Below are 144,179 nucleotides of genomic sequence, written 5' to 3' on the forward strand. Positions count from 1 at the left end.
TTTTTAGTAAGAAGAGATCCCACTTGTTGATTGTTTGTGCAAGTTCACGGGCAATGGAGGTTTTGTTCATAAAATCTTTTTCTACACCAATGTCTTCAAGAGTTCTTCCTAAACTCTCTTCCAGCCAGTTAAGCATTTCTGATTTAATATTTGGATCTTTAATCCATTTTGATTTTAGTTTATTGAATGGTGAGAGATATAGGTCTAGTTTTAGTCTTTGGCAAGTTGAAACCCAATTTTTCCAGCACCATGTATTAAAGAGATTAGTGAGGGTGTTTGGCTCCTTTGTCAAAGATGAGGTGGCTGAGTGTGTCTGGAGTTGTTTCTACGTCTTCTAATCTGTTCCACTGGTCCTCAGGTCTCTTTCTTTGCCAGTACCATGCTGTTTTATCAAAGTAGCTTTGTAGTATAGTTTCAAGTTGAGGGTTGTAATACCCCCTGCCATGTCTCTGTTACCTAGAATTGTGTTTGCTATTCTGTATCTCTTCTTGTTCTAAATGAATTTTTGGATTGTTTTCTCAAGGTTCATGAAGTATGCTGCTGAGATTTCAATTGGGATTGCATCGAATCTATATAGCAGATTTGGAAGTATGGCCATTTTCACTACCTATAGCCCATTTTCTTCCTACCCAGGAGCAAGGGATGTCTTTCCATTTCTGATATCATCTTCAGTCTCCTTTTCAGAGTGCTATAGTTTTCAGAGAAGAAGTCTGTGATTTCTTTTGTTAGGTTGATTCCTAGGTATTCCAGTTTTTTGGATGTTATTGTGAAAGGAACTGTTTGCCCCATTTCTCTCTCAGTGAGTCTGTTGTTCGTGTAGAGGAAAGCTATTGATTTTTGTGTGCTGACCTTGTATCCAGCTACTCTACTGAATTTGGTTATTAAGTCTAGAAGACTTTTGGTGGAGTTTTGGGGGTCTTCTATATAGAATATCATGTCATCTGCAAATAATGACAGTTTGACTTCTTCATTTCCTATCTTTATTCCTTTTATTTCTATCTCTTGTCTAATTGCTGTGGCTAATGTTTCCAGTACTATATTGAACAGGAGAGGTGATAGTGGATATCCTTGTCTTGTTCCTGATTTTAGTGTGAAGGATTTCAGTTTTTGACCATTTAGTATGATATTGACCATTGGTTTTTCGTAGATGGCTTTTATCAGATTGAGGTGGAGACTGTCTATTCCAATTTTTTGTAGGGTTTTATCATAAATGCATGTTGGATTTTGTCAAATGGTTTTTCTGCATCTATTACGATGATCGTATGGTTTTTGTCCTTGGTTCTATTGATATAATGTATTACATTTATTGATTTATGTATATTAAACCATCCCTGCATCCCTGGGATGAATCCCACTTGATCAGGGTGTATGATCTTCTTGATGATCTTCTGCATTCTATTTACCAGTATCTTATTAAGGAGTTTTGCATCTATGTTCATTAGTGAGATTGGCCTATAGTTCTCTTTTTTGGTTGGGTCTTTCTCTGCTTTGGGGATCAAGGTGACTCTTGATTCCAGGAATGAATTTGGGAGTATTGCTTCCCTTTCAATTTCACTGAAGAGTTTAAACAGTAGTGGCAGCAGTTCCTCTCTAAATGTCTTGAAGAATTCAGCAGTGAAGGCATGAGGACCTGGGCTTTTCTTAGTTGGTAAGTTTTCAATTACATTTTCAATTTCATTAATTGATATTGGATCATTTAGAATTTTTAGGTTTTCTTCATGCAACTTTGATAATTCATATGTGTCTAGGAATCTGTCCATTTCTTCTGTGTTTTCCATCTTATTGGCATATAGGTTCTTGAAGTAGGTATTGATGATCCTCTGGATTTCTGCTGGGTCCACTGTAATTTCAACCTTTTCATTCCTAATTGCATGACTTTTGGCATTTTCTTTCCTTTTTCTGATAAGGTTGGCTAAGGGTTTGTCAATTTTGTTTATTCTTTTGAAGAACCAACTCTTGTCTTCATTGCCTTTTTGTATTTTTTTTTAACCTCCATTGCATTGATTTCTGCTGTGATCTTTATAATTTCCTGCCTCGTATGAGCTTTGGGTTTGTTCTGCTCTTCTTTCTCTAGAAGCTTGAAGTTCAGCATCAGGTTATTTAATTGGGCTCGCTCTGTTTTCCTAATATGAGTATACACTGCTATGAATTTCCCTTGTAAGACTGCTTTCATTGTGTCCCATACATTCCAATATGTGGTATTGTCATTGTCATTTAATTGAAGAAACTCTTTGATTTCTTCTTTAATTTCCTCTGTGACCCATTGGTTATCCAGAAGTGTGTTGTTCAATTTCCATGTGTTTATGAAATTCTTGTGGTTTCTTTTGCTATTGATCTCTAATTTCATTGCACTTTGGTCTGATAATATACAGGGGATAACTTCAATTCCTTTGCACTAACTAAACATGTTCTATGAGTGAGTATGTGGTCTATTTTGGAGAACAATCCGTGTGCAGCTGAAAAGAATGTGTATTTTGATTTTTTGGGGTGGAACACTCTGTAAACATCTGTTAAGTTCATTTGTTCAAGAGTTTCATTGAGTTGTAGTATTTTGTTGCTTATTTTTTGTCTAGTTGATCTATTTGTAACAGTTTGGTATTGAGGTCCCCCACTACTATTGTATTAGTGCTTATTTGATTTTTCATGTCCTTTAGTATTTGTTTTATATAGTTGTGGATACTAGTGTTTAGTGCATATATATTAATGATTGTCATCTCTTCCTCTTGGATTGTTCCCTTTCCAAGGAAGTAATGTCCTTCTTTGTTTCTCTTAATCAGTGTTGGCTTGAAATCCACTTGGTCTGCAAAGAAGATAGCTACTCCTGCATTTTTGGGGGTTCCTGTCACATGGAGTATTGTTTTCCACCCTTCCTTTAACTTTCAGTCTATGAATTTCTTTTTTAATGAAGTGTGTTTCTTGTGTGCAGCATATCGTTGGATCTTGCTTCTTGACCCATTCTGCCAGTCTATTTCTTTGATTGGTGAGTTGAGAACATTAACATTGATGGTTATAACTAATACGTATTGACTTATCATTGACACGACTTTTTCTTCTTCTTGTATTCTCCCCCTTTGTATTTAGTTTCTTGTCCCGTCTGATAGATTCATTTTGCTGGGCTTCCTGGGGTTGTGATGCTCATTGTCTTCTCCTAGAATATTGTCTAAAATTTTTGGAGTGCTGGTTTGGTATTCATGAAGTTCCTAAGGTGCTCTTTGTCATGAAAGTATCTTATTTCACCATCAGCTTTGAAAGAGAGTTTTGCAGGGTGTATCAATCTGGGTTGGAGGCTGTTTTCCTTTAGGGCTTGGAATACATCACTCCAAGCTCTTCTTGCCTTGAGGGTTTGCATTGAGAAATTGGCTGTGATTCTGATGGGCTTTCCTTTGTATGTGATTTGTTTCTTTTCTCTCACTGCCTCACTGCTTGTAGAATTTTATTCTTCTGTTGGATTTCTGGAATCCTACCTATTATATGCCTATGTGTAGATTTTTTTTGATTAAGGCTAGCTGGAGTCCTAGATGCCTCACTTATCTGTATGTCAAGTTCTTTTCCCCTCCTTACGAAGTTTCCTGCCATCACTTCTGTGAACAGTTTTTTTATGTCATCACCACTCTCTCCTGTTTCTTCCTTGACTCTGGTCTGTCTTATGTTATTCTTGTTTGCATCATTTAGCAGCTGCTGGATTGATTTCTTGTGCTCCCTTACAATTTTAAAGCAATTTTTCTTTTCCTGGTCACTGATTGCAATCTTATCTTCTGTATTTGAATTTCTGTTCTTACATTGGCTCATTCTGTTGAGTAGACTTTCAATGGAGTTTTTAATCTCCTGAAAATCTGTTTGCATCTGTTTTATGGATTCCATTTATTTCTTATGTTGGGATTCCATCATGTTCCTCAGCTCCTGTATTTTTTAATCTGTGTCCTCTCTGGATTTATTAATCATGTCTTCAACTATGAGCACAATCTCTGCTGCTACCTGAGAAATTATTTCATTTTTCCAGATCCTCTTTTGTTGCCAGTTCAGGGAGTCCAGGTGGTAGAATATCAGAATGTTCCATCTCATTTCCCTTTGGGGTTGCTGTAGGTGATCTGCAAGTCTGGTTTTGAGGCTTGTTTACATGGCTTCTCATTTCATCAGGTGGAGGGGTGCTCCTGGTGCCCACGTAGCTCACTTCCTCTGTGCTAGGAGTAGTGGTACATTGGCACAGAAACCTTCTCTGCATTGGGAGCCATGGCACCTTGATCTGGAAGCCTCCTCCTCTGCTCTGGAAGTGGTAGCACATCGACCTGGAATCCTCCTCTGTGCTGGGTGTGGTGGCACATCAACCTGGGAGCCTCCTCCTCTGCACTGGGAGTAGAGGCATGTCGACCTCATCTTTCTCTTGATTAGTAGTTGATGATTTAAAATAATTGAAAGTTTTAGTTCTTGTCCTTCTTACACCTTTAAGAATACATGTCTGAAGATGTTTCCTCTTCTAAACTCCAGTCTGCTTGACAGGCCTGTAGGGATCTTGTATAGGGACTGCTTGGGCTCCAGTAGGAACTGTCTGTTCCTGTTGCTGTGTGTCTTCTGACCTTCTAAAATTAATAATATGATATTCACCTCCAAATATAATAGCAGCTTGTAATACTGCTTGTCTCTCATCAGAAGTCAGTGTTTGATTTAAGAGTAACATTACATCTTTCCAGTCTAGTTTATAGGTGTGAATAAGTCCCCTAAAGACTTCAATGTACTTATCAGGGTCATCTGAAAACTTTCCCAGATCTTGTTTGATCTGTTTGAGGTCACTGAGTGAAAAGGACATATGGACAGGAGTAGAACCAAATTCTCCACCCACCTTCTGTAAGGGATACACTCTTTGAGGAGCTTGAACAAAATCAGATAGGGATGGATATAATCCAGTAGAGACTTCAATTAATAGTGGATTGGAAGCCTCATCTTTACAGTCTAAAGGGCAAATGAGGGGAACCTTAGGTTTATGAATAGTAGGTGAGGCTTTAATTAAGGTTGTCTTGGAAACCTCATCCTTAGTATCTGAAGGGCAAGGGAGGGGAACCTCAGGCTCAGCAATAGTAGATGCATCCAATTGTGCCTTAAGGGCTGTAGGTGTCTGGTTTTTCTGTGGCTTACATTTACACTTTGAACACAAGTAAGGATTGTCTTTTAATGCAAAGGACGTCTTAACATAAGGTAATTCTGACCATTTCCCCTCTCTCTTATAGTATAATTTTACTTGTAAAATAGTATCATCATCAATACTTCTCTCTGTATCCTATTTTGTCTCTAGGGGGTAGGCAAATGGGTGCAGAAAAATATTAAACAGCTCTTTCTCAATAGGTGAGGGTCGAACAATTTTTAGAGTTTCAGAGTACATTCTAAAGGAGTATGAGAATTTGACATTGAGTTTTCCATCTGCAAAACAACAAGGAGAAAATAGGTGTCCCTTTTAATCTCCACTTGGTTCATATATCCTTTCAAGGTGTCCTCTGAGGTGACCTGATCCAGAGCAGGTGGCTGCTATCTGGAGAGTGACCAGAAGAAGATAGGTCAGGTCAGATTAGGCACCCTTATTGATGCATGCTCCTACCTTTTCTGGTAACTCACACTCTTAGTTCTAGCATGTGTTTCCAAAAAACACAAACTACAACTGACTCTAGCTATAACAGTCATGTTTAAGGAAGGAGGGATTGCTACCAAAATTAAACCAATAATTATGAGACTTGAACAATTGCTTTCTAATTCTTTGAAAGAGAGTGGGGGGGGGGAAATCAAAGGACAAAGTGGGAGTCATTGGCACACTCTCAGCCTATGAAAGAGATCACCTCTGGAGAGATAAAGGCAAGTAATGGCTCAGAAAAATCTTCCCCTGGGTCCTATGGCAAAGAAGCCTCTAAGACACAAATGTACTGTCTACCTTATCATCTAATCAATCTTCCTTAGCAGGAAGACAAGGCTAAGTTTTACTCAAAATCCACTCTAAAATTTTTATATCTCTGTATCTGCAACACACTTATAAAACTCACAGGTTAAAACCTATACTCTTTGTCCAGCAACCACAACTTACACATTAATAAAAGTATTTCCCTCTCCTACACACATAAATGATGAGAACCAGGACTAGGAGGGGAGAGAGAGTGAGGAGGTTGGTAGCCTCCCTTAAAATGAATGTGTTTTGGTCCCTTAAATACAGTGCTTTATGAAATAGCTCCTTCTGCTTTCACCTAGAAGTCGGTCATTTCTTTCCATGGTATCTTAGGTTCAGTTTCCCCTACTTGGGAGAATGTGTCCAGAAAACTAAGAGGGGACATTGCTTTCATGTGTTCTCTTGGAGAGGCAAAATTCTGATATCTCATCTAACCCAGAGATGGGGAATGTGTTCCTTTTCTAAGATGACTTCCCTTTCTTTGGCATTAATAAGCACTCATTTTTATGGGCTTAACTTAAAAGTTCTTCATTGTTGGATGGGAGGAAAAGGTTTAGACAGTTCAGAGTTCCTCTTTCTCTAATCTTTAGCAGAAACGTGCGATCAGAAATGAAAGTACAAAGTGACAGGAAAAGATCAGAAATGAGATCAGAAAATGAAGTCTTTTTTTCTCATATTCACAGTGAGTTATGTAGACAATTTGTCCATGAGTTTCCACCCTCAGCCTGGAAAGGAAAGGGTGGGGAATCTCAGGAGCTAAGATTGCCTCCTCACCAGCAGAAGATCAGACCTGAGAGGAAACAGGCAGAACAGACTGAGTGTAGGGAAGGATCAGGCAAGATTGTCCCAGTAAAACCTGTCCTCTAAATCTTAAGAACAGCTGCTGTGCTATTGCCTTTTAACGGGTATTTGGAGTCCCATGATTTATTAATAGGCATGAATATTTCCTAGATATTAAAAGATCCATTTTACATTTCATAAATTCACATTTTGGTTATTATCAAAGTCCACTAGGGGATGCTCTAACATTACCTTTCTCTAACACCACTATCTAAAATAAGACAACAAACCACAACAGTCAGAACAAGTGAAACAGGTCAATCAATGAACACTAGTAAATTTAGCAACTAGTAAGTCCAAATTCAGCATATACAAAACAGGAATATAAGATCTTGCCTGCAAAAATAAAATGTCCCATCAAAGAAACATCATAATCTTCATATGTTTTCAACTTAAATTTATCATCATTTTAACACAAATTAATATGTAAAAAATACAAGACATAAAAATTCAAAGCATAACCAATTAACAAACAAGGATCACAATTTATGAGTTACAATCCAGAATCCATGAAACAAAATCAAACTCTTACCTCCTTCCAATTATCTTGCTGGGGCCTAAATATGATATAGGGGATATAGTATAACTCCCAACCTACTAGTTATCAGATATTCTGAGTTTTTGTTTCCACAAATGGAAGAATGAATTCTAAGGAACAACGGAGGTTAAGAGTAGGAAAGATTTATTGAGAAAGATATCTCCTGAGAGACATGAGGGGACCTGAAAGTGGGATGCTGTGGACCCCACCTCACATAGGAAGCTTTATAGAGCAAAATCAAGAGGTAGATACAAAATCATGAGGTGGCTACAATGTGGGTTAAAACTGTGATCAACCATTAAGATTATAATTATGGCTGCTAGGTAACACTGATCTAATAGGAAAACAGGTCATGTAGCAAGTGTACATGGAAAGAACAAAGGCCTTTTTAGGAAGGGATAGATGAGGAGTTCCTGGTTATCCATTTGGGTGACTGACATCTATTTTGACTTTATTGTACCAGATGATATCATTTATAGTATAATCTTCAATTTATTGCTTATCCCTTGGGGAGGCATGTAGGCCTGGTCATTTTGTCTTTATCTTGAGGCCTGGCCTTTGACAGAAGACCCACTAGCCAAGTTATAATGTGTTCTCATCTTTTGTACTGACTCCCTTAAAGGTCTAGTCTTGTCTAACTGCCTATATTTTTACCAAACTTATCTGTTTATAATAACATGATACACCATGGATGAATGGTGAGAATATTAAGTGAGATAATCAGTAACAAAAAGAAATAATGCATGATTCCATTTATAAGAAATATCTATAGTAGTCAAATTCATAGAAACAGAAAGAATAATGGTTACTGGAGGCTGGGAGAATGGGAAAAAGGGCAGTTGTTCAATGGGTATAGAAATACAATTTTACAAGTTAGAAAAGTTCTGGTGATCTGTTTCACTAAAATATGAATGTATTTGTAATTATTAAGCTGTAAATTTTAAAGGAGTTTATATGATACATTTTATGTTACATGCTTTTGCCACAATAAAGGAAGAAAATTAATCCAATATTGCTTATGAATATAGAGACAAAAATTCTCAAAATGTAAGGGCAAACCAAACTCCACTGTATACTAAAAGCATTATATACCATAACAAAGTGACAAATAGCTCAGGAATACAACAGTGGTTGAACATAAGAAAGCCAATGTACCATACCCCATTAGTAGAACAAAAAGAAAAACATACATACAAATATTTAAATTGAGCAGAAAAGGCATTTGACAAGCTTCCTGTCATGATTCAAACAAACAAAAAACACCTCTCAGGAAACATAATAGAAGTGAATTTCCTCAGTATGATAAAGAACTCCAAGAATGAAGAAAGAACAAATAAGAAAATTAAAAATCATGGAGAAACATAAGACAATGTAGAAAAAGAATGAAACATAAAAAATATAGAAAAAAGAATGCAGCAGTCTGAAACAATAACCTTGGCTCCGGGAGGTGGTGATGGCAGGGAGAGGGGAGGCTCTCCACAAGGACAAGGTAAGCCCACAGAGGGCCAGCATCCTCAGTGATAAAAGGTGGGCTGGCAGCACTACCCCTGGGAAAAACACATGGTTATCGTAAGCTGCAGTTCAGTGGCTGGATGTACCCTGATAGTGACTCTTCCCACATGGCAGGCAATCTTTGGAGAAGAAATTCACCTCAGTGCCTGCCATATGTGGGGGTGATGTAAGCAGGAGCCACTTTGAGAGGAAGATTATTGTTTAAGATCGAACTACTCCAGGAATCAGAAATGTCAGAATAACCACACTTCAGGATCTTTAGGACCACCCTGCCAGTGAGTAGGTGAGAGACAGGTACAAGGGATAGTCCTGGAAAGGAAAATATTAATTTGCAGGACCCTGAAAAGTTTAATCAGTGGGGAGCTCAGGCTGAAGAGAAGCCAGGGGTGAGGAGCCAGGACCATCACATGTGGCTTATTGAGGGGCCTGGGTCTGAAAGTGCTGTGATTGAGATGAATGGATATATTGGCTGCCCTTGCTGCCTCCTTTCAGTGAAGAACTCAGTGGTCTGTCTACTTCCCCCCAGCAACCAATATAATCAGGGATATGCCTCTGGTTGGATGTTTGCCATGTCCCTGGATGTATGGACAAAGGGGCCTCTGGAGTAAGTGGGACACCTCATGAGCTCATAGGCCAATAAAGCTAACTGGGGATACTGGTGCTTAGGGTTCACGGGAGAACACAAATACTAAAAGTCTCTGAAGGGAATACAGCCCTGAGGCAAGCAACATACCACTGACTGATCCTCCACAGTGGAAAGGGCAGGACAGGACTCAGCATTCACAGAGCAACAGCCTGTTAAATGGGCATGGAAACAGAACAGGTCCTAGTTGGACTCACTAGTCTTCCCTCATATCTGGTGGATTCTCACACTATAGGTCATAGAAAGCATCTGTCTATCCAAATACTTCAGTGTGGCGAAGTTGTTTGGACTCATTTCTCTTTTCTTGTCTTTTTTTTTGGTGGTGGGGGTTCTTTTTGCTTTCACTTTTGGGTTCTTTTCCTTTTCATGGGTGTTTACTATTTTTTATTTTTACCTAATTCTATTTATTTTTAAATTCTTTAATTGGATTTTTATTTTATTTTTTCTCCTCACACTACTTCTCTTTCTTTCTTTCTTTCTTTCTTTTTTTTCTTTCTTTCTTTCTATCTTTCTTTCCTTCCTTCCTTCCTTCCTTCTTTCTTTCTTTCCTTCTTTCTTACAAGGAGGTGTGATGGTTCTGAGAATAAACCCAGGGCTTCCACACTGAGCCACAACCCGAGCTCATTTTTATTTTGACACAAGATTTTCCTAAGTTGCTATGTTGCCCAAGCTGGGTTTAAACTTGTGATCGTCCTGTCTCAACTTTTCAGAATGCTAGGATTACAGGATCACTACGCATATTCCATTTTTCTTTTTAAAATTATACATTTTCTTCTATTTTTCTTTCCCACCCCTTCATTTTTCTTATTACTTTTAATCCTTATCATGTCTTTAGTTTATACTCTATTTTTATTATTGATTTCTATTAATGGTGGTATAGTTGTTGCTTTTAATTGGTTTTTACTGTATATCAACATCTTTGTTTTTGTATCATTAATATTATTGCAAGTTTTTCTCCTTGTTGAGTGGTGCTAAGAAGCAAGCAAACATCTATAACTCATCAGCAAATGAATGTAAAGATATCAAAGTGGGTAAAATAGCAAAGAATTCAGAAGACTGATTTTTTTTGTTTAAATTCTTTTATTGGTACATTTTAGGTATACAATACATTTACATTTATCATTTACATTTATCATGTACCTGTACATGATGCATCTTGGTTCTTTTTTCCCCATTACCTGTGCACCCTTCCCTATTTACATAGTTTGTTTCCATTTTTTTCTTTTCTCATAATTTTTCCTTTCCCTTCTTTCCTTTCCCCTTTGCCTACCACTTCTCCTCCCCCTTTGGACCTTTTCTTCCTATTTCAAATTATCAGTTATTCATCTTAATCCTTATTTATACTTTCAGTTTCTCACACTAGAGAAACTATTCGGTATTTACATATGTGGGTCCTATTTCACTTAAGAGTATGGTCTCAATATGCATCCATTTAGCTATAAATGTTTCTAGTTTCTCATTCTTTATGGCTGAGTAGTAATCCATTTTATAAAAAAACCACATCTTCTTTATCCAGTTTGATGGATGGGCACTTGGGTTGTTTCCAAGCTTTAGCGATTATGAACTGTGCCACTATAAACATGGGTGCACATATATCGCTGTTGTATGGTTCTTTTAATTCTTTTGGGAAGATACCCAGCAGGGGAATAGCTGGGTCAAATGGGACCTGTAGTCCTAGTTCTTTGAGGTATCTCCATACTGATTTCCACAGTGGTTGCACCAGTCTGCACTCCCACAAACAATGGAGAAGGGTTCCTTTTTCCCCACATCCCTGCCAGCATTTGTTATTTGTTGATTTCTTGATAGCAGCCATTCTTTCTGGGGTGAGGTGGAATCTCAGTGTTGTTTTCATCTGCATCTCTCGAATGACCAGTGAAGTTCAACATTTTTTTCATATGTTTATTTGATGCGTTTACTTCTTTGTCTGAGAAATGTCTGTTCATTTCAGATGCCCATTTTTGAATTGGGTCTTAGAATTTGGGGGGTCTGATTTTTTTCAGTTCTTTATATATTCTAGATAGTAGTCCTTTGTCTAAGGTACAGCTGCTAAAAATTTTTTCCCACATTGTAGGTTGTCTCTTAGCTCTGTTGGTGGTTTCTCTTGCAGAGCAGAAGCTTTTTAATAAGATGAGATCCGAGTTGTTGATTCTTTGTGCTAGTTCCTGTGCTACTGAGGTTTTGTTCATAAAGTCTTTTCCTATGCCAATGTCTTCGAGAGTTCTACCTAACTTATCTTCCAGCAAATTTAGTGTTTCTGTTTTAATGTTTAGATCTTTAGTCCAGTTCAATTTTAGTTTAATGCATGGTGATAGATATGGGTCTAGTTTTAATCTTTGTCAGGTTGAACTCCAGTTTTTCCAACACCATTTATTAAAGAGGCTATCTTTCCTCCAATGATGGTGGTTGGCTCCTTTTTCAAAGATGAGGTGGCTGAGTATGTCTGGAGTTGTTTCTACATCTTCTAATCTATTCCACTGATCTTCAGGTCTGTTTCTTTGCCAGTAGCCTGCTGTTTTTATCACAGTAGCTTTGTAGTATAGTTTCAAGTTGCAATTGTGATACCCCTGCCATGTCTCTGTTGCTTAGAATTGCTTTTGCTCTTCTAGGTCTTTTCTGGTTCCAAATGAATTTTTGAATTGTGTTCTATAGTTCTGTGAAGTATATTTTTGAAATTTCAATTGGCATTGCATTAAATCTATATAGTAGTTTTGGAAGTATGGCCATTTTCACTATATTGGTTCTTCCTACCCAGGAGCAAGGGATGTCTTTCCATTTTCTTATATCCTCTTTGATCTCTTTTTTCAGAGTGCTGTAGTTTTCAATGTAGAGGTCTTTTGCTTCGTTTGGTTGATTCCCAGATATTTCAGTTTTTGGATGCTATTGTAAAAGGAATTATTTCCCTAATTTCTCTCAGTGAGTCTGTTATTTGTGTACAGGAAGGCTATTGTTTTTTGAATGTTGACTTTGTATTCAGCTACTCTACTGAATCTGTCAATTAAGTCTAGAAGTCTTCAAAAGACTGATTTTTAAAATGAGTAATAACTTCAAAAAAGATGCAAATAAACTGTTGAATGAAGTCTGTTGTATTAAGGCTGACAACCCAGAACGTGAAGGAGTAATTCAACAAAGAGTACATCCTAAAGAAGAATCAAATGGAAATGTTGGAAATGAAAAGTGAAATAAGTCATGTAAAAAACTCAGTGGAAATCTTCACCAATAGACCAGATCAAGCAGAAGGCAGAATTTCAGGGCTGAAAGAGAAAATATAGGAATTGTTTTATTCAGATGCTAGTAAAAAAAAAGAAACACTACAAATTTATGAACAAAACATGTAAGAAATCAGGGAAATTGTTAACATGTTTCCACTGGCTTGAACCACCAGTGGTATATGCATGACTGTCCCATTGGGTTGTTTACCTCTGGCGGTACAAATGAATCTAATCACTTTTATCAGTCTTTCTATTAATAAAATTCTTTAAAAGTCTATAAATGAACCAAATCTAGCTAGTTGCTTGAATCTGATTAATTTTGGCCCAAATATAAACATTAACTAATACTATTCATACCAATTAAAATTACTATAACAATCAACAAATTTACTTATTTCACTAAATTAAAAAAATTTATTTTCATGAATAAAACTATTCAATAATTAATGCTCTAATTTTTTTTTAATGCTCTAATTTTTAACATGGAAATCTTACAAGTACCTCATTTCCTATATATGTGTTTACAACTGCTGCACCACAAATTAGCTGTACTACAATTTTTATACCTTTTATTTTGTTTTGTTTTGTTTGAGACAGGGTTTCACTATGTAATTCAGGCCAGCCTTGAACTCACTATGTAGTCCAGGCTGGCCTCAAACTCATGGCAATCCTCTTGCCGCAGTCTCCCAAGTGCTGAGATTACAGTCATGCACCACCATGCCCAGTTATATCATTTTAATGTTAGTTGTTCTTAAGGAACTATACTATGATGTCATTCAGTCTGCTAAATCAATAACTTCCTTTGCATTATTATAACCAAAGATCTCATGAGAAGCTGTAGAATCTACCCAATGGGACAATCATGCATGTACCACTATTGATTCAAGCTTGCAGGAATGATCAAATTCAAGTCAGAGATGCCTAGCAGTGAGACATACAAATAAATGACTGCCCTGTCATGGACATATGATCAAATTTATGAAATTTGCAGAAGAGGGTGCCAAGGTTCACATTAATGGCATAGAAAATCTATTTAATGAGATAATAACAGAAAACTTCCAAAATATATAGACATTCAGGTACAAAGGCATTTAGAACCCTGAACAGGGCTTAACCAGAAAAGAACTTCCTTTTGTCATATCATAATTAAAATGTAAAGAGTACAGAGCAGGGAAAGAATATTGAAAATTACAAGAGAGAAATGTCAAGTCACTTCTAGAGACAAACCCATAACAATTACTGCAGACTTCTTTGCAAAAATTCTAAAGGCAAAGAGGGCAGAATAATGTTTTTCAAGCCTTGGGGGGAAAAAACACTGCCAACCTAGATAACTGCATCTAGCAAAGCTATCCTCAAAATTGAAGGAGAAATAAAGACCCTCTAAAATAAACATAAACTAAAGAAATTCATGACCACTGAGCCAGCATCGCAGATGATAGTTAAAGGAACACTACACAAATAAGAAGAGATTAGCTATTGAGAATCAGGAAAGAATCAAACATTAGAAAAACAACAAAATGTAAGTGAATGTAAATGGGCTTAAAAGACAGACTGTAATATTGGACTAAAAACAAGGTCCAATGCTCTGCTGCCTGCAAGAAATACACCTCAGTAGCAAGATTGAAACTGAAAGCATATAAAGCAACATTCCAAGCAAACAACCCAAAAGTATGGAGGATTAGCTATATTCATAACTGCTAAAATGTATTTCAAGACAAAATTAATCATGAGACAAAGATCAGTACATATTAGTAAAGGGAACAATTCACTAAGAAGATATAACAATTGATGTACGTACATCGAAATCAGTGCACCCAATTTTTAAAAAAAATTTTATTGTATTAGCACATGTTGGCAGGACATGAAGTATACATTCATTTTGAGGAATAAATATATGCACATAAAACATCTTATTTCTTTTTAGAATCCCCTTCCTCCTCCTACCTACTCTTCCCTCTGTCTGTAAAACACGTTTCCCCATTTTCATTGTTATTATTATGAATCTTACTTCATATTTATAAAATATAATGTTTACATTCATTGTGGGTATTTGGTACTGTCCATGGCATATCTTAATTTTTCTTGTTCCCCTTTCCTTTCCCCCTCCCCTCACTCTTGGCCTCTTAGATCCTTTCCATTTGTGAAAGATCTATCCACTTGATTCCATTTATCAATTCTTTATTTTGCTCTTTTTCTGCACTTTGCCTTATTCAAATGAGAGAAACTATATGGTATTGAAACTTGTGTGATTGATTTATTCACTCAACATTATATTATCCAGATGCATCCATTTTTCTACAAATGTCTTGAGTTTATCTTTCTTTATAGCCAAGTAGTATTTCATTATGCATAGATACCACATTTCCTTTATCCCTTCATCTGTTGATGAGCATAGAGGCTGCTCCCCGGATTTAACTCTTATGAATTGTGCTGCTGTGAATATTGGTATGCAAGTATCACTGTGATATGATGTCTTTAGCTCTTTGGGAAAGATATTGTCTTAGTTACTTTTTTGTTGCTGGACCAAAATGCCTGACACCCACACGTTAAAGGAGGAAGAATTTATTTCAGGTAAGTTTGCAGAGATTTCAGTCCATCATTGGCTGGCTCCAAGGCAAGGTCACATAGAAGAGGGGCATCACAGAAGAGAAACAGTTCATGGTATGGCAAATAAAAGCCAGTGAGCAGCAAGCTGCACACCTTCCTCTTTATAATCTTGCCAGGTTGTAAGCCTACCGATTGGTGACATCCATACCCAGAGTGAAGCTTCCATTAGCTACATTCAGAATTATGCTAAACCTTAATCCAATATCACACACCTTAGATCCATCTACTTTCAAGCTCTACCTATGAGTGCATGAGGGTACAGGGGGAACTTATAGATGAAAGACATAAGAGATACTTAGAAGGGGAAGAGTTGGTTCACATGGAATTTCTAGTTTTAGTTCTTTGAGAAATCTCCATACTGATTTCTATAATGATTGTACTAGTTTACATCCCCACCAACACTGTAGGAAGGTTTTTTTTTCACTGCAGCCATGCCCAACGTTTGTTATTGTTTAACTTCCTGAAGATTGTCATTCTTTCTGGTATAAGAAGAAATCTTACCATTGTATTAATTTGCATTTCTCTAATAGCCAGAGATGAACTTTTTTTCATATGTTTATTAGCCACTTGTAATTCTTCTGAGAATTGTCTACTCATTTCATTTCTTGATTGGATTTTTTATTTTAGGTGATCTGATATTTTTGAGTTCATCATATATTCTAGATATTAGTCCTCTGTTTGAAGAATTGTTAGCAGAAATTTTTCCCATTCTGTAGGTTGTTTCTTCACTCTGCTAATTAATTACTTTGCTATGCACCAGCTTTTTAATTTGATGTTATCTCATTTGTTGATTCTTTCAGTTATTTCTTGTGCAAATGAAGTTCTGTTCAGAAAGTCCTTGCCTACACCTATGACTTCAAGTGTTTTACCTATTTTATCTCCCAGTGGGCTCAATGTTTATGTTTTAATGTTTAGCCCTTTGATCCATTTCAATTTTTAGTTTAGTACACAGTGAAAGCTATGGGTCTAGCCTTACTCTTCCAGAAATAGCCAATTTTCTCAGTACCATTTGTTGAATAGGCTATAACTCCATCAATATCTACTTTTTACTTCTTTGTAGAAGAACAAATAGCTGAATGTGTCTGAGGATGTTTCTGTATCCTATATTCTGTTCCACTGATTGATATGTCTATTTTTATGCAGTACTGGGCTCTTTTTATCACTGTTGCTTGATAAAATAACTTGAAGTCAGGTATGGTAAGGCCTTCTGCTTTGCTCTTATTGCCCAAGATTGCTTTTGTTATTCTGGATCCTTCCTGGTTCCATGTGAATTTCAGGACTGTTTTCTCTAGTTCTGTGAAGAATGCTCTTGGTATTTCTATTGAGATTTCATGAATCTCTATAAGTTTTATGAGTATGGCTATTTTGACAAAAGTTTTTCTGACTATTTAGGAGCAGGAGACATTTTTATTTTACAATATTCTCATCAATATCCTTTTTCAGAGTACTACAGATTTTTTTTTGTAGAGGTCTCTCATTTTATTGGTTAGGGTAATTCCTAGATATTTAAATTTTCTCATGTTATTGTGAATGTTATAGTTTTCATAATTTCTGAGTTTATTATTGATATACACAAATGATATTGTTGTCTGTGTGTCAATTTTGTATCTTGCTACATTCCTGAAATTGGTTATTAATTTTAAGAGGTTTTGATGGAATTTTTTGGGTCGTGTAAGTAAAATATTGTGTCATATTCAAATAATGATAATTTGTGTTTTTTCATATATTTAGTTATATGTACATATCATATATATATATCTTTTAAATATAATATTTTATTTCTTCCTCTTGCTTCATTGCTCTGGCTAATGTTTCAAGTACTATACTGAATAGAAGTGATGGTACTGGGCATTTTTGACTTGTTTCTGATTTAAGAGGGAATTATTTCAGTTTTTCTCCATTTAATAAGATGTTGGCCATTGGTTTGTCATAAATAGTTTTTATCAAATGTAGGTATAGGCTGTCTATATCTATTTTCCTTAGAGTTTTTAACATAAAGGGTGTTGGATTTTTGTCAAAAGTCTTTTCTGAATCTATTGATATGATCATATGGGTTTTTTTTGTTCTTTTTTCTGTTTATGTGATGTATTACCTTTATTGACTTGCATATATTGAACCATCCTTACAACTCTGGGATGAAAACTACTTGGTCATGATGTATGCTCTTTTTGATGATATGCTGCATTCTATTTGCTGATATCTTGTTGAAGATTTTTGCATCTGTGTTCATTGAGGAGAGTGACCTGTAGTTTTCTTTGGGATCAGAGTGAAGCTGGCTTCCATAAATAAATTTCTCTTTCTTGAAGTGTTTGAAGAGTATTGCTGACATAATGTTCATAAATATTTTTGTAGAACTCAGCAGTGAATCTGTAAGGTCCTGGACTTTTTTTAGTTGGTAGGCATTTTTTTTTTATTACTGCTTCAATTTCATTGGATGTTATTAGACTGTTTAGGATTTTATGTGTCTTTCTTGGATTAGCTTTAGTAATTTGTATGAGTCTAGGAATCGGTCCATTTCTTCAACATTTTCCAATTTGTTGGAATATAGTTTCTCATAGTAGTTACTAACCATCTTTTGTATTTTGGTAGTGTCTGTTATGATTTCAACTTTATCATTTCTAATTGTATGGATGTGAGTCTTTTCTTTCTTTCATTTGGTAAGTTTGGATAAGGATTTATCTATTTTTCTTATTCTTTCAAAGAACCAGCTCTACAGTTTGTTGTTTCTTTGTATTTTGCTTAGAGGCAATTTCATTTCCCTCCTTTATTTTCATATGGGCTTGGATCATTGTGGTTGTTCAAGTATCTTAAAGTTCTTTATTATGTCATTCTTTGTTTTCCTTTTTTTCCATTCATTCATTTTTTGGTACATTTTAGGAATACAACATGCTGACATTCCTTATTGGGAGTTTGTACATTTACATAATATATCTTGGTTCTTATTTTTTTTCCCATTCCCCTGCCCTCCCTTCAATCCCTCTACACTTCCATATTTTCAAAGATTTTGTTTCCATTTTTTCCTTTTCTCATAGGCATATACATATATGTACACATAAAGTTTCTTATACTCACAGAGTTCAGGGGGAAAAGTCATTTGGAGGTTATTTGCAACATGAATCAGAAGACAAAAAACAATGCAAATAGATTAAATATACTAGTGCAAAAATTTGAAAACTTACACAAAAAATGTACTTTTTAAAACTGATTAAACAGAGTAAATATAAAATATATATATGTACAAAATACATAAAGTATAAGTATAATCAAATTTTCAAAGTTGTTTTAAAACTCTTCCCATAAAAGAAATATGGGCACAGACAGATATGCAATGAGTTCTGCCAACTTTTCAAAGGAAAGATAATTACTGTTGAGGATGTGGCCTATGAGAACACCATATATACTGCTTTAGGGAGTAGAAATTTATTTATTGCTTTGAAAAAGTATTTGGTATTTATTCCTTCCTATTTTTCTCTGTTTTAGAGTTGCTCTTTTAAAATCCAAGTTTAAACACACTCCAGCAGCCTTCTAGAGACAATGCACGTAAAATAAACTTTTTGAAATTGGTGTGACTAAGAAAATATGTGTGGTCTGAATTAATAACTGACCGTCTGGATAGGTATAGAATTCTAGATTGTGAAAAAAAGTAATTTGCATCATATTTTGTAGGCCATGCTCTTCTAATCTTCCAGCTTCCGGTGCTGCTGTTGAAAAGCTCAGACTCTTTATGATAATAATATGCATGTCACCTATTTGTGCCTCCCCATCCTTACCCATCACAAAAATTTGCTTCAGGGAAGATGACTTTAATGTGTATTTTATATGGTCTTCAAGAAGTCCACAGTGAAGCCAAGCCCCAGTTGTCCACAGTAGTAACTTACTTATTAACTCAACCTGTGTAGACTTCCTTTCTTTTCCCCCCATTCTGTAGTATTCTGTAATTTCATAATGCGCATTAGTGTGTTCCTGTTCTCACTTAGCATGTTGAGTATTTGATTGGGCACACTTCTTGCTTCAGTTTGGGTAAATTTTCTTGAATCATTTCTTAGAGTATTTCCTACTCTTCATTTTCTCTGTTTCCCCACTCCAGAACTACTGTTATTCAAGTTATAATTCCTGGACTAGTTTTCTTTTTTTTTTTAACATTGTCTTGCACATTTTTTTAGTGTGTCTGTATTTTTGGTATATTTTCTGGCATGTTTCTTCAACATTAGCTCCCAAGTTTTTATTTATGCTATCACATTGGATGTTATGCTCACAATGTGTTCATGTATTAAAACATCACACGGTATCTCAAAATATGCAGAATTTTTATTTGTCAATTAAAAAATAGTGCCTTTTTGAAATAGTACCAAATGATACGCCTTCTGTATTACTTTTCTGTTTTACATTTCAAATTAGAGATGGTTAAAAGGTATTTATGTATTTGTTAAAGGGTATTTGTATTATTCTATGAAGTAATATACATTAAATTATTCTTTCATATAAAGGCTAGTGTTAAAAATATTAACCAAACTTGTACATGTCCCATGAACTATCATTTTACTCTTTGCAAAATATTTGCTAGAAATGTAGACTTCACAATATGTGTTCATGTTCACTGACCTTCTGCTCCCTTGCAGCAATGACCCCCTGGTGCCATAAGGCCCTAAATCACTCTTTAGAGGATTTGGACTTTCACTGTAGGATGGCCATTATAATGTAGTTTAAATACTGTCTTTGCATAGCAGCAGGAACTAATTTGCAAGAAGTCTTTGGATGCTGTAATGAAGAAAACAGCATAGTATGAAACTCAGTTTAATTTACTACCTGTTTCTGTAGTATATGGATCATTTTTTACAGAGTAAGATTTTGGTATTTAAGGCTCCAGAGGTCATATGCCATAGGCTCAGACAACTTCTTGGATTAAATCAAATCCCAATACACTGTTCCAAGCAGAAACAGTGCTATATAAATTCTTCCATTGTGAGGCCAGCCTGGTACTATTTGGACTATTCATCCAAATGCAGTATATAGGCTGTGCTTATGGAGAAGGGTCCTTTAATTAGCCTAAGTGACCAGAGCTTGCAAATGGACTGTTCTTTACAGAACAAAGGCATTGTAATTTAACTTACTGGGGAAACATGCTTATTTACATCCAGTTACACAAATAGGCCAAAGGTGCATTACATTTATTTTAGAGAATTATCTTTGACCATTCAAAATCATTAGAGCCAATAGTCCTGTGTGAAGTAAACTAAATAGATAACACATATTTACTGATCGTATTATCCTTTAGTGTAATAACCTTAAATTTTTTAAACCTTTTCAGGGCTGGAGGTCTATCTCAGTGGTGGGGAGCTAGCTAGCAAGGCTGTGGGTTCAACACTTAGCACTGGGTGGAGGAGGCAACTTTTTTTGTGTGAGGAAAAATCCCCCTCAAAAGCCTATAATGACATACATGTCTGTATTTTCTGATATAAAGTTTAAAGTAATGCTTTGTTAACAACTACTTCCAAGTTCTCAGAAGGCTAATAAAAACAATCTTCATAATGAAATTTTTCTCTGAATAAGACCAGGCTCAACAGTGTGCCTCTGAAGGTGGGCCACTATTTATGTTGACATCAAATTGAACACAAACTGTACAAGAAACTGTTTCAGAATAGCTCATGGAGGTTATACCTATCTATAGAGTTATGGATGTGAGAATACATAAGTTGATAATATGACATGTTTTCTGAGCCAGTGATTGAAGCAGTAAAATGTACTGTGACTCTCTCAAACTTTATACATCAATTTGTGCTCAGCACCTAACTCATGAGGCAAACCTACTTTCTAGTTCCTTTGTAACTGTCAACATCCACATTTATAGTCCTTAGTTTAACTATAAGAATGTATTACTAGCATTTATTCTCCGTCACATAAAAATTCAATAGATGTGCAGATGATACATGGATGGATGAAGAACTATAATGTAAACTGGCAATATTGACTGATAGAGCCTTATGGAAAATATATTTCAAATGAGGTATTAGGCAACAGGATATAAACTTCAGGAAAGGTGATAGATACTAAGCTCCAATACCTATAAGATAGATGTAAAACTGATAATTGAGAGAATTTTTGAGGATTACTTCAGTGGAGAAATGTATTGTGAAGGAGCAATAAGAGTAGTCTACACTTCTAGATGCAATTCTAGAAATGTCTGGACAGTCACAAAACTCAGTAAGTATCCCCTACACTAATTCTATACTGAAAATTTTGATATCTTGTTCATCATGATTTTTATTAATATTTTTAATGGGTCTTTAAAATGACTGGAATGTAGCTGAGTGGTAGAGCACAATGCCCTCGATTCAATTCCCAGCACACACACACACACACATAAAGCCTTACCTCGACTGCTGAGGTTTTTGGTACTCCCTTAAACTTTGCACTCAAAGCAAATGCCTTGTTACTCTTACCCCGGTTCCAGCCCTGACTGGGGCACAAGGTAGTCATGCCTACCCCTCACCCTAGGCTGGGAAGGCAGCTTATGTCAGTAGGATGGAGGTGGAAGCCCAGAAAGGTACTACATCCGGTTCTGGTTGAGGTTCAAGAGCCTGTGACTTCCAGGGACTGGTTGAAGAGCAAGTGGAAGGAATATCAGCCTGGGTCATTTAAAAATGCAAACATCTAAGAGGGTGCTCTGTGATGGTTGAAGACAACTGAGGATTGAGAAGCCATGGGCTAAAGTGCTGCGTGGCAGAAGCTGAGGGGCACTAGGAGAGACCACCTGAGAGTGAGGCACTGCTACACCCAGAGAGGGGGCTGAGGCCCGGAAGTCAGGAAGCCCCACTTCTCTGCCCTCTACTCACCTTCCAGTCCTGGAGAGGTTAAGCTGGGGTTGTAGCGTACCCTTCCCTGAAGATTGCCGGACTGCCCTCAGCCAGCCTCTGGGAAAGCGGTGGGTGGGGAGGAGATGTTTCAACTGTTAATGAAGAATAAAATATCCTCTAATATGTCAGGCAAAACATTTATTTCTTCTTTTATTGTTTTAACATGTGTTCTGACTATGTTGCCCATTCTGGTCTTGAACTCGTGGTTTCACATGATCCTCCTGCCTCACTTTTCCAAGTATCTGGGACCACAGGCACACACCACTATGCTGAGCTTGGACAAACTATTTTCTGTGAACTAGAGACTATGATTTTTATATTAAAGTAACATTAAGAGGACATTGCAAGCCTCCCTGGGAAACATTATCATTATAATCTCTTGAAGCTGGACTCCAGGAGATCTTGTTTCTAAAGAACATAATGGTGATGGTGCCCCTTGGAGTTACACAACTCAAAGTCCTCAACAGAACATTTTATGACTTGTATGACAAAAAAATCAAAGGGCTGCCCAGGATTTTATTCTGGCACAGGGGAAAAAAAATCCTTTCAGTCAAATATAAATGTAAAAATTAATGTGCATTTCAATTAAAACTCTATTAATTGTGCTTGTTCAACTTATGGTTAGAGAAAGATGAGTGGAAGGAAGTATGGATGAATACACAAATAGATACTGAAAGGCCAATTTAAATTATTTAAAAAAATCTGTTTCCTTAACAAGGAAACTATGTATCACTTCTCAGCCTTTTGGCTAAGATCAAGTGTAACAAGGAAACATTTAAGAGGGAAATTCCTATTGAAAGGGTAGAAACATTCATTGGGAGCAAATTTCAAAGTCTGGTTGACTGATTGTACTTAGACACTATCTATATTTCAAAGGTTGGTCTCTCATAGAGATAGCCAACTGAAACAAACTTCTGCGCCCAACGCCCTTGAGAAATAACCTACTCAGCTGTGACGGATGGCATCTACTGTCAAGTGTATGCTAGTTACCTACAGCACTGCCCTGTGTGGCTGTCTTTTCTTCAACCTCCCTTCTACCATCTTAGTTTTACTCCTCATTTCACAGTAAGATTTATGGCACTATATTATCTTTCTTCTTCAGTGTGTGCCTAAAATCTCTACTACTTTTTGTGACAAATGAAGCTTTCTAAAATACAAATCTCAACCAGGCATGGTGGTGCACACCTATACTCCCAGCACCCTGTAGGCTGAGGCAGAGGTCACCATGAGTTTGAGGTCAGCCTAGGCTACATAGTTAGTTCAAGGCCAGTCTGAACTACAAGGTGAGACCCTGTCTCAAATAACCAAGAAACAAAATAAAGTCCAAATATAATCAAATAATAGATATGTTTATGAGTATCTATGCATACACTTATGTTTGTATATGTAAATGTGCATTTGTACACACATATACATATAGAGGTCTATATAAATATATAAGCATACTTTAATGGAATAATCATACATAAACCTTATAGGAATTATATCTGGTTGATTGGATAATGAAAAGTTGAATGGATTTGTTTTTTGTGTTTTTTAAAATGTTTTATCAGTTATGATGTTGACTGTTTATTAACATGTATTTTTCTCTTATTCAAAAATGCAGAAGAGGGGCCGGGGCTTTAGCTCAGTGGTTCTTGCACCTACCTCACAAGCGCAAGGTCCCACACTATATCCCCGCTACCAAAATAAATGTAGAGGAAATTAGGCATGGGGCACATACATAATCCCAGTACTTGGGAAATTGCAACAGGAAGATCATGAATTTGAGTCCAGATAGCACTAGATATAGTTCAAAGCCAGCCTGGATGACATAGTGAGACCCTTTCTCAAAAACTAAAAAACAAAAACAAAAATGAAGAAGAAAACATCCAATGAATGAGAAAATGTTGATTCAGTTGTTAACATTTGAACTGTTTATAAAATAATATATAGCACGATCCCACAAAATTTATATTTTATATAAGTGAGGATGATACACATAGCACAGTCAGACTTTATTCAAGTACAGGAAAAAAATACTACCACTGAAAGACTCAGGCAAAAATTCATATATCCTGCATAGGTACCATTAGCAAATACACAGTGAGGTCCATATATGTATCTGTGAGGGGTGTGTGCATATATACTGCTAGGTACAGCTATGTACACACGAATGCACACAAACACATGAATGCTAGCATTGATCATGTGCTAAAGGTTGGACCTTTTCACTTTCCTTTGTGCTTTAGCTACATCTTCAAATCTGCCAACCATGAATGTGTATATCTTGGTAATATCTCCACTTGGTGTGATTCTCTGTGGCAAGGCTGTAAGGCTGTGCATAAAATGTACAGCAAAAACAACTGATGGTTTTCTGTTGTTCTTTGCTGTTGTTTTGGGGGTTTTTCTGAGACAGGGTCTTGCTATGTAGTTTAGGCTGGCCTTGCACTCAAATGTAGCCCAGGCTGGCATCAAATTTGGGGTGATCCACCTGCTTTGGTCTACTGAGTGCTGGGATTATAGTCACACCCTACCATACCTGTCAACTGATGCTTTTTCTAAAACTGGAATGATTTCCTTATTTCCTCTGGATTACTTCTGCCATGCCTCACAGTGGTACTTTAGCAACATCATTCTTTCACCCCAAATGTGCTTCATTTCACCAAAGAGCCAGAATCCCTTGCAGGAATTTGCCAACTAGATAGTTTTGAAGCCAGTTATCTGCAATTAACTCCCTTGGTGAGCCTGCACACCAGCCTCCCCAGCTAAGCTGCGAAGGAGCCAGGGAGTCAAAATAAGAACACTAGGTAAACACAGGGCACTGGTACCACAGCAAAGTCCATGACTGGTGTGGAATTCACTATGAGTAACATATTAGATAGTCAAATACTGGTATTCCCCACAGATGGAAAGAATAGATATTGAATGAATACGTGGGTGAAAGAATTAGCAGGAATAAAGAAAGTAATGGCAGAAAACTTTGTAACTGGGAAGGCGCAAATTGAGGGGAATGCCGCTTGATGGTTTCTTCCTCCTGTGAAATAGCATGCAGGTCACCTGCTGAGGGCAAGGGCAAAAGGCTATAGAATGGTTAATGATTCAGCCCTTGTCATCAATGTGGAGGAAACTGACTGAGATGTACAGAAATCTTGGCAAGCAGGGCAGATGATTAGGTTGAGCTAGAGACCATGAATATGGACTAGAACTGTGGTCGACAGGAAAGTGTGGAGGAGTTTTTTTCCTGGGATGATTATTGATTGGATAGAAAATGTCTATAAACCAAAAGTGGGTTCCAATCTGAGGAAAATAGAGGCAACTGAACAGAATTCTCTCCAGGCTAAGAATTGATAATGTGGGTGAAATTGGAGGAGCTGAGAAGGTGCAAAGCTATAGTTAGAGAGTGGCAGTTTGAATTTCACAGAAGATGCGCTCAAGTGACAAATCATAGGACACAGCTTTAGATGGAAGTGGGTGTAGTAAATAGGTAAAGACTGCTACATATGTATTGGTGGTTAAGGAACTGTGAGCCAGAGTGACAGGTGGCTTGTCCACCTGGACTTTGAGGTCACCCTGGATGATGGCAGGACACAGACGATGATGTTAAGCCAGGATTTTCAGTGATAGATGGTAGATAATTCAGACAGGAGTGGGTGGGAGGTAACGCCAGATGCTAGAGAACAAAACTCGATGGGGTGAGATGGCGGATGACAATTGATGAGACCAGCTGGAAGTAGGTAAAGCTAGATGGAAGTGGCATCAAAGAAGTTTTTTTTCTTTTTCTTTCTTTCTTTTTTTGGAGGCAGAAACACTTATGGTTTGATGTGGTAAAGAGAAGCACTGATTATTCAAACCCATTTTTTTCTATCTGGGATATGAAGTACATAGGAAATATGTGACCTCCCAATATATATTGTTTGAGGGGATCCATCCTTTTTTGATAAACCAGATTACAAAGATGAAGCCATAAATGCTTCATGCAAGAACATTCAACTGACATGTGTAAATATTATAAAATGGGTATTTTCTTGTTACTGAGAATCAACAAGGCATAGTCATCATTATATGGTAGATACCATCCTGTGCACTGCTGTACCACTAGTCTTTTTAAAAAAAACAACAACAAAACCAGCCACCTAAGGCACAAAATCTTAGGTACATAATCACACAATTCCTAATAGTCCAAAAATTTGTAGGCTAATTGCTACCCTAGAATGAAGTAAACCTTGTTAGCACTGTTTAGAATCCTCCCCATTTCCATTCACTGCTACCCATTTGGTAGTAACCTTAAGATGTTCGTGTTACTTCTACTATGTGTCCCTCCAGTTCTCTGAGAGTCCTCTGTTTTTCATTCCAATGTGAAAGCTAAACATTATGGGGTAAAAAATATACAAAATCAATAAATTCTGAGGTGATTAGGAAATGCCACAACATGCTAGGGGTTTTCATATGTTTGTGATATATAAAAAAAGTGAGTAAGAACAAGGTTCCCTTCTGCCACGATATAGGGTATTAAGATTTCTGCCAAAAAAAAATAAAGATTTCTGCCCACTCTGGAAAGTTATTTCTTTGAGATGGGCTTTTCACATCCTGTTGCCCTTGCCCTTGCTGATGATGGTTTTGGACTTCATAATAATAGTGTTACCCTGGGCAGTCCCAAGGTCACCAATCACGCTGAAAACACCGAATCAGCCTCCTGCAGGCAGGCAGGTCTGTGGACGCGGTCCCAAGGTCACCAGTCATGCTGAAAACACCAAATCAGTCCGCGCCCTGGCAGCAAACCACTGCCCCCCCCCCGCTCCTTTGTCCTCTTCTCTGTACAACCACCTGGTTCCACAGTACAAAGATGCAGAGGACACTGAACCACCAGACCACTGTACTGGAGCTAATCAAGTTCTCAGCATTTAAAGAATTCCTGCCCAGAGGTAGGGGCTTCCAGGCCGCCAGCCGTCTCGTCACTCCCGGCCCAGAGAAAGGGGCTGTTAGGCCACCATCCCTACCGCCGCTCTCGGCCCCTGGCCCACCTCTCCCAGCTCAGAGGAGGTGAACGCCACGGGCACCAACAGCACCGCCCCACACCTCCCCCAGGCAAAATGAGAAACCACATAAATAACTCTCAAAATGAGACTTCCAGATAACCTAGAGCAACCCCAAAGGGAAATGTGATGGAACACTCTGATACTCAACCACCTGGACTCACTGAACTGCCAACAAAAGCGAATCTGGAAAAAATGAAATCAGAAATAATTTCTCAGATAACAGGAGAAATTGTGCTCCTAGTGTAAGACATGATGAATAAATCTAGAGTGGAGCTGAGGAACATGATGGAATCTCAACATAAGAAACAAATGGAATCCATAAAACAGATGCAAATAGATTTCCAGGAGATGAGAAACTCCACTGAAAGTCTACACAGCAGAATGAGCCAATGTGAGGACAGAATTTCAGATATAGAAGATAAGATTGCAATTAATAACCAGGAAAAGAAAAATTGTTTCAAAATTATAAGGAAACATGAGAAATCAATCCAGAAGCTGCTAGACAATGCAAAGAAGAATAACATAAGACTGATCAGAGTCAATGAAGAAACAGGAGAGAGTGCAGATGACATAAAATCTCTTCGCAGAAGTAATGGCAGAAAACTTCCCAAGAAGGGGAAAAGAACTTGACATACAGCTAAGTGAGGCATATAGGATTCCAAATAGGCTTGACCAAAAAAAATCTACATATAGGCATATAACTGTTAAGATTCCAGAAACTCAACAAAAGAACAAAGTTCTACAAGCAGTTAGAGAAAAGAAACAAGTCACAAACAAAGTAAAGCCCATCAGAATCACAGCAGACTTCTCAACACAAACCATCAAGGCAAGAAGAGCTTGGAGTGACATATTCCAAGCCCTAAAAGAAAACAGCCTCCAACCCAGACTGATGAACCCTGCAAAACTATCTTTCAAAATTGATGGAGAAATAAGATACTTTCATGACAAAGAGCACCTTAGGAACATCGTGAATACCAAACCAGCACTCCAAAGATTTTTGCACAATATCCTAGGAACAGACATTGAGGATCACAACCCCAGGAAGCCCAGCAGAATGAGCCCATCTGGCATGACAAGAAATTAAATGTAAAGGGGGGGAACCCAACAAAAAGAAAAAGTCATGGCAATGATAAGTCAATACGTTTCAGTTATGACCATCAACGTTAATGGTCACAATTCACCAATCAAAAGAAACAGACTGACAGAATGGGTCAAGAAGCAAAATCCAACAATATGCTGCATACAAGAAACACACTTAATTCAAAAGGAAACTCATAGACTGAAAGTGAAAGGGTGGAAAACAATACTCCATGTGATGGGAACCTGAAAAAAAGCAGGAGTAGCTATCCTCTTGGCAGATCAAGTAGATTTCAAACCAACACTGATTAAGAGAGATGAAGAAAGGCACTACACCCTTGTAAAGGGAACAATCCAACAGGAAAAGATGACAAACAAAAATATCTATGCACCAAACACTAGTGCACCCAACTATATAAACCAAATATTAAAGGACATGAAAAGTCATATATGCACTAATACAATTGTAGTGGGGGACCTCAACACCCCACTGTCACAAATAGATAGATCAACTAGACTAAAAATAAGTAATGAAATACTAGAATTCAATCGAACTCTTGAACAAATGAACTTCACAGATGTTTACAGAGTCTTCCACCCCACAAAATCAGAATACACATTCTTCTCAGCTGCACATGGGTCATTCTCCAAAATAGACCACATACTCACACATAGAACATGTTTAAGTAAGGGCAAAGGAATTGAAGTTATCCCCTGTATATTATCAGACCATAATGCGATGAACTTGGAGATCCATAGCAAAAGAAACCGGAAAACTTTCATAAACACATGGAAATTGAACAACACACTTCTAAATAACCAATGGGTCACAGAGGAAATTAAAGAAGAAATCAGACAGTTCCTTCAATTAAATGACAATGACAATACAACATATCGGAATCTATGGGACACAATGAAAGCAGTTTTATGAGGGAAATTCATAGCAGTGAATATGCATATTAGGAAAACAGAATGAGCCCAATTAAACAACCTGAGGCTGAACCTCAAGCTTCTAGAAAAAGAAGAGCAGGACAACCCCAAAGCTCATACAAGGGAGGAAATTATAAAGATCAGAGGAGAAATCAATGCAATGGAGACTAAGAGAATGATACAAAAAATCAATGAAGCCAAGAGTTTATTCTTCAAAAGCATCAACAAAATTGACCAACCCTAAGCCAACCTTATCAGAAAAAGGAAAGAAAAAGGCCCAAATCCATGCAATTAGGAATGAAAAGGGTGAAATTATAACAGACCCAGCAGAAATCCAGAGGATCATCAATACCTACTTCCAGAACCTATATGCCAATAAGATGGACAACACAGAAGAAATGGACAGATTCCTAGATACCTATGAATTACCAAAGTTGAATGAAGAAGACCTAAAATTTCTAAACAACCCAATATCAACCAATGAAATTGAAAATGTAATTAAAAACTTATCAACTAAGAAAAGCCCAGGCCCTGATGGCTTCACTGCTGAATTCTACAAGACATTTGGAGAGGAACTACTGCCACTACTGTTTCAACTCTTCCATGAAATTGAAAGGGAAGCAATACTCCCAAATTCATTCCTGGAAGCAAGCATCACCTTGATCCCCAAAGTAGAGACCCAACTGAAAAAGAGAACTAAAGGCCATTCTCACTAATGAACATAGATGCAAAAATCCTTAATAAGATACTGGCAAATAGAATGCAAAAGATCATCAAGAAGTTCATACACCCTGATCAAGTGGGATTCATCCCACGGATGCAGGAATGGCTCAACATATGCAAATCAATCAATGTAATACACTATGTCAATAGAGCCAAGGACAAAAACCCTATGATTATCTCCATAGATGCAGAAAAAGCATTTGAGAAAGTCCAACATGCATTTATGATAAAAACTCTACAAAAAATTGGAATAGATGGTCTCTACCTCAAACTGATAAAAGCCATCTTTGAAAAACCAACAGCCAATATCATACTAAATGGTCAAAAACTGAAATCCTCCACACTAAAACCAGGAACAAGACAAGGATGTCCACTATTACCACTCCTGTTCAATATAGTTTTGGAAACACTAGCCACGGCAAGTAGACAAGAGAGAGAAAGAAAAGAAATAAAGATAGGTAATGAAGAAGTCAAATTGTCATTATTTGCAGATGACATGATACTCTATATAGAAGACCCCAAGAACTCCACCAAAAGTCTTCTAGACTTAATAACCAAATTAGTCAAGTAGCTGGTTACAAGGTCAGCACACAAAAATCAATAGTTTTCCTCTACACGAATGACAGACTCACTGGGAGAGAAATAGGGCAAACAATTCCTTTCACAATAGCATCCAAAAACTGAAATACCTAGGAATCAACCTAATGAAAGAAATCAAAGACTGCTTCTCTGAAAACTATGGCACTCTGTAAAGAGATTGAAGATGATATCAGAAAATGGACAGACATGCCCTGCTCCTGAGTAGGAAGGATTAATAGAGTGAAAATGGCCATACTTCCAAAACTGCTATAGAGATTTAATGCAATTCCAATTGAGATCCCAGCAGCATACTTCAAGGACCTTGAGAAAACAATCCAAAAATTCATTTGGAACAAGGAGACCCAGAATAGCAAAAGCAATTTTAGGTAAAGGAGACATGGCAGGGAGTATCACAATCCCCATCCTCCAACTTTACTACAAACCTTCTATGATTAAAAAAAAAAACAAAACATCATGGTACTGGCAAAGAAACAGACTTGAGGACCAGTGGAACAGATTAGAAGATGCAGAAACAACGCCAGACACACTCAGCCTTCTCATCTTTGACAAGGAGCCAAATACCCTCACTGGAGGAAAGATAGCCTCTTTAATAAATGGTGCTGGAAAAATTCGGTTTCAACTTGCCAAAGATTAAAACTAGACCTATATCTCTCACCATGCACTAAACTAAAATCAAAATGGATTAAAGATCTCAATATTGAAATAGAAACCCTGAACCAGTTGGAACAGAGGTTAGGTAGAACTCTTGAAGGCATCGGTGTAGGAAAAGATTTTATGAACAAAACCTCAGTTGCCCGTGAACTAGCACAAACAATCAACAAGTGGGATCTCTTTTTATTATAAAGCTTCTGCACAGCAAGAGAAACCACCAGCAGTGTGAAGAGACAACCCAAAATGTGGGAAAACATCTTCACCTGCTCTTCCTCAGACAAAGGTCTACTATCTCGAATCTATAAAGAACTTAAAAAGATCAGACCTCTCAAATTTAAAGACCCAATCCAAAAATGGGCATCTGAAATGAACAGACATTTTTCAGACAAGGAATTAGAAATAGCAAATAAATACATGAAAAAATGTTCAACATCCCTGGTCATTCGCGAGATACAGATGAAAACAATGCTGAGATTCCACCTCACTCCAGAAAGAATGGCTGCTATCATGAAATCCACCAATAACAAATGCTGGTGGGGCTGTGGGGAAAGAGGAATCCTGCTCCACTGCTGGTGGGAGTGTAGACTGGTGCAACCACTATGGAAATCAGTATGGAAATACCTCAAAGAAGTAGGACTGGAAGTCCCATTTGACCCCACTCTTCCACTGCTGGGGATCTTCCCCAAAGAATTAAAAGAATCATACCACAGTGATATATGTGCACCCATGTTCATAGCAGCACAGTTTGTGATAGCTAAAACTTGGAAACAGCTCAAATGCCCATCAACTGGAGATTGGAGAAAGAAAATGTGGGGTTTTTTTTATAAAATGGAGTACTACTCAGCCATCAAAAATGAGAAATTAGAGACATTTATAGCTAAGTGGATGCACATTGAGGCGATACTCTTAAGTGAAATAAATAGGACACACATGTATAAATACCGAATAGCTTCTCTGGTGTGAGAAACTGAAAGTGTAAATGGGGACTAAGATGTATGATAGGCAATGTGAAATAGGAAGAAAAGGGGCAAAGGGGAAGGAAGTGGGAGGGGTAGGGGAAAGGATAGAAGAGAATGGGATTAATATGAGAAAATGGAAAAATAGGAACAAAATCTTTGTAAATAGGGAGGGATGGAGGGGTTGAAGGGAGGGCTGGGCAAGGGTGAAAGATGGGAACCAAGAGAGACTATGTAAAGGTGCAAATTTCCAATGATGAATGTCATTATATTGTACACCTAAAATGTACCAATGATTAGAATGAATAATTGATAATGCAAAATAGGAAGAAAAGTTCCAAAGGGGTAGGGGTAGTGGGAGGGGCAGGGGAAAGGAATGAATGAAAAGGAAAAATGATGAGAAATGGAAAAAATGAAAATAAAGTCTTTGCAAATAGGGAAGGGTGGAGGGGGTGAAGGGAGGGCTAGGAATTGGGAAAAAATAAGAACCAAGATGCATCATATAAAGGGACAAGTTCCCAATGAGAAATGTAATGGTGTTGTATAACCAAAGTGTACCAATAAAAGAATTTTAAAAAATAGTGTTACCCTGGTTATCATAAATCAATTGTGTTTGTCTTTTGTGAGCTACACTAGACCTTTACAACTGGGAGAGAGGTAATCTGACTCCTACCTGGCAGCTTAGGGCAGGTCTACTAGTGCATCAGGGATAGGACTCAGGGAACCAGAAGCATGGTTGTTCAAGATACCAGGGATGGCAAGGAGTTTAATATGCTTAGATCAAGGAATACACTGTAAGAAATGGAAAGAAACTAGAGATAGACTCAGTGTGATCAAAAATATGGTGAATGTTTAATTTTTTTTTTTTAAGTAAATGTACTACACTACAAGACATGTTGCCATTATACCCCTCAAAATATTCACCTTCACTTTGAGTACATCCCATTAGCATAGGCATTTTCTGAAGCAGTTCTGGAAGTCCTTTTTAGTGTATGTCTTCAGTTGCACTATTGTGGCTTGCTCACTGTCCTGGATTTATTCAAAACGTTTACTTTCTATGTTCATTTTGATATTGGAAAAGAGTCTGGGTCACATGGTGCCAAATCAAGTGAAGAAGATGGATGAGGACACAGGGTAAAGTTTTTAGGAGCCTGAATTTTCGTGAGATGGGAGTCAGCAGCAGCATTCACTATATTTTTGACCATGCTTCATAAAGACACTAAAGAAGACCTCCAGAGCTGCTTCAGCAAGTGGCAAGCATGATGGCATCAGTGTGTTCAAAGAGAGAGAGAGTATTTGGGGGAAGGCCAGTGGCAGTGTCTTTTACTGTAATAAATTTCTTAAATTTAAGCACTTGCCATGTATGTTGTTCACCTTTTCTAAGTAGCAATTTCCTGAGCCATGTTAAGGAATGTGGTTTATACTTTTGGTGGAAAAATAGGCATCAGCAGGAGGTTCTGCTGATTTTCATTTCTTCTGAGACCACTCAGTGCGCGATGTGATCTGCGGGGGTGGGTGGGTGGGGGGGGTGATACGAGAGGAGCTCTTCTTCCATAGCATCTACAGCCACATGCACACACACACACTTAATCTGCTCAATTTCCAAAACTTCAGGAGTCTAAGAATTATAGTATTATCATAGTGAAAAGTAAAGAGCTAAGTCTGCATTCATCGTTAGTATCAAAGGTCTGTAAGATAAAGATTGTACACGTCTAAAGCTTCTATATAACCTTTACTAGATGGACTCCAGGTAACTGATAAAATTCGCGGAACTGCAGAGTTGGAGAGCTGGACAAAGTAAAGGATATGGTTAAAAATCAATCTGAACATTAAATATGTCAATGACGCCAGAGATAACAGAGATAACAGAGCTTTCAAACTGGCTTTAGTTAGGACATAGCCACTGATAAACGGAAGATCAAATGTTGAAGATGTCCATTCAATTGGTAGGGTTGTGTGAGTCACAGTGCTATTCACTTTCACTGATTCTTTTTCATTCCTTCTGAGAAGCATAAAGTGGCCATAGACAAAGGGTGTGGTGTATTTGGAAGGCACTGTTAGGTGAAACATGGGAAGAAGCCATTCCAGTTTCTTGTTCCTCCCCTTCCTGCTCCAGCTATGCACTTTTATTTCCATGGCTGTAAGATCAGAGAGGAAACATATATTCCCAGGAGGTACTATAGCCCAATGAGTCTTTAGCAGTCAAGTCCCAGGCATCTCCAGTCCCAAGATGATCACCAGTTGAAGTCACAAAACACAGAAATATTGTCTCTCTCCCGTTTCCTCCATTCCTCATCTCTGCAATCACAAACTTTTCCTACTTCCCACAAAGTTGAGTGTACACCAGATTAATTGTTCCCCAATGATTCTCTTTGGCATAAGATGATGAAAGAAAACCCAGTGTAGTCAATTTTAATAAAGCTAGAGTTACCGATGTAAAATGCTTCCCAGTACTATATTACAATCTTGCTTTCCCTCCTCTGTGTGTGTTCTGGTGTGTCTGCCCTTCTGTATAAAATAATACAGCTAGTAGAAAGTAGTTTCCTTTTGGTGAGGGACCAGGAATTGAACCCAGGGACTCACATATGTTAGGCAAGCACTCTACCACTGAACCATACCCCCAGCATTTAAGAATGTTTATATTGAGACAGTGTCTCACTAAGCAGCCCAGGCTGACATCAAACTTGAAATTCTCCTGCCTCAGCCTGTCAAGTAGCTGGGACTACAAGTGTGTGCCACCATGCTCAGTGAGAATTTACTTTTTAATGTGCCTACTTGATAAAATAAACAGAGGGCAAACCATTGAAAGGATGGTTGCCCAATGGACACGATCAGTGTTATTAAATGTGATTCTGTTCCCCAAGGCCATTATCAAACCTTTCAGATACATTCTTCCCTGATCCTGAACAAGTCTTGGCCAGGTTTTATAGGTTATCTCCTAAAATTTAGTCAATAAGATGTTCTCCAGTCACATTCAGTCACAAGAACAGCCTCTTTTTGGTAAGTAGCATTTTACGACTAGTTACTAATCGAGACTGTGTGCTGCACACTAACATTTTTCCTTTCCAGCTGAGGCCTGATCTAGGCTAGAAGTCTGAAGTGGAGGGAGAGAGAGGCAGTGACCTTCTCTTTCTACCTTTCAGCTATGCCCCACATATCCACCCCAACACAAAGTGAGGTGTGGCTTCCAGTTCTACCAGGTTTGGGAGGGAGAAAACAAACAAACAAACAGAGGAATGGTTTTAATTGATGGCACAGCTAACATCTGGCTTTGTTTTCTTTGCAGGTGTCAGAAGTTTAACACTGCTTCTCTTATGAGAGTTTTTGTGTTATCCAGACACATTTCTACCTCTTGAAATTGTACTCAATGACCTATCACCCTTCAAAGCCAAAACAAAATCCTCATTAGTACCTATTGTGCCATGCACTATCCCAGGTATCAGGATATTTATAAAAGCTCTGGCCACCCTAAAGGCAATGCAGATGTACATGTTATAAAATACATTTTCAGACAAGTCCCACATGTCCTGTGTCATATGCAGAGGGTACAACAGTTGACCTGAAGTAGACTAAAGAGTGGAAGGTGAGGCTGGATTTGATTAGGCATGTTGCATACATATCACACTGAATCCATTGATATGTACAGTTAGTGTATGCTAACCAAAAATGTAACATTAAAAGCAATGAAGTACTAACAGGTAAATATTAAAATCATTATGTTCATTGAATTAATTCAAAACTAAAAAGCTACCTACTGTGTGATGCACTTTGTGTGAAATATCCAGAATAGACATCTCCATAGAGAGAGAAAGTGGATGAAAAGTGGACAGGGAATGCAGATGCTGTATATGTGTGGGGTTTCTTTTTGAATGATGAACTGTTCAGGATTATGACATTGGTGAAGTGTTACAATATTGTGAATATATGTAAAAACAGTGAATTTTACACATCAAAAAAATATGTTGACTTTTATGTTCTTTATTTCAATAAAAATAATTGAGAACACAAATACAATGAAAATTCCATTCTCAATAATCATACTAATTTTACCTTTTTAACGGTATTTATCATAAATTCTGACTTAAAATGCAACTGATAACCACTAAAAACAGATGTCATTACAGTGTCATATCTCAGATATTTTTTGATATGTGCTGCAAATTATGATAGTTCCAAATAGTGTGCACTTTGAACTCATAAGTAGAAAAACTATCTTCAGATAGTTCTGATTCTTGAAATAAATAGTTGGACAATTTGTAGTATAAGACCACAATAGATATGCTTTTCAAGTTTTAGTTCACTTGAATTTGAGGAGATATAAAATATTATGCAAAAAGAAACTAAAGTGTCTTAGTATAGGTTGGTTAAGCGATCCCTTGATTTAAAAGTTCACATCACTGTGTGAAGTTGGTTCTAAAATAAGAAATGGAATAAACTCTCCCACAGACAGTACTGCATTACTACTTCCTTGAGTCCACCTCATCTGCTATCATGACATTTAATGGTACTTGGAAAGTAGTCTGAAGTGAGAAAAAGTTCATGGAAAAATGGGTAAGGATTTCCTGCTTTCATTTCATTCTTTACGTTCTTAGTGACATTTTTCTCCCTTAGGGAATTTTCTGGTCCCTTATGTAGTGAGGATCCAGAAGCCTGATGGGAATCTTTTTTGCATTAGAAAGACTATATTGTCTCACCCATATAAAAAGTTCTTTGAGTGCCACCCTCTAACACACACACACAAATCTACATGTGTTGCCTTTAATTTTAGCTGTTGGTTGTACCTGTATCACTGAAAGTTGATATTTTCATTTTTTTTTGTTGTTCAGAGTAAGAACATGATCGAGTAATGATAATTTCCAGATTCTAAAATGTAGAATTTTAAGGCATGGAAAAGCAAAGATCATAAGATAAAATAGTGGAAAGATATTCCATCAAAACTCACTGCTTTGAATAAGTTAGATTTAATTCTATTTTCCTATGACATAAAAGTTTAGGAGTAACTTCAAGAAGCTATTTATTTTTTTCAGAGAGTTTAACTGTTTTATGAATTTATAACAATGTTCTGTCAGCCTACACACAATAGAAGGACAAATTTGTGTCATTCCTCCTAATTAAAACTCTGAATCAATTTAATCTTTTAGTTTAATGCTTCCAAGTTTAAATTTATAGAATCTGCACACTCACATAATAATGAATTTGACCATAAAATGTGATCATTTTCCTATTTTTTGTGTCAGTCAGAAATGCCACAAAAAGCGAAGAGAATTGTGAAGTTCAGAACTTAATAATTATATAACCATAAATTTGAGTTATAACTTTAATAAATAGATTTATTTATTTTCTTGTAAGTCTTAATGATTTATAAATGTATTTTCTGATGTCTCTTAAAAAGCATTCATAACAATACATCAATGCCTTTTTTTTTTTTTTTGGTACCACGGATTGAACTCGGGACCTTGCTCTTTCGAGGCAGGCTGTGGCACCACTGAGCTAAATCCCAGGTCCCTGTCAATGCCTATTTTAACAAGGAATGTAAGTGTTTTCTATTGGGCTATGTATCTGCATAAAATATTACTATCAAGTACAAAAATATTGTATGCACTCATTCAATGCTATGAAATACTAATTATTTTTCTTATTTTAGACTTTTTTTGTTAATGTCTAATTCTCTTGTTTGTTAGCATCTTTTAGACTTGTATGTATGAAGAAGTTGAGCCAAGAGGATCTTTAAAAAGGATTCTTGGATTCTTGGAGCAGAGCCCAGAATATAAACTGGATGGAAGATCAATATCGTAGAAAAACTTTTTCAGTATAAGGTTACAGACTGATTAGTCCTTTTATAAACATTGGTATATTTCCAGTCTTGTCAAAGCAAGAGAAGTAAAAGACAATGAAAATTTACATTTGTTTTACATTCTTTAAGATATACATTTATTGGTGTTTGAACATAGACTCCAACCAAATCAACAAATAGAGGAAAAAAACCAAAAATAAACAAAAACCCCACAAAAGCAGAACAAAATCCAGTCAATATCCAACGGGTCCTCAGTTCAAATACTCCAATAAGAGAATGTATATGTCATTCACATGTTTCCACTTTACCATAAAGTCTGTATGTTCACATCCTCACCTTCTTGCATTAATTGCATTGTGATTATATGCACCCGCACCAATATCACTTCCAACTTTTCCACTGCAAAACTGAAAGTGGTCCAGTCTCAAGGCTTCATTTTTTGAGTTTGCAGCCAGAATCTGATGCTGTCCCTGTTTGGGTTAGGGATTCTTCCAAGCCCAGGCCCGATTGTAGATTTGGTGGGTATAGTCACTGGCAAGTGAGGGATCACTGAGTTGGTAGGGAGCATTTGCACTGTGGTAGCTGTCTTCAGGAGTTTGTGATTATTTTCATGCAGTGGCTGAGAAGTATACAAGAGACAGTAGTGACTGCTGAAGAACCACTTGGATCCTCACTGTCAGTGAGAAGTCTGTAGATTCCCTGGATCGTGTGTGTCCACCTGCTGGAAGCTGCAGTCACTGCCACTCTGATTTTATGGATGGGGTTCTCCTTCACTGCATGCTAGTGAGGATTCTGGAAGAGATGGCCATGGCTGCAATTCTTTCTTGCCCACTATGCCATGAAGCCAATGTGTTTGCACAGTTCTCATCTTGTCTTAGTTGCAACCTGGTTGCAGATGGCCACCTCTGTTCTCTGCAGATGGGTGTATGTTTCAGTGACTGGGATGTCACACTGGAATGCAAGACAGGAGCAGAGTGGACTTCACCTGCTCTCAGACACTGGTACCTGTGACCCAGCGGAGGAGCAGACATGCAGGGCTGGTGCTAAATGGTTCAGATATGCTGCCTATAACTCAGTAGGTAGACTCACAGAGCTAGTGCCAGGCAGTTTAGGTATACCTGCATGAGACTCAGCAGGGAATCTGGGCAAGCAGGCTCTTTAGGCAAGTGCTGGAGGCTGTGTTTGCACATAACAATGACTTGGCTAGCAGTCTTGACAGGTGTGCTTGTGAGCCATGCCAACTCTGTTAGGATGCCATTTGCCTTTGCATCCTCTCTCTGGCCCAGGTCCCACTGGGGAAGGTCCCCTGCCTATGCTATGCACTGAAGAGGAGAATGTAGGAATGCAGCTTTCTCCAGAACAGTGTTGGAGGGACACATTATGTTTGGGTATATGCAAAATCTGTCCCAGGAATGTGGTCTCTGCAGCACTAGATCAGTTCCTCAGGCTTTTTGCCTCACTATCAAAATGGCTTCTCCCCAGAGAAACAGAAGGTAGCAGCAAGCAGATCCACTGAGGCAGCACTGCCTCCCTGTTTTAGTTGTCCATTGTTTGATTTCATCTACATATATTGTATTTCCTATTAATTTTCTGTTTCAGTATGAAAGCCCCTTCCCTCCTTCTGAATCCTTGTTTCTCAGTGAATCCTCTCTGAGCTTCGCTGATGTGACTCCCTCTCTAGTCAGCCATATTAAATCTCTGCTGCACAAAATTTAATAAATACTACTCAATATAAAGAAACACATAGATCCCAATATAATAATAGTAAGTGACTTCTATACTCCACTTTCACCAATAGATAGGTTAAACACCCCCCCATCAAAATTAAAACTACAACATAGGTCAAATAGACTTAACAGATGTCTATAAAACATTCTGTCCAACAACTATATTCTTTTCAACAGCTCATGGAATGTTCTCTGAAACAGATCATACTTTTGACCATAAAACAAGCTTTAACAAGTATGAAAATAATTGCTGGCATCTTATCAGATAATAATGGAATTAAACTAGAAATCACGGCAACTATACTATAGAAATTATACAAACCCATGTAGATTGAAAAATTCAGTTTAAACAATCAATGAGTCATTGAAGAAATCAGAGAGGAATTTTAATAATTCCTAATATCAAGTGAAAGTGGAATACAATTATACTAGAATCTCTTGGATACAGCAAAAGTAGTTCTAAAAGGAACGTTTATTGTGCATACATCAAAAAAAATCAGAGGGATCTCTAATAAAGAACCTAATGATTCACCTCAACACCTTGAGAAAAGAACAAACCATAACCAAACCCAAAAGAAGAAAAGGAATAATAAATATATGAACTTAATCAGAGGAAAATAAAAGATCAATAAAACAAAGAGTTGATTCTTCAAAAAGATAAACAAGATTGATTACTTCTTGTACAACTCATCAAAAGAGACAATGGAGACATATCCTGAATTGAACACTACCACAAAATTGTAGACCTCAGAAGATAACCAGAGGCTTGAAGCCACAGAGAAATCTTTTTTTCTTATTTTCCTTTCTTGACTGTTTTTGGTTTTTCATGAGTGAGAACACCGTTTTTAGTTTTTGTGGGGTTTTTGTTAGTTGTTGTTTTTGGATTTTCTTTCCCTCTTGTCTTCCTCACCAGTTTCCCAAAGCTTGAGTAATCTTCCTTTGTCCTTCAACCTTGCTTTTAATCTCTTTCTCTTCTTTTATTTCCCTATTTTTTCCTCTTATCTCTTTTAGATTTTTCCTTGGAGGGTAAAATTGCTCTATTAAGAGAATATTTATTGTATATTTTTTTATTTGCTTTAGATTTTGTTATATAACTATAAATTTGTACCATGGTTTAAGGATAAGATGACAGAGAAAGCACAGAAGAACGGCTTGATAGCCCTTAAGGCTTGACAGAGGTTCATATATTATGCTATGGATCACACAAGACAATCTGAATTGGCCTGTTAAGGAAGCTTTGTCCTCACTGATATTTTTCTCTTCTAATGACGTGTTACATACAGAAAGTTCTAAGTCACATCTATGCCCTTCAGTATCCTTATTAAAAACATATTGTCAAAAATTAAAGTAAAACTAAAAAGTGATAGTGTCATGCCCGAAGACATGACATAACCTAGCCACAACCTGCCCACAGCCAGGCCAGGTGGGAAACTTTGCTGCCTGCAGGAAGAGCCATTGCAGACAAATTTGGTGCTGCTGGGAAAGCCCATCATATCCCAGCCATTGGTTCCAAGAAACATCTGCACTGTCACCTGGTCTGAGGAGCAAAGACCACCCTATCTTTGCCCCCAGACTCCTTGAGTCAATGAATCTTCTGACCAATGCCTGACAACCACCTAGCAACAACCTCTCTACTTAAGTCTATACTCTCTGCCCATTCCACACAGGTTTTACTCAAAACCAGTCCACTTGTTTGCTTTTCCTAAATAAAGCAGCTTAATTTGTTCACTGTAGGCAAGCCCAGGTGGTTTCTGGGCTCTCTGTATCTCCATTACATCTGGTGCTGAAAGACCTGGGAAAGGGTAACCCTTCCTGAAGGGCTTCTTTCCCTATCTCAAGCCTTTGTTTTGACAAGATCATTCTGTGAAAGCTGTAGCTCAGACCATGCCTCAGACTGCATTGCAGACATTTCCTGCCAGTTGCCTCACATTGAGTGAGAGACTTCCCCTTTTTCCTCTCACCCAGCTTCCACTCTCCCTGCTGCCACTAGCTGCCCCACAACCCCTCCTTCTTCTACTTCCCTTCACCTGCTGGGACAATTCTCTCTTTTAACCCTTCACCCATCAGCACCTTTCTATCTTTAACCCTTTACCCACCAAGAGAGAAAGACACTAATTCTGCTTTCTGTGTTCCTTAAATCCAGCATTGGTCACAGAAGATTTCCAGAGAGCAACTGTCCTCCCTTGGCTGGCCAACTGCAGAAACATCTGCCTTACCCACTGATCCACATCCCATTACAGCCCTGTGTCTCAGCTGGAGATGTCAACTGTTGACCTTGTTGCTGCCCTCATTATCTCTCTCTGCTCACCATGTGGAACCTCCCTCCCTCTATTCTCCCTTCCTCTCCTGTATCCTGTCTCCTACAAAACCTGAAACCCTTCTGTCTCTACCCTGGTCCAAAACCCAAACACATAAAGTTTTTTGTAATACTGGCTGGCCACAATATAAACTTGAAAATGGCTCTCAATGGCCAGAAAATAGCACCTTTGATTTTTCCATCTTGTGGGATTTAGATAATTATTGCCAAAAAAGGGAACATGATAATCTATGTTCAGGCATTCTTTACATGCCACAGCCTTCCCACCTTATGCTCTTCCTGTGATTCCTGTCAAATCCTTCTTTCCCTCTAGTCTGCACTCCCTTTGGTCCCATCCAACACAAGCTCCTCCTTGACCACTGATCCAACTGACCTGGCTCTTCTCTGGAAGTGTTCCCAGCCCCACCTGATGTGGCTGCAGACAATGCCACCCCAATGCTCTGGCCACCATGACAGGTACAGCCACACCCCCTGCCCTAGAGCTTCCTACCTTGGGCACTGCAGCCACTTCCCGCACTTACCTTAAGCACTCTGCTGCTCTCCCCAGCTAGCCCCCTGCCAGGCCTCCTGTTTATCTGAAACTATCCCTTGACTCTAACCTGCCTCCATATGCTGTACCCAGCCCTACTCCACCTCATACCTGCTTTAGACTACAATTTGTCTGCTCACCCCTCACCCCTTGCCTTGACTCCAAATTCTTACCCTTTACCCTTCAGTTCCTGCTCTGTGATGTGGCAGAGGCAAAAGACATAGGGCTCATGTTCCTTTCTCTCTGACAGACCTTTCCCAAATTAAGCAGCATCTGGGCTCCTTCTCTTCAGGCCCTACTCAATATATCCAAGACTAGACTTCCAATACCTAACTTGGTCATATAATCTCACCTGGGCTGATTTAAATATTACCTCCATGCTCTCCCCAGATGAGCAAAAATGAGTAATGTCCCTGGCCCAATCTTATGGAGATGACTGTCACCTTGCTCAGGCTACCCTTCTGGTGGGCACTGTGGCTCTTCCTGGCAGGACCTAAACTGGAACTATCAAGTAGGATCTAGGAACATAGCTGGTCAGAATCACATGGTTGACTACCTAGTAGAGGGGCTTTGCTGGGTGGTCCATAAGGCAGTTAATTTTGGCAAGCTCAAAGAGACTACTCAGGCCACAGATTAAAATCCAGCCCAATTTAAGGCCTGCCTGGCCATTTCCCTTAGGCGATATACAACATTAGACCCAGAAAAACCAGAGGGGCAACTCATCCTTAAGATGTACTTCATTACTCAGTCTGCCCCAGACATTTATAAAAATCTACAGAAGCTGGAAACTGTCCCTCAATCCCTACAGTGAGATCTAATCAATTTGGCCTTTAAAGTCTCTTTAATAATAGAGATGAAAGTGCCTGAAAACAGTGCATTTCTGAGCTGTGGATGCTAGCTTCCACTGTAAGAAACCCTTTAAAGTCAACCACCAACTTGATCAGAAAGGAATCAAAGGCACTGCCAAATCAAGGTACACCTCCAGGACTGTGCTTCAGATCCTGCCAGAATGGTCACTGTGCTAAGGAATGTCCGCAGCCTGAGATTCCTCCTAACTGTGTCCTTATTGAGGAGGTCCCCACTGGAAGTCAGACTTCCCAGCACTGGCAGCCACCTCTGGGTCACAACCCCAGGGGCCACCAACGACTGATGCCATGTGACATTCCCAGAGGCCCCCTGGACCATCTCAGACACAGAACTCCAGGTACCTCTTTTGGTGGAGGGTAAGTCCCTTCCATTCTTGTTCATTATGGGCACCAGCCATTCCACTATTCCTTCTTTCCAAGGACCTGTCTTTCTGGCTTTGTGGGACATCCATCTATTTATGCCTCCCCACTAGCTGAACTGGCATTTGCATGCTAACATACCTGAGCCCAATGGTAGATATTTCCCCAAGAAACCATAGCCTCCCTGTCAACATCAGAGCCCCAATCTGACAATATAGAGACCTAATAATAGATCTCATATCTCCCTGTTGGTCTAGGAATCACCACAGCCATAGGGACTGGAACAGCAGGACTAAGTACCTCCCTAACCTACTACCATTCCCTAGCCTAAGATATCACTAACAGCCTCAAAGAAATAGCTGATTCCATTCTTACCTTACACAACCAGTTAAACTGCCTGGCCTTGGTGACTCTTCAGAACCACATAGGTCTAGACCTTCTTACAGCTAAGAAGGGAAGTTTATCCATCTTTTAAAAATATATATATATATTTACTGGTACATTCTAGGTATAAAATACACTTACATTTATCATTGGGTGTTTGTACCAGAACATGATACATCTTAGTTTTTATTTTTACTCCCATTACCTGTGCACCCTTTACCCCCTCCACCCTTCCCTATCTACACAAAGTTTGATTCTATTTTTTTTTCTCATAACTTTTTTCTTTCCCTTCTTCCCTTTCCCCTTTCCCTTCCACCATCCCCAAACCCTTGGACTTTTTCTTATTTCAAATTATCAATTATTCATTTTAATCATCTTCATCCTTATTTACACTTTCAATTTCTCACACTAGAGAAACTATTAGGTATTTACACATGTGTGTCCTATTTATTTCACTTAAGAGTATGGCCTCAATATGCATCCATTTAGCTATAAATGTCTCTAGTTTCTCATTCTTTATGGCTGAGTAGTATTCCATTTTATAAAAAAAACAACATTTTCTTTATCCAGTCTCCAGTTGATGGGCATTTGGGCTGTTTCCAAGCTTTAGCTATTACAAATTGTGCCACTATGAACATAGGTGCACATACATCACTGTGGTATGATTCTTTTAATTCTTTGGGGAAGATTCCCAGTAGGGGAATAGCTGAGTCAAATGGGACCTGTAGTCCTAGTTCTTTGAGGTATCTCCATACTGATTTCCACAGTGGTTGCACCAATCTACATTCCCACCAACAATGGAGAAGGGTTCCTTTCTCTCCACACCCCCACCAGCATTTGTTATTGGTTGATTTCTTGATAGCAGCCATTCTTTGTGGGGTGGGGTGGAATCTCAGTGTTGTTTTCATCTGCATCTCTCGAATGACCAGTGATGTCGAACATTTTTTCATATATTTATTTGCTGTTTTTACTTCTTCGTCTGAGAAATGTCTGTTCATTTCAGATGCCCATTTTTGAATAGGGTCTTTGAATTTGGGAGGTCTGATTTTTTTCAGTTCTTTATATATTCTTGATAGTAGACCTTTGTCTGAGCTACACCTGCTAAATATTTTTTCCCACATTGTAGGTTGTCTCTTAGCTCTGTTGGTAGTTTCTGTTGCAGTGCAGAAGCTTTTTAATACAATGAGATCCCAGTTGTTGATTCTTTGTGCTAGCTCCCGTGCTACTGAAGATTTGTTCATAAAGTCTTTTCCTATGCCAATGTCATCAAGAGTTCTACCTAACTTATCTTCCAGCAAGTTTAGTGTTTCTGACTTAATATTTAGATCTTTAATCCACTTCGATCTTAGTTTAGTGCATGGTGATAGATATGGGTCTAGTTTTAATTTCTGACAGGTTGAAATCCAGTTTTTCCAACCCCATTTATTAAAGAGGCTATCTTTCCTTCAGTGAGGGTGGTTGGCTCCTTTGTAAAAGATGAACTGACTGAGTATGTCTGGAGTTGTTTCTGCATCTTCTAATCTATTCCACTGATATTCGGGTCTGTTTCTTTGCCAGTAGCATGCTATTTTTATCACAGTAGCTTTGTAGTATAGTTTCAAGTTGGGGATTGTGATGCCCCCAGCCATGTCTCTGTTGCTTAGAATTGCTTTTGCTATTCTAGGTTTCTTCTGTTTCCAAATGAATTTTTGGATTGTTTTCTCTAGTTCTGTGAAGTATATTGTTGGAATTTCAACTGGCATTGCATTGAATCTATATAGTAGTTTTGGAAGTATGGCCATTTTCACTATATTGGTTCTTCCTACCCAGGAACAAGGGATATCTTTCCATTTTCTTATATCTTCTTCAACCTCCTTCTTCAGAGTGCTGTAGTTTTCAGTGTAGAGATCTTTTGCTTCCTTTGTTAGGTTGATTCCTAGATATTTCATTATTTTAGATGCTATTATAAAAGGAATTATTTCCCCAATTTCTCTCTCAATGGGTCTGCTCTTTGCATATAAAAAGGCTGTTGTTTTTTGAGTGTTAACCTTGTATCCAGCTACTCTACTGAATCTGTCAATTAGGTCTAGAAGACTTTTACTGAGTTTTTTGAGTCTTCTATGTAAAGCATCATATCATCAGCAAATAATGACAGTTTCACTTCTTCCTTTCCTATCTTTATTCCTTTTAATTCTTTCTCTTGTCTAATTGCTATGGCTAGTGTTTCCAGAACAATACTGAACAGGAGTGGTGATAGTGGGCATCCTTGTCTTGTTCCTGATTTTAGTGTGAAAGTTTTCAGGTTTTTGACCATTTAGTATGATGTTGGCTGTTGGTTTTTCATAGATAGCCTTAATCAGGTGGAGATAAAGACCTCCTATTCCAATTTTCTGTAGCGTTTTTATCATGACTGGGTGTTGGATTTTGTCAAATGCCTTTTCTGCATCTATTGAGATGATCATGTGGTTTTTGTCCTTGACTCTGTTAATATAGTGTATTACATTTATTGATTTAGGGATGTTGAACCATCCTTGCATCCCTGGGATAAATCCGACTTGGTCAGGGTGTATGATCTTCTTGATGACCCTCTGTATTCTGTTTGCCAGTATCTTGTTGAGGATTTTTGCATCTATGTTCATTAGGGAGATTGGTCTGTAGTTCTCTTTTTGGGTTGAGTCTTTCCCTGTTTTTGGAATCAAAGTAACACTTGCTTCCAGGAATGAATTTAGAAGCTTTTCTTCCCTTTCAATTTCCTTGAGGAGTTTAAATAGTAATGGTGATAGTTCTTCTTTAAATGTCTTGTAGAATTCAGCAGCGAAGCCATCAGGACCTGGACTTTGTTTTGTTGGTAAGTTTTTTATTACATTTTCAATTTCATTTATTGTGATTGGGGTGTTTAGTATTTCTATATCTTCTTCATTTAATTTTGGCAATTCATATGTATCTAGGAATCTGTCCATTTCTTCTGTGTTTTCCATTTTATTAGAGTACAGGTTCTCAAAGTAGGTATTGATGATTCTCTGGATTTCTACTGGATTTGTTATGGCTTCACCTTTTTCATTCTTAATTGCATGTATTTGAGCCTTTTCTTTCCTTTTTTTTGATAAGGCTGGCTAAAGGTTTATCAATTTTATTTATTCTTTCAAAAAACCAACTCTTTGATTCATTGATTTTTTTGTATTGTTCTCTTAGTCTCCACTGCATTGATTTCTGCTCGGATCTTTATCATTTCCTTTCTTGAACGAGCTTTGGGTTTGTTATGCTCTTCTTTTTCTAGGAGCTTGAGGTTCTGCATTAAGTTATTTAACTGAGATCTCTCTGTTGTCCTAATGTGGGCATTCACTGCTATGAATTTCCTGCATAGAACTGCTTTCATTGTATTCCACAGATTCCTGTATGTTGTACTGGCATTTTCATTTACTTGTAGAAACTGTCTAATTTCTTCTTTAATTTCCTCCATGACCCATTGGTTATTCAGGAGGGTGTTTTTCAATTTCCATGTGTTTGTGGGAGTTTTGCTGTTTCGTATGTTATTGATCTCCAATTGTATTGCACTATGGTCTGATAATATACAGGGGATAGCTTCGATTCTTTTAAATTTACTTAGATATGTCCTATGAGCTAGCATGTAATCTATTTTGGAGAATGACCTGTGTGCAGCTGAAAAGAATGTGTATTCTGATTTTGTGGGGTAGAATAGTCTGTAAACACCTATTAAGTCTGTTTGTTCAATAGCTTCATTTAGTTCTAGAATTTCATTGTTAATTTTTTTCCTAGTTGATCTGTCTATTTGTGATAGAGGGGTGTTGAGGTCCCCCACTACAATTGTATTAGTGCTTATTTGGTTTTTAATGTCCATTAATATTTGTTTTGTATAGTTGGGGGCATTTGTATTTGGTGCATATATATTTAGGGTTGTCATCTCTTCCTCTTGGATTGTTCCTTTCACAAGGATGTAGTGACCATCTTTGTCTCTCTTAATTAGTTTTGGTTTGAAATCTACTTTGTCTGCAAATAAGATTGCTATGCCTGCTTTTTTTCTGGGTTCCTGTTGCGTGGAGCACTGTTTTCCATCCTTTTACTTTCAGTCTATGGATTTCCTTTTGAGTTAGGTGTGTTTCTTGTATACAGCATATTGTTGGATTTTACTTCTTAATCCATTCTGCCAGTCTATTTCTTTTGATTGGTGAATTGAGGCCATTAACATTGATAGTTATAATTGACAGATATCGACTCATCCTTGTCATGATGTTTTACTGTTGTTGGCTCTTTTCTTACTTTCCCCCTTTCACTTTAGTGTCTTACCTTGCATGGTGCCTTCTCTCTGCTGGGCCTCATGGAGTTGTGACCTTCATTGTCTTTTTCTAGGATATTGCTTAAAATTGTTTGTAGTGCTGGTTTGGTGTTCATGAAATTTCTCAGGTGTTCCTTGTCATGGAAGTATTTAATTTCTCCATCGATTTTGAAAGATAATTTTGCTGGATACAACTGTCTAGGTTGGAAGTTATTTTCTTTTAGGGCATGAAATACTTCACTCCAGGCTCTCCTTCATTTCATTTGAGAAGTCTACTGTGATTCTGATGGGCTTTCCTTTGTAGGTGATTTGTTTCTTTTTTCTAACTGCCTGTAGAATTTTGTTCTTCTGGGTTTCTGGGTTCTTGACTATTATGTCTAGGTGTAGATTTTTTTTGGTCATGGCTGGATGGAGTTCTATATGCCTCACTTATCTGTATGTCCAACTCTCTACCTCTGTCTGGGAAGTTATTTACTATTATTTCTGTGAACAGTTTTTTTTATGTCTGTTGTACTTTCTCCTGTTTTTTCATGGACTCCTACCAGTCTTATGTTATTCTTCTTTGCATCATCTAGCAGCTGTTGGATTGATTTCTCATGGTCCCTTACTATCTTTAAGAAATCTCTGTTTTCATGGTCCTTAACCACAAACCTGTCTTCTATGTCTGATATTCTGTTTTCAGATTCTCTTAGTCTGTTCTGTATGCTTTCAATGGAGTTGTGTTTTTTTGGTACCAGGGATCGAACTCAGGTCCTTGTGCTTGTGCAGCAGGTGATGAAACCACTGAGCTAAATCCCTGGCTCAGTGGAGTTTTTAAATCTCCTGAATATCTGTTTGAATCTGTTTCATGGATTCCATTTCTTTTTTATGTTGAGCGATCATGTTTTCCATTTCTTTCTTATGCTGCGCATTCATGGCTTCCAGCATGTTTCTGATCTCATCTATTTTCTTATCTGTTTCTGCTCTAAAGCTTCTAATCATGTCTTTCACTCTGCTCACCATGTCTGTATTTATCTGGGAGATTATTTCTGTTTTGAAATTTTCTAGAGCCTCATGCATCTGCTTTGTTACTTCCTGTGCTATCAGTTCAGGGGGTCCAAGTGGTTGCTTATCAGAGTTTTCCACCTAATTTCCCCCAGAATTTCCTTTTTGTGGCATGGAAGCCTGCGTTTGTGCCTTGCTTAAGTGTCTTCTCATTTTCGTTTTTGGTACTGTCCTTGGTTTAATTCCTGGGTTGATATTTCAAGATTGCTTAATGTAGGTATCTTTGTTGCTTGTGTTTAAAACCCTTGTGGAATGATTGCTTTTCAGATGTGTTCTAGATATGGCTTGTATTTGGGTTTTGAGACTCTAATGACTCTGAAATTATCTTTTTCTTATACCAGGAAGGAAAACTAATTAGATCAAGCACAACATGTTAGCCCAAATAATATAGTCAGCAATACCATAACATCAAGCACAGCTTAGAAAATGACAATTTGTGGTAGCTATTACTCTATCACTTTTAACTATGTGAGTTAAATGAAAACCAAGGACCAATCCAGCGTAAGTTTATAATGAATAAACTCTTCAGTATAGCATCTTTCCCCTTCGGGGTGGGGAGCTAAAAGGAGTTGGGGAGGGAGGGACACGTAGAAAGATCAGGCAAGATTAGCGGTGAGGCCAGAAGACACAGAAAGATCACACAAACTCTAAGTTGTTAAAGACAAGAGAAAATGGCAGAATGAGAGAACAAAGATGTGAATAGAACCGCCTAACAGCAACAGGGAGGCTAGATACCAAATTTACTTTCCTTTAAACCTAATGATAATCAAGAGAAGGAAAACGAGAAGTAAAGAGCAGTAAGGAAGAAATCCGAATTCAGTGCAGAAAGGAACAAATGGGGAGATGAGGGTAAATGTGGGACAGTGAGAGAATGAGAGTGAGAGAGAAAGAAAAGATAAAAGAAAGAAAAGAAAGAAAAGTAAACTTTGAAGAGTAGGAAAAAAAGTAAAAATTAAGAATTAAAAATAAGAAAAAAAATTTTTTTTTTCTTTTTTGCAAATAGCAATAGAAATTATGGGCCTCCTTCGGGGACTGGCTCTGTTGTCACAGTACGCAACATAGGAATCCCGGTGCATACACAAGTCAATGAGTCTCAGCAAGCCAGCAGCAGACCAAATACAGTGGTCTGATGTGCCTTTACTGTAGAGGTTCTCTTTACTTTTCTGCTGAGCTTCAGTTTTCTTCCAAAAGCCTGAGAAGCTCTCTTTCTGTTACTAACTTCTGCTCTATCTTATGGGGCTCAGGACAAGGGTCTTTATAATCTTCTGTGCCTTTGTAGTGTGGGACCAGGTAGAAGGTAGGCGGTGCACGGGGGGGGGGGACGGGGACGGGACGGGACGACTGAGCATTGGAGGCAGACCTCACCGTGCCGTGGGCGTGGCCCGGGACCCCGCAGGAACCCCAAGCTTGCCCTGTCTCACCCGGGCGGTCGCTGGTCGCCAGCTTTGAGAGCGTCGGGTGGGGGTCAGCCCATGTAGTCTTAATAACAAAGTCTGTTGTTTCCAAATGAATTTTCCCTATCCATCTTTTTAGGAGGAGAATTTTATTTTTACACAAATCAGTCAGGCATAGTACAAGATGCAGCAAAAAGCCTGACAGAGCTGCAGAAATTGGACAATGCATGTCTGACTCTTGGACAGGTATTTGTAGCTGGATCACATGGCTCCTTCCATTAATTGGCTCTTTTGCCTGTACTCTTCTCTTCCTCCCCTTTGGGCCATGCCTCCTCACGTTTCTTTCAGGGTTTCTCCAAAATCAAGTTAAGGCTTCCACCAATCATTCAATATGACAAATGCTTTCTCTGACTCCCCTATACTGCCCTTGTTTGCCAAAATCTCTCTCTCAATTAAAGTGTCCATGCTGCCCATATTTCCCACCTAGCAGCCATAAGAAACAATGCTCATTTCCCCTACCTTTTTTTCTTTTTATAACAACAAATAGACAGGACTTTCATACCCAAGGACATGACACAGCCTGGTGATCCTCTAACTCCCCAGGTTGGCCAGGTGGAAAATTTTGCAGCCCAGAGGAAGAGCCATTATAGACAAATTTGGTTCCAGCAGGAAAAGGCCATCACATCTCAGCACTTGGTTCCAGGAAACGTTTGTACTGCCACCCAGTCCAAGGAACACAGACCACCCTATCTTTGCCCCTAGACTCCTTGAGACCATGAATCCTCTGACCAATGCCTGGCAATCACCTACCAAACACCTCTCCACTTAAGTCTATCCCCTTATTCTATGCTGATTCTGCTCAGAGCCAATCCACCTGTTTACCTGTGCTGAATAAAACACCTTCATTGGTTCACCCAGGGCAATCCTGGGTGGTTACTCTATTCTCCGTATCTCTGTTGGATATCAAGCATATAGTCCTTCACCTACTTCTTAAAGTTTAAGAAAGAATGCTGCTCTTTGGGGTTTTTAGTACACATTTGTGATACATAATAATTACGATTCATCTTAGGGAATTGGTACACATCCATATCACATCTCAATAATCTTCCCCTCTCACTCCACCTTCCACAATATTGCTCTTTGATTCTCAGATATTTACTCTGAGTGTAGTGGATGTCCCAGAACTGTTTGAAAAGAATCAGTTATATCACCTTCAATTTAAAGAGTGTGGCCTGGAAGCTAGGTTGAGAGACCTAGCGAGAAATTGCTCATTCTCCTCCAAATTTTTGCTACTCTTCCACTTTACAGCAGTCCTAACTGCTGAGTACTGAACAAATACATGCTTAAATTCCCTCTTTTATTTTTGGCAATCAGGATTACATAACAGAGAGGACTTCTGCTATCCTTTCATTCCAATGGAATCCTCAATGGGGATAGATACAGATGAGAGAAGCCCTTGGGAGCGCTAACTACTCTTTATCCGTGACTATTAATTGGCTCCCACACCTCCAATGTTTTCCATGTCCTATCACTACCTTGCTTACTCTTCATTTCCCATCAATTCTCCAGTATGTATTTGTCTCACCAACAGCTTGGAGGTTGGTCCTTGGGCCTCAAGCACATACAATAGATGTACACCACCCAGTGTATCAGCACACATGGAATAAAAGTGTATGGTAACCCTGATGACCATCCAGTTTTAGAGATGATGATGTCGTTCTAATTGCAACTCAAAATGGTCCTAAGAATTGGATCCACTTAGGCAAATTCCTAATGATCTAAATTTCTCTCTCAGTCAAATTGAGAACTAAATACTTGATGCCTGACATGTAATTTTTAAAAAAGTTTTATTTAGTAAATGAAAGCAGCATTAGGGAATTGGTTTAGAAGAAATAAAAATGTTTTAGTTTTGTATTCTTTTGTAATAGTATTACAAGCTTTTGTATTAGTTTTTGGTATGGAATTTAGAACTAGAGGCATTTAATAATTGCCACTGCAAACCACAAAATATGATGTGCTCAACCTTTACAGAAAATTCTCTGGATACTGAAGGGCAGAGAGACTGCATTGGAAATATTTGAAAGAATTCATATTATTGTCCAGCAGGTGGCACTTGTATATTACGGTTGAGAGAAAGCAGGTCAGAGCAGAAGGTGAATCATTTCATAACTTTAAAATATCCATTTACCCCTTGCTCCCTTTTGTCTCCACAAAACCTCTTCTCACCTCCATTCTACTCCAAAATCCTATCTTAACAACTTGTGTCTCTTCTGGTGTCCTGGCCTCTCTAGCTACTCATAGGAATGTATCTTTTATATCATTAATAGATCTTAGGAATACAACCAATGAAGTCATTTGCTGGGGCACTGTAAAATGAAAACACGGGACTCTTTGTTCAAAATTTGAGAGGGGCCAGGAATTTAGCTCACTGGTTCCACCCCCTTTGCTCACAAGCTTGAGATTCTGAGTTTGATCCCCGGTACCAAAATAAATAAATAAATAAATAAATAAATAAATAAATAAATAAATAAATAAATAAATTGAGAGCTTTGAGACGGTACTAGCAGATTATTAGCCTGTATAAGTTGTTCATCCAAAAAAAACACTCATATTTAACAACAACAACTCATATTTAACAACTTCTCCCCACTCCACCCACCATCATTCCAGTGCCCTCTCCCCTGTGACACACGCCCAAAGTGCTGCTTAGGAAAAGAAGTTTCACTGAATGTTATCCAAACATCATAGAATCTTAGATTTGGAAGGAAATTTAAAGATCTAGCCCAATTCACTTTTTAAAAGATGACTAACTACATTCCAAAGAGATAAAGTGGTTTGCCTAAATTTCCCATCTAGTAATGTCATAGGCTGGTCTGGAGTTAAGAGTTTTCATGTACCAGGCCAAAGCTCATTCTATCACACAGGCTTGGTGAGAGATTTTAAAAATTAATATTAGTGCTTATTATTTCCACAATTGTGACATTTACACAAATGCATTCAACATGCTTTTATAGTATTCACCCTCCCTGCTACAGCTTTTTGCCCCTTTTCCCTATCCCCCTAGTTCATTTCTCCTTCCTTAATGTCCCCCTTCTTCTTTCATATTGTCTTTTACCCCCTAGGTTTCACATATGAAAAAAACACACAATACTTATTTTCTGAGTCAGTATTATTTCACTTAATGAAGAATTGATTGGAAATAAAGAGTAAGCAAGATCGTGGCAGAAGATAGATCTCTAGTCCATCTATTTTCTTGCAAATCTACATGATTTTATTTTTTATGGCTGAGTAATATTCCATCTATTGATTGATATTGAGGGTGATTTCATAACTTAGCTATTGTGACTGTTGCAATAAAAAACACTGGGTACACAGGTATCTCTGTAGTATATTGACTTTGATTCATTCAGGTATCCAATCAGGAGTGGTATAGCTGCATCATATAGTAATTTTATTTTAGGATTTAAGAAAACTTTATACTACTTTCCATAATGGTGTTACTAATTTACATTCCTTCCGTAAGAGATATCTTAAGAAAAGTCTTTTCACATCTATTTAAGTTTTTTTCCTGTTTTTCTACCAGGGCACATGTTTGTATTACTTATATTTATTGAGTACCAGGTATATGCTAGACGCCATTCTAGATTTTTTTTTCATTTTTAAAATTTTGAAAAAAGTTTTCTAGATGTTTTATATACAATACTTTGATTAAGAACAATCTCAGGAAAGTATTGTTGTTTTCTCCATTTTTCAAGTGAGAAAATTAAGAGTCAGAACTTGAATTTTGGTCAGTAAATTGGAAAGGTGAGTTTAGGGAGGTCTGTAATTCCCAAACTTATCTTTACATAATATCATTTCTGAATTCTAGAACACTGAGTTAACCTGTATTTCCTGAATATTGGTCTTGTTTTTGGTCAAGTGTGAATGATCCTGGGGACTCTTTCCACGCTATTAATGCTTTTCAAATTTCCCAGGCTTGCTCCTGTCCTAGGCCCTTGCTCCAGGGTGTCTCGTTCCCTTATGCTACTCTTCCCCTCAAACTCCATTACAAACAACACCACTTGTCTTGTTTCCAAATGAAAAAAAAAGAGCCATTGTAGTATTTTGGGCAGAGAAATTATTTTTTAAAGGATCCTTTTGGCTGCTGTATTGCAAAACAGACTAAGAAGGCAGAGCAGGGAAGATAGAATTTGGGGACTATTTATAGTAATCCAGGTGAAAGATAATTCTGGCTCAGACTAAGATGATAGCAGTGGAAATAATGAGAAGTTAGATTGGAGAGTTATATATGTGTATAAATATTATATTTTAACTCTTTGTCATGAAAATTATCAATTACACACAGAGATAGGAAGAAGACTCTAATGAATTTCATGTTTTTACTAGGTACCTGTGAACCTATCACCTGTTGTCATGTGCCTGGCACTATTTAACAGCTGTAACAGTTATCAACCTATGATAGTTGTCAACTTGTGACCAACTGTGTTCTATGTATATCCCTTCGCACTTCTTTTTCAACCCAAGACTGGTGGGAAAGGGTTTTGAAGCAAATCCCAGATACATTTCACATGTAAATAATTCAGCTTCTACTACTCCAGTTGCTTTTAAATGCTCTTCTCTTCTGCTATTTACCTTATGGCTTCTGTGTTTTCATAGTTTCATATACTCATCACTATTGCCTGTTCTTTTTGGCCCCCTTAAACTCTTTTCTTTTCTTCCAACTACTTATCATGCATTTCTCAAATTCAAACTCCCTAAAAAGAGGTTGTTTGGGTTCAGTTAGTAGCTGTTATTCCTTTGTGCAGGGCTTGTCAGCTGGCCACATTGTGGTAGATTGGTTGTTCTGGGGTCAGGCATAGTGTGGTGTAATGACAAAAAAGAGACTATTGAAATGGCCATCACTTAGCAAGTAATAGACCACTCTCTGATATTAATCAATAGTGGAAATTTAATGCCAGAAAGGATACAAGTTGTGAAAAGAATAAAGCTTATGGTGAGGCTAGAATAGAAAATTGTCTAACCACTGAATTGCCATTATTTTATAGGTTGAACTGATTCATTTTGAGTGCTATTTTGTCCACTAAGGAATTAAGGGAATTTTTTTCTAAAGATATTTTTGTCTATTACAGGTCAAGTAATAGATAAATCATAATGTACTAGATTGAAAGTTAAGACCTACATATACTTCTTGTGTTCATCACGGACTCTGTACATTAGACAAGGCAATAAACTTCTTTGTGCCTTTGTCTCAACTTCCAAAGAAGATGATACCTGGCCATTTCCTCTTTTACACACGTAGGCAAGTGAGATTAGAAAATATACACCTTGAGACCATAAAGGTAAGTAAAATAAACCAGACACACAAGCTTAAATATCATATTTTTTTCTTATATGAGAAGCACAGATAAAGAGCAAAATAAAAGACAGATAATTGGAAGCAGGGAGAGAGATCTTTCTCAAAGGGAAAGAGGACCAAGAGATGGAGGGAGGGGTAAGAAGGAGAGGAAAGGGGGACTAAAAAAGGTGTTAAGATGTATTATGTACATGGACCAACTCCACCTAAGCAAGGCAAATATTATTACTGCAAACATGTACTAATAAAATGACCATAAAAATGACCCAGTGAGAGGAAAAAAAAAAAGTAAAAGTACACTGGATATTTATGAAAAACAGCAGCTGAAAACCTAAATAATATTTTTCATGTGAAGATGTTTATGAAGTTATAAAACAAACAGTAGATTTGTGTTTGTAAATGATTATATATCCCCTAACTTATTCATTTCCATTGTGTGCTAATATTTTCCTACATTGTCATGTATCTGTCATATGTACATACCACTTAGAGTAATGTGTAGCACATAGTAAATGTCAGCTGTTATCTATATTAGTATGAGAAAGAATCTGTTCAAGCAGAGGTCCACAGATTTGCAAATGCTTAATTCTTTACTCCATAATATACACCCCACTAAAATTCAATTGCTTAAAGCACCTAAGATAGTACACTGTATAGGAATATGAGTGAAAGGAAACTTTTTGGTCCTGGCAAATTTGGCCGTGTATGTGCGTATGCAAAAAAAAAAAAAAAAAAGTGGAGAGTAGCAGTGGAAGTAAAAAGTAACATCTTGGGGTTTGGCCATGTAACTAAATGGCAGGGTGTTTGCCTATCATGCTCAGAACTCTGTGTTCAATCCCCAGTACCACACACGCATGCACTCCCCCTCACACACACACATTTTCTATAGCATTTTGGAGTCTGATAGTCCTATGGTTCCTTCACAAAGACTGGTTAGTGCACAGGATCAGAGTCACCAGGGAGTGATTCTAAAATTCCTGTTTTTATTTTCAGAGATTCTAACCTAGCAGATTGACAGTGGAGACTAGGAAAGCAAAGTTTTTTGGTTTGCAGGTTATCCTGATTTCTAGCCAGTTCTAGGAATCTCAGACAGTCAAAAAATACAATAGAGCTTTCATAGATTGTGGATTTGTGGAAATATTTGTTTTGTATTTCTTTTCTTATTTCTAAATTTTCTGGTTGGGTATATATTACTTTTATAATAATAGATATTACCATAGTCATATATTCATATTCATATATTCATAACCAGTTCAAGAGTTTAAAGATGCCCATGGAGTGTATGTTTTTAATTTAATAAATGTGAAAACAAAAAATGAAAGCTGCCCCTATCATTGCATATATCACATTATTTTTTAAGGAGAGGCTACTTAGAAAGTAATGTGGGAAGAATGTTTACTTTTCTGTTTTTAAAAAAGTTTCAGATTCTTTTCAAACACCAATAAATGTGTATCTTAAGAATATAAAAAGATTAAATCCTAATTATCTTTCACTTTGCTTTAGCAAAACTGGAACTATACCAATGTTTATAGAAGGACTAATCAATCTGTAACTTTATACTTAAAGGGGGGAGAAAAACAGTTTTTCTACAATATTGATCTTTCATCCAGTTTATATTCTGGCTGTGCTCCAAGAATCATACTTATGCCCTTTTAAAGATCCTCTTGGCCTCGACTCCTTCATATGTATAACTCTGAAAGGTGTTAAAAAACATAAAAGAATTTACCATTAAGAAATAAGTCTAAATTAAGAAAAATAATCAGTATTTCATACCATTGAATGAGTACATACAATTTTTCTTGTACTTGATAGCAATATTTTATGCAGGTATAGGATACACTCAATAACACATTTTGGCTGTAGTTACTTACATTTGTAGTTAAAATAGGCATTGATGCATTTGTCATAAATGCTTTTTAATAGATATCAAAAATACATTTATAAATCATGAAGATTTATAAGAAAAGAAGTAAATTTATTAAAAATATAACTCAAATTTATTGTTATATAATCATTTTTGTCTTTGGAAAACAGTTATAAATCTTTTTGTAACTCACCTGGTTTAGTTCGTTACCTATAATTTCTCGGACAGCAATCAGTTCATTCCCATTGTCTACCCGTTTAAATTTTCCAACAAGTTTATCCCCTTCAAGGTTCCAGCTCCCCTAAATAATAATCATAATCATAATCATAATCATAACTAACAATAAGGCATTTATTAAGGTGTTACAAGTATCAGGCACTGTATAGAGTTCTGTAGAACTACTTTTTTCTTTAATGTTCATAGAAACTCTATGAAGTACACGCTATTGTCTCCATCTCACAGCTGAGGAAACTGTACATGGACAGAGTAATTCACCCAAAGTCATATAGCCAGAGCTGAACATATGCTATTGGGCTCTAGAGTGTATGTGTTGTTAACCATTATGCTTACCTCCATTCAGAAATTTTGAATGCTGAAGGCAAGGAATGGCAATGAATAACCAATAAAACATTAATTTGTTATATTGTCATTGCAAACATATATAAGTAGAAAAACTCTGAGGTTAAAACAATGTTGTAGAAATTGGTTGAAAATGATGAGTTCCTAAAAGTTTTTTATCTTAAACGTGAAAAGGTACATTCTCAATGACCTACAATGCAGTATTAGACGTTTCCATTTGTTTATTCACTTACTAATTTATTTTAATAGCTTACCAAATAGGTATTTTGTTTAGCTTCTGTAACTCTGTCCCTGCCAGGTAGGTAAAGTTGAGAACACTGAGCTTTAAATTTCTTGGTGATAGTTCTATATGCAATCATTCCTAGAATATTCAAAAAATATTTTTCAATTCCTATTTTTTAAATCCAGATTCTTCATGAGTGTGTGTGTGAAGACTAAAAATGTTTCATTTAAATATCCTTGCAATTTGTGTGATATAAAATGTGGGCAGATTTCATCATCTCTTTCAATAAATGCAGACCTGCATTAATTAAACCACCCAATGAGATACAGCAGAGACTGTTTTAGTGGAAAGGTCAAAAATGGATTGCTTATTTTAAAAAAGTTCATACACTGAGTTCAGTTCCGTCTGCTAAACTGTAATTGAAGTTGACACCAAGTTCAAAACCAACTTCGATATCTCGAAAAGTGCTTGATTCTTTCACTGTGAATTTATTTCCTTCTTGCATGATTATGAGTTTCAAATTGTCATGAGCTGCAAGCTTCCTTTTCACCATGTTAATACCTACAAAAGAAAAGAAATTGGGGAAAATTAAATCAAAATGCCCTAGAAAATGTTGCCTTTTCTAAGTTCTGTTTTATTTGTTTATTTGTATTTTGAGGGTAGGGGAAAAACCTGTAAGCATTGCCTATGCACAACAGTATTTACAGTGATTCTGCAGAAAAAGTTCAATCTCAATCAACTTAATAGATTCAAGTGCTCCGGCTGGGGATTTAGCTCCGTGGCACTGCTCCTGCCTAGCAAGTGCAAGGTCCTGAGTTTGATCCCCAGTACCAAAAAAAAAGAGAGAGAGAGAGATTCAAGTGCTTTTTCCAAACATAAGAAAAGTTAAATTAAAAAAAAGAAAAGGAAGGTTAAATTAAGCACCGAAGTATAGAATCTTAGAGGTGAATATTTTCAATAAGATTGACAAACTTTCAGTGTTAAATCAAATTCCAGAAGTGTCAAATGAATGATTGAAAGGTATATTTATGTATTTATAAAGAAACACAAATTTAATCCTTATTTTAAACCATTTTGGTTTCCATAGTTGCTTTAGAGTTGTTTTTAATTTTTTCAATGCTGAAGATTGAAGCCAGGGCCTTGCCCATGCTAGGTAAGTGCTCCACGATTGAGCTACATCTCTAGCCCTGCTTTTAAGTTCTGAGCTTCATAATTCTCTTTGTTTTTTGTGGTATCTCTAACAGACACACAAAAAATAGGAAAATGACGGTATTTTATGGTTGAATTAATTATCACGTGAGTGTTCAAATTCCATAAATTTAAACCTGGAATCATTAAACTGTAAGATTAAATTGATGCAGAGTTTTAATTAAGAGGAATGACGCAAATTTGTCCTTCTACTGTGTGTAGGCTGCCAGACATTGTTATAAATTCATAGAACAGATAAACTCTCTGAAAAAAATATATAGCTTCTTGAGGTTATTCCTAAAATTTTATGTCATAGGAAAATCAAATCAAATCTAATTTATTCAAAGCAATGAGTTTTGATAGAACACCTTTCCATTACTTTATTTTATGATCTTTACTTTTCCAACCCTTAGAATTCTACTGTTTAGAATCTGGAAATTACTATTATTCAACTATATTCTTACTCTGAACAAACAAAATAAAACATCAATTTTCAATGATACAGGTACAACCCACAGCTAAATAGTAAGAGAAACACATGTAAATAGTTTGTGTGTGTTTCAGGGGATGGTACTCAAAGGATATTTCCTTACATGAATGAGACAATATATTCTTGCCAACTCAGAAAGGGATTCCCGTCAGGCTTCTGGATCCTCAGTACATCAGGAACCAGAAAATTCCCTAAGCCAGAAAAATGTCAGTAAGAAAGCAAAGAATGAAATGAAAGACTGAAATCTTTACCCATTTTTTCCATGAACTTATCATAGTTCTCATTTCGGTCCACTTTCCAAGTACCATTAAATGCCATGATCGCAGATGAGGTGGACTCAAAGAAGGAGCAATGCAGTACTGTCTGTGGGAGAGAATTTATTCTATTTCTTATCTTAGAATCAACTTTACACAGTGATGTGGAAGTTTAAAGTTCAAGGGATCACCTAACTACTCTATGCTAAGTCACTTTAGTTTCTCTTTGCATGATTTTTTATATCTCCTCATATTCAAGTGAACTAAAACTTGAAAAGCATACCTGTGTCTTAAACTACAAATTGTCCACCTATTTATTTCAAGAATCAGAACTATCTGAAGATAGTTTTTCTACGTATGACTTCAAAGTGCACAGTATATTGGAGCTACCATAATTTGCAGCATATATCAAATAACATCTGAGAAATGAGACTGCCATGACCTATCTCTACTTTATGGTTATCAGTTACATTTTAAGTCAGAATTTATGACAAATACCGTTAAAAAGGTAAAATTAGTATGATTATTGAGAATGGAATTTTCATTGCATTTGTGTTCTCAATTATTTTTATTGAAATAAAGAACATAAAAGTCAACATATTCTTTTGAACTGTTTTTACATATATTCACAATATTGTAACACTTCACCAATGTCATAATCCTGAACAGTTCATCATTCAAAAAGAAACCCCACATATAAAGCATCTACAGTCCCTGTCCACTTTTCATCCACTTTCTCTCTCTATGGAGATGTCTATTCTGGATATTTCACACAAAGTGCATCATACAGTAGATAGATTTTATGTTTGAGTTAATTCAATGAACATAATGATTTTAATATTTACCTATTAGTACTTCATTTCTTTTAATGTTACATTTTTGGTTAGCATGCACTAACTGTACATATCAATGGATTCAGTGTGATATGTATGCAACATGCCTAATCAAATCCAGCCTCACCTTCCACTCTTTAGTCTACTTCAGGTCAACGGTTGTACCCTCTGCATATGACACAGGACATGTGGGACTTGTCTGAAAATGTATTTTATAACATGTACATCTGCATTGCCTTTAGGGTGGCCAGAGCTTTTATAAATATCCTGATACCTGGGATAGTGCATGGCACAATAGGTACTAATGAGGATTTTGTTTTGGCTTTGAAGGGTGATAGGTCATTGAGTACAATTTCAAGAGGTAGAAATGTGTCTGGATAACACAAAAACTCTCATAAGAGAAGCAGTGTTAAACTTCTGACACCTGCAAAGAAAACAAAGCCAGATGTTAGCTGTGCCATCAATTAAAACCATTCCTCTGTTTGTTTGTTTTCTCCCTCCCAAACCTGGTAGAACTGGAAGCCACACCTCACTTTGTGTTGGGGTGGATATGTGGGGCATAGCTGAAAGGTAGAAAGAGAAGGTCACTGCCTCTCTCTCCCTCCACTTCAGACTTCTAGCCTAGATCAGGCCTCAGCTGGAAAGGAAAAATGTTAGTGTGCAGCACACAGTCTCGATTAGTAACTAGTCGTAAAATGCTACTTACCAAAAAGAGGCTGTTCTTGTGACTGAATGTGACTGGAGAACATCTTATTGACTAAATTTTAGGAGATAACCTATAAAACCTGGCCAAGACTTGTTCAGGATCAGGGAAGAATGTATCTGAAAGGTTTGATAATGGCCTTGGGGAACAGAATCACATTTAATAACACTGATCGTGTCCATTGGGCAACCATCCTTTCAATGGTTTGCCCTCTGTTTATTTTATCAAGTAGGCACATTAAAAAGTAAATTCTCACTGAGCATGGTGGCACACACTTGTAGTCCCAGCTACTTGACAGGCTGAGGCAGGAGAATTTCAAGTTTGATGTCAGCCTGGGCTGCTTAGTGAGACACTGTCTCAATATAAACATTCTTAAATGCTGGGGGTATGGTTCAGTGGTAGAGTGCTTGCCTAACATATGTGAGTCCCTGGGTTCAATTCCTGGTCCCTCACCAAAAGGAAACTACTTTCTACTAGCTGTATTATTTTATACAGAAGGGCAGACACACCAGAACACACACAGAGGAGGGAAAGCAAGATTGTAATATAGTACTGGGAAGCATTTTACATCGGTAACTCTAGCTTTATTAAAATTGACTACACTGGGTTTTCTTTCATCATCTTATGCCAAAGAGAATCATTGGGGAACAATTAACCTGGTGTACACTCAACTTTGTGGGAAGTAGGAAAAGTTTGTGATTGCAGAGATGAGGAATGGAGGAAATGAGAGAGAGACAATATTTCTGTGTTTTGTGACTTCAACTGGTGATCATCTTGGGACTGGAGATGCCTGGGACTTGACTGCTAAAGACTCATTGGGCTGTAGTACCTCCTGGGAATATATGTTTCCTCTCTGATCTTACAGCCATGGAAATAAAAGTGCATAGCTGGAGCAGGAAGGGGAGGAACAAGAAACTGGAATGGCTTCTTCCCATGTTTCACCTAACAGTGCCTTCCAAATACACCACACCCTTTGTCTATGACCACTTTATGCTTCTCAGAAGGAATGAAAAAGAATCAGTGAAAGTGAATAGCACTGTGACTCACACAACCCTACCAATTGAATGGACATCTTCAACGTTTGATCTTCCGTTTATCAGTGGCTATGTCCTAACTAAAGCCAGTTTGAAAGCTCTGTTATCTCTGTAGACTGGCGTCATTGACATATTTAATGTTCAGATTGATTTTTAACCATATCCTTTACTTTGTCCAGCTCTCCAACTCCGCAGTTCCCCGAATTTTATCAGTTACCTGGAGTCCATCTAGCAAAGGTTATATAGAAGCTTTAGACGTGTACAATCTTTATCTTACAGACCTTTGATACTAACAATGAATGCAGACTTAGCTCTTTACTTTTCACTATGATAATACTATAATTCTTAGACTCCTGAAGTTTTGGAAATTGAGCAGATTAAGTGTGTGTGTGTGCATGTGGCTGTAGATGCTATGGAAGAAGAGCTCCTCTCGTATCACCCCCCCCCCCTCCGCAGAACACAACGCGCACTGAGTGGTCTCAGAAGAAATGAAAATCAGCAGAACCTCCTGCTGATGCCTATTTTTCCACCAAAAGTATAAACCACATTCCTTAACATGGCTCAGGAAATTGCTACTTAGAAAAGGTGAACAACATACATGGCAAGTGCTTAAATTTAAGAAATTTATTACAGTAAAAGACACTGCCACTGGCCTTCCCCCAAATACTCTCTCTCTCTTTGAACACACTGATGCCATCATGCTTGCCACTTGCTGAAGCAGCTCTGGAGGTCTTCTTTAGTGTCTTTATGAAGCATGGTCAAAAATATAGTGAATGCTGCTGCTGACTCCCATCTAACGAAAATTCAGACTCCTAAAAACTTTACCCTGTGTTCTTATCCATCTTCTTCACTTGATTTGGCACCATGTGACCTCTGACTCTTTTCCAATATCAAAATGAACATAGAAAGTAAACGTTTTGAATAAATCCAGGATAGTGAGCAAGCCACAATAGTGCAACTGAAGACATACACTAAAAAGGACTTCCAGAACTGCTTCAGAAAAGGCCTATGCTAATGGGATGTACTCAAAGTGAAGGTGAATATTTTGAGGGGTATAATGGCAACATGTCTTTTAGTGTAGTACATTTACTTAAAAAAAAAAAAAATTAAACATTCACCATATTTTTGATCACACTGAGTCTATCTCTAGTTTCTTTCCATTTCTTACAGTGTATTCCTTGATCTAAGCATATTAAACTCCTTGCCATCCCTGGTATCTTGAACAACCATGCTTCTGGTTCCCTGAGTCCTATCCCTGATGCACTAGTAGACCTGCCCTAAGCTGTCAGGTATGAGTCAGATTACCTTTCCCCCAGTTGTAAAGGTCTAGTATAGCTCACAAAAGACAAACACAATTGATTTATGATAACCAGGGTAACACTATTTTTTAAAATTCTTTTATTGGTACACTTCAGGTGTACAACACCATTGCATTTCTCATTGGGAACTTGTACCTTTATATGATGCATCTTGGTTCTTATTTTTTCCCAATTCCTAGCCCTCCCTTCACCCCCTCCATCCTTCCCTGTTTACAAAGACTTTATTTTCATTTTTTCCATTTCTCATCATTTTTCCTTTTCATTCTTTCCTTTCCCCTGCCCCTCCCACTACCCCTACCCCTTTGGAACTTTTCTTCCTATTTTGCATTATCAATTATTCATTCTAATCATTGGTACATTTTAGGTGTACAATATAATGACATTCATCATTGGAAATTTGCACCTTTACATAGTCTCTCTTGGTTCCCATCTTTCACCCTTGCCCAGCCCTCCCTTCAACCCCTCCAGTCCTCCCTATTTACAAAGATTTTGTTCCTATTTTTCCATTTTCTCATATTAATCCCATTCCCTTCTATCCTTTCCCCTACCCCTCCCACCTCCTTCCCCTTTGCAACTTTTCTTCCTATTTCACATTGCCTGTCATACATCTTAGTCCCCATTTACACTTTCAGTTTCTCACACCAGAGAAACTATTTGGTATTTATACATGTGTGTCCTATTTATTTCACTTAAGAGTATCGCCTCAATGTGCATCCACTTAGCTATAAATGTCTCTAATTTCTCATTTTTGATGGCTGAGTAGTACTCCATTTTATAAAAAAACCCCACATTTTCTTTCTCCAATCTCCAGTTGATGGGCATTTGAGCTGTTTCCAAGTTTTAGCTATCACAAACTGTGCTGCTATGAACATGGGTGCACATATATCACTGTGGTATGATTCTTTTAATTCTTTGGGGAAGATCCCCAGCAGTGGAAGAGTGGGGTCAAATGGGACTTCCAGTCCTACTTCTTTGAGGTATTTCCATACTGATTTCCATAGTGGTTGCACCAGTCTACACTCCCACCAGCAGTGGAGCAGGATTCCTCTTTCCCCACAGCCCCACCAGCATTTGTTATTGGTGGATTTCATGATAGCAGCCATTCTTTCTGGAGTGAAGTGGAATCTCAGCATTGCTTTCATTTGCATCTCTCGAATGACCAGTGATGTTGAACATTTTTTCATGTATTTATTTGCTATTTCTACTGCTTTGTCGGAGAAATGTCTGTTCATTTCAGATGCCCATTTTTGGATTGGGTCTTTAAATTTGGGAGGTCTGATCTTTTTAAGTTCTTTATAGATTCGACATAGTAGACCTTTGTCTGAGGAAGAGCAGGTGAAGATTTTTTCCCACGTTGTGGATTGTCTCTTCACACTGCTGGTGGTTTCTCTTGCTGTGCAGAAGCTTTATAATAAAAAGAGATCCCACTTGTTGATTGTTTGTGCTAGTTCACGGGCAACTGAGGTTTTGTTCATAAAATCTTTTCCTACACCGATGCCTTCAAGAGTTCTACCTAACCTCTGTTCCAACTGGTTCAGGGTTTCTATTTCAATATTGAGATCTTTAATCCATTTTGATTTTAGTTTAGTGCATGGTGAGAGATATAGGTCTAGTTTTAATCTTTGGCAAGTTGAAGCCCAATTTTTCCAGCACCATTTATTAAAGAGGCTATCTTTCCTCCAGTGAGGGTATTTGGCTCCTTTGTCAAAGATGAGATGGCTGAGTGTGTCTGGCATTGTTTCTGCATCTTCTAATCTGTTACACTGGTCCTCAAGTCTGTTTCTTTGCCAGTACCATGATGTTTTGTTTTTTTTTAATCATAGAAGGTTTGTAGTAAAGTTGGAGGATGGGGATTGTGATACTCCCTGCCATGTCTCCTTTACCTAAAATTGCTTTTGCTATTCTGGGTCTCTTCTTGTTCCAAATGAATTTTTGGATTGTTTTCTCAAGGTCCGTGAAGTATGCTGCTGGGATCTCAATTGGAATTGCATTAAATCTCTATAGCAGTTTTGGAAGTATGGCCATTTTCACTCTATTAATCCTTCCTACTCAGGAGCAGGGCATGTCTGTCCATTTTCTGATATCATCTTCAATCTCTCTTTACAGAGTGCCATAGTTTTCAGAGAAGCAGTCTTTGATTTATTTCATTAGGTTGATTCCTAGGTATTTCAGTTTTTTGGATGCTATTGTGAAAGGAATTGTTTGCCCCATTTCTCTCTCAGTGAGTCTGTCATTCGTGTAGAGGAAAACTATTGATTTTTGTGTGCTGACCTTGTAACCAGCTACTTGACTAATTTGGTTATTAAGTCTAGAAGACTTTTGGTGGAGTTCTTGGGGTCTTCTATATAGAGTATCATGTCATCTGCAAATAATGACAATTTGACTTCTTCATTACCTATCTTTATTTCTTTTATTTCTTTCTCTTGTCTACTTGCCGTGGCTAGTGTTTCCAAAACTATATTGAACAGGAGTGGTAATAGTGGACATCCTTGTCTTGTTCCTGGTTTTAGTGTGGAGGATTTCAGTTTTTGACCACTTAGTATGATATTGGCTGTTGGTTTTTCAAAGATGGCTTTTATCAGTTTGAGGTAGAGACCATCTATTCCAATTTTTTGTAGAGTTTTTATCATAAATGCATGTTGGACTATCTCAAATGCTTCTTCTGCATCTATGGAGATAATCATAGGGTTTTTGTCCTTGGCTCTATTGACATAGTGTATTACATTGATTGATTTGCATATGTTGAGCCATTCCTGCATCCGTGGGATGAATCCCACTTGATCAGGGTGTATGAACTTCTTGATGATCTTTTGCATTCTATTTGCCAGTATCTTATTAAGGATTTTTGCATCTATGTTCATTAGTGAGAATGGCCTTTAGTTCTCTTTTTCAGTTGGGTCTCTACTTTGGGGATCAAGGTGATGCTTGCTTCCAGGAATGAATTTGGGAGTATTGCTTCCCTTTCAATTTCATGGAAGAGTTGAAACAGTAGTGGCAGTAGTTCCTCTCCAAATGTCTTGTAGAATTCAGCAGTGAAGCCATCAGGGCCTGGGCTTTTCTTAGTTGATAAGTTTTTAATTACATTTTCAATTTCATTGGTTGATATTGGGTTGTTTAGAAATTTTAGGTCTTCTTCATTCAACTTTGGTAATTCATAGGTATCTAGGAATCTGTCCATTTCTTCTGTGTTGTCCATCTTATTGGCATATAGGTTCTGGAAGTAGGTATTGATGATCCTCTGGATTTCTGCTGGGTCTGTTATAATTTCACCCTTTTCATTCCTAATTGCATGGATTTGGGCCTTTTTCTTTCCTTTTTCTGATAAGGTTGGCTTAGGGTTGGTCAATTTTGTTGATGCTTTTGAAGAATAAACTCTTGGCTTCATTGATTTTTCGTATCGTTCTCTTAGTCTCCATTGCATTGATTTCTCCTCTGATCTTTATAATTTCCTCCCTTGTATGAGCTTTGGGGTTGTTCTGCTCTTCTTTTTCTAGAAGCTTGAGGTTCAGCCTCAGGTTGTTTAATTGGGCTCATTCTGTTTTCCTAATATGCATATTCACTGCTATGAATTTCCCTCATAAAACTGCTTTCATTGTGTCCCATAGATTCCGATATGTTGTATTGTCATTGTCATTTAATTGAAGGAACTGTCTGATTTCTTCTTTAATTTCCTCTGTGACCCATTGGTTATTTAGAAGTGTGTTGTTCAATTTCCATGTGTTTATGAAAGTTTTCCGGTTTCTTTTGCTATGGATCACCAAGTTCATCGCATTATGGTCTGATAATATACAGGGGATAACTTCAGTTCCTTTGCCCTTACTTAAACATGTTCTATGTGTGAGTATGTGGTCTATTTTGGAGAAAGACCCATGTGCAGCTGAGAAGAATGTGTATTCTGATTTTGTGGGGTGGAAGACTCTGTAAACATCTGTGAAGTTCATTTGTTCAAGAGTTCGATTGAATTCTAGTATTTCATTACTTATTTTTAGTCTAGTTGATCTATCTATTTGTGACAGTGGGGTGTTGAGGTCCCCCACTACAATTGTATTAGTGCATATATGACTTTTCATGTCCTTTAATATTTGGTTTATATAGTTGGGTGCACTAGTGTTTGGTGCATAGATATTTTTGTTTGTCATCTTTTCCTGTTGGATTGTTCCCTTTACAAGGGTGTAGTGCCTTTCTTCATCTCTCTTAATCAGTGTTGGTTTGAAATCTACTTGATCTGCCAAGAGGATAGCTACTCCTGCTTTTTTTCAGGTTCCCATCGCATGAAGTATTGTTTTCCATCCTTTAACTTTCAGTCTATGAGTTTCCTTTTGAATTAAGTGTGTTTCTTGTATGCAGCATATTGTTGGACTTTGCTTCTTGACCCATTCTGTCAGTCTGTTTCTTTTGATTGGTGAATTGAGACCATTAACGTTGATGGTCATAACTGAAACGTATTGACTTATCATTGCCATGACTTTTTCTTTTTGTTGGCTTCTCCCCCTTTACATTTAATTTCTTGTCATGCCAGATGGGCTCATTCTGCTGGGCTTCCTGGGGTCGTGATCCTCAATGTCTGTTCCTAGGATATTGTGCAAAATTCTTTGGAGTGCTGGTTTGGTATTCACGATGTTCCTAAGGTGCTCTTTGTCATGAAAGTATCTTATTTCTCCATCAATTTTGAAAGATAGTTTTGCAGGGTTCATCAGTCTGGGTTGGAGGCTGTTTTCTTTTAGGGCTTGGAATATGTCACTCCAAGATCTTCTTGCCTTGATGGTTTGTGTTGAGAAGTCTGCTGTGATTCTGATGGGCTTTACTTTGTTTGTGACTTGTTTCTTTTCTCTAACTGCTTGTAGAACTTTGTTCTTTTGTTGAGTTTCTGGAATCTTAACAGTTATATGCCTATATGTAGATTTTTTTTGGTCAAGCCTATTTGGAATCCTATATGCCTCACTTAGCTGTATGTCAAGTTCTTTTCCCCTTCTTGGGAAGTTTTCTGCCATTACTTCTGCAAAGAGTTTTTTATGTCATCTACACTCTCTCCTGTTTCTTCATTGACTCTAATCAGTCTTATGTTATTCTTCTTTGCATTGTCTAGCAGCTTCTGGATTGATTTCTCATGTTTCCTTATAATTTTGAAACAATTTTTCTTTTCCTGGTTATTAATTGCAATCTTATCTTCTATATCTGAAATTCTGTCCTCACATTGGCTCATTCTGCTGTGTAGACTTTCAATGGAGTTTCTCATCTCCTGGAAATCTATTTGCATCTGTTTTATGGATTCCATTTGTTTCTTATGTTGAGATTCCATCATGTTCCTCAGCTCCTCTCTAGATTTATTCATCATGTCTTACACTAGGAGCACAATTTCTCCTGTTATCTGAGAAATTATTTCTGATTTCATTTTTTCCAGATTCCCTTTTGTTGGCAGTTCAGTGGGTCCAGGTGGTTGAGTATCAGAGTGTTCCATCACATTTCCCTTTGGGGTTGCTCTAGGTTATCTGGAAGTCTCGTTTTGAGAGTTATTTATGTGGTTTCTCATTTTGCCTGGGGGAGGTGTGGGGCGGTGCTGTTGGTGCCCGTGGCTTTCACCTCCTCTGAGCTGGGAGAGGTGGGCCAGGGGCCGAGAGCGGCGGTAGGGATGGTGGCCTAACAGCCCCTTTCTCTGGGCCGCGAGTGACGAGACGGCTGGCGGCCTGGAAGCCCCTACCTCTGGGCAGGAATTCTTTAAATGCTGAGACCTTGATTAGCTCCAGTACAGTGGTCTGGTGGTTCAGTGTCCTCTGCATCTTTGTACTGTGGAACCAGGTGGTTGTACAGAGAAGAGGACAAAGGAGCGGGGGGGGGCAGTGGTTTGCTGCCAGGGCGCGGACTGATTTGGTGTTTTCAGCATGACTGGTGACCTTGGGACCGCGTCCACAGACCTGCCTGCCTGCAGGAGGCTGATTCGGTGTTTTCAGCGTGATTGGTGACCTTGGGACTGCCCAGGGTAACACTATTATTATGAAGTCCAAAACCATCATCAGCAAGGGCAAGGGCAACAGGATGTGAAAAGCCCATCTCAAAGAAATAACTTTCCAGAGTGGGCAGAAATCTTTATTTTTTTTTGGCAGAAATCTTAATACCCTATATTGTGGCAGAAGGGAACCTTGTTCTTACTCACTTTTTTTATATATCACAAACATATGAAAACCCCTAGCATGTTGTGGCATTTCCTAATCACCTCAGAATTTATTGATTTTGTATATTTTTTACCCCATAATGTTTAGCTTTCACATTGGAATGAAAAACAGAGGACTCTCAGAGAACTGGAGGGACACATAGTAGAAGTAACACGAACATCTTAAGGTTACTACCAAATGGGTAGCAGTGAATGGAAATGGGGAGGATTCTAAACAGTGCTAACAAGGTTTACTTCATTCTAGGGTAGCAATTAGCCTACAAATTTTTGGACTATTAGGAATTGTGTGATTATGTACCTAAGATTTTGTGCCTTAGGTGGCTGGTTTTGTTGTTGTTTTTTTTAAAAAGACTAGTGGTACAGCAGTGCACAGGATGGTATCTACCATATAATGATGACTATGCCTTGTTGATTCTCAGTAACAAGAAAATACCCATTTTATAATATTTACACATGTCAGTTGAATGTTCTTGCATGAAGCATTTATGGCTTCATCTTTGTAATCTGGTTTATCAAAAAAGGATGGATCCCCTCAAACAATATATATTGGGAGGTCACATATTTCCTATGTACTTCATATCCCAGATAGAAAAAAATGGGTTTGAATAATCAGTGCTTCTCTTTACCACATCAAACCATAAGTGTTTCTGCCTCCAAAAAAAGAAAGAAAGAAAAAGAAAAAAAACTTCTTTGATGCCACTTCCATCTAGCTTTACCTACTTCCAGCTGGTCTCATCAATTGTCATCCGCCATCTCACCCCATCGAGTTTTGTTCTCTAGCATCTGGCGTTACCTCCCACCCACTCCTGTCTGAATTATCTACCATCTATCACTGAAAATCCTGGCTTAACATCATCGTCTGTGTCCTGCCATCATCCAGGGTGACCTCAAAGTCCAGGTGGACAAGCCACCTGTCACTCTGGCTCACAGTTCCTTAACCACCAATACATATGTAGCAGTCTTTACCTATTTACTACACCCACTTCCATCTAAAGCTGTGTCCTATGATTTGTCACTTGAGCGCATCTTCTGTGAAATTCAAACTGCCACTCTCTAACTATAGCTTTGCACCTTCTCAGCTCCTCCAATTTCACCCACATTATCAATTCTTAGCCTGGAGAGAATTCTGTTCAGTTGCCTCTATTTTCCTCAGATTGGAACCCACTTTTGGTTTATAGACATTTTCTATCCAATCAATAATCATCCCAGGAAAAAAACTCCTCCACACTTTCCTGTCGACCACAGTTCTAGTCCATATTCATGGTCTCTAGCTCAACCTAATCATCTGCCCTGCTTGCCAAGATTTCTGTACATCTCAGTCAGTTTCCTCCACATTGATGACAAGGGCTGAATCATTAACCATTCTATAGCCTTTTGCCCTTGCCCTCAGCAGGTGACCTGCATGCTATTTCACAGGAGGAAGAAACCATCAAGCGGCATTCCCCTCAATTTGCGCCTTCCCAGTTACAAAGTTTTCTGCCATTACTTTCTTTATTCCTGCTAATTCTTTCACCCACGTATTCATTCAATATCTATTCTTTCCATCTGTGGGGAATACCAGTATTTGACTATCTAATATGTTACTCATAGTGAATTCCACACCAGTCATGGACTTTGCTGTGGTACCAGTGCCCTGTGTTTACCTAGTGTTCTTATTTTGACTCCCTGGCTCCTTCGCAGCTTAGCTGGGGAGGCTGGTGTGCAGGCTCACCAAGGGAGTTAATTGCAGATAACTGGCTTCAAAACTATCTAGTTGGCAAATTCCTGCAAGGGATTCTGGCTCTTTGGTGAAATGAAGCACATTTGGGGTGAAAGAATGATGTTGCTAAAGTACCACTGTGAGGCATGGCAGAAGTAATCCAGAGGAAATAAGGAAATCATTCCAGTTTTAGAAAAAGCATCAGTTGACAGGTATGGTAGGGTGTGACTATAATCCCAGCACTCAGTAGACCAAAGCAGGTGGATCACCCCAAATTTGATGCCAGCCTGGGCTACATTTGAGTGCAAGGCCAGCCTAAACTACATAGCAAGACCCTGTCTCAGAAAAACCCCCAAAACAACAGCAAAGAACAACAGAAAACCATCAGTTGTTTTTGCTGTACATTTTATGCACAGCCTTACAGCCTTGCCACAGAGAATCACACCAAGTGGAGATATTACCAAGATATACACATTCATGGTTGGCAGATTTGAAGATGTAGCTAAAGCACAAAGGAAAGTGAAAAGGTCCAACCTTTAGCACATGATCAATGCTAGCATTCATGTGTTTGTGTGCATTCGTGTGTACATAGCTGTACCTAGCAGTATATATGCACACACCCCTCACAGATACATATATGGACCTCACTGTGTATTTGCTAATGGTACCTATGCAGGATATATGAATTTTTGCCTGAGTCTTTCAGTGGTAGTATTTTTTTCCTGTACTTGAATAAAGTCTGACTGTGCTATGTGTATCATCCTCACTTATATAAAATATAAATTTTGTGGGATCGTGCTATATATTATTTTATAAACAGTTCAAATGTTAACAACTGAATCAACATTTTCTCATTCATTGGATGTTTTCTTCTTCATTTTTGTTTTTGTTTTTTAGTTTTTGAGAAAGGGTCTCACTATGTCATCCAGGCTGGCTTTGAACTATATCTAGTGCTATCTGGACTCAAATTCATGATCTTCCTGTTGCAATTTCCCAAGTACTGGGATTATGTATGTGCCCCATGCCTAATTTCCTCTACATTTATTTTGGTAGCGGGGATATAGTGTGGGACCTTGCGCTTGTGAGGTAGGTGCAAGAACCACTGAGCTAAAGCCCCGGCCCCTCTTCTGCATTTTTGAATAAGAGAAAAATACATGTTAATAAACAGTCAACATCATAACTGATAAAACATTTTAAAAAACACAAAAAACAAATCCATTCAACTTTTCATTATCCAATCAACCAGATATAATTCCTATAAGGTTTATGTATGATTATTCCATTAAAGTATGCTTATATATTTATATAGACCTCTATATGTATATGTGTGTACAAATGCACATTTACATATACAAACATAAGTGTATGCATAGATACTCATAAACATATCTATTATTTGATTATATTTGGACTTTATTTTGTTTCTTGGTTATTTGAGACAGGGTCTCACCTTGTAGTTCAGACTGGCCTTGAACTAACTATGTAGCCTAGGCTGACCTCAAACTCATGGTGACCTCTGCCTCAGCCTACAGGGTGCTGGGAGTATAGGTGTGCACCACCATGCCTGGTTGAGATTTGTATTTTAGAAAGCTTCATTTGTCACAAAAAGTAGTAGAGATTTTAGGCACACACTGAAGAAGAAAGATAATATAGTGCCATAAATCTTACTGTGAAATGAGGAGTAAAACTAAGATGGTAGAAGGGAGGTTGAAGAAAAGACAGCCACACAGGGCAGTGCTGTAGGTAACTAGCATACACTTGACAGTAGATGCCATCCGTCACAGCTGAGTAGGTTATTTCTCAAGGGCGTTGGGCGCAGAAGTTTGTTTCAGTTGGCTATCTCTATGAGAGACCAACCTTTGAAATATAGATAGTGTCTAAGTACAATCAGTCAACCAGACTTTGAAATTTGCTCCCAATGAATGTTTCTACCCTTTCAATAGGAATTTCCCTCTTAAATGTTTCCTTGTTACACTTGATCTTAGCCAAAAGGCTGAGAAGTGATACATAGTTTCCTTGTTAAGGAAACAGATTTTTTTAAATAATTTAAATTGGCCTTTCAGTATCTATTTGTGTATTCATCCATACTTCCTTCCACTCATCTTTCTCTAACCATAAGTTGAACAAGCACAATTAATAGAGTTTTAATTGAAATGCACATTAATTTTTACATTTATATTTGACTGAAAGGATTTTTTTTCCCCTGTGCCAGAATAAAATCCTGGGCAGCCCTTTGATTTTTTTGTCATACAAGTCATAAAATGTTCTGTTGAGGACTTTGAGTTGTGTAACTCCAAGGGGCACCATCACCATTATGTTCTTTAGAAACAAGATCTCCTGGAGTCCAGCTTCAAGAGATTATAATGATAATGTTTCCCAGGGAGGCTTGCAATGTCCTCTTAATGTTACTTTAATATAAAAATCATAGTCTCTAGTTCACAGAAAATAGTTTGTCCAAGCTCAGCATAGTGGTGTGTGCCTGTGGTCCCAGATACTTGGAAAAGTGAGGCAGGAGGATCATGTGAAACCACGAGTTCAAGACCAGAATGGGCAACATAGTCAGAACACATGTTAAAACAATAAAAGAAGAAATAAATGTTTTGCCTGACATATTAGAGGATATTTTATTCTTCATTAACAGTTGAAACATCTCCTCCCCACCCACCGCTTTCCCAGAGGCTGGCTGAGGGCAGTCCGGCAATCTTCAGGGAAGGGTACGCTACAACCCCAGCTTAACCTCTCCAGGACTGGAAGGTGAGTAGAGGGCAGAGAAGTGGGGCTTCCTGACTTCCGGGCCTCAGCCCCCTCTCTGGGTGTAGCAGTGCCTCACTCTCAGGTGGTCTCTCCTAGTGCCCCTCAGCTTCTGCCACGCAGCACTTTAGCCCATGGCTTCTCAATCCTCAGTTGTCTTCAACCATCACAGAGCACCCTCTTAGATGTTTGCATTTTTAAATGACCCAGGCTGATATTCCTTCCACTTGCTCTTCAACCAGTCCCTGGAAGTCACAGGCTCTTGAACCTCAACCAGAACCGGATGTAGTACCTTTCTGGGCTTCCACCTCCATCCTACTGACATAAGCTGCCTTCCCAGCCTAGGGTGAGGGGTAGGCATGACTACCTTGTGCCCCAGTCAGGGCTGGAACCGGGGTAAGAGTAACAAGGCATTTGCTTTGAGTGCAAAGTTTAAGGGAGTACCAAAAACCTCAGCAGTCGAGGTAAGGCTTTATGTGTGTGTGTGTGTGTGCTGGGAATTGAATCGAGGGCATTGTGCTCTACCACTCAGCTACATTCCAGTCATTTTAAAGACCCATTAAAAATATTAATAAAAATCATGATGAACAAGATATCAAAATTTTCAGTATAGAATTAGTGTAGGGGATACTTACTGAGTTTTGTGACTGTCCAGACATTTCTAGAATTGCATCTAGAAGTGTAGACTACTCTTATTGCTCCTTCACAATACATTTCTCCACTGAAGTAATCCTCAAAAATTCTCTCAATTATCAGTTTTACATCTATCTTATAGGTATTGGAGCTTAGTATCTATCACCTTTCCTGAAGTTTATATCCTGTTGCCTAATACCTCATTTGAAATATATTTTCCATAAGGCTCTATCAGTCAATATTGCCAGTTTACATTATAGTTCTTCATCCATCCATGTATCATCTGCACATCTATTGAATTTTTATGTGACGGAGAATAAATGCTAGTAATACATTCTTATAGTTAAACTAAGGACTATAAATGTGGATGTTGACAGTTACAAAGGAACTAGAAAGTAGGTTTGCCTCATGAGTTAGGTGCTGAGCACAAATTGATGTATAAAGTTTGAGAGAGTCACAGTACATTTTACTGCTTCAATCACTGGCTCAGAAAACATGTCATATTATCAACTTATGTATTCTCACATCCATAACTCTATAGATAGGTATAACCTCCATGAGCTATTCTGAAACAGTTTCTTGTACAGTTTGTGTTCAATTTGATGTCAACATAAATAGTGGCCCACCTTCAGAGGCACACTGTTGAGCCTGGTCTTATTCAGAGAAAAATTTCATTATGAAGATTGTTTTTATTAGCCTTCTGAGAACTTGGAAGTAGTTGTTAACAAAGCATTACTTTAAACTTTATATCAGAAAATACAGACATGTATGTCATTATAGGCTTTTGAGGGGGATTTTTCCTCACACAAAAAAAGTTGCCTCCTCCACCCAGTGCTAAGTGTTGAACCCACAGCCTTGCTAGCTAGCTCCCCACCACTGAGATAGACCTCCAGCCCTGAAAAGGTTTAAAAAATTTAAGGTTATTACACTAAAGGATAATACGATCAGTAAATATGTGTTATCTATTTAGTTTACTTCACACAGGACTATTGGCTCTAATGATTTTGAATGGTCAAAGATAATTCTCTAAAATAAATGTAATGCACCTTTGGCCTATTTGTGTAACTGGATGTAAATAAGCATGTTTCCCCAGTAAGTTAAATTACAATGCCTTTGTTCTGTAAAGAACAGTCCATTTGCAAGCTCTGGTCACTTAGGCTAATTAAAGGACCCTTCTCCATAAGCACAGCCTATATACTGCATTTGGATGAATAGTCCAAATAGTACCAGGCTGGCCTCACAATGGAAGAATTTATATAGCACTGTTTCTGCTTGGAACAGTGTATTGGGATTTGATTTAATCCAAGAAGTTGTCTGAGCCTATGGCATATGACCTCTGGAGCCTTAAATACCAAAATCTTACTCTGTAAAAAATGATCCATATACTACAGAAACAGGTAGTAAATTAAACTGAGTTTCATACTATGCTGTTTTCTTCATTACAGCATCCAAAGACTTCTTGCAAATTAGTTCCTGCTGCTATGCAAAGACAGTATTTAAACTACATTATAATGGCCATCCTACAGTGAAAGTCCAAATCCTCTAAAGAGTGATTTAGGGCCTTATGGCACCAGGGGGTCATTGCTGCAAGGGAGCAGAAGGTCAGTGAACATGAACACATATTGTGAAGTCTACATTTCTAGCAAATATTTTGCAAAGAGTAAAATGATAGTTCATGGGACATGTACAAGTTTGGTTAATATTTTTAACACTAGCCTTTATATGAAAGAATAATTTAATGTATATTACTTCATAGAATAATACAAATACCCTTTAACAAATACATAAATACCTTTTAACCGTCTCTAATTTGAAATGTAAAACAGAAAAGTAATACAGAAGGCGTATCATTTGGTACTATTTCAAAAAGGCACTATTTTTTAATTGACAAATAAAAATTCTGCATATTTTGAGATACCGTGTGATGTTTTAATACATGAACACATTGTGAGCATAACATCCAATGTGATAGCATAAATAAAAACTTGGGAGCTAATGTTGAAGAAACATGCCAGAAAATATACCAAAAATACAGACACACTAAAAAAATGTGCAAGACAATGTTAAAAAAAAAAAAAGAAAACTAGTCCAGGAATTATAACTTGAATAACAGTAGTTCTGGAGTGGGGAAACAGAGAAAATGAAGAGTAGGAAATACTCTAAGAAATGATTCAAGAAAATTTACCCAAACTGAAGCAAGAAGTGTGCCCAATCAAATACTCAACATGCTAAGTGAGAACAGGAACACACTAATGCGCATTATGAAATTACAGAATACTACAGAATGGGGGGAAAAGAAAGGAAGTCTACACAGGTTGAGTTAATAAGTAAGTTACTACTGTGGACAACTGGGGCTTGGCTTCACTGTGGACTTCTTGAAGACCATATAAAATACACATTAAAGTCATCTTCCCTGAAGCAAATTTTTGTGATGGGTAAGGATGGGGAGGCACAAATAGGTGACATGCATATTATTATCATAAAGAGTCTGAGCTTTTCAACAGCAGCACCGGAAGCTGGAAGATTAGAAGAGCATGGCCTACAAAATATGATGCAAATTACTTTTTTTCACAATCTAGAATTCTATACCTATCCAGACGGTCAGTTATTAATTCAGACCACACATATTTTCTTAGTCACACCAATTTCAAAAAGTTTATTTTACGTGCATTGTCTCTAGAAGGCTGCTGGAGTGTGTTTAAACTTGGATTTTAAAAGAGCAACTCTAAAACAGAGAAAAATAGGAAGGAATAAATACCAAATACTTTTTCAAAGCAATAAATAAATTTCTACTCCCTAAAGCAGTATATATGGTGTTCTCATAGGCCACATCCTCAACAGTAATTATCTTTCCTTTGAAAAGTTGGCAGAACTCATTGCATATCTGTCTGTGCCCATATTTCTTTTATGGGAAGAGTTTTAAAACAACTTTGAAAATTTGATTATACTTATACTTTATGTATTTTGTACATATATATATTTTATATTTACTCTGTTTAATCAGTTTTAAAAAGTACATTTTTTGTGTAAGTTTTCAAATTTTTGCACTAGTATATTTAATCTATTTGCATTGTTTTTTGTCTTCTGATTCATGTTGCAAATAACCTCCAAATGACTTTTCCCCCTGAACTCTGTGAGTATAAGAAACTTTATGTGTACATATATGTATATGCCTATGAGAAAAGGAAAAAATGGAAACAAAATCTTTGAAAATATGGAAGTGTAGAGGGATTGAAGGGAGGGCAGGGGAATGGGAAAAAAAATAAGAACCAAGATATATTATGTAAATGTACAAACTCCCAATAAGGAATGTCAGCATGTTGTATTCCTAAAATGTACCAAAAAATGAATGAATGGAAAAAAAGGAAAACAAAGAATGACATAATAAAGAACTTTAAGATACTTGAACAACCACAATGATCCAAGCCCATATGAAAATAAAGGAGGGAAATGAAATTGCCTCTAAGCAAAATACAAAGAAACAACAAACTGTAGAGCTGGTTCTTTGAAAGAATAAGAAAAATAGATAAATCCTTATCCAAACTTACCAAATGAAAGAAAGAAAAGACTCACATCCATACAATTAGAAATGATAAAGTTGAAATCATAACAGACACTACCAAAATACAAAAGATGGTTAGTAACTACTATGAGAAACTATATTCCAACAAATTGGAAAATGTTGAAGAAATGGACCGATTCCTAGACTCATACAAATTACTAAAGCTAATCCAAGAAAGACACATAAAATCCTAAACAGTCTAATAACATCCAATGAAATTGAAGCAGTAATAAAAAAAAAATGCCTACCAACTAAAAAAAGTCCAGGACCTTACAGATTCACTGCTGAGTTCTACAAAAATATTTATGAACATTATGTCAGCAATACTCTTCAAACACTTCAAGAAAGAGAAATTTATTTATGGAAGCCAGCTTCACTCTGATCCCAAAGAAAACTACAGGTCACTCTCCTCAATGAACACAGATGCAAAAATCTTCAACAAGATATCAGCAAATAGAATGCAGCATATCATCAAAAAGAGCATACATCATGACCAAGTAGTTTTCATCCCAGAGTTGTAAGGATGGTTCAATATATGCAAGTCAATAAAGGTAATACATCACATAAACAGAAAAAAGAACAAAAAAAACCCATATGATCATATCAATAGATTCAGAAAAGACTTTTGACAAAAATCCAACACCCTTTATGTTAAAAACTCTAAGGAAAATAGATATAGACAGCCTATACCTACATTTGATAAAAACTATTTATGACAAACCAATGGCCAACATCTTATTAAATGGAGAAAAACTGAAATAATTCCCTCTTAAATCAGAAACAAGTCAAAAATGCCCAGTACCATCACTTCTATTCAGTATAGTACTTGAAACATTAGCCAGAGCAATGAAGCAAGAGGAAGAAATAAAATATTATATTTAAAAGATATATATATATGATATGTACATATAACTAAATATATGAAAAAACACAAATTATCATTATTTGAATATGACACAATATTTTACTTACACGACCCAAAAAATTCCATCAAAACCTCTTAAAATTAATAACCAATTTCAGGAATGTAGCAAGATACAAAATTGACACACAGACAACAATATCATTTGTGTATATCAATAATAAACTCAGAAATTATGAAAACTATAACATTCACAATAACATGAGAAAATTTAAATATCTAGGAATTACCCTAACCAATAAAATGAGAGACCTCTACAAAAAAAAATCTGTAGTACTCTGAAAAAGGATATTGATGAGAATATTGTAAAATAAAAATGTCTCCTGCTCCTAAATAGTCAGAAAAACTTTTGTCAAAATAGCCATACTCATAAAACTTATAGAGATTCATGAAATCTCAATAGAAATACCAAGAGCATTCTTCACAGAACTAGAGAAAACAGTCCTGAAATTCACATGGAACCAGGAAGGATCCAGAATAACAAAAGCAATCTTGGGCAATAAGAGCAAAGCAGAAGGCCTTACCATACCTGACTTCAAGTTATTTTATCAAGCAACAGTGATAAAAAGAGCCCAGTACTGCATAAAAATAGACATATCAATCAGTGGAACAGAATATAGGATACAGAAACATCCTCAGACACATTCAGCTATTTGTTCTTCTACAAAGAAGTAAAAAGTAGATATTGATGGAGTTATAGCCTATTCAACAAATGGTACTGAGAAAATTGGCTATTTCTGGAAGAGTAAGGCTAGACCCATAGCTTTCACTGTGTACTAAACTAAAAATTGAAATGGATCAAAGGGCTAAACATTAAAACATAAACATTGAGCCCACTGGGAGATAAAATAGGTAAAACACTTGAAGTCATAGGTGTAGGCAAGGACTTTCTGAACAGAACTTCATTTGCACAAGAAATAACTGAAAGAATCAACAAATGAGATAACATCAAATTAAAAAGCTGGTGCATAGCAAAGTAATTAATTAGCAGAGTGAAGAAACAACCTACAGAATGGGAAAAATTTCTGCTAACAATTCTTCAAACAGAGGACTAATATCTAGAATATATGATGAACTCAAAAATATCAGATCACCTAAAATAAAAAATCCAATCAAGAAATGAAATGAGTAGACAATTCTCAGAAGAATTACAAGTGGCTAATAAACATATGAAAAAAAGTTCATCTCTGGCTATTAGAGAAATGCAAATTAATACAATGGTAAGATTTCTTCTTATACCAGAAAGAATGACAATCTTCAGGAAGTTAAACAATAACAAACGTTGGGCATGGCTGCAGTGAAAAAAAAACCTTCCTACAGTGTTGGTGGGGATGTAAACTAGTACAATCATTATAGAAATCAGTATGGAGATTTCTCAAAGAACTAAAACTAGAAATTCCATGTGAACCAACTCTTCCCCTTCTAAGTATCTCTTATGTCTTTCATCTATAAGTTCCCCCTGTACCCTCATGCACTCATAGGTAGAGCTTGAAAGTAGATGGATCTAAGGTGTGTGATATTGGATTAAGGTTTAGCATAATTCTGAATGTAGCTAATGGAAGCTTCACTCTGGGTATGGATGTCACCAATCGGTAGGCTTACAACCTGGCAAGATTATAAAGAGGAAGGTGTGCAGCTTGCTGCTCACTGGCTTTTATTTGCCATACCATGAACTGTTTCTCTTCTGTGATGCCCCTCTTCTATGTGACCTTGCCTTGGAGCCAGCCAATGATGGACTGAAATCTCTGCAAACTTACCTGAAATAAATTCTTCCTCCTTTAACGTGTGGGTGTCAGGCATTTTGGTCCAGCAACAAAAAAGTAACTAAGACAATATCTTTCCCAAAGAGCTAAAGACATCATATCACAGTGATACTTGCATACCAATATTCACAGCAGCACAATTCATAAGAGTTAAATCCGGGGAGCAGCCTCTATGCTCATCAACAGATGAAGGGATAAAGGAAATGTGGTATCTATGCATAATGAAATACTACTTGGCTATAAAGAAAGATAAACTCAAGACATTTGTAGAAAAATGGATGCATCTGGATAATATAATGTTGAGTGAATAAATCAATCACACAAGTTTCAATACCATATAGTTTCTCTCATTTGAATAAGGCAAAGTGCAGAAAAAGAGCAAAATAAAGAATTGATAAATGGAATCAAGTGGATAGATCTTTCACAAATGGAAAGGATCTAAGAGGCCAAGAGTGAGGGGAGGGGGAAAGGAAAGGGGAACAAGAAAAATTAAGATATGCCATGGACAGTACCAAATACCCACAATGAATGTAAACATTATATTTTATAAATATGAAGTAAGATTCATAATAATAACAATGAAAATGGGGAAACGTGTTTTACAGACAGAGGGAAGAGTAGGTAGGAGGAGGAAGGGGATTCTAAAAAGAAATAAGATGTTTTATGTGCATATATTTATTCCTCAAAATGAATGTATACTTCATGTCCTGCCAACATGTGCTAATACAATAAAATTTTTTTTAAAAATTGGGTGCACTGATTTCGATGTACGTACATCAATTGTTATATCTTCTTAGTGAATTGTTCCCTTTACTAATATGTACTGATCTTTGTCTCATGATTAATTTTGTCTTGAAATACATTTTAGCAGTTATGAATATAGCTAATCCTCCATACTTTTGGGTTGTTTGCTTGGAATGTTGCTTTATATGCTTTCAGTTTCAATCTTGCTACTGAGGTGTATTTCTTGCAGGCAGCAGAGCATTGGACCTTGTTTTTAGTCCAATATTACAGTCTGTCTTTTAAGCCCATTTACATTCACTTACATTTTGTTGTTTTTCTAATGTTTGATTCTTTCCTGATTCTCAATAGCTAATCTCTTCTTATTTGTGTAGTGTTCCTTTAACTATCATCTGCGATGCTGGCTCAGTGGTCATGAATTTCTTTAGTTTATGTTTATTTTAGAGGGTCTTTATTTCTCCTTCAATTTTGAGGATAGCTTTGCTAGATGCAGTTATCTAGGTTGGCAGTGTTTTTTCCCCCCAAGGCTTGAAAAACATTATTCTGCCCTCTTTGCCTTTAGAATTTTTGCAAAGAAGTCTGCAGTAATTGTTATGGGTTTGTCTCTAGAAGTGACTTGACATTTCTCTCTTGTAATTTTCAATATTCTTTCCCTGCTCTGTACTCTTTACATTTTAATTATGATATGACAAAAGGAAGTTCTTTTCTGGTTAAGCCCTGTTCAGGGTTCTAAATGCCTTTGTACCTGAATGTCTATATATTTTGGAAGTTTTCTGTTATTATCTCATTAAATAGATTTTCTATGCCATTAATGTGAACCTTGGCACCCTCTTCTGCAAATTTCATAAATTTGATCATATGTCCATGACAGGGCAGTCATTTATTTGTATGTCTCACTGCTAGGCATCTCTGACTTGAATTTGATCATTCCTGCAAGCTTGAATCAATAGTGGTACATGCATGATTGTCCCATTGGGTAGATTCTACAGCTTCTCATGAGATCTTTGGTTATAATAATGCAAAGGAAGTTATTGATTTAGCAGACTGAATGACATCATAGTATAGTTCCTTAAGAACAACTAACATTAAAATGATATAACTGGGCATGGTGGTGCATGACTGTAATCTCAGCACTTGGGAGACTGCGGCAAGAGGATTGCCATGAGTTTGAGGCCAGCCTGGACTACATAGTGAGTTCAAGGCTGGCCTGAATTACATAGTGAAACCCTGTCTCAAACAAAACAAAACAAAATAAAAGGTATAAAAATTGTAGTACAGCTAATTTGTGGTGCAGCAGTTGTAAACACATATATAGGAAATGAGGTACTTGTAAGATTTCCATGTTAAAAATTAGAGCATTAAAAAAAAATTAGAGCATTAATTATTGAATAGTTTTATTCATGAAAATAAATTTTTTTAATTTAGTGAAATAAGTAAATTTGTTGATTGTTATAGTAATTTTAATTGGTATGAATAGTATTAGTTAATGTTTATATTTGGGCCAAAATTAATCAGATTCAAGCAACTAGCTAGATTTGGTTCATTTATAGACTTTTAAAGAATTTTATTAATAGAAAGACTGATAAAAGTGATTAGATTCATTTGTACCGCCAGAGGTAAACAACCCAATGGGACAGTCATGCATATACCACTGGTGGTTCAAGCCAGTGGAAACATGTTAACAATTTCCCTGATTTCTTACATGTTTTGTTCATAAATTTGTAGTGTTTCTTTTTTTTTACTAGCATCTGAATAAAACAATTCCTATATTTTCTCTTTCAGCCCTGAAATTCTGCCTTCTGCTTGATCTGGTCTATTGGTGAAGATTTCCACTGAGTTTTTTACATGACTTATTTCACTTTTCATTTCCAACATTTCCATTTGATTCTTCTTTAGGATGTACTCTTTGTTGAATTACTCCTTCACGTTCTGGGTTGTCAGCCTTAATACAACAGACTTCATTCAACAGTTTATTTGCATCTTTTTTGAAGTTATTACTCATTTTAAAAATCAGTCTTTTGAAGACTTCTAGACTTAATTGACAGATTCAGTAGAGTAGCTGAATACAAAGTCAACATTCAAAAAACAATAGCCTTCCTGTACACAAATAACAGACTCACTGAGAGAAATTAGGGAAATAATTCCTTTTACAATAGCATCCAAAAACTGAAATATCTGGGAATCAACCAAACGAAGCAAAAGACCTCTACATTGAAAACTACAGCACTCTGAAAAAAGAGATCAAAGAGGATATAAGAAAATGGAAAGACATCCCTTGCTCCTGGGTAGGAAGAACCAATATAGTGAAAATGGCCATACTTCCAAAACTACTATATAGATTTAATGCAATGCCAATTGAAATTTCAAAAATATACTTCACAGAACTATAGAACACAATTCAAAAATTCATTTGGAACCAGAAAAGACCTAGAAGAGCAAAAGCAATTCTAAGCAACAGAGACATGGCAGGGGTATCACAATTGCAACTTGAAACTATACTACAAAGCTACTGTGATAAAAACAGCAGGCTACTGGCAAAGAAACAGACCTGAAGATCAGTGGAATAGATTAGAAGATGTAGAAACAACTCCAGACATACTCAGCCACCTCATCTTTGAAAAAGGAGCCAACCACCATCATTGGAGGAAAGATAGCCTCTTTAATAAATGGTGTTGGAAAAACTGGAGTTCAACCTGACAAAGATTAAAACTAGACCCATATCTATCACCATGCATTAAACTAAAATTGAACTGGACTAAAGATCTAAACATTAAAACAGAAACACTAAATTTGCTGGAAGATAAGTTAGGTAGAACTCTCGAAGACATTGGCATAGGAAAAGACTTTATGAACAAAACCTCAGTAGCACAGGAACTAGCACAAAGAATCAACAACTCGGATCTCATCTTATTAAAAAGCTTCTGCTCTGCAAGAGAAACCACCAACAGAGCTAAGAGACAACCTACAATGTGGGAAAAAATTTTTAGCAGCTGTACCTTAGACAAAGGACTACTATCTAGAATATATAAAGAACTGAAAAAAATCAGACCCCCCAAATTCTAAGACCCAATTCAAAAATGGGCATCTGAAATGAACAGACATTTCTCAGACAAAGAAGTAAACGCATCAAATAAACATATGAAAAAAATGTTGAACTTCACTGGTCATTCGAGAGATGCAGATGAAAACAACACTGAGATTCCACCTCACCCCAGAAAGAATGGCTGCTATCAAGAAATCAACAAATAACAAATGCTGGCAGGGATGTGGGGAAAAAGGAACCCTTCTCCATTGTTTGTGGGAGTGCAGACTGGTGCAACCACTGTGGAAATCAGTATGGAGATACCTCAAAGAACTAGGACTACAGGTCCCATTTGACCCAGCTATTCCCCTGCTGGGTATCTTCCCAAAAGAATTAAAAGAACCATACAACAGCGATATATGTGCACCCATGTTTATAGTGGCACAGTTCATAATCGCTAAAGCTTGGAAACAACCCAAGTGCCCATCCATCAAACTGGATAAAGAAGATGTGGTTTTTTTATAAAATGGATTACTACTCAGCCATAAAGAATGAGAAACTAGAAACATTTATAGCTAAATGGATGCATATTGAGACCATACTCTTAAGTGAAATAGGACCCACATATGTAAATACCGAATAGTTTCTCTAGTGTGAGAAACTGAAAGTATAAATAAGGATTAAGATGAATAACTGATAATTTGAAATAGGAAGAAAAGGTCCAAAGGGGGAGGAGAAGTGGTAGGCAAAGGGGAAAGGAAAGAAGGGAAAGGAAAAATTATGAGAAAAGAAAAAAATGGAAACAAACTATGTAAATAGGGAAGGGTGCACAGGTAATGGGGAAAAAAGAACCAAGATGCATCATGTACAGGTACATGATAAATGTAAATGATAAATGTAAATGTATTGTATACCTAAAATGTACCAATAAAAGAATTTAAACAAAAAAAATCAGTCTTCTGAATTCTTTGCTATTTTACCCACTTTGATATCTTTACATTCATTTGCTGATGAGTTATAGATGTTTGCTTGCTTCTTAGCACCACTCAACAAGGAGAAAAACTTGCAATAATATTAATGATACAAAAACAAAGATGTTGATATACAGTAAAAACCAATTAAAAGCAACAACTATACCACCATTAATAGAAATCAATAATAAAAATAGAGTATAAACTAAAGACATGATAAGGATTAAAAGTAATAAGAAAAATGAAGGGGTGGGAAAGAAAAATAGAAGAAAATGTATAATTTTAAAAAGAAAAATGGAATATGCGTAGTGATCCTGTAATCCTAGCATTCTGAAAAGTTGAGACAGGACGATCACAAGTTTAAACCCAGCTTGGGCAACATAGCAACTTAGGAAAATCTTGTGTCAAAATAAAAATGAGCTCGGGTTGTGGCTCAGTGTGGAAGCCCTGGGTTTATTCTCAGAACCATCACACCTCCTTGTAAGAAAGAAGGAAAGAAAGAAAGAAGGAAGGAAGGAAGGAAGGAAAGAAAGATAGAAAGAAAGAAAGAAAAAAAGAAAGAAAGAAAGAAAGAAAGAGAAGTAGTGTGAGGAGAAAAAATAAAATAAAAATCCAATTAAAGAATTTAAAAATAAATAGAATTAGGTAAAAATAAAAAATAGTAAACACCCATGAAAAGGAAAAGAACCCAAAAGTGAAAGCAAAAAGAACCCCCACCACCAAAAAAAAAGACAAGAAAAGAGAAATGAGTCCAAACAACTTCGCCACACTGAAGTATTTGGATAGACAGATGCTTTCTATGACCTATAGTGTGAGAATCCACCAGATATGAGGGAAGACTAGTGAGTCCAACTAGGACCTGTTCTGTTTCCATGCCCATTTAACAGGCTGTTGCTCTGTGAATGCTGAGTCCTGTCCTGCCCTTTCCACTGTGGAGGATCAGTCAGTGGTATGTTGCTTGCCTCAGGGCTGTATTCCCTTCAGAGACTTTTAGTATTTGTGTTCTCCCGTGAACCCTAAGCACCAGTATCCCCAGTTAGCTTTATTGGCCTATGAGCTCATGAGGTGTCCCACTTACTCCAGAGGCCCCTTTGTCCATACATCCAGGGACATGGCAAACATCCAACCAGAGGCATATCCCTGATTATATTGGTTGCTGGGGGGAAGTAGACAGACCACTGAGTTCTTCACTGAAAGGAGGCAGCAAGGGCAGCCAATATATCCATTCATCTCAATCACAGCACTTTCAGACCCAGGCCCCTCAATAAGCCACATGTGATGGTCCTGGCTCCTCACCCCTGGCTTCTCTTCAGCCTGAGCTCCCCACTGATTAAACTTTTCAGGGTCCTGCAAATTAATATTTTCCTTTCCAGGACTATCCCTTGTACCTGTCTCTCACCTACTCACTGGCAGGGTGGTCCTAAAGATCCTGAAGTGTGGTTATTCTGACATTTCTGATTCCTGGAGTAGTTCGATCTTAAACAATAATCTTCCTCTCAAAGTGGCTCCTGCTTACATCACCCCCACATATGGCAGGCACTGAGGTGAATTTCTTCTCCAAAGATTGCCTGCCATGTGGGAAGAGTCACTATCAGGGTACATCCAGCCACTGAACTGCAGCTTACGATAACCATGTGTTTTTCCCAGGGGTAGTGCTGCCAGCCCACCTTTTATCACTGAGGATGCTGGCCCTCTGTGGGCTTACCTTGTCCTTGTGGAGAGCCTCCCCTCTCCCTGCCATCACCACCTCCCGGAGCCAAGGTTATTGTTTCAGACTGCTGCATTCTTTTTTCTATATTTTTTATGTTTCATTCTTTTTCTACATTGTCTTATGTTTCTCCATGATTTTTAATTTTCTTATTTGTTCTTTCTTCATTCTTGGAGTTCTTTATCATACTGAGGAAATTCACTTCTATTATGTTTCCTGAGAGGTGTTTTTTGTTTGTTTGAATCATGACAGGAAGCTTGTCAAATGCCTTTTCTGCTCAATTTAAATATTTGTATGTATGTTTTTCTTTTTGTTCTACTAATGGGGTATGGTACATTGGCTTTCTTATGTTCAACCACTGTTGTATTCCTGAGCTATTTGTCACTTTGTTATGGTATATAATGCTTTTAGTATACAGTGGAGTTTGGTTTGCCCTTACATTTTGAGAATTTTTGTCTCTATATTCATAAGCAATATTGGATTAATTTTCTTCCTTTATTGTGGCAAAAGCATGTAACATAAAATGTATCATATAAACTCCTTTAAAATTTACAGCTTAATAATTACAAATACATTCATATTTTAGTGAAACAGATCACCAGAACTTTTCTAACTTGTAAAATTGTATTTCTATACCCATTGAACAACTGCCCTTTTTCCCATTCTCCCAGCCTCCAGTAACCATTATTCTTTCTGTTTCTATGAATTTGACTACTATAGATATTTCTTATAAATGGAATCATGCATTATTTCTTTTTGTTACTGATTATCTCACTTAATATTCTCACCATTCATCCATGGTGTATCATGTTATTATAAACAGATAAGTTTGGTAAAAATATAGGCAGTTAGACAAGACTAGACCTTTAAGGGAGTCAGTACAAAAGATGAGAACACATTATAACTTGGCTAGTGGGTCTTCTGTCAAAGGCCAGGCCTCAAGATAAAGACAAAATGACCAGGCCTACATGCCTCCCCAAGGGATAAGCAATAAATTGAAGATTATACTATAAATGATATCATCTGGTACAATAAAGTCAAAATAGATGTCAGTCACCCAAATGGATAACCAGGAACTCCTCATCTATCCCTTCCTAAAAAGGCCTTTGTTCTTTCCATGTACACTTGCTACATGACCTGTTTTCCTATTAGATCAGTGTTACCTAGCAGCCATAATTATAATCTTAATGGTTGATCACAGTTTTAACCCACATTGTAGCCACCTCATGATTTTGTATCTACCTCTTGATTTTGCTCTATAAAGCTTCCTATGTGAGGTGGGGTCCACAGCATCCCACTTTCAGGTCCCCTCATGTCTCTCAGGAGATATCTTTCTCAATAAATCTTTCCTACTCTTAACCTCCGTTGTTCCTTAGAATTCATTCTTCCATTTGTGGAAACAAAAACTCAGAATATCTGATAACTAGTAGGTTGGGAGTTATACTATATCCCCTATATCATATTTAGGCCCCAGCAAGATAATTGGAAGGAGGTAAGAGTTTGATTTTGTTTCATGGATTCTGGATTGTAACTCATAAATTGTGATCCTTGTTTGTTAATTGGTTATGCTTTGAATTTTTATGTCTTGTATTTTTTACATATTAATTTGTGTTAAAATGATGATAAATTTAAGTTGAAAACATATGAAGATTATGATGTTTCTTTGATGGGACATTTTATTTTTGCAGGCAAGATCTTATATTCCTGTTTTGTATATGCTGAATTTGGACTTACTAGTTGCTAAATTTACTAGTGTTCATTGATTGACCTGTTTCACTTGTTCTGACTGTTGTGGTTTGTTGTCTTATTTTAGATAGTGGTGTTAGAGAAAGGTAATGTTAGAGCATCCCCTAGTGGACTTTGATAATAACCAAAATGTGAATTTATGAAATGTAAAATGGATCTTTTAATATCTAGGAAATATTCATGCCTATTAATAAATCATGGGACTCCAAATACCCGTTAAAAGGCAATAGCACAGCAGCTGTTCTTAAGATTTAGAGGACAGGTTTTACTGGGACAATCTTGCCTGATCCTTCCCTACACTCAGTCTGTTCTGCCTGTTTCCTCTCAGGTCTGATCTTCTGCTGGTGAGGAGGCAATCTTAGCTCCTGAGATTCCCCACCCTTTCCTTTCCAGGCTGAGGGTGGAAACTCATGGACAAATTGTCTACATAACTCACTGTGAATATGAGAAAAAAAGACTTCATTTTCTGATCTCATTTCTGATCTTTTCCTGTCACTTTGTACTTTCATTTCTGATCGCACGTTTCTGCTAAAGATTAGAGAAAGAGGAACTCTGAACTGTCTAAACCTTTTCCTCCCATCCAACAATGAAGAACTTTTAAGTTAAGCCCATAAAAATGAGTGCTTATTAATGCCAAAGAAAGGGAAGTCATCTTAGAAAAGGAACACATTCCCCATCTCTGGGTTAGATGAGATATCAGAATTTTGCCTCTCCAAGAGAACACATGAAAGCAATGTCCCCTCTTAGTTTTCTGGACACATTCTCCCAAGTAGGGGAAACTGAACCTAAGATACCATGGAAAGAAATGACCGACTTCTAGGTGAAAGCAGAAGGAGCTATTTCATAAAGCACTGTATTTAAGGGACCAAAACACATTCATTTTAAGGGAGGCTACCAACCTCCTCACTCTCTCTCCCCTCCTAGTCCTGGTTCTCATCATTTATGTGTGTAGGAGAGGGAAATACTTTTATTAATGTGTAAGTTGTGGTTGCTGGACAAAGAGTATAGGTTTTAACCTGTGAGTTTTATAAGTGTGTTGCAGATACAGAGATATAAAAATTTTAGAGTGGATTTTGAGTAAAACTTAGCCTTGTCTTCCTGCTAAGGAAGATTGATTAGATGATAAGGTAGACAGTACATTTGTGTCTTAGAGGCTTCTTTGCCATAGGACCCAGGGGAAGATTTTTCTGAGCCATTACTTGCCTTTATCTCTCCAGAGGTGATCTCTTTCATAGGCTGAGAGTGTGCCAATGACTCCCACTTTGTCCTTTGATTTCCCCCCCCCCACTCTCTTTCAAAGAATTAGAAAGCAATTGTTCAAGTCTCATAATTATTGGTTTAATTTTGGTAGCAATCCCTCCTTCCTTAAACATGACTGTTATAGCTAGAGTCAGTTGTAGTTTGTGTTTTTTGGAAACACATGCTAGAACTAAGAGTGTGAGTTACCAGAAAAGGTAGGAGCATGCATCAATAAGGGTGCCTAATCTGACCTGACCTATCTTCTTCTGGTCACTCTCCAGATAGCAGCCACCTGCTCTGGATCAGGTCACCTCAGAGGACACCTTGAAAGGATATATGAACCAAGTGGAGATTAAAAGGGACACCTATTTTCTCCTTGTTGTTTTGCAGATGGAAAACTCAATGTCAAATTCTCATACTCCTTTAGAATGTACTCTGAAACTCTAAAAATTGTTCGACCCTCACCTATTGAGAAAGAGCTGTTTAATATTTTTCTGCACCCATTTGCCTACCCCCTAGAGACAAAATAGGATACAGAGAGAAGTATTGATGATGATACTATTTTACAAGTAAAATTATACTATAAGAGAGAGGGGAAATGGTCAGAATTACCTTATGTTAAGACGTCCTTTGCATTAAAAGACAATCCTTACTTGTGTTCAAAGTGTAAATGTAAGCCACAGAAAAACCAGACACCTACAGCCCTTAAGGCACAATTGGATGCATCTACTATTGCTGAGCCTGAGGTTCCCCTCCCTTGCCCTTCAGATACTAAGGATGAGGTTTCCAAGACAACCTTAATTAAAGCCTCACCTACTATTCATAAACCTAAGGTTCCCCTCATTTGCCCTTTAGACTGTAAAGATGAGGCTTCCAATCCACTATTAATTGAAGTCTCTACTGGATTATATCCATCCCTATCTGATTTTGTTCAAGCTCCTCAAAGAGTGTATCCCTTACAGAAGGTGGGTGGAGAATTTGGTTCTACTCCTGTCCATATGTCCTTTTCACTCAGTGACCTCAAACAGATCAAACAAGATCTGGGAAAGTTTTCAGATGACCCTGATAAGTACATTGAAGTCTTTAGGGGACTTATTCACACCTATAAACTAGACTGGAAAGATGTAATGTTACTCTTAAATCAAACACTGACTTCTGATGAGAGACAAGCAGTATTACAAGCTGCTATTATATTTGGAGGTGAATATCATATTATTAATTTTAGAAGGTCAGAAGACACACAGCAACAGGAACAGACAGTTCCTACTGGAGCCCAAGCAGTCCCTATACAAGATCCCTACAGGCCTGTCAAGCAGACTGGAGTTTAGAAGAGGAAACATCTTCAGACATGTATTCTTAAAGGTGTAAGAAGGACAAGAACTAAAACTTTCAATTATTTTAAATCATCAACTACTAATCAAGAGAAAGATGAGGTCGACATGCCTCTACTCCCAGTGCAGAGGAGGAGGCTCCCAGGTTGATGTGCCACCACACCCAGCACAGAGGAGGATTCCAGGTCGATGTGCTACCACTTCCAGAGCAGAGGAGGAGGCTTCCAGATCAAGGTGCCATGGCTCCCAATGCAGAGAAGGTTTCTGTGCCAATGTACCACTACTCCTAGCACAGAGGAAGTGAGCTACGTGGGCACCAGGAGCACCCCTCCACCTGATGAAATGAGAAGCCATGTAAACAAGCCTCAAAACCAGACTTGCAGATCACCTACAGCAACCCCAAAGGGAAATGAGATGGAACATTCTGATATTCTACCACCTGGACTCCCTGAACTGGCAACAAAAGAGGATCTGGAAAAATGAAATAATTTCTCAGGTAGCAGCAGAGATTGTGCTCATAGTTGAAGACATGATTAATAAATCCAGAGAGGACACAGATTAAAAAATACAGGAGCTGAGGAACATGATGGAATCCCAACATAAGAAATAAATGGAATCCATAAAACAGATGCAAACAGATTTTCAGGAGATTAAAAACTCCATTGAAAGTCTACTCAACAGAATGAGCCAATGTAAGAACAGAAATTCAAATACAGAAGATAAGATTGCAATCAGTGACCAGGAAAAGAAAAATTGCTTTAAAATTGTAAGGGAGCACAAGAAATCAATCCAGCAGCTGCTAAATGATGCAAACAAGAATAACATAAGACAGACCAGAGTCAAGGAAGAAACAGGAGAGAGTGGTGATGACATAAAAAAACTGTTCACAGAAGTGATGGCAGGAAACTTCGTAAGGAGGGGAAAAGAACTTGACATACAGATAAGTGAGGCATCTAGGACTCCAGCTAGCCTTAATCAAAAAAAATCTACACATAGGCATATAATAGGTAGGATTCCAGAAATCCAACAGAAGAATAAAATTCTACAAGCAGTGAGGCAGTGAGAGAAAAGAAACAAATCACATACAAAGGAAAGCCCATCAGAATCACAGCCAATTTCTCAATGCAAACCCTCAAGGCAAGAAGAGCTTGGAGTGATGTATTCCAAGCCCTAAAGGAAAACAGCCTCCAACCCAGATTGATACACCCTGCAAAACTCTCTTTCAAAGCTGATGGTGAAATAAGATACTTTCATGACAAAGAGCACCTTAGGAACTTCATGAATACCAAACCAGCACTCCAAAAATTTTAGACAATATTCTAGGAGAAGACAATGAGCATCACAACCCCAGGAAGCCCAGCAAAATGAATCTATCAGACGGGACAAGAAACTAAATACAAAGGGGGAGAATACAAGAAGAAGAAAAAGTCGTGTCAATGATAAGTCAATACGTATTAGTTATAACCATCAATGTTAATGTTCTCAACTCACCAATCAAAGAAATAGACTGGCAGAATGGGTCAAGAAGCAAGATCCAACGATATGCTGCACACAAGAAACACACTTCATTAAAAAAGAAATTCATAGACTGAAAGTTAAAGGAAGGGTGGAAAACAATACTCCATGTGACAGGAACCCCCAAAAATGCAGGAGTAGCTATCTTCTTTGCAGACCAAGTGGATTTCAAGCCAACACTGATTAAGAGAAACAAAGAAGGACATTACTTCCTTGGAAAGGGAACAATCCAAGAGGAAGAGATGACAATCATTAATATATATGCACTAAACACTAGTATCCACAACTATATAAAACAAATACTAAAGGACATGAAAAATCAAATAAGCACTAATACAATAGTAGTGGGGGACCTCAATACCAAACTGTTACAAATAGATCAACTAGACAAAAAATAAGCAACAAAATACTACAACTCAATGAAACTCTTGAACAAATGAACTTAACAGATGTTTACAGAGTGTTCCACCCCAAAAAATCAAAATACACATTCTTTTCAGCTGCACACGGATTGTTCTCCAAAATAGACCACATACTCACTCATAGAACATGTTTAGTTAGTGCAAAGGAATTGAAGTTATCCCCTGTATATTATCAGACCAAAGTGCAATGAAATTAGAGATCAATAGCAAAAGAAACCACAAGAATTTCATAAACACATGGAAATTGAACAACACACTTCTGGATAACCAATGGGTCACAGAGGAAATTAAAGAAGAAATCAAAGAGTTTCTTCAATTAAATGACAATGACAATACCACATATTGGAATGTATGGGACACAATGAAAGCAGTCTTACAAGGGAAATTCATAGCAGTGTATACTCATATTAGGAAAACAGAGCGAGCCCAATTAAATAACCTGATGCTGAACTTCAAGCTTCTAGAGAAAGAAGAGCAGAACAAACCCAAAGCTCATACGAGGCAGGAAATTATAAAGATCACAGCAGAAATCAATGCAATGGAGGTTAAAAAAAAATACAAAAAGGCAATGAAGACAAGAGTTGGTTCTTCAAAAGAATAAACAAAATTGACAAACCCTTAGCCAACCTTATCAGAAAAAGGAAAGAAAATGCCAAAAGTCATGCAATTAGGAATGAAAAGGTTGAAATTACAGTGGACCCAGCAGAAATCCAGAGGATCATCAATACCTACTTCAAGAACCTATATGCCAATAAGATGGAAAACACAGAAGAAATGGACAGATTCCTAGACACATATGAATTATCAAAGTTGCATGAAGAAAACCTAAAAATTCTAAATGATCCAATATCAATTAATGAAATTGAAAATGTAATTGAAAACTTACCAACTAAGAAAAGCCCAGGTCCTCATGCCTTCACTGCTGAATTCTTCAAGACATTTAGAGAGGAACTGCTGCCACTACTGTTTAAACTCTTCAGTGAAATTGAAAGGGAAGCAATACTCCCAAATTCATTCCTGGAATCAAGAGTCACCTTGATCCCCAAAGCAGAGAAAGACCCAACCAAAAAAGAGAACTATAGGCCAATCTCACTAATGAACATAGATGCAAAACTCCTTAATAAGATACTGGTAAATAGAATGCAGAAGATCATCAAGAAGATCATACACCCTGATCAAGTGGGATTCATCCCAGGGATGCAGGGATGGTTTAATATACATAAATCAATAAATGTAATACATTATATCAATAGAACCAAGGACAAAAACCATACGATCATCGTAATAGATGCAGAAAAACCATTTGACAAAATCCAACATGCATTTATGATAAAACCCTACAAAAAATTGGAATAGACAGTCTCCACCTCAATCTGATAAAAGCCATCTACGAAAAACCAATGGTCAATATCATACTAAATGGTCAAAAACTGAAATCCTTCACACTAAAATCAGGAACAAGACAAGGATATCCACTATCACCTCTCCTGTTCAATATAGTACTGGAAACATTAGCCACAGCAATTAGACAAGAGATAGAAATAAAAGGAATAAAGATAGGAAATGAAGAAGTCAAACTGTCATTATTTGCAGATGACATGATATTCTATATAGAAGACCCCCAAAACTCCACCAAAAGTCTTCTAGACTTAATAACCAAATTCAGTAGAGTAGCTGGATACAAGGTCAGCACACAAAAATCAATAGCTTTCCTCTACACGAACAACAGACTCACTGAGAGAGAAATGGGGCAAACAGTTCCTTTCACAATAACATCCAAAAAACTGGAATACCTAGGAATCAACCTAACAAAAGAAATCACAGACTTCTTCTCTGAAAACTATAGCACTCTGAAAAGGAGACTGAAGATGATATCAGAAATGGAAAGACATCCCTTGCTCCTGGGTAGGAAGAAAATGGGCTATAGGTAGTGAAAATGGCCATACTTCCAAATCTGCTATATAGATTCGATGCAATCCCAATTGAAATCTCAGCAGCATACTTCATGAACCTTGAGAAAACAATCCAAAAATTCATTTAGAACAAGAAGAGATACAGAATAGCAAACACAATTCTAGGTAACAGAGACATGGCAGGGGGTATTACAACCCTCAACTTGAAACTATACTACAAAGCTACTTTGATAAAACAGCATGGTACTGGCAAAGAAAGAGACCTGAGGACCAGTGGAACAGATTAGAAGACGTAGAAACAACTCCAGACACACTCAGCCACCTCATCTTTGACAAAGGAGCCAAACACCCTCACTAATCTCTTTAATACATGGTGCTGGAAAAATTGGGTTTCAACTTGCCAAAGACTAAAACTAGACCTATATCTCTCACCATTCAATAAACTAAAATCAAAATGGATTAAAGATCCAAATATTAAATCAGAAATGCTTAACTGGCTGGAAGAGAGTTTAGGAAGAACTCTTGAAGACATTGGTGTAGAAAAAGATTTTATGAACAAAACCTCCATTGCCCGTGAACTTGCACAAACAATCAACAAGTGGGATCTCTTCTTACTAAAAAGCTTCTGCACAGCAAGAGAAACCACCAAAAGTATGAAGAGACAACCCACAATGTGGGCAAAAATTTTCATCAGCTGTCCCTCAGACAAAGGTCTACTATCTAGAATATATAAAGAACTTAAAAAAATCAGACCCCTCAAATTTAAAGACCCAATCCAAAAATGGGCATCTCAAATGAGCAGACATTTCTCAGACAAAGAAGTAGAAATAGAAAATTAACATATGAAAAAAATTTTCAACATCACTGGTCATTAGAGAGATGCAAATGAAAACAATGCTGAGATTCTACCTCACCCCAGAAAGAATGGCTGCTATCATGAAATCAACCAATAACAAATGCTGGTGAGGTTGTGGGAGAAAGGAACCCTTCTTCATTGTTGGTGGGAGTGCAGACTGGTGCAACCACTGTGGAGATCAATATGGAGATACCTCAAAGAACTTGGACTGGAAGTCCCATTTGACCCTGCTATTCCCCTCCTGGGTATCTTCGCAAAAAGAATTAAAAGATTCATACCTCAGTGATATATGTGCACTCATGTTCATAGCAGCACAATGTGTAATAGCTAAAACTTGGAAATAGACCAATTTCCCATTAACTGGAGACTGGATAAAGAAAATGTGGTTTTTTAATAAAATGAAGTACTACTCAGCCATAAAAAATGAAAAATTAGACATTTATAGCTAAATGGATGCACATTACGGCTCTACTCTTAAGTGAAATAAATAGGACACATGTGTAAATACTGAATAGTTTCTCTAGTGTGAGAAACTGAAAGTGTAAATAAGGACTAAAAGCTTTAATAGAAAATGGAAATAGGAAGAAAAGGGGCAAAGGGGAAGGGGAAGTGAAAGTGGTATGGGAAATGAAAGAAGAGAATGGAATTAATATGAGAAAATGAAAAAATGGAAAGTCTTTGTAAATAGGGAGGCATAGAGGGGTTGAAAGGAGGGCAGGGGAAGGGGGAAAAATGAAAACGAAGAGACACTATGTAAACATGCAAATTTCTAATGATGAATGTCTTTATATTGTATACCTAAAATGTACCAATAAAATTTTTAAAAAAGAGAAAGATGATAACCCTTTTGCCTTGTTAGATTGTTTTCAAGAGGCATTGATGCATCCCTGATTTAGTGAAAGGATAGATTATTCTTAAAGACAAGTTTATTACCCAGTCAGAGTCAGTATCAAATATTAGACAAAAGCTACAAAAGATGGCTTTTGCTCCAGATAGCTCACTTGATACTTTATTAAGAATTGCTTGCTCAATATTTTATAATCCAGACCGGAAAAAGCCAAGGGAAGAATCAAAGAGACCAAGAGAAAGTGGCTGTCTTAGTAATGTCCTTAAAAAATAGACTCTAAGTCTTATTCTCCAAGAAGAGCTCAATGACTAAACTCACCTGCTACCACTGTGGAAAGACAGGCCACCTTAGGAGGTCCTGTGATAAAAACCATCATGACAAGAGGCCCCTTGAACCATGCCTTGATTGCAAAGGTGACTGCTGGAAGTCAGACTGCCTCCTGAGACAGGAGTCCGAGGGATCAGACCCATCTTACCAGCTGGTCTAGCAAGATTGAAGGGCCCCAGGGCAGCCTGCTTTCTTCCTCTGGCCAGACAGTCATCTCCACAGAAGAGCCCTTGTAATCATGACAATAGAGGAAAAAGAAACCAGCCTAGTGCTGGACACTAGCCCAGGTCTTTTAGTTCTTCTTTTCAACCCTGGCCTTCCTTCCAGCTGTCATACTTCACTAAAAGAAATCACTAGCAAGAGATAACTCCTTATTTCTTACAACCCTTAAGCTGTAACTGAGACAGCTCTCTCGTCTCCCATTCCTTTTCCCCCTCCCCATTCCTTTTTGATTATGCCTAAAAGTCTAGTTCCCATCCTGGAATGAGATATCTTATTTTGTTTGAATACTGTAATATACATACATCCAGGTCAAGTACGCTGTCTCTCCCTTGTGGGGACAGAAATAAATCCCAAAATATAGAAAACTAAATGTAAAATAGAAAGAACAATAAGAGCTGCCCTGATACAAATACATCTTAAAGATTCCACTATTTTTCCTTACCAGAAATAATACCCTCTGAGGCCTAAAGTTAAAAACTATTTCCTATAATTAAAAACTGAAAGACACAAGGTTTCCTTAAGCCCTATAACAGCCCCTGCAACACTCCAATCTTGAGAGTTCAAAAACCCAATAGAGAATAGAGGTTGGGACAGGACCTCAGATGGCTAAGTGAGACAGTAGTGCCAATTCACCAAGTGGTACCAACCCATACACTCTCCTCTCACAGATCCCAGAAGATGCTGGTTGGTTCTTAGTGTTAGATTTAAAAGATGCCTTATTTTATATTCCTTTACATACAGATTCAGTTTCTTTTTGCCTTTGAAAACCCTCACAACCAGACCTCTCAATTGACTTGAACTGTGCCTCCTCAAGGTTTCAGGGAAGGTCCTCATTTTGGGGGCAAGTGCTTTCCCATGATTTCTCGTGTTTTAAAATTTCCCAAGTCACAGTCCTGCAATATATAGATGATAGACTGTTATGTGCCCCCTTCAAAGAGCTCTCTAGCCAGGGCACTTGTGCTCTGTTAAATTTTCTAGCAGACACAGGATATAAGGTCTCTATGCCTAAGGTAAAACTCTGTAGCCTTGAAGTAAAATACTTGGGCCTCATCATATCTAAGAGAACCCAAAGACTGGGGGAAGAGAGAATTAAACCAATACTTTCCTTCCTGAAGCCCAAGATCCTAAAACATCTTAGAGGATTCCTGGAAATTACAAGCTTTTGTTGCCTTTGGATAGCAGGTTATGGTGAGATCACATGGCCTCTCTATCAGGTAGCCCAAAATGCAGATGCCCATATTTTAACATGGAAATCTGATTCCCAAACTGCATTCCAGAAGCTTAAACAAGCTCTTCTTGATGGCCCAGCCCTGAACCTAATAACAGGACACCATTTCAATCTCTATGTTAATTAAAGGTGAGCCATGGCTTTGAGAGTTCTTACACAGAATTGAGGACCTGCTCAACATCTTGTAAGATATCTGAGTCATGAATTAGACATTATAGCAAAGAGATGACTTGTATGCCTTAAGGCTGTGGCTGCTGTAGCTCTCCTAGTAGCTCTCCAAGCTGATTTTTGGCAAGGATCTCACACTTCCCAATGTGACAGGTCTTCTTTCTTCCAAACAGAGCCTATGGCTATCAGACAACCTACTTCTTAAATACCAGGCTCTACTTCTAGAAGGACAAGCCATTCAAATAAAGACCTACTACCTCCTTAAACCCTACCACATTTCTACCAGAAAAGGAAAACAATTGAGGATAAAAGATATAATTACAAACAAGTAATTCTCCACAGAGAGATGTGATAAATACCTAGAGAAGATTGGCAGCTTGATTTTACTCATGCCACACAGTAAAGTGCTCCAATACATGTTGGTCTAGGTAGATACTTTCACTAACTGGGTTGAGACTTTTCCTTGTAAAATCAAAAAAACACAAGATGCGGTAAAAATTTTGGTCTCAGAAATCATCCCCAGATTTGTACTTCCTAAGAGCTTAAATAGCCATAATGGACCTTCTTTTACAACAACAGTCATGCAGGGTATCTTTCAGGCACTGTGCATTCTCTATCACCTTCATTGTGCATGGAGGCCACAATCATGGAGAATGGTAAAAAAATAAATAAATTAGATCCTCAAGAGATATCTTCACAAAATGGCTCAGGAAACCTCACTTACTACCTTTAGCTCTTATCAAATTAAGAAATACATCTTAAATTCCAGGCCTCAGTCCATTTAAAATGCTTTATGGATGCCCGTTTCTCACTAGTGATTGTCTCTTTGATACAGAAACAGATGACTTTCTAAAAGATGTCACCCCACTGGCTAAATTCAATCAGACTCTTCAACAGCTAACACAAACTCAGCCTAAAGAAAAGAGAAATCCAATATTCCACCCTGGAGATTTAGTAATGAAAAACTCTCTTCCTTCATCATCTCCTTCCCTAAGACCAACTTGAAAAGGACTATACCATGATCCTGTGAACTCCATCAGCTCTCAAGGCAGCAGTCCTGGATTTCTGGATACACCACATGTGACTCAAGCCCTGGGAACCAGACTATGAGCATAAGCAGCCATCCAAACACTTCTGTGAAGACATAAAAGTTGTTATTCAAAAAGAAAGAAAAGTCTTCAGATAAATAATCTAAGATGCTACTCTTAGCCCTTTTACTAATTACCACCTCAAAGAGAGTACAATGACTTTCTAGTGTGGGCACAGTAATATTCAAAGTCACTATAACAATCATATTACTAGATACATGACCTGTCCCTCTTGTCAAGTACATCAGCCTCCCTTGGTGGGTATCCCTACATCAAGGAAATTCTTAAAATAAGTTAAAATTATTAAAATAAGTTAAAATAAATTATTAAAATAAGTTGATGACACAAAAAAGTTCAGTGGTTCCTAGAATAGCCCACCATTAAAGGTAACTGAGTGGCCTATAAACCCCATCCTTAATGATCCTAAACATAATCAAATTTTTTCTAAAAATGTCACTGAAGCCTCTGTAGTAAAACTCCTATTAATTCTAATGAAATCCATATTAAGTAAGAATAAGGTTTTTATCATGAGAGCCAATGATCATAGATATCAAGATGGCTATTTTCAGATATGACATGATTATATGTGGTTAACTCTTACTATAGGACAATTTAATTAAAAAGCCCCTTTATGTTAGAAAAAACAACAACAAATCATTCCTATTCTCATTAGCCTAACTCTAATAAATACTTAAAATAGATACCCCTCAAGCAATATACACACATCAAAACTTTACAGGCCAAAAACTGGTTTAAAACAGACTAGCCAAATGACCCTAAAATTAGATTAAAAGCCCTCAATGACACTCATTGGTCCTGTGGAGCCAATTTGTGGACCTGGCCACCCCCTAGATAGATAGAAAGATGCATGCATGCTGGGATTTTTGTGGTTGGAAGGCAAGAGCATCAAAAACATCAACAAACCTATAAACTTACCCCATCTACAACATTGAGGATATAGGAGTATGTTTCACTAATATGATCATTTGTTTTCTTTGTCCCTTCCCTAGGATTAGAAGATGTCTTATAATACATTGAGGTCTTGTCTAACTATACCCAATGGGCCTTAAACCACATCTTGACTTGTCTCTCTCTCCTAAATAAAAAAGTAAAATTAGTAAGGCAAGCTGTCCTCCAAAATCAGATGGCATTAAACATCTTAACAGCAGCACGAGGTACTTGTGCAAGTATAAAAGCTAAATGTTGTGCATACATTCCTGCTCCTTCTGCTAATATCTTAATGACTGTTCAAGACAAGTTAATGCCATATTAGATTCTAGAATTCCCTAGACTTTCTCCTTACTGTTTGTGGGAGGCTATTATTGGCTCTTCCTGGTAGAAATATTTGTTGGTTATTTATTAATAGTGTTGTTCATATTATTTGGTTCACACATACTTAACTCTTGGCTTTGTGTCCTCCACATTTAAAGCTATATGTCTACCCAAGACAAGAAAGCCTGGCATCTATTGAGGGCTCTCTAGAAAGTATCTCTCACTGGTGATCACAAGTACGACCCCTTTGAGCCAAAAATAGCTGGAATGATCACTGCCCCTTGCCCTCTCATGACAGTTAGGGGTACCTCCTCAGAGCGGGGAAATATAATAAACAGCTAAGTTAGATAAAACTATTATAGGCATTCAGACAGCACTAGACCCTCTAGAGCATCAGTAAAAGATGAGAACACATTACAACTGTGGCTAGAGGGACTTCTTTGAGGCCAGGCTTCAAGATTGAGACAAACTGACCAGGCTTACATTCCTTTCCAAGGGATAAACAATAAAGATTATACTATAATTGATATCACCTGGTCCAATAAAGTTTAGATACACATCAGTCACCCAGGTGGGTGACCAAGACTTCCTGATCCATCCCTTCCTAAAATGGTCTTTGTTCTTTCCATGCACACTTGCTACATGACCTGTTTCCTCATCAGATCAATATTATCTAAGCAGCTACAATTACAATTTTATTAGTTGAATGTAATTTTGACCTACATTGTACCCACTGCATGATTTTTCTATATAAAACTTCCTCTGTGAAGTGGGGTCCACAGCAATCCACTTTTGGGTTAGCTCTTCTCTCTCAGGAGCGATCTCTCTCAATAAATTTGTCCTACTCATAACTTCCTTAAAATTCATTCTTCAGTTTGGAAAAACACAAACTCAGTGTGTCTGACACCTAACAGTTTAAGAGCTATAGTTATAGGATATAATGCTTTTAGAATACACTTGAGTTTGGTTTGCTCTTACATTTTCAGAATTTTTGTCTCTATATTCATAAGCAATATTGGACTACTTTTCTTTATTGTGGCAAAAGCACATAAAATGTATCATATAAGGTCCTTTCAAATGTACACTTAATAATTACAAATATATTCATATTTCTGCGAAACATCACCAGAACTTATTGAACTTGTAAAATTATATTTCTACAGCCATTGAACAACTCTCCCTTTTCTCACTCTCCCAGCCTCTGGTAACCACTATTCTACTTTCTGTTTCTATTAGTTTGACTACTTTAGATATTTCATATAAACAAAATCATGCATTATTTTGTCACTGGTTTATTTCACTTAATGTCCTCACTGTTCTTCCATGTTGTACATGTGACAGGATTTAGTCCCTTGTAAGGTTAACATTTTACGGTGTATATATAGGAAAATTTCCATATCCACTCAACTGTCAGAAGAGTGGGTTGCTTCCATCTCAAATATTGTGAAAAAGTGCTGCTGTAAAATATGGGTGTGAAGATGCCTGTAATTTGATGATACCATTATTTGGCTTTGGTATCAGGGTGCTGGCTTTCTAGAGTTAGATGATATATCTTCACTTTTACAAGTATTGAAAGAAACTTTTACAGCAAAATAAAAACATACATTATTTTAAAAGCCACATTCTACATTAAATACAATAAAATAATGACAATTTTATTAATAAAATCACTTAACACAGTAAACACATGATAAAAATTCTCTGAGACAGATTATTTATAGGTCAACAACGGATTTTGAAAGTATAAAAACTTTTCATACTGCTTTTATTTTTTTCCCCATTAAGTTTATTGGTACATTTTAGGTATAAAATACAGTTACATTCATCACTGGGGTCTTGTACCATTACATGAGTATCTTGGTTCTTATTTTTTTCCCCATTCCCCTGCCCTCCCTTCATCCCCTCCACCCTTCCCTATTTGCAAAGACTTGTTTCATTTTTTTCCTTTTCCCATATTTTTTCTTTTCCCTTTTTTCTTTCCCCTACCCCTCCCACTTCCCCTGCTCCTTTAGACCTTTCTTCCTATTACACAATATCAATTATACATTTTTTTAATTACAATATCAATATCTAGGAGACATTACCACAGATTTTACAGAATTTAAAAGGATATAGAAAGCATATTACAAAAACCTTTTTTGAAATAAATTTGACAACTTCTAAGAAGTATCTTGGAAGACAAATTAATGAAACTAACTCTGGAGGAAATATAAAATTTGAATAGCACCTATTAAAGAAAGTATATTCCTAGCTTGAAAAACTACCTATATGACAACAGCAGGCTCATAAACATTTTAACTGATAGATTATATCAAACAAAGCAGAAAAAAGAAGGAACACTTCTCCCCTCATTTTAGGAAATCAACATTGTGCTAATCTTAAAACTGGATAAAGATAATAGAAAAAAAAGTATGAACATAGATAGAAATTTGTTTAACAAAACAAATTATTAGAAGTCAGATCTGGCATATGTAGAAAGTGGTTTTGTTATAGGGATGGCAGTGTTGGTTCAGCATTGGAAGATCCACCCCCAAAAGTCATCATTTTAACAGAGGAAAGGAAAAAGCCATATGATCCTGTCACTAGTTGGAGAAAAAGTATTGGACTAAATTCTACAGCTGTTCATGGTAAAAGCTATCAGGAGACTAGAAGTAGAACAGAACCTTCTCAACAGATTAAAGACATGTTCTCCATACTTGCAGCGAGAACACTTTATATGAATGGAGAAGATACAATGCTTTCTCCTTAAGGTGGGGAACAAGGGCAGATATGCTTACTCTTTATCTGACCATTAAACTTTGAAACCTAGGGGCCGGGAATTTAGCTCAGTGGTTTCGCCGCCTGCTGCACAAGCACAAGGATCTGAGTTGGATCCCCCGTACCAAAAAAAAAAAAAAGAAAGAAAAAAGAAAACAAACTTTGAAACCTAGGTCCCACCAAAATACTCTGGCAATAAAATGACACAATTAGGATAGGATTGGCAAGGTAGAAGCAAAATCTTTATATGTGGATGAAATGATCATCTACAGAGAAAATACTAAGAAATCTCTAGGAGCCCCTAGAACTTGTACTTGAATTTAGCAGGATTAGAAAACACAAGGTATATATAAAAATTCAGGTCTATGTATACCTGCTATAAATGAAGAATTCGATATTGAAATTTAAAAGTTATGTAGGAGTACAAAGGACCCAGAAAAGTTAAAAAACAACAAACAACAAACAAAAAACAGTGTTGGAAGACGTTTAGTACCTAATTTTAAGACTTCTTCTAAAGCTACAGTAATCAAGGCAGTGTTGGTGTAAGGAAAGACATATAGATCATTTGAATAAAACAGAGAATCTAGAAATAAAACCACACATATATGGTCCACTGAGTTTTGAAAGATTATTTAACATTAGCATTTTACAGAATATAAACTCAATTCAAGAGCTGAGGAAGAGATAGTGTTTTCAGCAAAGGGCACTAGAACACCTGGTATCCGTATATAAAAAATTAACCTCAACCCTTTATTTCCATACACGAAAATAACTTGAAGGGATCTATGAATCTAAATATGAAAGCCTAAAAGTATAAAACTTTAAGAAGAAATTATAAGGGAAAATGTTTATGAATTCAGGGTAGGCAAGAACTACCTAGGATACAAAAGACATGATGTATAAAAAAAAATTCACAAATGAGATTCCATCAATATTTAGAACTTTAAATGACATCATTAAAATGGAAAGTAGTCCTTAGACCATATTTACAATGCTTATAACCTATGACCAGAATATATAAATAACTCTTACAGCTCATTAATAGACAATCCAATTAAAAAGTAGACATAAGATGATGATAAATAGCCAGTATAGCACAAGGAATGGTGTGCAACTCTAGAACCAGAAAAATACTAATCAGTACAATAACAAGATTGAATTATACACTCATTAGGGAGGTGAAGTTAAAAGTTTTAAAAGCCTTGTCATGACTCTTTTTTTTTGTTGGATTCTCCCCTTTTGTGTTTTATTTGTCACACACAATGGATTCATTCTGCTGGGTTTCCTGGAGTTGTGATCCTCACTGTCTTTTCCTAGGGTATTGACTAAAATTTTTTGGAGTTCTGGTTTGGTATTCATGAAGTTCCTGAGGTGTTCTTTATCATGAAAGTATCTTATTTCTCCATCAATATTGAAAGATAATTTTGCAGGGTACATCAATCTGGGTTGGAGGCTGTTTTCCTTTAGGGCTTGAAATACATCCCTCCAAGCTCTTCTTGCCTTGAGGGTTTGCAATGAGAAGTCTGCTGTGATTCTGATGGGCTTTCCTTTGTATGTGATTTGTTTTTTTCTCTCACTGCTTGTAGAATTTTGTTCTTCTGTTGGATTTCTGGAATCCTATTATACGTCTATGTGTAGATTTTTTTTTGATCAAGGCTATCGGAGTCCTATATGCCTCATTTATCTGTATGTCAAGTTCTTTTCTCCTCCTTGGGAAGTTTTCTGCCATCACTTCTGTAAACAGTTTTTTTATGTCATCTGCACTCTCTCCTGTTTCTTCATTGACTCCAATCAGTCTTATGTTATTCTTCTTTGCATTGTCTAGCAGCTGCTGGATTGATTTCTCGTGTTCCCTTACAATTTTAAAGCAATTTTTCTTTTCTTGGTCACTAATTACAATCTTTTCTTCTGTATGTGAAATTCTATCCTCACATTGGTTCATTCTGCTGCACAGACTTTCAGTGGAGTTTTTAATCTCCTGGAAATCTGTTTGCATCTGTTTTATGGATTCCATTTGTTTCCTATATTGGGATTCCATCATGTTCCTCAGATCCTCTACTTTTTTATCTGTGTCCTCTCTAGATTTATTAATCATGTCTTGCACCATGAGCACAATCTTTGCTGTTATCTGAGTAATTATTTCTGATTTCATTTTTCCCAGATCCTCTTTTTTTACCAGTTCAGGGAGTCCAGGTGGTTGAGTATCAGACTGTTCCATCTCGTTTCCCTTTGGGGTTGCTGTAGGTGATCTGCAAGTCTGGTTTTGAGGCTTGTTTATGTGTCTTCTCATTTCCACGGCAGGGAGAGTGGTGCTTCTGGCACCTGTGAGGCTCACCTTCTCTGCCCTAGGAGCGTGGGGTGGCAGCCCATGCTGCTTCTACAAAATGTTTAATTTTACAAAATTATCAAAAGTTAAAAAGTGTTAGCTATGCTTCCACTTTGTTTCATTTTTAAAGCAACTATAGCATAACATCTGACTAAAAAAAGATGAATTAGAGCATAATATCCATCATACACTGCTTACAAATGAAAACTTGAGACTTCCTCGGCACTGGGAAACGCTGGGAAGCTGAGCAAGTTGAAAACCAGTAAAGGCTGCCAGAAGATTCCTTCTCGCCTCACCTCTAGAGAGTCTTTCTATGCCTACTACTCCCTAGTTTTCTGGAGAAGTTTTCTGAAATAATGCTGATATTTAAATCTTGGGCCAATATGAATACTCTTCCAAAGATTGAGACATTTTAGATTTAAATTTAATACAAAAAAGTTATGATCTCATTCCAAATGAAAAGAAGATGCTTCATTTGGTCACTTAATTGCATATCGCCTGTTGAGGTAGGATCATTTTCTCTTTCTCTGAAAATCGCTGATGATACACAAGGGGGTTGTACTAGAAAGGATTCTAATGCCTTTTCCATATTCTTCCAGTTGTGAAAATTCTCTCTGAACCATTCAATTGTTTTCTTTATTCCGTCATTCTGAGGCACTTTAGGTTTCCATCCTAAACTATAAATTTTTTCTGACTGCATTGGATATCTCGTGTCATTAACATAATCAACCCAATTTTCCATTTTGGACTCTGAATTGGTCTCTTTGATCAGTTGTATTAGTTCTTTGGCAAGCTGGACAACTGACATTTCAAAAGTGGTTCCAATGCTATAAATTTCACCTGGGTTTCCTTTTTTGAGGACAGTGAGAAATGCTTCTACAACATCAGGAGCATAAAGGAAATTTCATCTTTGAGGCCCTAATCCAAGAATGCAGCATTTTCTGTTGTGTTGTAGTAAAGATATAAATTTTGGAATAATCTTTCCTGGGTATTGATGTGGCCCATAAACATTGCTGCTTCTTGTGATGACAACTGAAATCTTGTATCATTCCCAGTAAGATTGTACAAAACATTCAGCAGCTGCTTTAGACGATGCATAAGGATTTGTAGGTTGTTTGGGGGAAGATTCATCAAATTGCTTATCAAGACTGCCCCCATAGACTTCTTCTGTGCTAACGTAAATAAACTTCTCCACTCTGGCTTCATGAGGAGCACTTACCAAACCATGCGTGCCATAAACGTTAACATATGTAAACTCAAAGGCATGGACAAATGAAAGATCTATGTGTTTGTGCAGCAAAATGTAGTACTATATCCATCTTCTCTGTTTCAAAAGCAGTTTCACAAAATGAGAATCACATATATCACCCTGTATAAATTTGTAGTTTGTTAGAAATGGTTTCAAGATTTTGCAAACTTGCACAGTAATCCAGCTTGTCTAGATTTATGATCATATAGTTTGGATAATCTACTAAAGAGACAATCACATGTGATGCAATGAAACCAGCATCGCTGGTCACCAGGTCCTGCTTCGCAAAGCTGCTGGCAAGACCCAGGGGTTCCGGGTTCCGCTCCTCCAGCCACCAACATCTCCCAGCTGGGCAGCCTCTATTAGCACCGTAAAGCACCGTGTCTGAAGCTTCATTTTTAATTTGAGGGGGAGAGTTTGAGAAAGACTGATAAAAATTCTTGCTTAGATGTCCAGTCTTGGGCTTTTCTTTGTTGGAATGTTTTGATTATTACTTCAATCTCTTATCAGTCTATTGAGATTTTCTATCCTATCCAGGTTATCTAATTTGTTGGTATATAATTATTCATATTATTTTCATAATCTTTTTCATTTATGTAAGGTGAATATCTATTTCTATTCTCGATTTTAGTTATTTGTGTCTTCCCACTTTTTTGTCAACCTAGCTAGAGGTTTGTCCATTTGCTGATCTTTTCAAAGAATCAATTTCTGGTTTTATTGATTCTTTTTTTTTTTTTCAGTCACTATTTCATTTACATAGGTTCAAATCTTTATTTTCTTCTGATAGCTCCAAGTTTAGTTTTCTCTTCTTTTCTTATTTCATCAAAGTGTAAAGTTAGTTACTTGATTTGATACTTTTAAAAAATGTTGTTTTTCGCTTCTCAGCCTTTTGGCTAAGATCAAGTGTAAAAAATGTTGTTTTACCTATAGATTTCCCTCTGAATACTGTCTTCACTGTGATCTAAAATTTTTTCTATATTTTATTTTCATCTATCTCTAAGTATTCTCTATTTTTCTTTAGAATATCTTCAGTGACCCACAGGTTGTCTAAGAGTGTTAAATTTCCATATATTTGTTAATTTTCCAGTTTTCTTTGTACGATTGCCTTCTATTTTCATTTGACTGTAGTGAGAGAAGATACCTTTGTGTGATTTCAATAACTTTAAATTAAACCTGTCTCTGGCTTAATATTGTTTAACTTGGAGAACATTCCATGTACACTTGAGAACAAGCATCCTACAGCTTTTAGGTGGAAAGCTTTATATATGCCTGTTAGGTCCAGGTGGTTTATAGAGTCCTTCCGATCCTCTATTTTCTTACTGATTTTCTGTCTAAATATTCTCTATTAAAAGAGGAATATCTAAGTTTTAAAATTTTACTAGTGTCTATTTCACTCTTTATTTCTGTTACTTCATATATTTTGCTTCAGCATTTGCTTGACTGTTGGAAAACTTTGTTATCCTGAGTTCTGACAAAAGTATTTCAGATGGTTTTTGCTTATTTTCCAGTTTCTGTGGAAAGATGGGAACATGGGAGTTGCTAATCCACAATTTTGAAAGTAGGTTGCCCAAGATGACTTTTTAACACAGTTCTCCACAGAGCAGAAAATAAAACTAACACAAAACAGGGCATATTTACAGATCTGAACAAATATTGAGCTTCATGATGCAGTAGACACACGATGCCACATTCTCTGCATCTATCTCTTCTGTTCATATCTGACCTTGAGTAATCCCTGAGGAAATGAAAAGCCCCAAGAAATGCAGGTTGAAAAACACTGCTATAAATCATTAAATTCCCTTGCTATTTATGTTTCTAGTGTTGGTGATCTGGCAGAAAGCTTAGATTATCTCTTGCTTATTTTCTAACTTGTTCTTTAAAAACTTTCTTATAACTTCTACCTAATGTGATTTCATTGAGAAAATTTGATAAATATGGATATGCACCAGAGAATAAACTTGTCTGTGATTCCATCTCCCCGAGATAATTGCTGATATTTCTCACATTTGAAAAATAAGTCTAATTCTGGCCAATATTTTCTTTATATCAATTATCACACTGGTATCCATTTATTTACTTTAGGTCACATTCATGTTTATGTTTGGAAGCCTATTATGTAATATTATAAAATAGGTCATGTTGGGTTAGACAATCTTTCATTCTCAGTCTTCAGTGACTGTATCTCCAACAATTCAACAGAACAAATAACAAGTAGATTGTCCAATTGATTTGCATCATAAGATTTCAAGGTTTTGAGTTTCAACATCCTTCTCATCCATGAATACCAGGTAAGCTTTGCTCAATTTAAATTTTAAAAAGCAACACAATGGCTTCTTACGGTTGAAGTCTGTATACGTGTAAGTTGGTAGGGGGAGAGGATGGGTAGTTTTGTCATAGCCTGTTCTGCTCAGCCTTCCAAATAACCAAGTTACTCTGCACAGTCATAGGGCTCAGTGACAGAGCTTGGAAACTCCAGATGTACCCTGTCAGTATTTGTAATCAGCTGAATAGCTACTGACTCTAAATCTCTTATGTCAGACAGTACTTCACACATTGCAGGTATTCAAAAAAGTATTTTACTGAAGTGAATAAAGAGAAATCTATAAAGGGGGAATGGATTAGCACATACTCATTATTAGTAGTTGGAAAAACCTCAAAAAATATCACCAACCATAGTAGATCCATAGTGTTAGAGTCTGGTGCCATCATTACAATATGATGTTTTAAAAGAGATAATTTGATGGTTTTTTGACCAGGATTTTGATAATGGTTGCAAAATATAATTTAATAAATATATTTCTTTCATTTTCAAGGCACTATTTGAGGGACTGTAGAGGCTGCAAAGATGGTAGAAAAACAGTTTCCACACTGGTGTGGTGGCACACACCTATAATCAGAACTTGGGAGGCTGAAGCAGGAGGATTACTTTGAGTTTGAGGCCAGCCTAGGCTACATAGTGAGTTCAAGGCCAATTTGAACTATATAGTGAGACCCTGTCTCAAAACAAACAAACAAACAAACAAAAACACAGTTCCTTAAAAGAATACTTAATATTGTAATAGGGAAGACAATTGACATGTAATCGACAAGAATGTACTAGATAATGTGTCATGAAAATTCCGGTCTTGAATTGAAGGTACAGAAAATTTGAAAGGTAACCAGTTTAATATATAGGTAGCTGTTATGAAATGTACACAGGATAGCAGGTGCTAAAGGAAAGCAAAAAACTGTGGAAACAAATATTTCTCTTCCTTAAAGTTGAGAAATCAGCCCTTTCCCAAAGAAGGAGGCATGACATATGAAGTGCCTGGAGACAGGTTAAATGTGAAGCTTTTGCAACTGGTATTTTAGAAAAATGTGAATTGTAGCAAAGGGAACTATGAAGATGGCCCTTGAGCTGGGTGCCAAAGGATGGGTAAGATTTAGGTGGGCAGAAAAAACAATACAATAATCAGAATAACATGCACTAAGCACAGAGGCCAAGAAAAGGATAGTGGAAGCAGGAAGAAGGCAATCTAGGCTGAGTAAACTGTGTTTTCTGGACAGCAGGTTGACTAAGTGGGTAGAGCTGGATTAATAGTGATTATAGGAATGGGAGTTCCTAAACGCCAAGATGAAGATAAGAGAGAAGCACGGCAATTTATGATAGTACAGACATTCCTCATTTAATGAATTCTGCTCCTGCTCCTGTGACTGTATCATTAAATAAGGCATGCACATTATAATACACATTCAAAACAAAGATATGCTCAAAGGAAACTAACTTGATGATTTTGCTTTTATTTGCTTAACTTGTATGCAGTCCTGTAATATATAACAATATAAAACTGTACTACTGTATAATAAGCAAAAATCACAGTACTGTATAAACAAAGTGTATTGTAAAAAAATTAGACATTGAGGCTCTATAAACAAGATGTACTGAATTATACAAAAAAAAATATGGGTCTGACTGGCAGGTCATAAATCCAGTCATTAACCAGGTGGGTCATTAAACAGGGAATATCTAGGGCTGGGGATTTAGCTCAGTGGTTCTGCTGCCTGCCGTGCAAGGACCGGAGTTCGATCCCCGTTACCAAAAAAAAAAACCCAAACAAACAAAAAAAGCAGGGAATATCTGTACAAGTTTCAATGAAAACTATCAAGGGATGCAAAGTAATTATAGATTGAACTCAAGATGGATAAAAAGATGAAGAAATAACTGTACCAATCAAAGGAGTTATGATTAGGATAGGTACGCAGTTTGAAGAGATAAAGAGGAGAAAAAGATGATTTAAGACAAACATTTGCTTTCGGATGAAAATTACAAATTTCTCTACAATTGAAAAGGTTATCTCATAAAATTAGCTTAATGCCTAGGACGACCCTAATGTTTTACTTGTTTGTTTTTGTGGTACTGGGGATCAAAGCCATGACTGCTCTGCCACTGAGCTACACCCCCAACCCATTTAATTTTTTATTTTTCATTTTGAGGTAGGATCTTGGTAAGTTGCCCGGGCTGGCCTCTAAACTTACCATCCTCCTGCCTCTGCCTCCTGGGATGCTGGGATTACATGCCATTCCTTTCTCCACCCCATCCCCTATTCCCCAAGCAAGTTGTCCCCAAACATCCTGTTAGTTTATGGCTGAAATTAGGGACCGCAAACTCAAATATTTTCAGGGACCAGGCAGTAAAGCTAGTAGATGATAAAGGCAGAGCTAAACTAAAAAAGGTATTCTGATTAGGAATTTTTAAAAAATCGAAATAAAAATGTTATACTCATTTCCCATTTTCCTCACTACCACTTGATGGTAGAGGCCTGGGAAGCCTGTGTTGCGATGAGCTGCGCCTTGTCTGAGTCTCTGCTCCCGTAGCTTTTCTTCCCTGTAACAACTTCGTCCTCTTAGGGAGTACAATCCACTGACGAGGTCCAGGCGAGAGACCACCCCTTCCTCAAACTCGCTGAACAGGCTCTTCCGCCCCAGGGCGGAAGTGGGCGGGCCCAAATTTCCCATTCTGGGCGGAGGTCCTGGGCTGTGGGTGGCGCCTGCGCACTGGGTGGGGCGCCCTGCTCCAGAGTGCATTTCTTCGGCTGAGGACCAGCGTTGCTTTCGTAGTACTTAGTCACCAGCTTCCAGTGCTGCCGTCTCCGGGTCGCGGGATTGAGGCGCTCGCAGGTCCTAGGGACAGAGCACGGCGGGGAAAGCGAGATGGAGGCGGAGGGTGCCCAGGGTCCCCGGGAGCGCCGCGGCGAGGCCCTGGCTCAGAGGCCGGAGCAGAACCATGTGCAGTCGCAGCCTGGGACCAACGGACTTCCCAAACACTCCTACTGGCTGGACCTCTGGCTCTTCATCCTTTTCGACCTGGTGTTGTTTTTCTTCGTGTATCTTATCCCCTGGTAAGTAACTGAATGCAGGGTTGAGGGATGAGAGGCTCGGAAACCCTTGAGTGGGGTTCTTTGGGAGGCGAAGAGAGCCACAGCCCCAGAGAGTGTACGTGTAGCTGATCACGCAGCTGCAGATCGGGCAGAGTCAGGTGAGTGGGGGAGTGGGGAGAACTACGTGCAGCCAAGTTGTCCTTGTTTGGCATCTCCACGGCAGCCTCCAGAGGGGTGTGGAAACATTAGCTTTATCATTTTCCTCCCTTGTTTTGCAATGAAACTAGGTGGGTTTGAGTTCCTGCATCTCTAGAAAGGAGCTAAAGACTTAACTCGTGGCAGCTTTATTTTCTCATCTACTGTTGGGATCCACAGTGACCCGACAGTAAGGGTGTAGTTGAAATTAAATGAGATAATGCTTTATCTAGATGCGGTGTGTAGCAGTTGTAAGTGTTCAACTAACGACATTGTTACTCTATAGCTAGCCATGAGCAGGGTATCAAACTTAAATCCAAATCTGAACTTAAATCTCGTAGGCAAATATGCTTGCCTTTCAGTGTTTCCATTTCAGTAAACCTCAACGTTGTTTACTCTCCTGGAAACCCGGGACTCTTCCACTTACCCCTTTACACACACACACACACACACACACACACACACACACCCCAGAACTCCCACCTGATGAGTTACGAAATTTTATAGCGTGCCTTTGTAAAATCTATGCCTCCATTTTTACTGCCACTCACTCTGAAAAGGGATAAAGAACCTAGAGAACAGGGGAGGAAGAAGCAAAATAGGAAGAGAGACACAGGATTGAGATAATAATAAGGGGCAAGTTCAAGAGAGACCAGGAAAGCCAGAAGATGGAAAGACCTTTGGAAAAAAAGCAGTGCAGCCTGTTTCGATATTAAACAGCTCTCTTGGACTTGGAGTTAATATCTACTCACTAGAATTTAATTCCTCTCAAACATTGTTCTTCTGGGGTTTTACTTTTAGTTTGCACTATCTTACATTTTGTCAAAGCTTTGAGTATCTTACACTTAATTATTTCTGATTTCTTGTATGGTGTGGCAAATCAGAAGACAAAGGGTTGAATGGGAGAATGGTGAAAGGTATGCATATTTCTATTATCTTCTTCCAAGGACTTTGTAAAAGGAAGTTTCAACTTCCCCCAACCCAGTTTTGTTGGACAGACACCTGAGTACAGTGATTTTTAATGTCCTTCAAGTTAGAAAATGAAAGACTTGAAAAAATGGTCAAGGCCTTTTTTTGCTCTTATTATATAAGTCATTTAGGAATAGGAAAATCAAGAGTTTCAGAGGTTGGCATAAAGTGTTAAAATAGGGAGATGAAAGGAAATTTTGCTGACAAGCACTTGTTTCTCACAGACTGGTTTGCTGATATCTCAGGAAGTTAGCTTCTGGAGTGAATTCTGATGACAACTACGGATTTTTTAAATAAAGAAGATAGGATTGTGTCACAGCAGAATTTCAAGATTCTAAAGGAGTTTCCTCACATTTAACACATTAACTCATTGGAAAACAATAAAATGAGTAATGATCATGCCTATACATAGCTAAGTTCTTAAAACTCCATTGGTTCATATATAAAAACTTTTCAGACAGCTAATGTTTTTACAAAGTATTTGTACTTAAATGTTTAGTATATTAAGAAATATACTAATGTTTTTAATATTTTAAGGGTCAGTTTTTAATTTGATACAAAATAATACGGTATATAATGAGGTGAGGTAATTATACATTGAAAAGCAACTTCAGAAGGGATTTTGAGAGAAGGCATGAAGTGTTTTTAGATTCCATAAAGACTATAACAAAAGCTATACAGAAAATATAATAGGTACACTGTTTTGGCTCTAAAAGTTTCCTTTTTAGACTTTCAGGAAAAGATATGTCATGGTTCACAGCTTGATACACAGACCTAGAGAAAACATACCAGATATGTATGCTACCCTTTAATTCCTTTTAAACTCTTGAGCTCCCTAAAATAAGATTGTTTTCAAGCCTATTTTTATTACTATTGTATTAAGTATGCTTGTAGCCAGAACATATTTTTATAATGCTTGTGACTTTGTTAAATATTTGATCAACATCAGTTGTGATACTTATTCATTCAACAGATCCTGTTGTCCAAGCATTATTTTAGACACAGCAGGGAACAAAAATTCTTCACGGAGTCTGTTTTCTCATTTGTTCTTTTAAAAACTCTCATGTTATGGGTCAGGGATTTAGCTCAGTGGCACCACACCTGCTTCGCAAGCTTAAAGTCCTGAGTTCGATCCCCAGTACCAAAAACAACCTCTTATGTTATTTAATAAGAATTTACATTCCATCCCTACAATGAATGTAATCACTGTGTTGAAAATATGTACTAATTTTTTAAAAGTATTGAAAAAATTTACATTCCAAGGATGATCAGCTGGCATTTTAATGGAAAAGCCACAAAGTAGCTACTATATAATCGCTTGAGAAGTTAGTCCTTTTAGCTCCAAATGCTGTATATAATGAATATTAGAAATTGACTCCTCACTGAAATCAGTACTATTTGATATATATGAACTGTCTGAAATATTTAGGGGTTATTCTTTTCCCTATAAGACATGGGATCTGGTAAACTTTATACCCTCATGATGCAGAATGGCTCTTAGTACTAAAATCAAGTCTGCAATTGATTTTGGAGGATCTTAATTGGCCTAATGACCATAAAATTAATTATACCTTCAGGGTATTGTTTCATCTGCCTAAAGAGAACCTTTCTTGGAAGGTGTGATATCTGGGATTTCAGAGTTTATTAAGTGATTATATGACCTGTTCTTTGTGCTGCTTAATAATTGTTGTCTAATAAATGTTTACTTACATAGCTGGATTTGGTTTTATTGTATAAAATTATTTGGTGATGAGGTTAATATGCTTAATAGTTTTTACATGTCTTACCTTTAGGTCACAAAGACATCCAATCATTATCCATACTACCTTTCTGAGCCTAAAACCAGTCTACTCCACAAGTAGCAGATATTCTTAAAATTTCTAGTACAGCAAGGATAGAGAGATCTTAGTGTGATAATTTTTTTTTTTTTTTGGTACCAGGGATCGAACTCCGGACCTTAATGTGATAATTTTTTGTGTCAGTTTGACTGGGCTGAGAGATCCAAGATAGCTGGTAAAAACATCCCTGGGTATGTTCATGAGGGTATTTCTGGAGATTAGAATTTGAATGTAGGTGAGAATCATCCTGTCCTTTGTGTACCTGGAGAAATACAAAGGCAGAGGAAGGGCACATTTTCTTTGGCTGAGCTGGGACATCTATGTGTCTTGGTTCTCAGGCCTTAAGAGGTGGACCAGGCTCTTGGTTCTCAGGCCCTATGTGTGGACTGGAACTACACTGCCAACTTCACTGGGTATCTTATAGTGGGAATTCATAGGCCTCAATAATCACATGAGGCAATCCTTCATACTAATTCTATATATGACTGTAAGTAGTGTACGAAAATGGTGGGAGAATGAGGGTTGAAACCCACATGTTAAGCTATGTACCCATTGAACAGTGCCATTTTTAGTGAACTGCTTACAGTTTAAGAAATTTAAGAAATTAAATTTAAGAAATGTGTAAATGGGACACCAAGAAAACTTACAAACTTCTACAACAAAAACACATCAAGAGTAACCAGTATGATTTTAATGTTAAAATCCTTTATCAATTCCACATACCTGATTTCAAACAAGTAAAATGACTTTTTAATAGTTCCACTTGAAATGAATTGTCTTGTTAAAAGTTGTGAGGAACAGTTTTGAGGGGTCTGTTAACTTCAAGGTTTTAGGATGTAAAGAGCTCCAAATACCTAGTCTCCAAACAGCACAGGAATACACTTGGAGAGAGACCAGCATAATATTTACAGTGTAAGTGTACTTAATGTAGCCTAGGACAAGGTCAAACAAACCAGGGCCACTGGGCCAAATCTGGCTTGCTGCCTGTTTGAATAGGAAGACCACTGACCTAAGAGGAAGTTTCACATTTTAAATTCACTGGAAAATATCAAAAGGCTTTCATGACAAATGAAAATCATATGCAATTCAGATTCCAATGGCAATAAAATTTTATTAGAAATTAGCCATGCTTATTCATTTACCTACTGTTGGTGGCTGCTTTTAAATAAAAGGGCAGAGCTGGTTGTGTTGCAAAGACATGGTCCACAAAGCTTACATCATTTACTATCTTGTTCTCTATTGAAAGTTTGCCAATTTCTGTAGGAGCTGTTCTTTACACTTTACTGGAGTTTTAACTTAGGAGTACCCTGTGATAAAATTTTACCATCACTGAAGTTCTAAATACCCTTGAACTTTAAATTGACTCACATTTCCCGTTAAATACACCCATATGGGAGAGGGAAACATAATTCATGAATGCAAAGAAATGTCCAACCATATTAAAATTCAGAACCAAAAGAAATATTTCACATGAAAGTATAACATTTTGAAGGTAATTTTTTAAAACATAACAATTGCTGGTTGCATTATTTAAAAAATTACTAGAAGCTTATAAGATGAAAACATCTATAAAAATAAATAGGCTCCCAAGAAGTAAAAATTTTACATATGAATGATTAGTAAATATATATTGAATCTGTAGTAGGAGTGTTGAGTCAACAGAAAAATGGTCATTTCTAGTTTGGTACTAAAGTACATGGTTCAGGAGGCTTTTAACTAGACAGTACATTAAGAAATTTGAAAAGATAAAATGACACTGCTATTGAGTACAGCAATTATATGTTTCAAATAATAGTTCCAATTGAACACTTTGACAAAATAGAAATTAAAATAACCCACATAGAGAAGTTTTGGGAAGCTTAAAAATACTTAAAGCTAGTTTTTTTTTCCTAGTATTTTACAATGTTATAAAAGAAGCAATTAAAAACATTGATATTTCAAATACAATTTTACAAACTACATTATTTACAAGACCTCCACTCTAAAAAGTTAATAAGCTTTCTTAAAAGATAAAATTGTTTGATATTCAAGTATTTCTACCTTTAAAGAATAGTAATAATCACCAACTCAGAGAAGGCTAGCCAAGAGCTTTTTGCAGGGAGAATAAAATTTGGCCAAGATTTGATAAATGGGTAAGGTTAAACTTTTATAACGAGTTATTTTCTATTTACTTAAAAGTATTCATTTTAACCACTTAAATTTTAGAATGTTTTAATGCAATTTATGGAACTGGTCAAAATACTAAATTTACTAGTTTAATGATTCACAAAGTTATATTTATGAAGTCCATAAAGGAATATAAAGAAAATTTTAATTCTAAAATTCTCAATTCTCTGGAATAGACATAAAATTTCTAAATTACAATTGGTTTACCAGCTTAGCACAAAATGAGAACTAATAAAATAAGGCAAGTAAAGTAACTTATTTGCATTCATAAGTTCACCATAATAATGAAAATTCCTTTAGTTTTAAAATATAGCTTTTCCCATGAAGGTAGTTGGGGTAAAATTACTATTTGAGAAAAAGTGGGAAAGATGCCCAAATTAAACATTTCATTAAAATTCAAACCTCTATCTAAGGCAGAAATTTATCCTGGAAACCTAGAAGATTAAGTAAATTGACAACCTAAGGAGCAAGTGAGAGTAGAGCAGAGGAAATTTTGGTAGTTAACAGTGACTGTGCCAGTAAAAGGGCCCAAGGTTAATTCCTAACACTGCAGCCCAAAGTAAACCAAAATAAAAACCCTTCACATTTCATATAAAATTAGAAAAACATGTAACAAGGTAAATAAATATACTAAAGTTAAGCTTACATGGCTGAAGTAGTATTTATGAATATATAAAATAGTCAAAGGCCTAATTTATGTTAACTAGATATTCTGAAGATAAAAGTTCTAAGAACAAAGTTAGTTCTACCTGACCCTGACATTTTAATTTAAAATTTGTTATTAAGGCATTTTCCCCCAAATGTCATCAAATTCATGGGTCACTTTTTTAAAGACACTTGAAGGGATCACATGTGGTAGACTATCGCAGAAGTCAGAAACAAATGGGTGAACCCTTTTTGTCACCCATTAGAAAGTGCTCTTCAAAAAGCAAATGCTGCTTTGACTAGACAAACTAATCACCTGGCATTTTTCAAATAGCACAGTTTAAGAATCTACATACAGGAGTGCTAGTTACTTTAATACTTATGGGTCTACTAGCCACTTTCTAGGGGGACAGTTTTTATTCAAATACTATATATGCCAAATGAATTACTCTGATTTCCCATTTTTAAAGGCATGCCAAAACTATTCAAAGGGAATTTTTAAGCCATTCACTGAATTGATCCAAAAAAATGGGTGTATAGACAGACACACAAACACACACTCCCACACAAAAGTTAAAGTGAATAATTTTTAAAAAGTTATGGGTTTTAATTTTATGTATCACGACATAAAATCAGTTTGGTCAATAGATACACTGTACTCTAATGGCCTGGGGGGTAAGCTTACTGACTTCACCATCTATCTATTACAATGTATGCTAGGTTTATATCCTTGTTCAGGAAGGCTGCTTGTACCAAGGCTGTTATGTAACACAGGTCCAACCTGTCTTTCACTTTGAGATAGTGTATCATTACAAAAGTCACTGCTCTCTGGAAAACAGAGCTTAGGCCTCTGATGGTATTTCAATCTATATGTATCAGTCATACAGTTATCAACTGAAAAATAGGTAGTTAGTGAAACTGGTTCATTTGGGCTCACAGAACCGGACCCTAGTTCCAGTTGGCAAAGTGCATCAACAACTGCATCTGAGTTTGCCAGAAAGTTATTAGTTGAAGTTGAAGAGTTGGTTGGGTAGTTTTGCGTGATGCCAACAGGCTGTTTAACTTGAATTGTTTCTTTACATCTCTCATCATTCACATGTGTACTTGCTTCTAAACTTGGTTCTGAAGTTGTCCTTAAACTGTGCTTTGGAAGACCAGAAGATGTAGTTTTAATAAACACTTCTGTAAGTTTGACATCAGGCATAGATTCATTCTGCTCTGACTGTGGCACACAGGTTATAGCATATTTCTTTGGTGGCAAAGGGGGTGGTAGATTCTGGCACATAAAATTTGGCATCTGACAACCCTCAGATCTGCAGGTTGACTGAATTATATGTTCCCTGGACAGTGAATTCACAGAGTAACACTGTTCCATCATATTTTGCTGTTGGGTGAGGGGAGCAGTTTCTGGTTTTAGCCCAACAGTTCTCAGGTGTGAAGAACACAATGAAGACGGTGAGATTATTTCATTAGTGCTCACTTTCTTTGCAGGTGCAGAACTGTCATCACTGTGAAGAGTCAAGCTTGGTCTCTCAGAATTTTCTTTATTAAGCCGTTCAGAAAATTTGTATCCATTTGGTTTTTCAAATTTCTGTTCATCTGACTGGTGGATGTGGTCTCTAACAGTGTGGTCCTTGAGTATTTGTAGATTGCAAGAAGGAAATAACTTTCCAGTTGTTTCATGGGTATGTGGCCTGAAATATGAAAATAAAAAAGCTAAAACACCATATGCAAATATGTGAAACTGGAGAAAAACAGACATTTGTAGTTTGATTTTTCCAATATATAGTTTATATTATTTTTCTACCATAGCAACAGAAATAGGAAGTATTTTGCAATCATTAGCATTTTAAATTCTCTTCAAACCCAAACCTGTATACCAGAATACATGAATACTTAATATGAACATCAATTATTAACAAAATCATGTTTTTTCAACTTTGTGTGTGTGGTGTTTCAGATTGAATCCAGGACCTTGTGCATGCTAAGCAGGTGCTCTGTCACTGAGGCACACTCTCAGTCCCCAAAATTGTATTTCTAATCATTAGAAATATAAGTTTAAAAACTTGTGTTTGTGATGAAATATAGCATAGAACTTAACAGAAATGTTAGAAGAAAATAATTCAATATTCTAAAACACTTTCCCATCAACTTTACAGAGTTTAAAGGCAGAAATATTTAAATTATTCTATATAATTCCATAAAGCTAGTATACTAATTTTAAATAATTTTGTTATCAAGATTATATTAACTTATAAAATGAAGGAAAATGATACCATGTTGCAAATTATTGTATTTCTTATACAATTAAACTACTTTTCTCCTATAAATTACATGAACTTTAATTAGAGCGGAATGGTTTGGGTAGATAAACATGGTTGCACTAAAATCTTGGGCCCATTGCTCTTAAGTACATTACTTAATCTAAAGCTCAATTTTTTTTCTTTTATAAAATACAGTAGTCCCCCATTACCCATGGTATTAGTTTTGCATGGTCCACTGCAGTCTGAAAATATTAAATGGGATTCTTTTTCTTTTTTTGTGGTACTGGGAAATAAATCCAGAGCCTGCACACTGTGTTACACACCCACTCCCTTTTTTAAGTTTCTGAGACAGGATCTAAGTTGCTGTATTGCTCAGGCTGGGCCTGAATTTGTGATCTCTCTGCCTTAGCCTGCCAGAGTGCTGTGATTATAGGCTTGCACCATGACCCCAGCCATTCCATAGAAAATTCCTAAGATAAACAATTCATGAGTTTTAAATTGCATGCCACTATTCTAAGTATGATGAAGTTTTACGCTGTTCTTCCTGGTTCATAAATCATCCTTTTGTCTCCCTTTGTCCACCTTATCTATGTTGTTTCCAGTATCTATCCATTAGTCTCTTGGTTATCAGAACCACTGTTATCCTATTTGATATCACAGTGCTTGTCTTTATGAAATCCTATTTTACTTAAGAGTGCCCTTAAAGCATAAGCATAGCAATTCAGATATGACAGAGAAGTGTGAAGTGCTTCAAGTGAAAGGATGAACCTTCTAGATACAAGAAATTGTGAAAAACAAAAACAAAAACCAGGCTGGGGTTGCTAAGATCTACAATAAGAACAAATCCATGGAATTGTCAAGAAGAACAAAGAAATTTGTGCTGTTTTTGCTGTCACTCCTCAAACTGCAAAAGTTACAATCACAGGGCATAAGTGCTTAGTTCAGATGTCAAAGGCAAACTCATATAGGTTAACACATAGAGCTTGGCACTACTGCCCATGGTTTCAAGCATTTACCAGGGTTCTTAGAATGTATTCTCTCCCTAGTTGTAGCACCTATCTACCTCATAAGAATGCCATGAGTATTAGAACAATCAGGTCGTGTACCTGTAGGCACCTGAGGTTCACATTCTATGAATGATTCCCAATAAACAGATATTAAAATACTGCAGACCTATTGCTTTTACAGTAGTGATATATGTTTATGTCCTCCAGATAAAGAGTTCCTATAATATGTGCATTTTGGAAAAATGGTTTAAAATTTTTCAAATATCTATGATTACCTTTTTATCAGAGGATTTTTTACATGCAGATGTGACTCTGGGTGGAGCTCATGAGATTTATAGCCTGCTTCCAAGTCCTTAAATTCTTTTCCAAAGCCTGGGGTTGGAGATGGGGAAGGGGGGGGGGGGGCGGGAAACAAAATTATTGAAATGATCATATATGTTTATTTCACTTATACTTACATAAAGTTTTCCATAAACATGTAATTCTCACCCAATTAAAAAACAAAAAATGAATTCTTCAAGATTTAACTGAAAATAATACCACTTTTTTGAACCCAACTCATTTTGCAAGATTAATGGTTCTCAGTTTATCTCACTCGAGGCTGTCAGAACAGTGCTACTAACCCTACTGGGTCACACAAAACTATGTAAACATTTCCCCATAGTTAGGGAGGAATTTATCTGATTAACTAAAAACAGTCAGACAGACACTTTAGTGAGAGTGTTATGATAGGAAAATCCTGCATTTGAAAATAGATGGCTTGGGTGAAGTTTGGATTTACTACTTATGAGCTGGTAACTTTAAGCAAGGCCCTTAACTACTCCCAATCTGTTCCCTCATTTATGTAATGGGGTAGTCCATTTTGCTTACCTTACAGCAATGTGGAGAACATCAATTAAATTAAAATGAATGAGCATGTATCATGACAGCATGGAAGAAATACAACTATTATTTAGCTACCATTTATTACTGCTTACTCGAGTTGTAAATAGTCAATAAAATATTTCAACCATATAAAGAAATTATCATCTTCATTTTACAGATGAGGAATTAAGAGGCTTAGAAAGGTTAAACAAGTTATTCAAGATTATATAATTAGCAAATGCAGAACTAGACCTGCAAAATTCAAAGGTCAGTGCTCTTCTGTTTTTATTTGTACATGTTTGAAGTACATGGTGTTTACATTCATCTTAGGGAGTAGGTACATGTATTGAACATATCTTCATTCTTTTTATTCCCCTTTTTAACCTCACCCACCTTCCTGCCTCCATCTCCAGATCCCCTTTCCCCATTTTCATTATTATTATTAGTTCATGTTTAGAACATACAATGGTTACATTCACTGAGAGTGGTTGGTACATATATATGATGCATCTTAAATCTTTTTATGTTCTTTTTTCTCCCTCCCCTACCTTGACACTGTTCCCTTCCCATTTGCAAAAGGTCGACCTGTTTCTTATCAGTTTTTATTTTGCTCTTTATTTGTACTTTGGATTAAATGTCTTGAATTCTTCCTTCTTTATAGCTGACTAATATTCTATTATATATAGATAAAACATTTTCTTTATCCATTTGTCTGTTGATGGACATGCAGGCTGTTTCCAGGATTTAGCTACTATAAATTGTGCTGTTATAAACATTGGTATACATATATCTCTATAATGATATCTTTAGCTCTTTCAGGAAGATACCTAGAGGTGAAATAGCTGGATCAAATGGAATTTCTAGCTTTAGTATTTTGAGGAGTCTTCATATGGGTTTCCGTAACGGTTTTACTAGTTTACATTCCAATTAACAATGTAGAAGAGTTACTTTTTTTCAACTCAGCCATGTCAGCATTTATTATTTGATTTCCTGAAGATTGTCTTTTTTCATTTAGTGTAAAATGAAATCTAAGTATTATTCTAATTTGCATTTCTCTAATGATCAGGGATAGTGAACATTTTTTTCATATGTTTATCAGCTATTTGTAATACTTCTTCTGAGAAGTGTCTGTTCATTTCACTTGCCTATTTCTTGATTTGCTCTTTTATTTTAGGAGGTGTCTAATTTTTTTTTTAGTTTTTTGTATATTTTAGCTATTAGTCCTCTATCTGAGGAATAGCTGGCAATGCTTTTTTTCCCCCTCCATTCTGTGGCTTGTCTCTTCACTCTGTTGGTTATTTTCTTTGCTATGTAGAAGCTTTTTAATTTGACGTGATCCCATTTGTTGATTCTTTGTTATTTCTTGTGCAAATGGGGTTCCATTCAGAAAGTCCTTGCCGACCTCAATGACTTCGAGTTTTATCTATTTTTATCTTCCAGGAGGTTCAGTGTTTTTGCTTTAATATTTAGATCTTTGATCCATTATTTTAATTTATATGGTGAGGATATGGGTCCAGCTTCAACCTTCTATAGATAGCCAGTTTTCCCAGCACAATTTGCCAAAGAGGCTATCTTTCCTTCAGCATATTTTTGTGACTCCTTTATCAAAGATGTAATAGTTAAATATGTATGGGATTGTTTCTGCATCCTCTGTTCATTCCATTGATTCACGTCTGTTTTTGTGCTAATACTGTTTTTGTTACGGTAGCTTTGTAGTGTAACTTGAAGTCAGATATTCTGAGGCCTCCTGCTCTACTCGTGTTGCCCAGAACTGCTTTTGCTATTCAGGGTCTCTTCTGGTTCCATATGAATTTTAGGGTTTTCTCTAGTTCTGTGAAGAACACCATGGGTGTTTTGATTGGAATTGAAACAAATCTACACACCAATTTTGGAAGAATAGCTATTTTGATATTAGTTCTCCTGGTTAGGAACAGGGGATAGTTTTCTACATCCTGATGTCTCTTTGAGCTCCTTTTTCAAAGTACCATAGTTTTCTTTGTAGAGTTCTTCACTTCCTTGGTTAATTCTTAGGTATTTAATTTTTTTATGCTATTGTGAATGGTAGTGTTTCTTAATTTCTTTTTCAGTGAATACATTATTGGTGTACAGGAACACTATGGATTTTTGTGTGATGATTTTGTAACCTGATACATTGCTGAATTTGCTTACTGACAGGACATTTATTTATTGGTCTTGTAAGTGGAGAATCATACCATCTGCAAATAATGATAATCTGACATATATATCCTTTTTATTTTTTTCTATTACCTGGTTACTCTGGCTAATGTTTTGAGGACTATGTTGAACTAAAGTGGTGGCAATGAGCATTTTTGTCTCGTTCCTGATTTCAGAGGGAAAGCTTTCAGTTTCTCCCCTTTTAATATTATGTTTGTAGGTTTGTCATAAATGGCTTTTATCAGACTCGGGTAAAGTCCTTCTACATCTGTTGGGTTATCATGAACAGGTGTTGAACTCTGTCAAATGCTTTTTTCTGCATCTATTGGTATAACCATGTTGTTTTTTATCCGTACTTTTGTTTATGTGGTGTATTACATTTATTGATTTTCATATGTTAAAATATTCTTGCAACCCCAAGACAAAACCTACATGGTCAGGATGTATGATCCTTTTGATGATTTGTTGCATTATTTGCCAGTACCTTATTAAGGATTTTTGGATTATTAGGGTATTAAGGATTTTTTTATTAAGGATTATGTTCATTAAGGAGATTGGTCTGTAGTTTTCATTTTTGGTTGGGTCTTCCTCTGCTTTTGGGATGAGAGTGATACTGACTTCCAGAAATGAGTTTGGAAGCACTCCATCCCTTTCAATTTTATTGACGACTTTGAGGAAGACTAGTATTTTAATGTCTTTTTAAGAATTGAAGAATTCAGCAGGGAATCCATCAGGTCCTAGGCTTTTCTTAATTGGTAGGTTTTTTATTACTGCTTTAATTTCAATGCTTGTTATTTGATTGTTCAGAACTTTTACATCTTCATGATTTAGTTCTGGTAATTTGTATGAGTCTAAGAATCTGCTCATTTCTTCAAAATTTACCAACTTGTTGGCATACAACATCTCCTAGTAGCTATCTTCTGAGTTTCACAATGGTGTCCATTGTGATTTTGCCTTTTTTTATTTCCAATTGCATTAATATGAGTCATTTCCCTTGCTAAGTTTGGCTAATGGTTTATCTATTTCCCCTCTTTTTTCCTTGAACTAAAAACCTAACTCAATCTCAAGAGTTCTCCCCTCCACTCAGCAGGTAGAATCTGACACTGTCCCTGCGCTTGGCTTAAGAGACTCTTACCCTTTCAGGGTGTAATGGTGGAATCACTGGCAATGTTTGCTTGCGGGCAGGGGTCTGTGGAAGTTGATGAGCGCCTTGGGTTTCGCTGGGAGTCCACAGGATGGGCAAGCTTGTTTACAAGCTGGGGTCCCTGTAGTGGGCGGGTGTTGTTGTGCCCCTGGAGATGTCTGTGAGTCGGTGGATGTATGGGTGTATTTATTAGTAGATGGGTGTTCAGAGTCCGTCGGAGTCCAGGGTCCGCCAGAGTCCAGAGGTGTGGTGCCCATCAGCTGAGATCTCAGAGTTTGTTTGCTGGTTCATCCTCTCTCTGCTCAGAGGGGGGCGTCTTTCCTTGCCTGAGATGATCACTGGTGAGAATGCCTCTGGACGGCAGCATTCTCCAGTGTTTGGAGGAGAGGTGATGGGAAGAAGGGGTCAGTATATGAAGAGTCTGTCCCAGAACGAGGCCTCTGCAGAGCTCTTTGTCCTCTCAGACTATTTGGGATGCTCCTGGGAGGGATGGTCAGTCCAGATATTTGGTTTCATGTATATTTGTCAGCTTTCTGATTTGTTTCAGGGTGTCATCCTTCTTCCCCTACAAAGTACCTATAGCTTCAGTGTATCCTCTGAGAGCCCCTCTGACAGGATTCCTCCTCTAATCTGCCATGTTGGATCACACAGGTGCTCATCAGGAAACGATATTACCGCCTTGTAACTGGTACTTAACCCATCCCCCATTCTGACATATAAATAGGCACCAAATAGCTTTTGAATTTAATTTTAATAAAGTCTTACAAAAAATTATACTAATTTACAATCTGATTCTTGTTATTTCCAAGCTTAGTACATTATAAGATTTCAGATTCAAATTAATCACTTCACCACTTTTTCAAACTATGACTAGCTAGGATTAGGGCCTTGATAAAAGATAGCGTATCTGTTATTACCTTCTAAAAAATGATTGAGTTAATTGGAGGGCTTTAAACAATATTAATGTTCAGAGTAAAACACTACCTGCATTTTGATATATCTGTACAAAGTTTTACTTTAAGATAGCTCAAATAAAAATCACTATCACTCTCTAATTATAATATTTTAAAATAAATTCATTAAGGTAAAGATGAAGAAAAGGAAACTAAGATGTTTGGATTTTTACATTTTTCCTAAGAACACCTAGTTTTAGATATTCCCTTATGGGAGAGAAATGTTTTGTATCTAAGAACCTGAAAATCCAAGGGAGCTGAGGTTATAGTACACTGATCAGAAAAATCACAGGCACCAAGGTATAAACAAAGTCACAGAAGTAAATGTGGAGTAACAAATTACTTTGTAAACACTGTATCACCCACTTATCCTAGAAATTAAAACTAGAAAAATATGTAGAGCTATTTTTGTCATTCTTCATAATATTATATTTAGTGTTATGTTATTCTAGTTTAGCAGTTCTCAAGCTGTGGCCATTGACTCCTAGAAGTCTCCAAGCTTCTTTCTGGGTCAATGAAGTCAAACTATCTTCCTAATTCTAAATATTATCTGCCTTTTTGAGTGTGTTGATATTTATTCCAATGGATCAAAAATTATGATAGATTTTTTTGCTAGCATAAATCAAACCAGTGAAACCAAACTCTACTACTAGTAACTGTATTCTTCATTGTTATACATCTGTGGTTCCAAAAAAGCCAGTTTCTTAAGAATGTTTAATGCAGTAAAAATAATCGACTTCATTAATTTAGTTTATGCAATTTTTTATTATATTGGTGTGAGCAAATGGAAAGTGTATGTAAAATACTCGCACTGAATATCCAAGTATGATATAGTATTTATGGGATTGTTTGAATTGTGAGCTCACTACAGCAGGTTTTGGTCATGGAACACCATGTTTACCGGGTGACAGACAAATTGTGGGTATTCATTCTTAGATATTGGCAGAAACTCTGAGAATAAAAAGAGTAAGCCAGTCACTTCAAGAAAAAAAACTGGAAATATGTATTGCCAATGATACAATCAAACCTTTAAGTCAATGTAAGAACGGGGTGGGGCAGAGGATAAAAACAGGAATTAAGATGTGATATGTTCATGTACCAACTCCACAAAAGGACTCTGTGAACTCTGCATACTGCAAACATGTACTAATAAGGAAAATGAACTTACTTTAAACAAAAAAGGAATTCTGGAAAATTTGTACCCAACAACAGGAGTTTTGCGACTTCCCAATACTTAAAAAGACCTGTTGATATCTGTGATGATATTGACAAATGTTTTAAAAGACATTATATAATGAAATGTATTAACATTTGGACATGTTACTTTTCAAATAACTATGCATGGATGTTACAAAATAATGCATGGGTAAAATGTCCACCCAAAATGTAAGAGAGATCAATTTAATGTAATGAAATATGAAAAGCTACCTACGGTGGTTTTAGATTTCACACTGCTTTAACCTTAAAAACTATCACTTCTTGGAGTTAATGTTGAAGACAAGAACGTTGGTAGTTTTTAGGAAAGCCTACAAAATAGTCTTCCATTTTCCAACTGCATATCTGTATTGAGGACAGATTTTCTTCATACATGAAGAAAACATTATCACTACAGTTGGAATACAACACTAGGTATAAGAAAGCAGCCATCTACTAAACCAGGCATTAGAGGACTTAAAAGTGTAAATCAACACCATTCATCTAATTGTTTTTTATTGTTGTTGTTTTGGAAATAGTTATTTTTCATTAAAATATCTTTATGCTATCACATAATAGGCATACTATTCTCTACATGAACACACACACATATAGTGGGGGGGAGGGTAAGTCAGTGGCGATTGTATCCAGACCCCAGAAACTTGCACATGCTAGGCAAGTGCTCTAACGCTGGAAGACATTTTCACTTAAAAAAAATTTTTTTTTAAATCCTGATACAAGATCTACCTATGCTGCCCAGTCTGGTGTCAAACTTGCCATCCTTCTGCCTCAGCTTCCAGACTAGCTGAGATTACAAGCATGCATAAGAATTTAAAATTTTTCAGTTTCAATAACTCATAATGGCAAATAAGACAGTTATTATCCATAGAAATAAAAGCTCTGAACTCTTCCATTCTCTTACAAGCATATAAAGATATCCTGAGGCCAAATTTGCATTGTAGTTGACTGATAATCATTATTTCTTTTAAGCCTCAGTTAAAACTCTTCCATGAAACAATTTCTGTTTTTACACTTGAGGAAATTGAGGCTCAGAGGAATTAAATGACCCAACCAGTGCTACATAGCTAGTAAGCAGCTGCACACAAATGAATCCAAGGCTAACTGCATAGCTAGTGTTTCTGCCACTAGGTGCAAGCTCTTTCCATATCCCATTAATATACAAAGTCATTATACTGCATCTAATTCTGAAGAAAACTAGACTATTGTTAACATCAAATAACATATTCTTTAACAAGGCTACACCCACAGAGGACACTGAAATGTATAGCATTAGCATGAATTGATAATCTACATTTCTGTACATTTTTAGTTAATTTTTCTGTATTCTCCCATACTTTCAGTTGACCTTTTTATCATGCTCACTTATCTGTTTCCTTTTTTCTCTTGCTTTTAATGTACTATACAGCAAATCTATGAATCGAAGACTACAAAGAAAACAAAATGAAAACTAAGATTTTTAAAGCAGTGACTTATTTTTTAAATGGTAAGAGAGAATTTTATCTTAGATGCTCTTCTAATCCCTAAACTGAAATTTTTGGTACATTAAAAACATGGTTACTCAAACTTAAACTGGAATCTATAGTTTATTAAAATATGTATAATTTTATGAAAAAAATCAATATTTGATTACCATCAGGCTGTGTTTTGCAAGGAATTACAAAAAGGTAAGGAATTTTTAAAAAGTAAATTACTAAATTAAGAAATTTACAAGAAGTAAATTACTAAATTAAGTTTTAGAAGGAATTTACAGAAAGGAAAGAATTTAATTATATTGGTTTAATATTCCACATTGTATTAAAAAATCATACTAGCTCTTTTTACCTAATAAATATACACAACTATAATATGTCAACATATAATAAAATTTTTAAAAGAGAAAGAAAAAAGTTTAATTTAAAAAAAAATACTCTTATTAAAGTATTAACACAATGGACAGCAGGAGGCAGCAGAGGTTTTATAAACATGTTTGAAATCTTAATATTACCATGGCAGGCATTCAACCAAGTGGTTTGACTTCAGAATTCCAATTTAAAAATAGATGTGTTATTTTTCTTTGCTGCTGACATAGACATCCATGTGTTTTCATGGGGAATTTTGGCTCCAGGTTCTTTGCAAATCTAAGATAGCCCAATTTTAACACTTGGCACAGAAGAAACCTCAATGTCATGACAAAAAAGTTTTAATTAATTTTGAAGTTGCATGAAAAAAATTTATAGTAAAATATTCAAGAAATCAAAGTATATGTTTTATCTGAAAAGTTGACCCTAAGTTTAAATCAGACTCATAAAACAATAAAACCCAACTTCAGTGTAGACAATGTAATCTTCACTCTTATGTAAGATTTTGCGATATACTGGTAATTACAATTTTTAATTCCATAATTAAAAATCCTAAGCATTAAAGACCAGTAATTTAGCCACTGACTCAATTGACAAAATAATACACTTTATTAAATTTGATGCTTTAGAAAAATGATGAAACTTTTAACTGGTTAAAAAATCAATATTTCTGGCTAAATTTACCATATAACAAAAAGAGTAGAGAGATAATTTAATGTGTAATAATCTATCTGACACATACAATTTGGAATTTTACAAAATAAAAGGCAGGAATCGTAACTTCTTCCAGTGGGATTATAATTTAAAGGAGAAGCAAATATTGCTATCTTGCTATAAATTAAATTTCAATATTGCAAGTTTATAGTTAAAAGAATACACAGCTACCTGCTGGCACTGGGTTACAGTGACAGAGAAGAAATTATGCATTAATAACTGCCTTTCAATAGTTTATGAAACTCTTACAGAAAAACATTTAAAATGCACCAAAACAAAATCAACTGATCAAGTATCTCTTCCTAATGTATTTATTTTAAATGAAAGTAATCTGTAGTTTACAAAAAACATTTTAGAGAAAATTATCAAACAGGCACATAGGTAAACTCTTCTAAAAAATGTGTTAATTTTAGGATTTAACAACATAAAGATAGTATATTTTATTTAAGAAAGTAGAAGATATAGAATTTTTAAATAAGAAATAAGAAAACTGACAAATTTTTTTCACTGCTTTTATTTTTGTCATTTCCAAGAGGAGGATTCTCAACATGATTTAATCCTGGTTTTTAGCGTCAAGTGTGATTAGGCCAACTATTGTAGACGCTACAAGCAAATGGCAAAGACCTCACAGTTCCTTCGTGATTTGTTATTCATAACCTGTAAATATCCTCATATTTCATCTCAGTAGATAACCTTACCTCATAGTGAAAAAAGAGTCCACTAGGTATGAACTACTTCAACTAAAGCAGCTAATACAAATAACTAACCAAAACCTGCCAGTCTATGTTCTTTGTTTCTTTCCAATACTATTTCAAGGATCTTAATCCATCAATTATTATTCTGTTCTGCTCTTCACATCTCTTCTGTACTTCATCAGTTCTTTGCCTTCTGCAATATAAATGTCCAAGACAGTCCATTTAAGAAAAAATAATAAAATCAAAACTAAGCACATTTTATTTTTCCTTTAGGCACTGCCTCTTTGTTATTCAGAATAATGATTTTTAAAAACTTCACTTTTTCCTTTTTATTTCCTTTAAATTCTACTGTAATCTTTTTTTCCAATTTTGTTTGGAAATAACTGTGCAGAAGTGTACAAAGAATACCTAAACTTCCTTTATCTAGAAGCACCTAATATTTGCATTTTAGCTTTCTTTTTCCTGAACCATTTACAAGTTACAACATTCTAAATTCCGCAATTCTACTTCCATTTTGTTTCTACTTCTAATTTTCTTTCGACACTGCTTTCACTATATCACCAGTGAATCAAACTGGCACTTTTTAATCCTCATTCTGCTTCATGTGTGCTCATACTTCCCCTTATATTCTCCACTTCTGATTTTCCTGGGTAACTTCTTCTCTGGTATTCTTTCATGTCTTTCTGCAGTTACTCCTTCTCTTTAGCTCTGACTCACCTTTCTTCCTTAGCAAAGCCTGTTTTACCTACTTCATCTCTTTTTTTCTCTGTAATCTACAGTTTTTCTGAATGGTCTTGTCCACGTATGTGGCTTTCAATTCCCAGATATGGTGATGGATACCAAATAAACATTTTTCCTGACCCCTAGATTTATGTTCCCACCTGCTTAATAAAATTTATTTACTAAATGGTGAAGTCAACAAATCCTAAAGTAAATATGGCATCCTTCCATCCCCTAAACCTGTCCCTTCTCTCTATATCCATTTTGGTAAGTGGTGTATCTAGTTAGTTTTACAAGACTCAAATATGGCTACTGCAGCTTTCTTTACCTCATTCTGTATGCCTTTCATAAAAGGCAACTCATTCTCCTGCTCATATATGCTTGTCACCACTCAAATAATCTTTCTGGATGTTGGGACTGCCTCATGCCCTTACTTTTTCTTTCTTAGGCTATGATAATAGTCATCTAATTTTTCTTCCTTTGCTCAGACTTTACGCTCTACACTGCTACCAGAGAGTCTTCTAAGATGCAAATTACAATATGCCACTCTCCTTGTCCTTTTGTAGCTCTCCACTTTCTGTAGGATTAAATGTTATCCTTCTTGCCATTCACTACTACATGATTTCTGTTTGCACTCTAGCCTTGGATATGCCAACTCACTTATGTTATACAAATATGTCACACTTTCTTCTGACCACATGCTTTTGAATGTATCATCAGTCATATCCTTTTATCTATCTTCTTATGAATTTAAGGCATTTGACATCCCTTCACTAGAAATTCATTTTAAAAGAGGCACTAAAACATTGCAAATGGCACTGTGGCACTTTTGGCAAATAATAGCTCCCAAATAATAGCTCTATACAGTGTAGGGATAGTTTTTGCAGCAGAACCCAAAATGCCACAAGCAGGAAAGGCTATGTAATACCTCTCTGTGTTAATGAAAACAACAACAAAACAATCACAATGATATTAGTATGGATTCTGGGTCTTTAATATCAATACTTGTACAGATTAATATTAAAAACAGTTAAGTATCAGGCAAAAAATGAAAACAATTCTAAGGCTCCTTAAGTTTTAAAATCTTCCAGCCTCTGATAGAAAATCATTCTACAGGCCAGTAATGTTAGTGTGCTTCAGTTTGTAAATAAGAAAAAGGAGAGAACCAAGAAAATCATACCATGACAAAGAATTAAATTTTTCCTATGGAAGAAAAAAAACCATACATGGCTGGGGATTTAGCGCAGTGGTTCCATCGCCTGCCCCACAAGTGCAAGGACCTGAGTTCAATCCCTGGTAAAAAAAAAAAAAAAAAAAAACCACACAGGGAAAATTTTTAGCCACAAACTTATAAAGTACTTCAAAAAATTAGAAAATAAGTGTTGGGAAAGATATGGGGAAATTGGAACCCTTGTGTATTGCTGGTGGGAATGCAACATGGTGCTAAGACTGTGGAAAACATTATAATGATTCCTTAAAACATTAATTATAGAAATACCACTGGATCCAACTGCACTTGTGGGTATCCAAAAAACTTAAACAGGTATTTGCAAACCAACAGTCATAGCAGCACTACTCACAATAGCCAAAACAACTCAAATGTCTATCAACAGATAAACACTGAACAAAATGTAGTATATCATACAATAGATTGTCACTGAGCCTTAAAAGAAATGAAGTTCTGATATGTTAAAAACACAGTTAGTAAGCTGAGTGCAATAGAAGCCAGATACAAAAGGACAAATACCATATAATTCTCACTATATGAGGCATCTAGAGGAGACAAATTCAGGGACAGAAAAAGAATGGTGGTTGTCAGGGGCTGGGGGAAAGGGAAAAATGAAAATGAGTTGTTAATGGGGAGACAGTGCCAGTATGAGAACATAAAGTGTGAGAGGTGGACAGTGGTGACAGGTGCAACAATGTAAAAGTACTTAATGTCCCTCAACTATACCCTTAAAAATAATCAGAATGGCAAATTTTGTTATGTATATTTTACTACAATAAAACAAATTTTAAACTGGTGCTTTATATACATACTCTTTCATATTCATAGGGAAAACCACTGCAGAACTCTTAGAGCAATGCACTCCTGACCACTAAAATCTCAATGACCTTGTGTGTTTTGTAACTATCAGGAAACAAGCATCATTTACTTAACTTGCAGTTATTGTTCTAACTCACTGACTTTTGCTATGATTTCTAGCCAAGCCTTTACTGTTTCCTGTAATATTTGGTTTCTGACTTTTATCAGATTTTTAAAACAGGTGAGGCATTTTAACATGGGAAAGGAAAGTTATTTCCTTAATATAAGTGTTTCCTTCTGATATTATACATTTGATGAAAACAAAATAATTGGATAATTAATCATATTAATAATGTCTAACTTTAAAAATAATCTAAAAACTTTAAAGTTTGTTGTACATGGCTGTTTTTTTCTCAGAAAATTATATCCTTTTCCCTCTGAATTTTAAAACTTGAAAACATTGTCTTTGATTACATCAATAACCTTCTTGCTATTATTTTCCTCTCCCCCAAATTCCTCAGGTATATCTTACCAATAACAATCCTGTATCCTGTATACATTCAAACTTACTCTTTGCTTACAAGACGCTATTGTTGCTAACAAATCACGTATAATAATGCTACGTGATCATATATTTATTATTTCTCAACCGAATTTTTCCAGAATGTTACTAATCAATCTTTCTTTACTGTATTCTTAACCCCTATGGCAATCATCAGAGCTGTACACATCCTTCTATTCACCGACAAGACTGCACTTTTCTACCCTTCTTGAAATTAGGCCTGGTTAAAAGATATGCCTTGGCCAGTAGGTTTTAAGTACAAGTCCACTGTATCATTTCTGGTTTGAAGTGTTAAAGAGTTTACAAATGATTCTGTTTTGTATCCTCCTTCTAACCCATTATTAGTCTAGGGCCCAGTGATGCCTAGAAGATACTCCATGCTGACTTCCACTAGACATGCATCATAAGCAAGAAACAAACTTGGAACAACAAGACAGATCCTGAAGTTACTGCTACTCCGTGACCTAGAACCTAGACCACCTTGGGCCAGTCCCCCTTTGCTCACTGTCTGAAATAGTCATTCCCATCCATGAAAACCCTTCAAGGACAAACTCTACTACTACTTTCCTTCTTTCTCTGTTACTCATAAACTTATCAACAACATGACTATCCTTATCTTCTTTGTTTTTTGGTTTTTTTTCCATACTGGGGATTGAACTCAGGGCCTTGCACTTGCAAGGCAGGTGCAGCACAACTGAGCTATTCCCATTATCTTTATTCTTATCTAAGGGAAAAATGGACCACTCTTTGTGTGCCTATCTCACATGTCTGTTATTTTAAAAATGGAGAGGGGAAATAAAGTAAAAAAGATCAATAGTCTATAAACCTTTTTCTTTGCAAACATAGAAACATGCCACCTCTTAAGTAAAAATAAAATGTTTAAGAAACTGCCAAAGATAGATACTCCTGCCTATTTGAGTCCCAAATCACTGTTGTCAAGATATGTATCAAAAGCAATGTATTGAAAAGTCTCTCCTATGGAAACTTAAAATGCAAGCTGCTACTGTGGTTCAGGGAATTCAAAGATTTCATTATGTAGAAAAAGCAAGCATTCTATGTTTGTTTGGGTTTTTTGGGTACCAGGAATCGAACTCGGGTCCTTGTGCTTGCACGGCAGACGGTGAAACCACTGAGCTAAATCTCCAGCCCAAAAGCAAGCATTCTAATACTTTAATGCTGTAACATTAAAGACATATCTAAAAAGTACATCTGAAGAGGCTATAAACTTCAAAAGCATATTTAACTAATCAACGATGTCAAAACTACAGCATGAATAGAAAATATACACATATAACAGTTTGATTTCTTCCTTTTTATATTTTATTACAATATGATACATATATTGTCTTAATAAAAAATTCATTTTTTGATATTTAAAGTTATTTAAAAATAATTTTATAGCTATATAGTCTTTTAGGTACATCATAACAAGAAAAAATAAATTACTATAATTTATTCTTTACTGCAACTAATACAGTATAGTAAAGTAAAACGTTTACCTTCCAAGTGGTTTTTGTTCTGATGGGAGGTATAGTCCACATGTTCTATATTTACGCTGGCTGTCTTAATTTGGTCACTAGAAAAACAGAACAACACACCAAACACATCAATTATTATGGATTAGTTTGCTTTAAGAAAAAGAAAAGAAAAACCTTTTAAAAATTATATGTCACACAATATCCTATAGGTTTAATGTACCTTATTTAATTTACATCCCACAGCATTTAAAAGTAGTTATAATCCTGTTACAATAGAAGATGAGGCCATGAAAATCAAATTAATTTGCCCAATAATTAAAATGCAAGTCCATTTGGTTACAATGGCCTGTCCTGGCTACTACTTCTGGCTACTTCTTACCAAAAATGACATAAAATTACCCTGCCTGGGAAAAAATGTCCTTAATTTTGTACAGAAACAATTACTTTATTAAAACATGACTAATTTTTAAAATCTAGCTTTTTACTTATGAATGTGGTCAAACACAAGCTAATGTGTTTTAAAAGGATTAAAAGTACAAAAAGTGCTAAGTAATCAGCCACTAACCGAGAAGCATGTTTTAGAAGTTACAAAAAGAAGTTCAAATATACATTACAATAGTAATGAATTTACATATTCAAAATTAATTAACTGAATACAAATGTAGTTATTTGGCTAAATTTATTTAAATATTTGCTAAAGGGAAAATATCTCTTCCAGGGCACTGGATTGTAACAGCAGAAAACAGCTCCAGTTCAGAGTTAAAATGATAGCAATGAGATAATGAGGTTCATACAGATTGAAGAATTAAACAATCAGCTTATTAACAGAGGTGAAGCCAATTTAAGTCTATACTTTAAAAACCTGTAGTAGAAATCAATAATTGACAGTGACAGAAACAATGGCCATGGACTTCTTACTTTCCAAATTTCCTAAAAATAAATAGATGTTATTTTTGAAGTCAGGAAATAACTAAAAACTGTGATAGCTTAGGTTTCTTTAATAATCTTTTCTATGGTTGACCCCAAACTTTGAAAATTCAAATAGAGAGGAATGTGAGGAGAAAATCATTCATTCAATTTGTGTATTACCTGAAAGATACCAGTTCTTTATCACCACAGACATCCGTTACTGTATCATTTCCATCAATAACAGGTGAGTCCAAACTGGCAGATCCATTACTGATGTGATCACTGCTTTCATATCCAGATTCGGTCCTCTGCATCTGCCAGTTTTCACCCTGAACTTTACTCTCTATGACGCCTTTATTTTTCTCTGCTCCTTTTCCATTAGATTCAAGGGAACTTCTGCTTCCTATTTCCTGTTTCATTTCATCTTCATATATGGTTATTAAACCTTTCTGCCTTGGATTCTCTTTTGGCCAGTTACTAAAACTCTGATCCTTCCTTCCTTTAGGTTTGTTACTGCCATTTGACTTATGTCTTGGACTATGTTGCCTTTTTTCACTTTCACTAAAAACACTATCGACATTTAATGTTTCTCTCATAGGTTTCCAACCTCGGTTCCGGCTTTTACTGTTGCTGTTACAGCCACTTCCTTTATCCCTAGAATCTTGGCTACTGTCTGTATCATATCCAGTGCCAATGTCATTCTTAACTTTGCCTGTTATTTTCTCTCCTGGAACAAGAATCTGAGATTTGCCTGAAGTTGTTACTTGTCCAGAAGCTTGACTCTGATGGGAAATTCGGTCATATTTATAGGGTCCTCTTCCTTGACTGTGATATAGATGTGGATTCTCATATTGTCTAAAGCTATTTGGGGCAGGAGGTGATCCAGACTTGAAATGTGGGAGGTTTTCGTCAACTAAATCTAAAGAACAACAACAACGATGATGATGACGACGACGACGATGATGATGAAGATTAAAGACACAAATGAATTAATTATCCCTTAGAGCAATGTTATAATCATAAACTAAACTTGAGAAGCCAGCCATCACAGCTAAATAAAATTAAATTATATTCTACTGCTTTGCGATTTGAAAAGTGCTTTACCAGTTCCTATTTATACTTAATAGGAGACACTATAGAAGAAATGGACTTTTAAAAAAAGGTAGATCATAAGATAAGATTCTAAGGTAGATTCTAAGATAAAAGAAATTTTTAAACTAAGCATTCTTAGTCATAATGAACAATCATCACAAAATATTTTCCATCTCTTCTATTGGTAAATATTTAAAACTTTATAGAACTAATTGCTGCTGAGTGAAGAGATATGCTATCACCATTTGTGGGAGTGCAGACTAGTTTAATCTTTCAGGATGGCAACTAAGTCCTATTGGTCAAAATGAGAACTATATGTTCCCTGACCCAGCAATTCCTCTGAAAGAATTTTACCCTATGGCTATTCACAAAAATATACAAAAGCACAGGTGAAAGGATGCCACCAGCTAATCAAATTAAAGTCTATCAGTATCAATTAAATTATGCTGTGTCAATAAAAAGACTTTTACAATTTTATTATTTGAATGCAACATATGAGTGAATTGCATTTATAAATAAAAGTAAAGTTAAAACATCAAAATACAAACACTACTGTCCAGTTAGAATAAGAGCAAGGAAAAGTTTGCACTTTAAGATCTGGTGTAGGTACATTAAAGAAATCTGAAAAACATATAAAATATACTAAGTATATAATATATAAAATATAAGTAAATATACAGACACTATATTAAAGTATATTAAAGTTATAAAGCTCTTTTTTAAAATAAGCTTTCTAGCAATCACTTTAAAATGAATGCTATAAGCTCTTACCTTTATGTCGGCCTACATCTTTCCTTTGTCCCTTTTCTAAATCTCTTCTTTGTAAAGAAAGTAAGTTTTTCTGTTCAATGGCTTTCAGAGCACATTCTCGGGAAATGTCTTTCATCTTTTCCCTTTGATCATTGTGGCTTAATTTAACTGTAAAAGAAATCATTCTTAAAATCATATAGATCAGTTTTCAAATTTTTCAACAAAAGTAAAAATTAAACTAAAAATGTTAAGATTCTATTTTTTTTTTTTTGAAGTATACAATAAACTCATCTCTATGCTTAACTAAAAATTCAAATGACTTTCCCTGACACTGGAGACACATGCTATCTTTTAAAAAACAAAACACATCAAAACATCTTGTGTAGTCCCTAAAGCAAGTGAGGAGAAAAAAAGAAGCCTGCCATTAAGATAATGAGAGGTCAAACTAACACAGTGGTCACTGGACAGTATGTTAAGTGTCTTACTGATGTAATTCTATAAGGTAGCTACAATTGCTATTTCTACTTCAGGTAAGGAAACTGAGGCCAAGTTCATGTAGTTTGTAGATGTAGAACTGGGAGTATGAACCCAAGCTGTCTTGTCAAAGGGCATACACATTATTTCTAGGCTTAAAGTAGGTTTCTACTGAAAAAAAATAAAATGTTTACTCTAAGAGTATCAACAAAATATAAGAAAAAGATACAGTTTTACTAAGAATTTTTTTTCTTGGCAATGTTAGGGACTGAACTTTGAGCAAGTTAGGCAAGTGCTCCACAACTAAGGCCATACTCCAGCCTTCATTAAAATTTTTTCAGTCTTTATTGTATTTCTTTGTTGATAATTATTATTCTGCCTAATAATACTCTTAACTGAGTTACATTTATAGACATTATTTCATTAACATATTTAAAAGCTGCTAGTAAAATCATCCTGAATACCCAATTAAAAATTTTATGTACTTTTATTTTAAAATTTTTATTTTTTTAAAGAATTATATGTATTTTTAAACCATAACTACACGCAGTACTGTGATGTCACATTTGAGAACCAAGTCATGCAACTTGGCTTGTGAAAATTAAAGTCATGAGAGGATAATAACAAGAGAGTTGAATAAAAATGAGGGTAAGAACAAACTACAGTTAGAGTAACTTTGAACTACAGTTGCATTCACTAAAGATAATTTTAATTTTGGCATGTAACCCACATTATTAACTGATGTTTTTATTTTTCAAGTTGATTATTATCTCCTCGAAGGAAAGGCCACATTATAGCCTTCTTTGGCAATCATTCAGATTACCTCAGGCCTACTGCAGCTCTGAGAGCATGGAGAAACTCAACAGCTTGTCAAGTCAAATTGCTCTCATAAAACTACAGCTCTCAGAGAAATACAGGCATCAAAAGACATAAATCTACTTCTTATTTTCTTTTTGTGGTCAAGGAAAGCTAATTGAGCACCCTCCTTCTGTACAGCTATAAATAGGAATTATAGATTCAGTAACTGAGGAAAAGAAAAAACTTAAACCCTATTGGACAATGTAAAAACGACAATTTAAACATGCACCTGGTCCTCTACCACCGCTTGTCTGAATGTGGCTCCGACTAAATGATGAAATATTAGTGGTCTGAAGTTTGTGATTATCTCTCTGTTTTGCTTGATCACTAAAACCATTTTCTTTAGAATTATCAGAATTATAAATTGCAGGCTTTTCACATCCTTAAAAAGATAAACAAAACTATATTATTCCCTTCCTTCCCTCACCTTAGAAAAGGTGTTTGAATCATCTTTTTAGATATTCTTTTTTTTTTTAATTTCATGAACAAATTTTATTTGGGATAACTTCTGATTTAGAGAGAGGATTTTACTGGTCTCTGCAGCCACTTTTGGTTCCCGAGGCAGAAGCTAAGATTGCTCAAGGGCACCTTAATTTTAATGTATGTCTCCAGCTGATGTCCCAGCCAATTTGATCCATCACTACCTTGGTGATGTATACTGTAAGATCATCTACTCCTCCACTATTATACAGAAGAACTAAAACCCAGGGAAGTCAGGTGATGAGTCAGTGCTATACTCAGTGAAGTTGAAGCACATGTCAATGCAATTACTTTCTTTCCAGTTACTAGTTACTGTACTTGGCAGATTCTATATTTTATTTATTTTTATGTTCCTCTAGTGTGTCTAGGATAGCACAACAAGTACTAAGTAATTGTAATAAAAAAATTCCTTTCTTCTCTATCAGTAAGAAGATATACTAGTAGATTATCACTATTGATTACAATATTAAAGCCAAAAAGAGTACTAAGAACTTTTTCCTGTTACGTTATATCTAAACCATATTTGTGCAGATGTAGGAAAAAATAGATTTCCAAATATTTAACAGAATTATTCAACTTGTTTAGATATTCTTAATAATGTCAACAAAATTACTTAAAACTTAGTGGACTGATATGCCTTAAGGATTTGTAGAAGCTTTATAATATATCAAAAAATGGCCTAGCTGCTTTGGACTGTTCCAGTTTACTGAATCATTTTAAATCTCAATATTTGCTGCTACGAAGAGCTATCAGCCTCTCTCTTGCCTATGTGACCATGACAGTGGGTAACTCCTAAAGGTGCTTCCGAGGCATTGACAGGGATAGGTTCCTCTCAAAAGATTAACAAAGAGCATCAAATTTTCCTGAACCCCACTTTACTGAAACTCAATTTGGAAATTACTCTCAGGATTCACTTTACACTAATGTAAGTATTCCTCGGTGATTTTTATCTAGAAAGACACCAAAAATATTTTTTAAAAGAATTACCCATATTTTCTGCAGCAGGTTTGTAATGTGACCAGTTGACAACCTGCCTGAGTGCACCTTCAGTAGAAACTGCTGTGCCATCTGGGTTTGCGTAGAACAAAAGCAGTGGCTGGAAGTGGCACCGAATGCACTTGGAGACCACATCTTTCCATCGACTACCAACCTTTTTAAAAACCACAATGAATACAAAACTTTAAAATCAATGTGTTGCACAAAAAGGCAGGGAATTTCTATTTTATTTTGTATTTTAAAAATTTTAAAGATATTCAGATGTTGGCAATTTAAACATTATATAATTAATTTGATTTAATAATTAGTCTAAATAAAAATATTTTTAAGATTCTCATTTTAAAAAATGATGAGCAAAAATGATAGACTTTTTCTATTAAGATTTAGTGGAAGGGCAGGGGATGTAGCTTAGTAGCAGAAGTTTGTCTAGCATGTACAATGTCCTGGGGTTCAACACACAGTATTAAACAAAACAAGTTTATATCAAAATATAAAAAGCTTTCCACATACGAATTTGACTGACTTTTCAAAGATTCCAAGGAAATTCAATGGAGAAATATAAAAGAGTCCATTCAACAAATGATGCTGGAAAAACTGGATGCCCATATGAGAAAAAGAACTTTCACCCCATTACCCATAAAACATAAAAAATAACAGAATGGATCAAGTCAAAACTACAAAACTAAAAGAATAATCTTTACAACCTCAGGAAGTCAAAGATTTCTTAAAATAAAAAACT

General features: G+C 36.6%; 2 protein-coding genes, 2 long non-coding RNA genes and 1 pseudogene across 10 annotated transcripts in view; 2 read left to right on the forward strand and 3 right to left on the reverse strand.

The window, feature by feature from the left end:
• Nucleotides 1-10,526: 10,526 nt before the first annotated feature.
• On the reverse strand, nt 10,527-60,819 carry Fabp2 (fatty acid binding protein 2). 4 transcript variants are annotated; one of them, XM_087193219.1, is made up of 6 exons: nt 60,772-60,819; nt 60,570-60,657; nt 59,177-59,349; nt 58,180-58,287; nt 22,106-22,218; nt 12,582-12,707 (listed from the first exon to the last, which is right to left on the reverse strand). In XM_087193219.1, the coding sequence occupies exons 3-6, from the start codon at nt 59,339-59,341 to the stop codon at nt 12,683-12,685; spliced, it is 411 nt and encodes a 136-aa protein (XP_087049345.1). In that variant the 5' UTR covers nt 59,342-59,349; nt 60,570-60,657; nt 60,772-60,819; the 3' UTR covers nt 12,582-12,682. The 4 variants fall into 4 exon arrangements, with proteins under 4 accessions (XP_087049343.1, XP_087049345.1, XP_087049344.1 ...); XM_087193217.1 differs by lacking the exon at nt 60,570-60,657 and having other exon boundaries at nt 10,527-12,707; nt 60,718-60,819; XM_087193218.1 differs by lacking the exon at nt 60,570-60,657 and having other exon boundaries at nt 12,683-12,707; nt 58,197-58,287; nt 60,718-60,819.
• A 16,813-nt stretch (nt 60,820-77,632) lies between these two features.
• LOC147823447 (UDP-D-glucose 4,6-dehydratase pseudogene) lies at nt 77,633-109,537 on the reverse strand (annotated as a pseudogene).
• A 2,738-nt stretch (nt 109,538-112,275) lies between these two features.
• On the forward strand, nt 112,276-121,983 carry LOC147823448 (uncharacterized). The gene is made up of 2 exons (XR_015443873.1): nt 112,276-114,434; nt 121,718-121,983. It is a non-coding gene; the product is annotated as an uncharacterized LOC147823448 (long non-coding RNA).
• Nucleotides 118,085-144,179, reverse strand: part of LOC147823449 (ubiquitin carboxyl-terminal hydrolase 53-like) — a 51,939-nt gene continuing 25,844 nt past the window's right edge. For 2 of the 4 annotated variants that reach the window (XM_087193222.1, XM_087193221.1), the window contains 7 exons: nt 143,432-143,594; nt 142,194-142,346; nt 140,654-140,800; nt 138,971-139,709; nt 137,903-137,979; nt 123,773-123,869; nt 118,085-121,920 (listed from right to left, as the gene is read on the reverse strand). In XM_087193222.1, coding sequence (XP_087049348.1) covers nt 120,924-121,920; nt 123,773-123,869; nt 137,903-137,979; nt 138,971-139,709; nt 140,654-140,800; nt 142,194-142,346; nt 143,432-143,594 — 2,373 coding nt within the window. In that variant the 3' untranslated portion in view covers nt 118,085-120,923. Of the gene's footprint in view, nt 121,921-123,772; nt 123,870-131,631; nt 133,289-137,902; nt 137,980-138,970; nt 139,710-140,653; nt 140,801-142,193; nt 142,347-143,431; nt 143,595-144,179 lie in introns of those variants that run through there. The other 2 variants (XM_087193223.1, XM_087193224.1) reach the window with 2 other exon arrangements.
• LOC147823450 (uncharacterized) lies at nt 133,286-137,219 on the forward strand. Its single transcript, XR_015443874.1, has 2 exons — nt 133,286-135,358; nt 136,749-137,219. It is a non-coding gene; the product is annotated as an uncharacterized LOC147823450 (long non-coding RNA).

Source organism: Heterocephalus glaber, unplaced genomic scaffold (assembly GCF_053883595.1).
Source record: "Heterocephalus glaber isolate CG9 unplaced genomic scaffold, H.glaber_assembly_v1.0 deba00001581, whole genome shotgun sequence".
Taxonomy (NCBI): Eukaryota; Metazoa; Chordata; class Mammalia; order Rodentia; family Bathyergidae; genus Heterocephalus; species Heterocephalus glaber.

Coding starts and splice junctions, on each gene's coding strand:
- Fabp2 (XM_087193217.1), bottom strand. CDS start 60,784: ATGGCATTTAATGGTACTTGGAAAGTGGACCGAAATGAGAACTATGAT. Junction 22,219..58,179: donor TAGGTAACGAACTAAACCAG/GTGAGTTACAAA, acceptor CTTCATTAACAG/TTGAAACATCTCCTCCCCAC. Junction 12,708..22,105: donor AACCTCTCCAGGACTGGAAG/GTGAGTAGAGGG, acceptor TTTCTCTTTCAG/CCCTGAAATTCTGCCTTCTG.